Source organism: Notolabrus celidotus, chromosome 1, assembly GCF_009762535.1.
Source record: "Notolabrus celidotus isolate fNotCel1 chromosome 1, fNotCel1.pri, whole genome shotgun sequence".
In the NCBI taxonomy this organism is placed as follows: Eukaryota; Metazoa; Chordata; class Actinopteri; order Labriformes; family Labridae; genus Notolabrus; species Notolabrus celidotus.
In genome coordinates this window covers 17899402-18043270 of record NC_048272.1, presented here as the reverse complement: position 1 = coordinate 18043270, position 143869 = coordinate 17899402, and the positions used below count along the sequence as shown (strand labels likewise).

General features: G+C 40.8%; 6 protein-coding genes across 8 annotated transcripts; 4 read left to right on the top strand and 2 right to left on the bottom strand.

Moving 5' to 3' along the window:
- Positions 1-21452: 21452 nt before the first annotated feature.
- Positions 21453-30666, bottom strand: snrpc (small nuclear ribonucleoprotein polypeptide C). The gene is made up of 6 exons (XM_034692455.1): positions 30544-30666; positions 29539-29581; positions 29323-29431; positions 26898-26957; positions 26093-26197; positions 21453-21900 (listed from the first exon to the last, which is right to left on the bottom strand). The coding sequence occupies exons 1-6, from the start codon at positions 30549-30551 to the stop codon at positions 21779-21781; spliced, it is 447 nt and encodes a 148-aa protein (XP_034548346.1). The 5' UTR covers positions 30552-30666; the 3' UTR covers positions 21453-21778.
- A 3538-nt stretch (positions 30667-34204) lies between these two features.
- On the top strand, positions 34205-49801 carry ilrun (inflammation and lipid regulator with UBA-like and NBR1-like domains). Its single transcript, XM_034677959.1, has 5 exons — positions 34205-34530; positions 38225-38379; positions 38533-38730; positions 38832-39136; positions 46303-49801. The coding sequence occupies exons 1-5, from the start codon at positions 34373-34375 to the stop codon at positions 46336-46338; spliced, it is 852 nt and encodes a 283-aa protein (XP_034533850.1). The 5' UTR covers positions 34205-34372; the 3' UTR covers positions 46339-49801.
- Positions 49802-67860: 18059 nt separating this feature from the next.
- On the top strand, positions 67861-77706 carry LOC117818344 (SAM pointed domain-containing Ets transcription factor). The gene is made up of 6 exons (XM_034691176.1): positions 67861-67909; positions 70216-70672; positions 72216-72413; positions 74026-74073; positions 75767-75901; positions 77217-77706. The coding sequence occupies exons 1-6, from the start codon at positions 67901-67903 to the stop codon at positions 77393-77395; spliced, it is 1026 nt and encodes a 341-aa protein (XP_034547067.1). The 5' UTR covers positions 67861-67900; the 3' UTR covers positions 77396-77706.
- Positions 77707-82506: 4800 nt separating this feature from the next.
- pacsin1b (protein kinase C and casein kinase substrate in neurons 1b) lies at positions 82507-137399 on the bottom strand. 3 transcript variants are annotated; one of them, XM_034681420.1, is made up of 11 exons: positions 136668-137399; positions 135492-135673; positions 96397-96522; positions 93438-93594; positions 92577-92812; positions 90480-90635; positions 89042-89217; positions 88834-88954; positions 88231-88355; positions 87786-87982; positions 85041-86167 (listed from the first exon to the last, which is right to left on the bottom strand). In XM_034681420.1, the coding sequence occupies exons 3-11, from the start codon at positions 96454-96456 to the stop codon at positions 86058-86060; spliced, it is 1338 nt and encodes a 445-aa protein (XP_034537311.1). In that variant the 5' UTR covers positions 96457-96522; positions 135492-135673; positions 136668-137399; the 3' UTR covers positions 85041-86057. The 3 variants fall into 3 exon arrangements, with proteins under 3 accessions (XP_034537318.1, XP_034537311.1, XP_034537327.1); XM_034681427.1 differs by lacking the exon at positions 136668-137399 and having other exon boundaries at positions 82507-86167; positions 135492-135674; XM_034681436.1 differs by lacking the exons at positions 135492-135673; positions 136668-137399 and adding an exon at positions 103930-104193.
- LOC117816981 lies at positions 119862-126981 on the top strand. The gene is made up of 3 exons (XM_034689402.1): positions 119862-120044; positions 120305-126609; positions 126870-126981. Exon 2 carries the CDS (start codon positions 120479-120481, stop codon positions 126389-126391), a length of 5913 nt encoding a protein of 1970 aa, XP_034545293.1. The 5' UTR covers positions 119862-120044; positions 120305-120478; the 3' UTR covers positions 126392-126609; positions 126870-126981.
- On the top strand, positions 136679-142076 carry rps10 (ribosomal protein S10). The gene is made up of 6 exons (XM_034681441.1): positions 136679-136794; positions 137256-137405; positions 139301-139475; positions 141040-141114; positions 141649-141704; positions 141989-142076. Exons 2-6 carry the CDS (start codon positions 137256-137258, stop codon positions 142028-142030), a joined length of 498 nt encoding a protein of 165 aa, XP_034537332.1. The 5' UTR covers positions 136679-136794; the 3' UTR covers positions 142031-142076.
- Positions 142077-143869: the final 1793 nt, after the last annotated feature.

Below are 143869 nucleotides of genomic sequence, written 5' to 3'. Positions count from 1 at the left end.
ATTTCTGTGATATATTTAAAGAAGAAATATCATACTCATATCTTAACCACACTATAAATGCCATAAACTGTTTAATTGCGCTCTTGGACCTGACAGTGCGGTGAAAATGTGAACTCAGTATCTGAAGAGGAAGGAAATGGATCAAATAGAAAATATGGATGAATAGAGAGGAATGTAGAGAATATCTCACACACTTTGTGCTATTCAGGACTCTTTTCAAAGGGATTTGAAGCTGACAAAAGGATCTCTTGTGAGACATCCTCGTCATTCACAGGCGAGCTGTCGGCGCTCCTCTGAGCCCCATGCCCTCAATCAGCCAAGTTCCTTGCATGCTCACCTCTTCCCTATGGGCAGCGCTGGTATGTGCATGACAGAAGAGATAACATCCCTCTCTCGCAGAGGAGGGTTCACACAGTCACACACTGCTTAGCTTGCAATAACAAAAGCCACATCTAATGAAGCCTGCTGAATCGCACGTCTAATGATCTCTATGACTGTGATGAGGATGAAACGGTTATCCACGTCCTCTGTGCCATTTTGAACAATAGAGGCTCTGGAATAAAACATGTTTCAAGATAATGATGTCTTCACGGCATATTAAAGCGACTAAAATAAAACATGCATCCGCTCCCTCAGCTGGCTGGCTGCTGCGCCTCAGGCTAAAGACGGTGGTGACTCATGAACCTCTCCTCCAACAAAGACATGCACACTGTGCGAGTCACAGAGAGAGAGCACGTACTGTAAACACACACTTGAGTGCAATGTTTTCATCTGCTCGGTGTTTGTGTCTGACGGTTGTTGGTTGTTGCTTCTAAATTGTTTGTGCTCCCTGACACACGGATGTGTTTTCAGGATTCTTCCTTCCACCTGTTTTATGTGTCCCCAGGCCCGTAATTGACATTTTTAATAACACAGCGCAAGTTCTGAAACCACTTTTTTGTTACTGCTCCAGACTATAAATCACAATTCCTCTCTGCATTTTGGTGCCCTGCAGCTCCCACATGATCAGACAGCATAACGGAGACAGAGAATGAGGCCACTGGGTAGAGATCGAATAAAGTTAATCAGCCCAGGAAGCTATTATCTTCAGGTACAGGCTTCAAAACAAATCTGTAACTATATGAAACAAAACTCCAAAGCAGCTCCTCACAAACACCTCAAATGAGCCTTATGATATATCCTCACATTTGTCTGGGAATACTCAGACCTAAATGACATATCATATATGCTTCTCTCGCTGAGATCCCATAGTGCTTTGTTTTTCTTTCCTCCTTGGAGAGTTTGAGAGGACGTTAACCCGAGAGTCACGGACAAGAATGCTCTGATGCTAACCTTTAAGGTCATCTGTTCCCTGAGGCGGCAGGGATGCCATTCAGCCAGGCTTTCATTTTCACAGCCTCAAAATGTGGGAATTCAAAGTGTTTTGTTCCCAGAATGAGGAGAGAAGAATAAAATTATACAGTAGATCCACTAATGTTAGAAAATGGGTCAGTTAAAGGCCAACGCAACATTGAGAGTACAGATTTTAAAATAATCTCATAACAAATTCATTACACTGGCAGTAAAAGCTGTTATTTCTCCATTATTTTACCCTGCGTATAGGTATCTGGCTATAAAAAGACATTCTTCAAATATTACCTCTGTGAAAAAGATACTTCAAAGTCAGAGGATGAAATAAATCACTTCAATGGACTCAACAGCTAAACTACCTGCTGTTAGCTCAGAATTGCTAAAGACACAGCTCCTTGTGAAAGCTTCCTGACAGACGCGAGCAGAGCTGACCCCTCAGCGGGGAGACGGGAGGGCGAGTGTGCATGGCTGAGTGAAGACGTAGTGCTGGATATCCATCAGTGCTGGAGAGGTGGAGCGAGACGGTGAGACTGGAGGGTGGAGATATGATCTTTTTTCAGCGTCAGCAGGGTTTGGTTGGTAATCTCGCTGGGTTATTCTGTGAAATTCCTCAATTACCTTCTTATCAATAGAATCTGCAACACGTGTAGGTTATGGGAAAATCGACAGGGGCCCTCAAAGCAAAAAAGATCTAACAGTTCTCAATCTGGGTAGAGGGCTAGACTGGCATTACAGCCATGTTTTTAGCATGGCTCCATGGATTGGAATACCTGTCTTCTTTGCTTTACAAGAACCAAATGGTTGTAATGGGGAGTAGGTTTGAAAACAACTTAAGCAACAGATGAGCGATGAAATGGAATCAAAACAAAAGCTTAATTTCTGACCGTGCATACCTTAAATCCTCAAATAAAGACCTGTACTCAATTGTTGCCTGGCCCCTTATTACCCCCCCCCCCCCCCCCCCCCCCCCCCTTACAAGTGATAAAGGTTGGCCCTCCAATTATTGACCCTGATGAGCTGGATGGAAAGGGAAAGTCCCTGTGACCTTATTTGCCCTGCATCACTGTCCTGTCCATCCATCCAACTATCCATCCATCCGTCCATACAGTAATACCGCTTATCTCGGTAGCAGTTGACCGCAGCCTATCAATCCCATGACCGTCAGAATAATCGGCAAACAGGGTTTAGACATATCCAGTAATTTGTCTTATTTATAACTTCTATACATACCTTCAGCTCTTTTGTATTTGGTAGCAAATGTTAGCATGCTAAACTGATAAAATATAGATGGTAGACATGGTGCCGTGGTTACAGCGCATTCCCTGACTGTCACGTCCCCTGTAGCTTGTCTGAGTTGCTATATTTGTTGTTAGAATAAAACTGAATGTTGAAAAGTGTCTCCAGTCTGGAGACGCTGATGAAAGCCCAGGGCTGAAACGCATTTGTTTCTTTGAAGCTAGGGTTGGTCATCATGGAAAACTAGCATGAATTTGAATGTAGCATTTCCTCAAGACTCCGTCTAACCCCTCCCCTCGGAGCTCCTCCCAAACAACGCCCCCACTCACATGCACGAGCGCTGCTGATTTGCAACCATGTGATCGTGACTGATTCAAAACCGGTCCTCAGCACATCGTTTGTGTTTTGCACTATGTCAACTCATGTCTCACTCAGCGGTAAGAAAACACCAAAACATTATCATAGTGAAAGTTAAAAACACAAACAAACATGGCTATTGTTAGTACTCACAACTGTCATGATAGCATTATTCAGTTGTACCGATGACAAGATATCAGGAGAAAAGCTATAATACATATAATGCATATACATTTTCTGTAGGACTGAATAAATGTCATTATTTTTTTTGCAGAGGCAGGGAAAGCCGAGGCAGTGGATGGGGATGCACGCCAGGGAAATGTACGCGCAGGAGGCGGGCAGAACGGCAGGACAGGATTTCAGTGGTTTCGTAAATTGGACCCTAAAGATGGGGATTGGTTGGTGTTTTCCCAGGTTTACTTCAGCTGTAGGTAGCAGCTTCTTTCCCTTCTTTTTTAAGAACACATTATGTATTGATTACCATCAGAACATAAAGATCATTTTAAGCAGTGTAACAAAAAGTGTGTCTAAATCTGACTACCAACCCCAGCTTTAAGCTGCTATCAATTTCTAAAATTTAAAGTTTTGAACTGTATTGCGAGTGCTGACTTTTTCAACTTTTTTGGTCAGCACCGAGTTATGCACGCCAATTCTTTGTCTTAGAATAAAACAGAATACCATTAAACATCTCAACTTATCCTGCTACACATTTTACCTTAAGATTTTGAAACAAACGTCTGCCTGCCACCCCAAAACACTGGATATCAGTCATCTGCAGTGCGTTAGCAGAAGCTTGTGCTCACTTTGACTAGCAGTAATGAAAGAAAACTGGGCTCTTTCCAGCACGGATCAACACACAGCACAGGCTGTTAGGAAGCAATTCTGCACAACCTAGAAGCAATTAATAAGGGAACAAAGTGTTGTTGATGACGTAATGCTAGCAGATGTGTTTTCTTGCTGAAAGTGTGACTAAGAATGTTACTGAATGTGTGTTTTTGACTGGCAGTAGCTCTCCCCTCTCTCCAGTACCACCTACACTGAACCTAACCAAGTAGTTTATGTGCCAAACCGTGCCCAGAAAGAACAGCTGCAGTTTGGTTGGATCATGGCACAAACTTCTTGTGTAGGTCGAGGTTTGGCCAAAATAAAGAGTCATTGTGGACTTTCACATGAACACAAACAGGTGGCTGCTGCTCTCCTGGCTGAAATAAGTTCATGGCTCAGGGGCAAAAGAGCTCCTAGCAGAAAGACCTGAAGGCAAACTTTGATGCAAGGAGTACCAGTCAATCACAACAAAGTTATACAAGCAAATCCCAGCATAAGAGGCGGGATTAGGAAGAGCTCTGTTGGGAAAATAATAACACAGCTCAAAGCTCTGTGCAGACTCACAGAGCACCGTTATGCATGCTGGAGACTTGTGAGCCTTGTCCAGTTATTTTCTCATTCCAAGAGAAATCTAAGAAAACCCTGGAAGAGGTGCTGATAGCTGCACATGCCTCTGGACAGTACGCATTGTTGTGACAACTTAAAACAGAGAGCAATCAATCCCGAGTCAGACAACACAGAGTCATTGTCATGAATCCTCACCTTCAAAAACTGGTGACCAGTGATGGTGTTTCAGCATTTATACCAAATATTTTCCAAAAGGAACATATTCTTTTGTCTGCTGAGATAAGGGATTGCTTATTCGTTTCTGTCCCGCTGTGTAGCATCATGTGCCACAACAATCGCTGCAGGCCACATCAGGATGGAGATAAATTTAACAGATAAATACAGCACGCTGGAGAGATAAGAATCACAGTGCAGCGTGAAATCAAACTGTCACACCTTCGTTTGTATACAAGCAGAAATGATGGCATGATATCCCGTGTGCTCACCTGCAGAATATTCATGTGTGCATGCATGCACGTGTGTTTATGTGTACACATGTATGTGTTTGTATGCATGGAGGGGTAAATGTTCGTGTCTGAGCCAGAGGCACGCAGAGCGGCGCTTTCTGTGTTGGGTTAATGCTCTCTGTGCTGCTCTCAGTGAAAACAATGGGCACCGCTCCATGTTTCTGAATATCTCATCTGGGGAGGTGGATGATGACAATAGCCACTGACAGATTAAACACATTCCCTGTTTTATTTCTGTTGGCTCCGAGTATAAGAGAAGAAGTATTAAAAATGTTTGATTTAATATAAAAACTATCAAGCCTCTGTGCCTCTTCAAAGACATGTGGGAGGAAAATTAAAGTATGACATATTTAAATAGAATATTATAAAGGACAAAGAGCAAAAGATGTACGGATCCACGCAGTACAGTGAGGATGATAAGAAAGGAAAGTGATCACACATGAAACCCCCAATCTCAAGGCTTCTAGCCCCTTAATTAATCCAGATAATACTGACGGTTCACAGCCAGGTCACATTCAACGTAAAATCACCATAATAGCTGCCCTTGGCAAGCTCCATATTCACAGAGCACAGGTGATGTATGTCTTAACGATACTAATGATATTGGCAGTCATGAATCAATCAGACATGCTCAATATATTCTGCTGAGAGTCAAGAAATCTATTTTCAGGGACGTAATACGGTGAGACAATCCACTTCCATTATAAGACGGCTCACACAGCATTTTAAGATAGGTTAAGAACACATGATAGGAATAAAGACATTAACGCTGTTGATACTTGAGGCCAAATCCATTAATCCATAAATGAAGACGGTGCACCATGCAGTTTCCTCTGGGGCTGAAAAATGAAGCCAATGTGCAAGTGACAGCTGCAGTACCTTAAGTGGCCATTAGAGGCTGGCTGTAATCGAGAGTGAATCCTCATTTAGGTCCCATTTGAAAATGTCAGACTGTGCAGCAGAGTTAACATGTTTACAGCTGACAGCATAAACTCGTTTTGGTCTAGATGGCTTCTATCTTTATATGACAGCAACGAGAGGCGGATTTTTTTTATGTACCATAAAATCTGGAACACGTGGGTCTTCTGAAGAAGACTGCAGGAGGTTTGTAGTCCAAACATGTCAAGGTGAAAAAGAAAACACACTGGTTTAGATACAAGAACTGTCTAAAACACGGTGTCAGACCCAATGAAGCTTTAGGACTTTTGGGACTTGGCTCTCAGATCAAAGATAGCGAGAGCCAAAGACCTGACTCAAGGCAGCAAGGGCAGTTGACCAGAGGTGTGTACCCTGCCAAAGTCATTGCTTCTGACTTTGGCAGGGGGTGTCATGAAGTTTGCCTCACCAAAAGATATAATTTATTTGCCTTATATGCCTTATCATCTAATCTACTTTACTGTATCAGAAGGATGATGTAGTCCTGAGTATTTTCTTTTTACTTTACAGAAGAAAGAAGAGATAAGAAACATACTTTATTAATCCCTATGGGGGAAATTAAATTTTTCCACTCATGTTATATTTTTTGGTCATGCTTTACACACAGTTTTTGGTATATACATACAATTTTATGAACAAACATGGAGTGGACATGCACTTAGGGAGAGATGTCAGAGTGAGGATGCTGCCATCAACCAGCACGCCCCGAGCAGTTGGGGGTTCGGTGCCTTGCTCAAAGACACCTTGGCAGTGCCCTGGAAAGTGAACCAGCACCTCTCCAGCCACCAGTCCACTTGCCAAACTTTGTCCATACTGGGACTCGAACCGGCGACCTTCCAGTTCCCAAGTCAAGTCCCTATGGATACTTAGAGAGTATCATAAGAGCGTGGAAAGGGCTTAAATATATTTTTCGGAAATCTCAACCTAAGTACTTGTGCCACATTTAAAAGCAAAAAGAAGGAAGGAAGTCACGAGCAGCTTTATGCAATACAGTCTATCATAGTTTAGGATTAAAGGGTGCTTCTGGGGTGGTCAAACAGATTTCAAGGAGGGCCATGGCCACCCCATGTATCCGCCCCTGCACCCAACACACCAGTGTCTAACACCCATCGTTCTTTTTCTCTGGTTTGTGCCTGCTGGGTAGAAAATACAATCTTTCCTTCTATGCCAAATCATTCTTTGTTGCACAAACTCTTCCTGCTTTGTAATTCTTTTATGTTCAAATTTTTATTTCAAAGGCTAAATCTGCTCTCATCTTTTGATACTCAGAGCTCTGCCAGAGGCTTTTAGACTTTTTGACTCTTGAACATCAAAGTACTTAGAGTGTCAGAGTTTTTTCCATCCTTAAAAATAGACCCTGACCTTGGCTCCATATTGAGCACATTTTTAGAAGCAATTTGACTTGTTGCTGGAGTAAAAAGCAAGGCAGCTCTCCAATATTCAGCTGGAGCTTTCTGTCTTGACTGAAACGCAGATTTTAAAGGTGACGTCAGAAGATCTTTATTTTAACCTGCACCCACCTGGTAAGCCTTATTTTAGAAATGGAAATGCTCTTTTTGTTGTTTTGTGCTGGTGAAATATGTTGCTCTGTATCTTAAAACTAAGTCAGTTATGAAAGCAAGAGTTCCTTTTTAACACCATTAGAGACTCCTCTAATGGCAGTAAAAGTCTGTTAATTCTCTGACTGTGAACAGAAGTGGGGCTGAAATGGTTTGGGTTTTGTTTAAAGTGCTTTTTTTAATTTGCTGACAGGCTCAAACTCTGGCGAAATAAAGAAGTAAGCAAAGACAGAACAATACCCAACAGTGGAAGGCGGTCTCCATAGCTTATATTTTGAAAAAGATGGATTTGCTCATTTCTTTCAAGAGCTTTGTCCTTGTATTAAACATGCATGGATGAGATGGTAAAAGATGATGGGTTTTTCAATGCCACCACAGGCACATATTGACTGACAGGAGAGAAGAACAGAGGTTTCTGTAGGGGAGATAAGCAGAGAGATACTAGATGGCGAAGACAGCTTCCCGATAGAAACAATTTGGTATACTTGAGGCAGTTTTGTTCGCCTCTGAGGCTGAAAAAGAAGTGATTTGTAAAACTTCTCTCCTCGTTTTGCAGGTAATCTTCCACAATCATTGGAGATAAAACTGCAGATTTTGCAACCCTCATTCTGTATTCATCATGTTGTGTGTTTCTTGTACAAGAGAAAAGAGCTGAAGTAAATGGTTTTACGATTGTTCGTGCCGTCGATGGTGAGAGGAAAACAATGAGAGAGCGTGAGCAGGAGTAAAAGGCTCCATCCACATTTCTTTTATGCCTTCGCGAAAATGTCCATGATTGCTGATACTCAGAAGTTGAGAAAAATGGGTTCAAATGTTCCGGCTGGGTCGCAAAGTACAGGATGGAAGAAATGGTTGCAAGCCTTTTTGGATGATGATGATGATGATGAGGAGGAGGAGATATGCCAATATGGGGGATCACGAAACCGTCCTTGGCTGGTGTCACATTGCGCCGGCCCTGTTGTGTGGCAATGAGTAATTAGCTGGCTAATGTGGCACTGCTAGCGTCACATAACTAATACAACCATCACAAACATTTCAAAGATAATGTCAACTTTCAATGCGCTTATCTTTTTTTAACATTTGTACAACTTGCAATTGAGTTCAAACCAATTATTATCATTTAACAGTGTATAACCATTTCATTTCGATTGGTGCACAAAGAATTACGGGATATGTTGGGCCACGAAGGATACTCCTGTTGTATCCTCTGCAGCCGGGAAAAGTAGGACACATTTGTCGGACGCATTTGGAGGAGCCTCTGAAATGGGACAGCCTTAGACATGCCGCAGTGATGCAGGCGGAGGCTGAAGCCCCTGAATTGAGAGACAGGGAGATTCTAGAACAAACACTTCTCTGCTCACCCTTTCCATTGGGGAACTTCCTCAAGCGATGGTGGCCTTCAAGGACAAGAAAGTCCTGTGATGCAGGATAAGTATGATCCTACATTTGTAAAGCTTTTAATATCGTTTCCAATTCTTTTGAGCACAACCACTCTCTTCTTCTTCATCTTCAAACCAGAGAATTTTGAATGGTTTGCCATTCAATGATACAGTAGAAACATGGGGGAGCAAGATGACAGCCTTCTTGGGAAGGGGACCCACTTCTTATGTAGACATTAAAGACTCACAATAAGTTAACAAGAACAAAACAATTTTCATATTTTACACAAATTTGAAAATACTTTTGAATATTATATTCCATTTCTACCAAGTCTGTTCTGCTAAATGCCACTAAATACAGCACACTGTACCTTTAAGCAGGAGTTTAGCTGTCTTGTCTCCTATTGTTATTGGACTCAGCTACTGACTCCATTAATTATCTTAAACCAGGGGTTCCCAAAGTGGGGGTCGGGACCTCCTGGGGGGTTTGCAAGACATCAATGGGGGTCCCAATTTATTTATTTTTCTTTCAGTAATCTACAATTTCATATATTTTCCATTACTGTAAATATATTTGGGAAAAAAAAGGAATTCAATTTGAAATAAAACACAATATTTTTTATTTGTTTTCTTCCTTTCTTTGTTGCCAGATGACTACCAAGGTAAGAGGTAGGGTTATTTGACAATAACAAAACCATCAGTAGCAACAGTTCATTCATAACAGTACAAGAAACAACCACATGCGCATGTGTGTGTATCATTTTCTGCAGACCAGCTAAATGAAGTATGAAGCTACATTCAAGGGACAGTGGGGGTTGTGAGTCTTTGGCAGATGAATTTTGAGGGTCCCTGGCCATAAAGTTTGGGAACTCCTGTCTTAAACTAATGAAGTATAAAAATTCTATGTGATATAATAATAGTTGATAATGTTGAACTGAACACTAAACTACCTCCATGCTAGTTCCAAAATTGATCAATGAGGTTAGACTAACTGCTACAGCTAGCTATTGTGTTTTGTCTAAAAAGCAGTTTCTTCAATGTGGCTTGGGTTTTTGGCTCCTCGTTATTTCTAATGACAGACAACAAATTGCAAGGTATTTTCACAATTTCTAGTACTTTAATTGGTATAATATAAACCACTTTCATAACATCAGATTCCAGTTAGGATGTACTTTTGGCCAAATGTAGTTTGTATCCTGCTCTTTGATTTCAAGCGCATTAAAGGGTGATTTTGGGTTTCAGGAGTTGGGCCGAATCATTTTAAGAGTAGTTTTTTTAATTTGAACGACTGAAATAGTAAATACAACACATTTTAGCACTCAGAAAGTCAAAATGTCTTACTTGAGAGTATGAACTGAAAGTAGACTTTGTGTTAAACCAAAAAGCAAACAAATCTAGGTCAGGGCACAAGTTCAACACATCAAGTCAGTCACTGTAAGTAAAAAAAAAAACTAGAACACATGAACGCACGCCACTGTGAACATGAACATGGAGGCAGAGTGACACAAAGAAAGGTTTTCTTTCAACAAAGAAAGAGGAACAAAATAATCTTGATGATGGCACAGGTGAGACTTGAGAGACATTATCTTCTGCTTTTCTATGCATGTATGGATAAGAACCATATGTTTGACAGGCCCTGATGAGAAATTCAAGTCCTTTGGTTTGAACTGAGGTCATATGAAAAATTCATCATGTCATGTGTCATGCTATTCTAAATTTAGACTTTTAGATTCCAAGGAAGCAAAAACAACCAAAGAAGGATAAAAGCATCTCATCACCTTTCATGTTCTCCAGTTTTTTAAAATTCACTTCAGGTTTAACAAACAACAATTACCGTCAGAGTGGTTCATGGTGCCTGAGGCTAATGGTCTTAATCTTACTTGGTAAACCATCAATCATGTTACAAGCAACTTCTGTTTCTATTAATCTGAAACCACTGGATTATGTTAGAATGCTGCTGAACATGAATTTTACACGCTTGATGTAGATTTTTTCTACAGAAGAAGAAGAAGAAGAAGAAGAAGAAGAAGAAGAAGAAGAAGAAGAAGAGGAAGACATGCAAACTGCTTTTAAAATGAATGAAAAATACATTTGGGACACACTTATGCATTCACATCAGTCCCTCTCCCCATCTCTGTCCTTCTGGTGATCAGCTCATTATGGGCCTCTCATGCATGTGCCAACCACATTTAGCCTCTACCTCTATCGACCAATCATCTAACCCTAACCCGCTGCCAAAAATGTTTTAATCTATTCACTGTTCAGATTTCAGTCAGCCTCTCAGTTTGAACGTTGCATCCCTCTGCCACACCGCTCACCTCCAATCCATCTCATCAGTGTCCAGCTCCAGCTCATCAGCTCACTCTGCATCCTAACTTCAGAGTGGTGGTTATATCCTGATGCCCGGCCATTTTTTCCTGCTTCAAACTTAAAGGAAAATCCCAAAAATAAACAGGTGCCATGGAAAAAGGTTAGAATCAGAGTAACTCAAAAAGCAATTATACAATCAAGTTAATTAAGTTCAAGTTAACTTGCATCATTTAAAATATGTAATCAATAATGTTAGGTTTACAGGACATAAACATCATTTGTAAATTTTGTTTGTTTTACTCATCCCTGCACATGGACCCATGGACTTTCTGTTTACATCATCTGACACCCCCTTCACTATTACAGCCACTCAGTGGTTGCCACCTCATACATTAATAAGTCATAATACTTTGTACGTAAAACCTATAATCTGGGAAAGACATGTTCTTGTTTCAATTCAAAGTTTGGTGGTTCTGATTTCATGTTTTCATGTGACATCCAGGAAGAGTAGCTAGTATCTTGGTATTAGCTTATGAGGATCCAAATAAATAAAAATGGCCGTCAGGGCACAAATCTCAAGTTAAGGTCCCTCATTTTCTTTTTTTTTTTTCCATCCCATGCTATTTTGTCCCTTTCAGCCCACCATAATTAAGCTGCTGCAGTGTCTTCCTGCTTCCTGCTGCCACCATGATGAAAAATAATGACACCACTGTGTGTTTTAATGACACATTTCACTTTAAAGAAAACTCTGAGATAGCATGGTTGACAAGTTAGAAGTAATATGCACTTTATGTCCAACAGCATTTAGAAATCACAGATATACTTCAAGTTTGAGCTACCACCTACAAGCTAAGCATACAGGTGCAGCTAATCAGACAGCAAAAAGGGATACTTCGATGGGACGGTCTTCCACAGGTCCATCCGCAATTTCATGATTCTAGGAGGGGACCCCACTGGCACTGGCACTGGCACAGGAGGAGAATCCTTCTGGGGGAAACCTTTCAAGGATGAGTTTCGGCCCATCCTGTCCCACACCGGCCGAGGGGTTCTCAGCATACCAAACTCGGGTCCAAACGCCAACAAGTCACAATTGTTCATCAGATCAGGCACCTACCTTGACAGAAAGCACATAGTATCAGTGGCAACTGTATCAGTGGCAACTGCATCACAAAAGCCGACTGAGCTCTATTTTAGAGTGCGAATCGTCACAGACCAGCATAGGAAACTAAATGGAAGGAGTTAATCATAGCATTTGCTAATGGGCAACAACTGCAGCTCACATTGTGGAAAACTCGGGTCTACAGGACGTCCTGAAGTTAAAGTGACTTTGAAACCAGGACAGTGATTAGATCAGGGGTTCCCAAAGTGTGGGTCGGGACCCCCTGGGGGGGGGGGGGGGGGGGGGGGGGGGGGGGGGGGGGGGGGGGGGGGGGGGGGGGGGGTCGCAAGACACAAATAAGGGGTCATTAGATGTGTTCCCAAATATATATTTTTAATGATCTAAAATTTGTACATTTAACCCAATATAGTAAAAAAATATCGACAAAAACAGTAGCTAAAGTTGTAATAAAAACATGAAAATAGTAAATGAAATGAGTTTTCTGCCTTTCTTTTTGCCAGATGACTCCTCAAGTTTAGGGTTAATGAACAGTTAATAATCAAATCATCAGTAGCAGCAGGTTAATTCATACGGCACAGGAGACACAGCCATGCTCATACAGGTAGGCTAATTTTCTCCAGACCAGCTAAATGATGCCACATTAAGTCACTTTGGGGGTCGTGAGTCTTTGACACCAATATTTTCGGGGTCATGGGCTGAAAAGTTTTGGAACCCCTGAGTTAGATATAGGACTTTAAAACTATTTTGAAATACAAAATGATGGAATTTAAACATGATTAAAATTTCAATGAATTAATCATGATTAAAGAAATGAATAGTTTGACAGCCATGATTAACAATAGGGGAACCCCCCCCCCCAAAAAAAATGGCTGCTCATTCCTGTCACGTCTAGTAAAGGTAAAACACTAAAAAGCCATTTGACACTCAGAAAAACATCAAGCAGCCAAAAGAAAAGGCTGAGAATGCAGCTGTATTGAGTGAAATCTGATTAATAAATAATGAATTATTTAGGTATTTTTTTTATCCTAATTCTGCTGCAAAGAAATGTTTCCCGTGGGCTTGCATACAATTCTGACATAAACCCCAACTGTGTGACTAACACACGTGTGGAGTGGGTGGTTTTTGAATTAATCTGGTTTAAATTCCTTTAAAAAACGATATTATCACGGTCTGACATCACTGCAAACAATATCTATGTCCTCTTCACACCACTGTATGATCTTATCAGTTAATAAGAGTTGAGCACATTGTTCGTCCTGTCCTTTTAACTTTATGAAACTCAACTGTGTACTGCAAATACTTTGGATGCAAATGCTGACTGATGAATATTTAACACTGTTATTTATAAAACATGGCGATGCAAAAGACAGTGGAGCAGGTGAAGGAGAATCACTGTCAGAGTCCACAGAGCGTACAGCTGGCCGGTGGCAGGACGCCACGGGGCCGGCTAACAACAGTTCATACTGAAGTAGGGCAGCTAACAATGTTATGAGCTCAAAATGTTCCCCCCGTGGCGGCGAGTGACTAATTCTTACAGTCGCGTTTAGACTTTTAGCTGATGGCGTGTGGCTAACTTGCTCAAGGACTCAGAGGCAGTTTGCAGCGATTAAACCTTTTTGCAGAATATTAAAGCTCTTCATCTGCCGCCCCAGTGTGCCTCATTGTGCAGACAGTAAATCAGTCCTGGAGGGAGAAGAAATAATAATTTCATCTTTCTTCCTGGTCACTTACAAGGCTCACTAATCAAATTAGCCTTAATTGAATCTCATTTGATGTCATTCATTTGCTAACCAGCCAGGCGTTGCATTTCAACATCTCAGTGGAAGAGAATAATTCAGCTGTGGACAAGAAGAGAGGTTTTCATTTCCACAAAGCCTTCATGAAAAATGTGAAAGCTACATTATCTACAGCTGTTTTTACAGCAGGTTAGTGAGAGATTAGATATGAGATTCTGCTTTGTTTCCTCAGACACTGTGTTGTACTACATCTGTTTCAGCCCGCAGGCCCGTGGGAGCCCCTGCTGGCCAACGCAACCACAGTTTGAAACAACCACTTTCAATAGGCTCTCCCTAGGGCCGAGGAAAATGGATATTGATCTGGAGCCATGACTAAATGGATTAAATTAAAGAGTAGTGTTGGTAGCAGGGCAGCAGAGGGAATGAGATGAGAGGGAGGAGGAAGAGGAGGTAGAGTGGAGATGCAGAGACAGACAAAAGAAGCAAAAAAAAAAAGTCTACCATGTCTGTTTTCTTTCTCTCCGATTTTTCTCGTCAATAGCCCACCCAGCAGCCCCTCGCAATCACGCCACACTCCCAAGCATTATCCTGGTCTTTATGCAGTTATGAGCCAATTGGCTTTGGAGGAATCAGCAGTCAGGGGGATTATCGTTTCCCATTCAACCAAGGCTGTTGAGCAGTGGGAATGCCAAATGCATGCTGGGAGCAGGAGAAGAAGATGCATCATCATGAATACAGAACCCAAACGATCCTTCAGGGAGCGTAAATCTGTGCGGCTCGCGGTCGCCATCAAACCTGCTTGGAATAAACAGTTAATCAATCTGAAGTCCTCCTTCAGCAGCTCTCCTTCATGGCCCTGCTGATGCTGAGGGGGCCGGCAGGGCTGCAGAGGATAGATTTCTGAAAGCTCTCCTGTGAGCCCTCAGAGGTTATTCTCGTGAGTTCACTTGTATGACAGGAATATGAAAGAGGTGAGTGTGAACGGCACTGTAAAAACAGAAAAGGGAAAGTCACCTTCAAGGGAACGAAAATTGATTAATGTCGAAAGTCTCTCTACGTATTTTGAATATTTTTCTAAACAAGTGGCGTCTTATCACATAAACAGGTTCAAAATGTTCGTGGATATTTCAAGGATGTTGCTTTAGGTGGCTTCTACAAACCATTTTGCAATGACTGAGACAAATTTCCTGAAGGATGAGAATATCTCTTCAAAGTATGCGCCCTGATAGTGCTCGTTTTTGCCTCTGATAGACTCACATTTTAATATAATATATAAGAGTCTGACGTCATTTTAAAAAATAAATCCTCTTACGTGCTCTTAAATTCAAACATCTCCTTCCTGCAAAAACTCACCTTTAGCAAGATTTCAAATCGACCCAACAGGAGAAAAAACAGAACCCATGCTAGTAAGAACTTCTGCTTTTAAAGACACAGACTGCAAGAAGATGGACCACACAACTGCTCCTGAAAGTGGAGCCAAAACTTTTAGAGCTCCTCCTGCTGACTGGCTGCAGTATAGGCTATATAAAGCCCACCTTCCCCATTATAACAGATGGAACATGGGTCAGACTGGAAAATCAAAATACACATCAATTAAATGTTTCTCAAACATGCTGTGACTTATTACAGTTCATTCTTATCATGATTTATGTGTGAGTATTAGTTTTTCACAGAATTTTAGTTTCATTAGTTGTTTGATGCTGACAAGAAGGAGTGTGACATCATGATTGACAGCTCTGTTGACAGATGTGGGCTACTATAGCAGTTTCAACCAGATTAGTAGAGGAGAGGAGGAATGGAGAGAGATAATTTGGGATAAACACAGGGTACTTGTCCTGAAAGGATGAGCGCTCAGTAAGAAGCCCACACCACTATGCTCTTTATTGGTAAATTTAGTAGCCTACCCCATGGCTCCTGATGTCCCCCAAAGCCTGAGATGGAAAGAACACGTGGGGAGCGAGAGCCAGCACATCACTGGGGTTATCAAGTGGGCTCCTCCCTTCACTGATATTTCGTTGCGTTAGGTCCAGGACACCTCGGAGCCCCAGAGCAAACCCGTGGGTTCAACGGACCCACACTCCGTACATGCAAGCTGCAGGTAGTGACCCCCCCAGCACACGACAAGAAGAGTCTACAGCTAGATATTAGAAGACATATCACCAACATTAACAAGAGTCACTGAACTGTGTCTCCTCTAATCAACACTACAGTCTGTTCTGCTGTGGACTTGACTACCTGAGGATCCTTATCTTTTTCCTTGCCACAAAAATATGTAGATCTGCATCATCAGTTGTGGTGTGGGTGTCTGGATGAGTGTAATATGTATTGTGTGTGAAAATAATCTCTAAAGTCCAAGAAAAAGTTGTGGATGAGTTGGTGTTTTCTATCACATGCTGAGCCAGAGAGAGAGGATGCATGAGCTGCAGCTTCCGTAGGTGCAGGTTGAGCAGAGAGCCAGGTGGGCTGAACCAACCTAAGAACCCGGGTTGCACCTCTGCACCCAACCTACAGGCCACGAGTGTTACAGGATGAGACGCAAATCACTCACAATCAGAAGAACAAGCCCACAGGGTCATCACGCTTCATTTACCCACTCACCTTTCTCAGCATTTCAGAATAATAGGGCTCTAACTCAGAGTCGGTGTTATGTAATAAAAAACAGTGTGGAGTCAGTTGTGTAACTCAAGCTGCAGAAGCCTCAACGTTACTTCAGATAAACTTGTTTTTGAGATATTTTTGCACAGAGGGAGGAGTGTGGAGTCAGTCATCCATCACCTACAAATCTTAAAGAGATCCTGAAAGGTCAGATTGAAGAGGAGGGACGATGACAGCAAGCAGAAGCTGTTTCAATTCACATATCAGCTCCTGAATATTGTCTTCTTGAGAATACGAATGTAAGTTTTCAAACAAGGCTTGTTTTTCCTTGCTACGTGTAGCAAGTATTAAGGCGCCTTTATATTAGAGGGAATTGATAATTATAGGTAATTCAGTTTGCAGGGTTTGTGAGTCTTTTGAGGTAAACATGGTTGGGCTTACAACTTTTAAAAACTTTCAGGGACTAGTATGGTTGGTAAGCGATTCTTGAGTCTTTTTTTGCTCAGCTGAGATCTTTTTTGTTAGCCCAAAGAGCTTGGAAGTCTCATTTATTCCACAAACATTGAAATATTTAAGCCTTTCAGGTTTTTACAGTATCACACACATCACACAGCAGCTTCAAAATCCTGCTCCCAAAAGAGCATTTTTCCTGCATACACTGAAACTGTCTGATCAGTCATGAGTAGTTTCCTTACTGTAAAATTCATTACAACACACACTCCTCATGATGGAGGCTCACATCTTCATCTCTCCCTCCACTCCACTCCACTTCACTCCTCCCCTTCAGGGCAGTGCTCCACTTCATGGACTGGATTGAATATTCATAAAAGACTCTTTGGGTTTCAGTTGACACACGGGCGTCTGCCTGTGCTTGACGTATGCATAAAATGTGCATTAACGTGGACTTATTCCCGTCTGGCTGATGTGGACAGTGGACGTTTATGGGATGCTTAATGGAATCCGTCCCTTTGAGTGGCAATCATATTCTCTGTACCTGGCTCAGTCTTCTTTGAAAATCACATTTTACAACATGCATGACTGACAGCTACCGCAGCTTATCTGATGCTCTGAAACACTTTTCATTGTCTCTGAGAGGACCTCTGTGAATATAAGTTAGCAAACACAGCTTGAAGCATGCGTTTATTCCCTTGATAATGTGTGTTCGTTCTTTCAGAGGTGACCTAAAAATGTAGTTAACCATAAAACCACAATAATCACCTCTGGAAGCACAAAATCAGTCATCGCACATCCTTCCAGTGTCTTGGTTTCTAATTTGAGAGCTCTATGACTCTCTAGCTCCATCTGTTGAGACACTCTCATACTGGTTTTCACACACGGTGGTGATTTAGGCTGCAGAAGTTACACTGCAGCTAGAGGAGAGTGCTGAATTCTTGCACACGTCGGCTGAGATAATGATTTAGCAGCAGCCTCAGATTCTTACGTAACAGCTGCAATTCTTCAAACACGCTCCACTGAATGAACTAATGAGGGCTGGGTCAACTTCCTCATTTGACTTGTCAAACAATGACTTAAACATCCGTATGTTTTTCTACATCTGCTTGTATTATTCACGATCTCTGTGGCTGGCACCTTTCCCAGAATGCACTGGGCAGGAAAAGGTCACCAGTCTGTCACAGAGCTGAAACACCTGACATACACATTCAGTGCTGCAGGCGGAGAGAGTGTGTCAGGTTCGATCATGGAAACACAGGTAGCTAACCTCTCTGCTGTCCAGTGGCGGGGACAAGTGAAATACTGTCTGGCGATTTGAATCTTTAAAATGTCAGACAAAAATAACGTACCTAATGTCCTTTACATGGATCGGTTAGAATAAAATGACAGCTGGATTATTTAAAGCTAGAGAGGAAAAACATTAATGTGCAGAAATACAACAAAGGGATGAAATATGATGCTGCATGAACGTAGGCAATAGAAACTGTTTCTGGTATCGATCAAGATTTAACCAAACCTGCCAACATTGGGATGTGTAAAAGGGGGAGATTTTAAAGTGACTTTTTGCCTTTATTTGATTTAACAGCTGAAGGGAGACAGGAAATGTGGGGAGCAGAGAGAGCGGAAGACATGCAGGAAATTTTCGCGGCCGGGAGTCATACCAGCGACCTCTGTGATGAGGACTATAGCCTCTGTATGTGGGGCACTTAGATCGCTAGGCAACCAGCGCCCCAAAAGAAGGAGATTTTCCATGGTATCGTAAAATCTGTCTTTACCAACCTTTACTCAGCAACCCATCAAAATATAACCCTAAACTGTAGATTATCATATATAATAAAGTGTGAGCGAGACAGAAGCAGATAAGTCAGGTAGAGTGGTTTATGCATGACTGTTGGTGCATAGTTTGGTTGCCAGGCCTAATGACACATGCCGGCAAAATTTTGAGGGGTCAGAGTGAGAGTGGGGTACTTCCCAGAAAAAAAGGTGTAATTTTCAGTTTAATTTGAGGTTGTTTTTCTCTTTTGTTTTCTTGCTTTTAATTGAAGAGTACGACTGTGTCAACTGTTAATCAACAGTTCTCCTGAACCAACCTTTAGTAACGATGTGAAATATTTTTCTAATCAGACATATTCTGTTTTGCTTTCAAAGTTGTAAAGCATCTTGGGATAATATTTGTGTGATTTGGTGCTATATAAATAAGATTGATTGATTGAATCAGGATTTTTGGGTGAAAGGAAAGTTCATAAAAATGTCCTGAAATGATCTCAAACATGTCTGGAGTTCCTGTGTAAAATTCTTTCTTTGAAAATAAGAAAGAAGGATATTGGAAGTTGCACCTTTGGGCTGTGGTAAATGTAACTATTGTCTTAACTGAGTAAACATCAGCAAAGATATCTATAAAACACATAAGCTACTTGCAGCCAAATTTGCCCGCAGATTTTTTTGTTTGAGTAAAAAACAGTGCTTGTGTTGCCAGCTCATAGCTCTGGTTTTCAAACCTCAGCTGTTTAGTTTTCACAGCGAGAAAAAGTGGAGTGTCAGCAGATACACTGATATACTATTACCTAATAAAGTTGATATACTGAAGGTGTAAGCAATCACTTTCCACTTCCAGGAGATATTAAGAAACATGATCGTAAATTTTGGATCTCTGGCAGCCTAATGAATGTGATTCATATTCACTCCTACATTAGTTCTGTTTAGCTCTGAGAGGAAAATAACCACATCTTTAAGCTGTTAGATGCTCCTTTTTTAGCACCCTGCAGTACCTGACAGTGTCTCTCTGCAGTTTGGGACCTGACTGGTTGTGTGAAGTGCTTTTTTTAAGGCTCAAGAACCTTTTTAACCCCAGTTAAAGAGCACAGGTGAGGGCTCTTCTTGAGACACTCTCCATGTGTAAAACTTTGAGGTTCAACATCTCTTCGACTTCACTTTTCCCCATAGTTATAGGTACATAAAGTTTGGTGTTATCACATAATTTAAAGTTTAAAGCCTCTGATAACCGAAATCAACAAAAACGTTCTAACTATGATATTTATAGTCATATGTACATATTATTATATACATAAAAATATAAGAACTGAACTGTATTCCATTGTTGAAATACTATCATTTAAGTTTTTGATAACATTCTGACGCTAGGTTAAAGTGGGCGGGGTTAACTTTGATATTTATGACAAAATAAATATCTAATCAATCATAAATGAAACACTGAGTCATGCCCACACATGTTCAATAAAACGACTCCGCTCCAGCTAAGACCATCTCCTAACGTTTGAGTGAACCCCTCTCTCCGTCGCCTTTGCTGTTAGCTTGTTTGCTAATCACAAACTGCGATCGTGTGTCCCTGGCTGTACTTCCACCTGTGTAGATGACAGATCTATTCTCTATTTTCCAACTGTGGTAGATTTGGGGAAACTTTTGGCCCTGCTTGAGTCGAGCCGCAGCCCAGTGGCTAACGCTGTCCTACATATGCTCCGCTCATTTCTGGTTCACTAACTATTCCCAAACAGCTCAGAGTTTAGACAAACGGCTCCGTCTGGACCATAGACTGTAAAATTAATGGATGTGGTATTCAAGACTTCACCCATCTGTTCCTGAGCACTTTTTTGAAGTCAATCGTCAGCCAGAGCCATATTGGAAATGCTGAACTCAACCTAACTTAGTGTAAGGTACAGAGGCAGGGTTTGAGCCTCCTAGCCAACAGCTATGTGTTCCCACCTCTCAGTCATGTCCTTATTTGTACAGTGTGCGCTGTTAGGCTACGTAGACCCAAGCCGTTTTTTGAACCAGGCTTTAAACATGCTTATCTGTGCTGCAAATATCGTTTTTGAAAAGTGGTTTCCGGTGTTTCTGCAGCCAGCCTCAAGCAGATTCTCGATGAATTGCAGTTTATAACACTTCCGCATGGGCTTCATATTTTGAGACCAGAGGTTGCTGCTTGGTCTGGACCCTGGACTGGACACACCATGCCCTACCTTCCTGCACTTCAGCCTCCGCTGCTCCGGGCATAACGGGCTGCTGATGCTCCGAACATGGAGACTAAAGTAATAAATGACATAAATTCTGATTGTTAAGTATTTTGTAACTCAGCACTCGGAGACCATTTTAAAATAGATCATTTTCAGATTCTGGAGTTTTTGTCTTTAGATTCTGAGTCTGATGGCTCAAACATGCACACTGTGAACTCTCTTGACCTGTCAATCAAAGAGTGAGCAACCACGCCCACACAGTCCTGAGAAATGCTCTGAACTGGAGAACAAGCTGTTTTTGAACAAAGTTTTTTTTTATCATTATGAATGTTTATTTTCACTCAGATTTTTGGTAATGCTTAATGAAAAATTCAATTTTGATATTCTATACTAATTGTAAATATTCCAAGTCACGTTCCCAGGGGCTTTAAGACGAGTGAAAAATGATGCTTCGAGTCTTGAAGAAACTGGTTTGATCACACTTTTATTTATCAAACAAAGCAATGAAACAACCAAATGTGTAAAAAATCTAAAATAAAGCAAAAACATGGACACAAGTAAATCAAACAGGCTTCAGAAATCTGCCTGCTGAACAGTTTGTCAAAGTGAGGGATGATTTTAGGATCTGAACACTCTCAAAGAAGATGTTACTTTCCAGGTAAAAGAGGCTTTTATGATGAAATCTAAAAAGATGAGTTGACATAAATACAATGGCTCCAGTAAAAAACTGAGTAGATGTATGACGTAACAGGGATCTTGTGGTTGAAGACGTCTGAGACTTTAGAAAGTTGTATCCACAAATCAAAGTGTGACAGCGAGTGTCCTCACTAGACAGCGTCTGTTCATGGCAACAAAGAAGGGAGTCGCTCGGCTCGCTCTTATCTGTCTGGTCGCATCATGCCCGGCCTGACTGGCATCATCATGGGTCGAGGGTGACGCATCATGTGTGGCGGTCCTGGCATCATCTGCATGGGTCCTCCCATCGGCGGCCTCATGCCTCCTGAATGTGTCATTGAGGAGATACGCGGCGTTATGACAACAAGCTGACAGTCAGAGTCACAGCTGAGCAAGTTCAACCGCACAATTAATTTACAATAACCTTGTTAGGATCCCTCTCCATGAGATGATGCTAAACTGGCGCTGTGCTTGCTTTTTAGGGGGTTTCTGAAAATGTGTACTCAGATTAATTTGTCATTAACGTGCAACAGAGCGTCTGCAGTGTTTATTAAAATGGGAGGTACTTTAAAGATGCTTAATTTTACACGTCCTCTCACTGAGGCTTCATTTCTAAAAGACTCCTGTACAAAGCAGCTTGATTCAGAATTCAATCAACTAAATGATCAAAAAGCTTCAACATGTAACAACTATTAAAATATGTCACATTTAAAAACAGCCTCCGACCCAAAGACGTGTGGGCACAAACTACAAAAACACCTGAAACCTGAGGAAGTTTCTCTCTAGATGTTTGTAGGGTCCATTTGAATAACCTGGAGGCAGACACATCTGACTGTAGACGTTCTGCCTTGTACTTGTATGATTGTGGTCGCTTTAGACCTGTGCTTCCCAAAGTGGGGTCATGACATGCCCTCCAAAAATGATATGATTTTTTTTAATGATTTAAATAGTTTATTTCAACCATAGACTGTTTAAATAATGGACGTAGTATCCGTGACGTCACCCATCTGTTTCTGAAGCACTGTTTTGAAGCCAATCGTCAGCGGGAGCCATATTGGAAATGTTGAACTCAACCTAACTTATGTCGAGCTAATGTGAGGTAGAGAGGCGGGCTTTGAGCCTCCTGGTCAACAGCTACAGTGTTCCCGCCTGTCAATCAAGTCAGCTGTGCCTCTCAAAATGGAAAACTTGTAATCTTAATATCTTAGAAATTGCCTTGTTATGAAAAAATTCACCCCCCCCCATACAGTGTGTGTCGATCAAGAAATTACCAATTGAGACTAAACTTGTGTTTTGCTCGAAATAAAATCAAAAATCAAACCTGTTCAGTTTACCAGTTATTTCACCTCTTTTTGGTGTATTATATGTATTTGATGTATCACTACTTATTTGTAGTTGTGTTAACCATTGCTGCTGCTCTTCTTGGTCAGGAAACTCTTCAAAAGGAGATTTTTTTTTAACCCTAACAAACTTTATCCTGTTTAGAAAAAGATTAAATTAAAAAAAATGTATTAAAATGATTAAGGTAAGTTTTAAACACTGGCATCCTCACATTTTGAAAATTACTTCATGTCGATAGTACATTTCCCTGATCATTTTCATCCTGCAGTAAATATTCATCACTTGGCGAAACCTCTAGAGTGAAGAAGAGGATATGCTTCTCTATGGATATCCTAGGTGAACACTATTATTCTCTTATCTTCTATTTTACGACGATAGAAAGAAAGAATAAAAGGCATCAACACACTCCATGACAGCAGAGGGAACCTGTGTTTAAAAAGTCTGCCTCACACATTTAATAGAGGACTGGATCATTAAACATTATTCAGTTTATTTCAGATCGTTTTTCATCTTCTTCGGGAGAGATAGAGTTCTTCTCAGATCAAGGTGGTGTAAAAAGAAAAAACACGACACCGACACATGAAGAACTGACATTAAAGTGTTGTAAGAGTTATAGCTAAAGCGACATATGATACAAGGAACAAAAGCTGACTAATATGAGGTGATAAAGCTGTTTGTCCTTCTTTAATGCTCTTCTCTGAAATACATAAACTGTAAAAGACACTCAGCTCCTGCAAACACTTTGAAATGTTACCTTAGACAAACTAGGAATGACAAGAAACCGTTCCTGCAGCTGCACGTGTTGTTTAAAGAACAACTGTGTTCTTAGATCAAGGTGTTTGGGATTTATTTATTTAATCTTTATTTAACCAGGTGAGTTAATTGAGAACCAATTCTCATTTGCAATAACGACCTGGGCGAGAAGGCAACACAGGTGGCATGACAATAAATAAAAGACAAAACATAAAACAGAGAGGACATACATAGAAACCTAGAGACAGAACAATACAATACAAAAACATGACAGCTGTGAACAACTTAAAAGCAATTTAAAAGCAAGTGCAGTGATGTTGAGTTATGGGGTGTATTAGGTTTTTGAAAGTGGCGAGTGGAATGAAACTCATGGATTTCATTGTTGTAATTTCTGTGTTTATATGAATTGTTGCTTCAGTATATATTTTTACTTTTATAATTAATATCAACTATCTTCTTTAAGTGTCAATTTAGTGATTTTTAATTAATTTGTGATTTTTTTACATTATTTGGGTGGAGGCTTCAAACAGGCACTGAGTTTTCTGCCTCTTCCTGCACAGTATATTATTTATCTTTGTTCTTTGTTTTTCTTGTGTGTTTTTTTAAATTGTCCAAAATAAATAAACACAACATAAACATAAAGTGGGATATACACTGCATGCTCAATTATTAGGTAAGTTGCATTTTTGTGAATATTTTAGAAACTATATCAACAGTCATTTTCAAATTTGTCAAGAAGTCAGATAGTGAATATATTTCTTTAACTGTGTGGTTAAAATGATGGTTTTCAAAGTACGTTGGCTGTATTTTTAAATAAATGCAGAATCTGCAGAAATGAGCGCGTCAAATTATTATGCAAGTTGGTGATGAGAGCATATAACTTGTGAAAATTGAAAACTAGGCACCATTTTAAATGTTCTATTGATTGAGAATAATAATATTTACTACAGCTGTATTCAAACTTCAACAAAAACAACTGTTTTCTTTACATTTGTTTACAAAATAAAACTGTTTAAGTCTTTAAAACATTTCAAATCTAAAGTGTTTCTCAAATGTCCAATATAACCTCCTTTTCTTTCAGTGAGGGTCAGAGGTCACTGGTAAACTGATTTAGTGAGGTTTCTGATGACTTCTCTGCTGACACTGTGTGCTGTACCTTGTATGGCTTTCCAAAGATGCTCTTTTGAGCTGTATTTCTTGCCATTACTGTAAATCTCCTTTATTATTGACCACAAGTTCTCAGTCGGGTTGAGATCGGGTGAGCAGGTAGGCCAGTTCATGAGGCGTTCCTCTTTTGTATTTTTTCCTCCATGGAGGAAAAGACATTCAGCTAAGATGCTAGTGTTCATGCATGAGCACAATGCACCGTCACATGCCTCACGTTATTCCCAGGACAGGATGGCATCTCAGGGCTTTAAAGAGGATCGCCTCATGAACTGGCCTGCCTGCTCACCTGATTTCAACCCAACGGAGAACTTGTGGTCAATACTGAAGAAGATAATTTACAGTAATGGCAAGAAATACAGCTCAAAAGAGCATCTTTGGAAAGCCATACAAGGTACAGCTCAGAGTCATCAGAAAACCTCACTAAATCAGTTTACCAGTAACCTCTGACCCTCACTGAGAGAAAAGGAGGCTATATTGGACATTTGAGAAACACTTTAGATTTGAAATGTTTTAAAGACTTTAACAGTTTTATTTTGTATACAAATGTAATGAAAACTGTTGTTTTTGTTGAAGTTTGAAACCAGTTGTAGTAAATATTATTATTTTTAATCAATAGAATAAATGATGCCTAGTTTTAATTTTTACAAGTTATATGCTCTTATCACCAACTTGCATAACAATTTGGCACACTCATTTCTGCAGATTCTGCATTTATTTAAAAAATACAGCTGAAAAGCATCATTTTAACCATACAGTTGAAGAAACATTATTCACTATCTGACTTCCTAACAAACTTGAAGCCAACTGTTATCATAGTTTTTATAAAATATTCACAAAATTCCAACTTACCTAATAATTGTGCACGCAGTGTAGGTTTAAAACAGAAGAATCTAAAACATCCAATCACATTCATGTCAGCCAATGGGCCGACTACAAAGGTGGATTGAGCTTATAGTCACGTGCCTCAGGCTGATGATGGACGTAGCTGATGTTAGGTCCATACTTCAATGGTGAAATGGAGCACTCCAAAAATTTGCCTGTTTGATGAAGTTTAGGTCTGCTCTGAAAACACTTTTCACTATGATTTATTTTGACCTGAAGGTCACTAGCAAAAACGTGTTGGTCTCAGATTTAACTTGTTCTTTCTGCTACAGATGTTCCTGGAGTTTTGACCCCTTTAGACTTATCATCTTTTTTCGTGCACCTTGGAAGAATGTGAACCAGTGTCAGTGTTCCCTAAAGAAACCAGATCTTACCTGGTCCTCCTGGCATCATTCCATGTGGTGGAGGTCCCATCATGGGCATCATAGGCGGACCTCCCATGGGGGGTGTGGGCAGCATGCCTGGTCGAGGAGGACCACCTGTGGGACAACAGCAAATTTTACACATATTGTAAAATATAATCACAATTACACAATTTTATTTTTCCCTTTTTGCTTCCTGTATGTCTCATTTCTTTGCTGACTGGTCATGTACATGTTTGAGAAATATTCTGTATTGATAAACCTGCTTCCTTTTCACAAGCTCACACTACAGGTGGGTAAACGTTGCCTCTCTAATGTGAAAAAAACTCTTAGTTTGATTTTTGGAAATTGCTTCTTCAGAATAAGACCCAGGAGGCACTAAAGTACAGCAACACAGGAACACGATATCTTGTACCTGATGTGGTTGGATGGTCAAATACAGGAAAAAGTGATGGATTGAGCTTGTTTAAATTCATTTTATAGTTTTCTTTTGCTTAGAGATTTTGTTGGATGTCTAATGACTAACGCTGTCTGTTTAACACACTGAACTGCCTCTATTTGTGAGATATGCTCTCTAAAAGAAGCCGCCTTGCCTTGTGTCGCCCGTGTCCACTCTAGTGGAACTCCAACAGTCTCATTGAGTTGTAATCCTGCAGCAGCGTAACGCAGACTCATGAATAATAATACTGTTTTAATAGTCCTTGATACGGAGTAAAATGCTGACAGCATTTCCCCACTGAGTAACAATCTAACTTTCGGTGTCAGAGCAGCAGTCACTTAATCACATTACTGCTGAGCTGAGAGACAGTGCGCTCACCTGGGGGAGGACCGCCTGGGAACGGTGTGGGAGGAATCTTTCCTTGCTGGAAGGCAGCCGCTGTTTGGAGACAAATACAAATGATTAACACAGAGATACGCACACAAACTTATATTCAGTAACAACATCTTCTTTAATAAGAACTAATTAAAGTATGTTTCATATTCCTTATATTGGAAACAAACAGCAACACAAGTGTGGTCTTTTCTAACATGTCTGTAGAAAGTGAAAGCTGTGGTGTATGAATGTAGAGTACTGATACAGGGTACTGATTGATGATACTGTATTGACTCTCCAAAACACAATCTATTTATAAAGATGACATCATCTTCTTAGTAGGGCTGTCAAAATTGCTCCAAAATGACGTTCCAATATTCGCTCTAAAAAAAACCATAGGTTCGAACCATTCGAATATCTATATTTGCGCATTATGTCAATAACAGGTGGACAAACTAATACAAAAAGATAACTACTTGTATATGTGTTTTATTTAAGATATAACATGCCTAAAACATACCTACACATTACAAAACAAGTAAATGACCTAACGGCCTATACCGTAACACTTTGAAGACCGGAGACCTGTCGCTCGCTCGCCCCCCTCCCTTTCTGTGCGTAATGCGCTGCGTGAGGGCTGAACAAGACTTGTGCGAGAAATTAAAGGTCCCGACTCTTGTCCCTAATATAGGCAGGCTTCATTCAGTGATTGAAGCAAATATTATTAACATTAATTGAAGTTAAGAACAAAAAAGTAGTCCACTCACATTCTTGGTGCTAGTATAAAAAAAGAGAGGAAAAACTGCATTTTATCCCAGTGTCACTGATTGTTGGGCTCTTTTAGTCCACTGTCAATGTAGGGTCTTAGGCCTGACAGGTTATTTGCCAAAAATACAAGACAGTCAGTGTGAAGAGGCCCGATCTCTTTTTATTCACTGTATTCCCAGCGGAGGAAAAGACGCGTTCAGAGCGCACTGAGGATCCGGGGACGGAAGGATTTCTCTCTGCCGTCTGCTTCACGCTGTGCATGTGTGACTCTTATGACCTGTCCCTGACCCGTCATGCAGTGCGCCCACTCGCAAAGCAGCCGCCGATGTGTTTTTTTCCACAGTCAAATATTAATTTTCACAATCGAATCTTCGTTTTTTTTAAATATTCGAATATATATTCGAATTTAGAATATTCGTTGACAGCCCTACTTCTTAGTGATACTATAAAGACATTTTTTTCAAAGCTGCACAAAAGGAGCGGTGTGATTCTGGGTGTCAGAGGGCCCGTGATAGTAACAGTTTCAATGACGTGGTTTTTAAACTCTGACAGGTTTTTCTAAAGGCGGATAAAAAAAAATCAACTTATCTCCGCTCTTTAAGACACAAAATTAACTGAAAGGTCAGAACTGATACCTGACTGAATCACCCTGCCAGATTCTTGCACTCAGAGCCCAAAGGTGGTGCAAACTATTTGCTGGAATGCTATCACTTACTACAAACTTTCATCACTTAATGAAAGATAGAAGACATTGCCAGAGCAGTAGCTTTTAAATAGCAAACGTCTTCATTTGGCGTTTTTGATATGCTGATAGAATGTACAGCTTGTCCTCTTTCTGTAGAGTCTCTATGATGTAGGTCATAAATTAGTCTGCAAGATCTCATTTCCTCTTCAATGGACAGTACTACACTTTTTATCACAATAGATTTGCATCTTTTTCAGGGATTATAGATCTGTACTCTGCATGTTCCAGCTCTTCTAGCTGAGGTCCTTGAATGTGTCCCCTTTAAATGTGCCTTGAGTGTCCCTCATAAGTGCCGGCCAGAGAGCTTTCTGTTATTATGGCCCTTCATTGTGAAACTTTCTACCTGTGTACATTAAAACGACGAGCTCTCTGGGTGTTTTTAAAAGTAAATCAAATACTTTTATCATTTTAATCTGGCTTTTAACTTGGAGTCATTTCTTTTTAGCCCTGGACTGCTTTATTACAATTATTCTATTCTATCTTACTTTGTTTTATATTATTTTATTTTGTCTGGTATTTATCTTAATTCATTTTATTAATCTTATTGTGGTGATTTTATTTTATTTTGAAGTATTTTATGCTTATATTGTATTTTTCCAGCACGTTGGGCTGCGTGCTTGAATGTGTGAAGAATGTGATATAAATAAAGGATGAGTTGAGTAGAGGGGGGGCAAGTATGCTGGTGTAAAGTGAACTGTTTAAGCAAAGGGTCTAGTAGTTTCCCACACACAGTCTGGGTCTTACCCTGATATTAGATCTAATCAGGCTTTAAAAGTCTGAGCAACCATATTCATATTCATTACTAATCCTTAGCTACCGCTAAAGTTTACATTTATATGAACTACCTTTTTGAATCTGGGCTTGTATAACATCTGAAACACTAAAGCAGGGGTAAATCTGTGCGTCTGCTCTTACTTGTTTTATCAATGAGGCTCTGAGCCTGCTCCTCCATCCATTTCTGGTAGTAATCTTTTACATTTTCTTTGTGTTTTCGGCCACTGCAGTGGGTCTTCCTCACTGATGGCTGGAAGAAAAAATACAATCATTAGTGGCTTAAAAGAAGAAGAAGATACGTATCACAAAGACAGACTGTTGTCATGCATTTCAACAAAGAGATGTAGCTCAACTTACCGAGTCATGTGTTAGGTAGGTGTCACAGTAATCACAGTAAAACCTGTAGAGAGATTAAAATACAATAAGTTATGACAAAGACTGTATGTCTAAAGCATTTTTTTAGGTCAGGGAGTGAACAATGAGTCTTAATGTTGGCATATAATAACAGCAAAAAAAACCCCACTTTATTTTACAGGTTTACATGTATACATTTGCTACTTTTGACTTTGTCCACATATTCATATTTCAAATCGTTCTCATCTCAATTTATACTATAAAATCTGAATTACAGAAGCCAGATGCTGCTCAGTTTTTTCAGAAATAACCTTATTTATTTAGCCAGTGCATATACTATACCCCTATTTATCTGCAGAGTAAATTATAGTAATAATGCATTTCTTTGTAAGAGGGGCTGCATGGAACAACCCTGAGCACAGGTGATTTAATCTTATCCTTTCGTCTACTTCTTTGATCTTGATGCGTTGGTTTCTGCAGCACCGTGGACACATGGTTGTCTTTACAAAGTTATGACCCGGTTTAGATGTTCACCTTGGAAGCATATATGAGTCAATGCAGGTTAGATGTTGCTTTACAAAGTAGTATTAGAAAAACAACGTGAAATTTCAGCATTTCTCTAAAAATCACCAGGGTGAAATAACGTTTGATGGGTAACAAGTCGGATCCCATAACGTGACCGACTCGAAAGTATCAAACGTCCAAATAGAGCTCGACGTGAATGAGAAACTATGAAAAGTTCGGCATTGTTAGCCTTCAAAATAAATATTATTTTAAAGTCATAGTGTTGTAATTGTTTCTCCGTTCACTCCATGGTTGAATCCAGCAAATAGACCGAGCCCAAACAAAGCAGGAGCCGTTCATCGAGAGACAAACTGATACTTTTAAAATCGTTTTTAACTTTAATTCTATCATCATTCATCCCTAAACACGATTTCAAAACATCATTCATTTCAATAAACTGGAAGTTAAGTATTAAACGCAAAAACAAGCGATATCTTAACTTACTTCGGCATGATCCTCGGCAATCTCCACAGAGAGCGCGATTCCGGTGTTTCAGATAAAGTGTTCCCAGCACACACAACTCCTACAGACACTTGGTTCCACTTTTAAAATGTGTGAGACCCATAGACTGTATAAAAGTGAGACCGAAGGTTCCGTTGCATTCAGATCATTCAGACAGATTACTGGACTGAATCAACAATCATCAAGCATTATTTAAAGCATTATTTATTTCATAAAAAACAATTGCAATTCAAAGTGCTTTACTGTGATTTAAAGAAGAAAGAAGCAGAAATAAAATAATGGCAAGACATATTAAAAAGCAAAAACAAAGTTGTTTTATGTTTTAATATAGAGACCAATGCACATCAACAATAATAAAATAAGTAATTAAGATAAGGTAAAGCACCTATCAACATTACGAATATAAATAGTTTAAATAAATCAATAAAAAAAAGGTAAGGATAAGAGTTGAAGTTAAGAAAAAGCCAAAAAAAACAAAAGTATTCTCAATAAAATTGATTAGATAAATCATCAAAAACAGATATTTATAATTATTAAACTAACAAATCAACATTAAAATCACTATAAAACAATAAAGTTATACAATTGTTAAACCCTACATTAAAGCCAAACTGAAAAGATGCGTTTTTAGTACGTTTAAAATATCTCTTTAATGTCTCAATAATCTCCAGCCCCTCTTAGATCCTCCGGCAGGCTGTTCCAACAAGATCAGTCACTGAGAAACTAACAGAAAAATAACTAGGGTTATGAAGAGATTCACATTTTTCCCTAATACTGACTGTATTTCTAAATGAACCAGCAAAACCAGATGGTTAAGATACACTACAAACAATTTCCCCGATGATTTGGGGATTAATAAACACAACAAGGCTTATAAAAGAAATGTTTTTTAGCACAGACAGTTTAAGTTGTATCCTACTCTTAATGTCTGTGAAGGTTCTCAGTCATCCAGGTCATGGTAATCCAAAGCTTGATGTGTAAGGCAACTGGACTGGTAAAAATTCTTGAAGACGTTTCACCTCTCCTCCGAAAGGCTTCTTCAGAACTGAAGATGCCTACTCTTAATATTCCTGCATTTATCATATATTTTTTGATTCAATAGAGTAATTTCCAAACTATCGATATAATAAATTTCTCAGTCACAATGAATAAATACTTGTAAAAACAGGACTATTTTCAGCAAAATGTACCTTAAGTACCAATTTGAAAAGGCTCGTAATTCCCTTATGTCAGATTCTTATAGCCTATATTTGTATAATTGATGTATGTGCACATCATGTTTGAACTGGTCAAGATCGTACATATCCTCATTAAGAACTTTGAGTGTTTTTACAAATAACTTTACCTGATTTTTTAGGATCATCTTCGTACTCATCTGTTTTCAAAAATAATAAAGCATTAATAAAGTAAATGTAGAAATAGGTGTAATAAATGTAACATGTGGTGTAAAATGTTGCAGATTTGTAACATAATGTGGCATAGATGAAAATACTTGAGCACTAGCCCTTCAAATGAGAGTGTTTGAGTAGTTGCTTATTATTTTCTGCCCTGCCAGGTTGAAAATCTCTCATTATCCAAAGACTAATAAGCTCAAAAACAACATAAATAACCTCCTCTTAAAGTAGAAGATCCAGAACGAATCATAAACAAATTTGTCTTCTAGAAATAGAAAGAAAAGAAGGGTAATGGGATCAGACAAAGCATTATTCTCCTTACCTTAAAAGAACTCCTACATAGTTATGCATAATTTGGACACTACATCATTTATTCATGCCCACAGGTACACACAGTTATAGCAAAAAGACCCTGCCAAGTTACTGTTCTCTTTCTTCAAGGATTAAAGGATTATATCTAACCGTGCAGGAAAAACTGAGACAAGATTTTTTTAAATGATGTAGTGAGGTGTGTGGATTGTTTGTCTTGTGTATCAAGTAAAGGTGCAAGAGGGGGGAAATGAGGGGTAATAATGCTCTTTTTTTTTTAGGGATTGAGGAGTTTTTGTCATATTTTGTCTCAATTTTGTTCCAAGGATTTACCAAAGACAACAAGCCAATTTATTCAAACAATAACTGCCTTTATATAGACATGTTTAAATATGCTATACTATAAGTGATATATAGATTACTGGGGGAAAAACAAAATGATAAATGTGCTTGAATAAATCATTATGATCCTCAAATCTAGGAACATTTTACAGTACAAATTGATAATTTTCTCATGTACCTGGAACTGTGCTTCAAAGGTAGCAGCTAGGATAATAATGATAAACATAACAAGTATTATACAGCTATGAACTGATCATGCTTTTGTTGTCTCTTGAGCAAATTAAAAGCAGAATACAATCTTTTAAAAAAGGGTTCTATATATCTAAAATCACCTCTAAAAATTGGTTAAATATTACATCCAATATTTTATACATGTTTTTATATAGCCTAATATGTTTTCCCATGATAGGCAATTTCCAGTAACTTTCTCAAGACCTCAACTATTTTTTCTAGTTTTCACCCAATAACAAAGCTTGCTGTTTTGTGATAGGTTAAGATAATGATAGGCCTAAATTAATCTGATATGATTCGAAAACCACTGTTATAATCACGAAATTATAAAAAAAAAAAAGTAAAAATCTCAAGAAATCAACTAAAATGAAGTTTGAGTCACGTGAATAATTGATGTTATCTCAATATAACGAGACAAACAAAACAATTTTGAGAAAACAGCTGATGTTAAATATTCATCTCAGAGTAAGTTAACGAAAATGTATAGTTGCACGTCAGCTTAGGGCTTCCGTAGAATCCTGGGCATACAGCAATGAACCAGTATTGCTGTTTATATCTCTAGACAAAATTAAAGTGGTATAAAATGTGTAAATATGTGTTATATGAATTTGATAATTACCTTAAAAACAGCAAATATACAATATATTAACAAACCTCTCTGGGTGAAAGTAAACTTAAGACTTACCTTTTTAATCTAGCTTTTAATTTGGAGTAATTTATTTTTAGCCCTGGACTGCATTATTATTATTTTGTATTATTCTTTTAATCATTATTATTTTAATAATTGCTTTAGCATTTATTTGCCTTTATTTATTTATCAATGTAGTTCTTGTTTATCTGATCTTATTAACGCTACCTTATTTTTAACTTTTCTTTCCACTCTTACTTATTTGATTAATTTCACTGTATTAATTTCATTTCATTTATAATCATGCCATTTGTAATTTTACAATTGCCATTGTTTTCTGTCTCTGTTATTCTGTGAAGCACTTTGGGTTGCATGTTTTTATGTATGAAAGGTGCTATATAAATAAAGTTGAGTTGAGTCGTCTGATTTTGAGCTTCACATTTACCAGCTTGTAGTAAATTGAACTGATAAAAAGAAAAGGATCAGTCATTTGAATCAAGGACTTGCACATAATAATCTCGGTTAAGCATTAGTTGAAGGGGGTAACGCTTTAAATAGTACCAGAGGGGTCCCTGTGATTCTATAACAGCGTTAAATAATGTGGGATCATTCGCCTCAATATTGCACCCCTGGTATATTTGGTAGTGTGCTCCAAAAACAGCCACTTCCATTGATAAACCAATGAGAAGGTGGCTGCAAATAGCAACAGCTGACGTCGACGCCCACTACGTGATTGGCGAACGATGACGCGCGGGCTGTTGCAACGTCAAACATCGTCCCCCTAGTTGTGCCATGCGCACTGGCGGTTGTTGTTGTTGAGCTGGTTGTTATGGCTGGACAAGGCCTCGGACTAAATTGAGAGGACCCCCCGCGCCACCCTGTCTCTGTTGCGGGACACCCGCCACCCATGGACGGCACAGACATGGACGTGGACGCGGAGCTCATGCAGAAGTTCAGCTGCATGGGCACCACGGACAAGGACGTCCTCATTTCCGAGTTTCAGAGGCTGCTGGGCTTCCAGCTCAACCCAGCCGGCTGCGCCTTCTTCCTGGACATGACCAACTGGTGAGTGCGGGGATACGTGGGCCTGTTCTCGGACAGCAGCATGACGCTAAGATAGCAGGATAATTAGCTAGTTAGCATCAACATTATTTAAAGAAACATAACAGAATAAATGCAGAAATATACGATGCTAAATATGCATTCAAGTGCTCCCTGAATGCTGGGAAATTCTGCTTTACCAAGTCGTTCTTCCAAATGTTGGTGTGTTCACGACCTGTAAGTCATTTCGAAACAACTGATGGACGACAAACATGAGATGGTGCGTTTATTGCTGAGAACAAATTGAGATCTCTTTACATGTAGAGCATTTAAAGAGTGCAGTCTGATGCCATAGTACACGAAACACAAGCACAAAGCAGTCACTCAGTATGTGGATTCGTTCAAACTTTTTTGCCCTCAACACAACATTTACTTCGGTCCGCCATATCTCAGCTCAATATGACGTCAGGCTTCGTCAACACGGCAGGTCAGGCTCCAACATTTTCTCATACTTTCCTTGTTTTTGTTCTGACTTTAGCGTTTACATTACGTTACCCATGGGAGCACTGTTTTTTCCGATTATTCCAACACCCCGTAAACGCACTGTACGTTAGATTTGTACGGAAACGGCAGTTAGCTCCTGTTAAACGGTAAAGTTGTCGAGTTAAATCACCCGAAAGCAACGATGAAGCTAACTGTCTAAATTAAGCTCAGGGAACTCTCGGCGTAGATTATCTGCCATATTACATAATAGTATTCAGAGCCAGTCTACCCAAGCACTTAAGGCAGCCACAACTCAAGGCAGCAGCCACTTCACGTTTGTCTGATGACGTAACCCGTCGTGATGTATCGACGGCTGCCAACAAGTGGTGTTAATCAATCCGTCTTTGTGTTTGTTATCAACATTTGTACTGGATTAAAATCAATCAATCAGTCATTAATGGTCTTGATCTCATCTTTTTAAAGGGACAACACACCTAAAAGTGGTAGTGTCTTTACTTTTGGGCATACATTCAGGGCAACGACGTCAGATTTACGCTATAGATATGACATCATCACGTGACCGGAGAAGCAGATGTTGACATTTTCCGCTGAAACGAACTCTTTAAGTTTTCATTTCAATTGATGAATGGCTTAAGGTGCTTTTCAACCAGAGGAACTTTACCCCGGAACTAAGCGCGTTTTGACCAGTGGACCCAGGGTATAAATTTAGTTCAGGGGTAGATAATCTCCCCCCCTAAAAGCCCCTGCTAGAGGGGTAGTACTTTTCAAAGGTCCCTGGACTTTCGGGGGGCAGGGCCTACAATGCTGAACGTGTCTGATTGGTAGATTAACCGCAGTGTTTTTATTCTGCCCGCCGTCCACAATGACAACTTTTTTTGCATGTGTGTACTATCCAAAAGAATAAGCTGTGATTCACTTGATTTAGCAGCTTGTAACAGTAGTCTTCTCTCAGCCCACCGCAAATGCGTCTCTCCCGGTGTCCCGGTTTTAAAAGTGACCCTGTAAACTGGAGACCTTCAGTTGAACGTGTCTGTTTGTGGAGTTTACACAGCTGTTGAAACACAAAGGGAGTTCCTGGGAATGCAAACTAATTTCAAAAGATTTCAAAAGATTCTCATCAGATAAGTATTTAATGATCGTCTAAATACGTTTATGAGGGACGCATCCGGCTGAAAGTCGGCAGTTAACAGGGACACAGTTTAAACCAAAAAAAATGGCTGATCTCTGCCATGGCTTTTTGAGTTAAAAACGATTTTAAAGCCGTGTTGAAACGTCTTTGCTACTCGCGCTTATCTCCTCTCACGTCTTGATCCAGGGAATCCATCTGTGATGAAAAATAGCATCATCTAAAACCGCGCTAGCTGAGTCTCTTCCATGCTAACAGGCTAACTGTTGTGTTGCTCATAATGATACCTCCCTGTCCGTCTGCTTCTATGGTGTCATCTGTGATGAATGGCATTTGTCTTTGTCCTACTGCCCTCTACTGGTCTGGTGGTGTACTGCCTTTACTTTTTATTTCTTCCATATGTCACTTGCCTGATTGGCACAATCTACCCAGGAGTTCAGCCTGAACGCAGACAACATTGGGGGAACAGAACCTTTTAGTTCAGAGTAAAGTAGTATTGGGGACTAAAAGACCCCAAAACTCTTGGTCGAAATGCACCGATACAGGAAGAAATTAGGAACTTATCAGGTCTTATTTAAGCACTGTCATTCTGAGCTGTTTGTTTTCAAGACTAGGGATTTCCCCCAAAGAGTCCCACACACAGATGTTTGTCTCATGACCTGCTTTCAGGTGATGACTCATAGTCTGCTTTCCTCAGAAGGTTTACTTCAATTGTTCATTTACAAGTGTTTTATATTTTGCAGATAGTCTTAGAGATGATCTGATCTCGTACATGCCCCTTATTATTGTTTACCAAAGAATAATAGATGTGTACCACTCAGTCTGTGTGGATTTTGTGATATGATGACCATGATTGTTCCATCACAAAATTATTTTCTTCAGATTAAAGATCCTTAAGAATAATTCATTGAAACGTCTCTATCTCTTGTCTCTGCTGAAGAGTTCTTGTGTTAAGTGATCTCATTCCTGAGACAGACAACCTGCCCACAGAGGACTGGACTTCACTCCAAATAGCACAACAAGTTTCTTATTTCCTCCTTTTCATTTCAGAGTTTACTCAGCAACTTCCTGTTAGCTTAAGGTGAAACACCTTAAGATAAAGGAGAACAGACAAAGAAGTACACCTGTGCCAAATCATATGAAAATGCAACATAAGCACGGAGCAAGAATAATACAAAAGAAACCCATGAAAAATCCATATCAAGCCTATTATTGCTCTTACCACAGTGAAACTAATAAATCAATTGAACCCTTAGAAATCCATCAGAATTAGTCAAAGATTCTACTTTTAGTTATTCTTATATATTAAAGCCTATTTAATAATTTTTTTCGATTATTATTAATTTTATTTTTCAATTTTGACTTGACATCTTGTGAGAAAATAGCTTGTGTGAAATGTCTTCATTTTTTTATTTTTTTTTTATAAGTTATAAGTTATATTTTTGGGGCTTTTTTGCCTTTATTTGATAGGATAGCCGCAGGGGTAAGACATGCAGCAAGTATTTGCAGCCGGGAGTTGAACTGGCAAGCCCTATGACTAGGACTGCAACCCCTGCTCCTGGCGGAGAATTGCTGCACGTCACGGACACATCGACGCACAAGTATGTGGTGCTCCTGTCCGCGTCAGCCCCTGCTGCATAGGGGCGATGCAGAAGTATAAATAAGCCTTTAGACTGCTAGGCTACCAGTTCCCCGTAGTGTCTTTATTCTGTGTCTCTACTAGTTTAAGTTTCCCCATCTGTTTTGGAGAGGAGGAGTGGCTCTTGTTAGAAACTTCTTGAATGAACACAATTAAAGGAACCCTAACCTAAACAACCTGAGCTACTTTAGTGTTGTTGAGTCACACTGAAGAAGGTGTAGGATTTGCTGTTTTTGCACGACCCATACTCGGATCAAGGCACCATGTTTGTGCCACCATGTCCAGGCTACACTGCACTGTCTCTATTGAGAAAAGGCTGTTAAGATAGAGAATAAAACCAAACACTTTCATAGTTGATGATGCTGAAAAGAAATCCTCTTGCCAGGGAAGGTGTCATGCTTAATTCTGACTTGAGAGAACACCGTGCTCTTCTCTTTGTGTGTCAACAGGAACCTGCAGGCTGCTATCGGCGCATATTATGACTTTGAAAGTCCCAACGTCAACACGCCATCCATGTCCTTCGTTGAAGATGTGACAATTGGGGAAGGAGAATCAGTTCCTCCAGATACACCTTTCACAAAGACCTGGAGAATACAAAACACAGGTGTGGAGCACTGCACTACACTCATGTTTAGTCGATGCATTACAAAAAGCCTTTTTGTATGTGTGTGTAATTTGTGTGGGAGTAAGTGTCGGTTACAGCGTCATGGTTTCCCTGAGCTGCGTAAAAAAACAGACTCTTCTTTGTTGGTTGTAGGTGCAGAGTCGTGGCCGCCTGGGGTCTGTCTAAAGTACGTGGGCGGGGATCAGTTTGGGCATGTAAACACAGTAATGGTAAAGTCATTAGACCCCCAGGAGATATCAGATGTGAGTGTCCAAATGCGAAGTCCCACAAATCCAGGCATGTACCAGGGCCAGTGGAGGATGTGTACAGCCACTGGGTTATTCTATGGAGGTAGGATTCCCTCAGATTTTATCAGACAACTCATTTCAAACTGTCTTTCATCCCGAGTTGTTTCATCAGCAGCTCATCATCTACCCTTCTTTTCTCCATAGACATCATCTGGGTGATTCTTAGTGTAGAAGTCGGAGGCCTCCTCGGCGTGACCCAGCAGCTCTCCTCATTCGAGACAGAATTCAACACCCAACCCCAGCGCAACGTGCAGGGAGACTTCAACCCATTCGCCTCACCGCAGAAAAACAAGCACGATGCCACTGACAACAGCTTCAGAGATCCTGGTGGGCAATGGGAGCGCACGCAGGAGCCAATCCAGCAAGATCAAAACGGACTGTCTCATAATGCTGTAAATAGAGCGTCAAATGGTCTCCAAACCAATCTTTCTGTGGTGAAATATGGTCAGGTACGTCTAATTCAAATGTAGTCATCTCGATTACAGCTTTAAACCCAAACATTCACAACACTCGCTAGAAGCCTCTCTGTTATTGTTTATCTGTGCATGTGAAAAAGACTGCTCTTAAGAAATCTACATAATGATAGAGGAGAAAGCATCCATCCACAGTGTTTGGAGTCAGTTATAGTCTTGGTTTGTTCAGGCTGTCTTCAGTGATTACTTGAATACTTAGTTTAAGAGGATCATGTCAGTGGTGATGCGTGTGTTGACTAATCAAAAAGACTGATACCCTTTTTCCACTGAGGCAGTTTACTCTTTACTGGTCTAGAACCGCAAACCGCTTATGTCAGGGGCGAGGGGTGGGGGTGGGGGGGGGGGGGGGGGGGGTCGCTGTCCAGAATGAAAAGTGTTGCACTGTCACTTAGGAAGACGCGATGCTGAGACTATAATGCTTTTCATGTGGACAACAGAATCAAAATGTGTTCCCCTTTCTTAAATTTAATTTGTTCAGCAAATGTATTGCCACTCCACCTTTCACATAATGGGATATCTCTGTGTAAGTTGTGGCCTCAGGGTGTCATTAAAAGCTCATGAAGTATTGAAAACAGAGAGGTTTCTTCCTCCAGGGAGCATCGGTGTGCTCATTCAATTTTATGGCAGCCTGCTTCATACATTTTCATATTGGCTCTGTAAAACTGAAAAGTTGTGACTGTAATATTTGTATGCGTTGTAGTAGACGCACTTTCTTTCCAAAAACCTCCTTTGTAGTATTGGAGCACTCTATTGATTCATAGGAAAGTGACGTGAAGCTGAAGGACAGATTCAGATAATCAGGATTCATCTCTTAGGGTCATTTACAGCTGCCTGGTCCGTTGCTGTTCAGATATCAAGTTCTGCATCTAAGGACTTATCATCCAGACAGGAAGCTCAGATCAGTCTTTGTGAAATCCAGATTAAACCCTGATCAGTTCTAATAAGTGTGGACGGCAGAGAAACCCATGTGCTGGGGATTTTTGGCGAATCAGACCCAAGCCACATTTGTAGATTGTTTGAAATGATCTCCTGATTTGTGCAGACATCAGAAGAGAGTAGACAATCATTACTAATGTACTCAAGAAAAACAACCTCATCTCATCTGTACTCAACTGTACTCTTCACTTTGTCCTCATATGTCGGCACGAACTCAGATTTCCCAAAATACATATTTTTAGCCGCATCTTATTCCAGCTAACTCCAGCGGTCTCACTAGTGTGGCTGGAACTGTCTCTCATACTCCTCGTCACTCTCCATCGACTCCTCTGGTGATATTATTTTCTTCACCTTTTCACTTTTGCCAGTTTTTTGGTGAGGAACTGGAGCTTTCAAAATCATAGTAGTTTGAGAGAGAACCCACGCTGCAGTCTGAGCTTATGACACATTGATGCTGTAGCAGTAATTAACAAGATGACAAAAATCACTGTCGAAAGCTGGTTATCACAGGAAGACAATGTGAAAGTATGTGACGTGATCTCATCGGCTACATGATCTCTTGTTTTAACTGGCCTGAGCGAGCGAAGGAAACGTGCAATCAGCTGGCCCGGAGTCTGTCAATCATCCATCAGGGCCAGTTATAATGGGCATATGTCTCAATGTAGAGAATTTGGCCTCCCATATTGGACTTCAAAGGGATTTCTGAAAAAGTTTGCCTGATGGGATAGTTAAAGTCTGCACCACAGGAGGACAACACGAGGACCAGCATACATAGTTCCTAACACCTACAGTATGTCCCTACCACAGCTACTCATGCACACAGGATGGGGTTGCCTGAGCACTTCGATCCAATCTGAGAACTTGCAAATGAAGGTGCAGACAGGTTGTCTTGTCTGAAATACCTGATTTGGGAAACAAATCTGATTTGCCTGCAGCCTGAACAGTGACTAGACTGCACTCACCAGTATTCTGTAACGGCTCCCCTCCTCTGTCCCCCGCTGGCCTGCACTCGCATTGCTCGAGTCCCATCCAGGCCCGAGCATGATTAGGACTACCTCTTTGTCACCACCTCGTAATACAACACATGGTGGATTTGATCCATGTCGCTATGATCATTTAAAGGGGATGTTATTTTTAAACATGAACTGTAACTCAGGATGTGATGACTCAGCATTTTGCAATCCCTGTTTGATGATGTCACCATTAGTTTGTGAATTTTATTGCCAAGTCATTGCGCCATGATCAGAATAATTAGCTGTAGAGTCTTTAAACCAAGTTTATGATCTCTGCAGAGGAAGTGTTGTGTTGTCACTCCGTGTACTTCACAGTGCTACATCTCACTTAGTCATTGGAATCACCTTGATCTCTCAGGTGGGGCAGCTTAATTGTTATACAGTAGCACTACCTCATACCTGTCATAGCTGAGCCTTTGTTCCTGGTTTTGGCTGCTGGCTTCTCTTTGGTGGTGAAACGGGACTGTTGACAACGACTTGGCTTTGTCAGCCTGTTGAGGCATTAATCTGAACATACAGCGACTTAGCTGCTTCCTGCATGTCCTGAAGGTTGTGTTACTGCCTTGATACTGATGACAATAGCAGACAGCAGTGCAGCTCTCACATGCTGTTTATGCAAAAATAAATTTATATTGGAGCCCAAACAACATGGAGTATGAGAAACTGATACCAGTACTGTTTCGTCTGGGGGGGGGGGGGGGGGGGGGGGTGCACAGATTATTTAAAACTAGAATAAAAGTACACATTTCTTTACGGTTTATGCACCCACAATGTACATACGTAATGGTTACTCAGATGACTGCTGTATTGAATAAATAACAATTCAAGAGCATTCTAACACTGATCACCATCACCTCAGCTGTGATGCTGACAGTGTGGAGAGTCTTGTAAACGATCAATTAATCAATCAAGCTTTACTTATATAGCATATTTCATACAAATCAAATGCAATTAAAAGTGCTTTACAGCAATTGAAAACAAGAAAGAAGCAGAAACAAAATAATGGCAAGACATTAAAAAACAAAGATGGATTTTAAATTGAGGCTGATGCACACCAACAACAGAAAAATAAATGTAATTAAAATAAGTTAATGCGTCATATTAATAAGAATATAAATAGTTAAAATAAATACATTTAAAAATGGCAAGGGTAAGAGTTTAAAGTAAAATTAAGGCTAAAAATATCAATAAAACTGAAAAGATAAGTACAAATAAATAAATAAATAAATAAGAATAAAATAAGATAAACAGTTAAAATGAATAAACTAATAAAGCAAGATATAAATCAAAAGTAAAAAGTAAGAAATCCATCCATCCATCCATTTTCTTCCGCTTATCCGGGGTCGGGTCGCGGGGGTAGCAGTCCACGCAAATTGACCCAGACATCCCTCTCCCCGGCGACACTTTCCAGCTCCTCCTGGGGAATCCCGAGGCGTTCCCAGACCAGGCGGGAGATATAATCCCTCCACCGCGTTCTGGGTCTACCCCGGGGCCTTCTCCCGGTTGGACGTGCCCGGAACACCTCTAAAGGGAGGCGTCCGGGAGGCATCCTTATCAGATGCCCGAACCACCTCAGCTGACTCCTTTCGACGCGGAGGAGCAGCGGCTCTACTCCAGGTTCCCTCCGGATGTCCGAGCTCCTGACCCTATCTCTAAGGCCAAGCCCAGACACCCTTCGCAGAAAACTCATTTCAGCCGCTTGTATCCGCGATCTTATCCTTTCGGTCATGACCCACAGCTCATGACCATAGGTGAGGGTTGGAACGTAGACCGACTGGTAAATTGAAAGCTTTACCTTCCGGCTCAGCTCCCTCTTCACCACAATGGTCCGATACAACATCCGCATCACTGCTGACGCTGCACCAATCCGCCTGTGGATCTCACGCTCCATTTTACCCCCACTCGCGAACAAGACCCCGAGATACTTAAACTCCCCCACTTGGAGCAAAGTCTCACTCCCCACCGAGAGAGAGCAATCCACAGTTTTCCGGCAGAGAACCATGGCCTCAGACTTGGAGGTGCTAACTCTCATCCCGGCCGCTTCGCATTCAGCTGCAAACCGCCCCAATGCCCGCTGGAGGTCCCCGCTCGAGGAAGCCAACAGAACCACATTGTCTGCAAAAAGCAGAGATGAGATTCCAAGCTCCCCGAACTGGAGACCCTCCTCCCCCCGGCTGCGCCTTGAGATCCTGTCCATAAAGATTACAAACAGGATCGGTGACAAGGGGCAACCCTGGCGGAGTCCAACACGCACCGAGAATGCGTCCGACTTTGTGCCAAGTATGCGGACACAACTCTCACTTTGGTCGTACAGGGACCGGAGAGCTCGCAGTAGCGGCCCCCGAACCCCATACTCCCGCAGTACCCCCCACAAGAGCCCCTGTGGTACACGATCGTAGGCCTTCTCCAAGTCCACAAAACACATGTAGACTGGATGGGCAAACTCCCATGCCCCCTCAAGGAGCCTCGCAAGGGTAAAGAGCTGGTCCACTGTCCCGCTGCCAGGACCAAAACCACATTGTTCCTCCTGTATCCGAGGTTCGACCTCTGGTCGGAGCCTCCTTTCCAGCACCCTAGAGTACACTTCCCGGGAGGCTGAGAAGTGTGATACCCCTATAATTGGAGCACACTCTCCAGTCCCCCTTTTTGAAAATGGGAACCACCACCCCGGTCTGCCACTCCACAGGCACCGGCCCAGACCTCCACGCGACACTGAAGAGGCGTGTCAGCCAAGAAAGCCCAACAATGTCCAGAGCCTTCAGCATCTCGGGGCGAATCTCATCCACCCCCGGCGCCTTGCCACTGGGGAGCTTTTTGACTACCTCAGTGACCTCTGCCAAGGAAATGGGCAGTTGAAGGGCGTTGAAGTCCCCCAGGAGAACAATGGCGTCCCCATCCGGGATCCCTTCCAGAACCCCATCTAGAGACTCCAAGAAGGCCGGGTACTCCAAACTGCCATTTGGTGCATATGCACAAACAACAGTCAGAGCCTTCCTCCCTGCAACCTTAAGTCGCAGGGAGGCGACCCTCTCGCCCCCCGGGGAAAACTCCAATATTGAGGCCCTCAGCCGGGGGCTTGTGAGTATCCCCACACCCGCCCGGCGCCTCTCCCCCGAGCAACATCGGAATAGGAGAGAGTCCAGCCCCTCTCCAGGAGTTTGGTTCCAGAACCAGAGCAGTGCGTGGAGGTAAGCCCAACTATATCTAGCTGGTATTGCTCCACCTCCCGCACTAACTCCGGCTCCTTCCCCACCAGCGAGGTAACGTTCCACGTCCCAACAGCCAGTCTATGCCACCGGGGATCAGCACGCCCAGGCCTCCTACCCGGACCGCCACCCGGCCTCCTACGCACCCAACAGCTCCGCTCAAATCCTTCGGCAGGCTGTTCCATAGTTTAGGAGCGTAGTGGCTGAAAGCAGCGTCACCAAATGTTTTTGTTCTCCTATAAGGAACAGCTAAAAGAGAGGAGCTGGAGGATCTGAGAGGCCTCCCCGGGTTATACCCTAAAAGCATCTCTGATTATGTAGTTTGTGTGAGGCCATGCAGTGCCTTTAAAAACTAGTAAAATAATTTTGAAATCAATACGAAAAGCAACAGGCAGCCAATGTAAAGATTTTAAAATAGGCGTAATGTGTGCTCTCCTTCTGGTCTAAAACTCTTGCTGCTGCATTTTGTATTAATTGCAGTTTGTGAATTGTGTTCTTTGGAAGACAAGAAAGGAGAGCATTGCAGTGGTGTAACCTGCTGGTAATAAAAGCACACATCAGTCTCTCTGTGTTGCCTAGAGAGTCCAAACGATTCAGATCACACTCTGCTGTGCATCTGCTTCACATATATATATATGTCTGTGTTGCTCCATATCGCATATCGGCTGTTAATATTGGCCAAGCAATATTCATTGGGCTCTGGTTATTATGTAATTTTGCACAAAATCCACCTCGACCAATTCCCTTTGGTCAAAGGCAAAGGTCACTGTTAACCAAAGTTGTTAACATTTAAGTGAACGCATTACATCAGCAGTGCCTGAAGGGAGTTTTTAACATGAGTTCTTTTTTAAATCTGAATGCCATCAGTGATCAATAAATGGAAAATTTCCCCTCATAAACTCCACCCTCTCATTTATCCGTCGTAAGAAGGGTCCATCCACAATCACACACACAGAGAGAGAGAGAGAGAGAGAGAGAGAGAGAGCGAGAAGATGACCGTAGAGAGAGGGCAGAGAGAGAGAGAGATGAGAGTATAAGAAGAAGAGCGGATGAGCGAGAGGAGAGAGAGGGAGAGAGAGAGAGAGAGAGAGAGAGAGAGAGAGAGAGAGAGAGAGAGAGAGAGAGAGAGAGAGAGAGAGAGAGAGAGAGAGAGAGAGAGAGAGAGAGAGAGAGAGAGAGAGAGTGAGAGTGACAGAGAGAGAGAGAGAGAGAGAGAGAGAGAGAGAGAGATTCAGGCGCTGATGTTTTTAAGAACCTACTGTTCTTACATACACAGCATTTTACAACAACATATAGGGAACTGAGGTGACTAGAAAGCAGAGAAACTCAGCTCAATGTGAATGAAGTTGTAAATGTTCAAGAATATTACCTGCTGTGTACATTCATCAGCTCACCCTGAGGTCATAAAGTCTTCTTGACTGGGGCTGGCAGGGAAAAGTAGAGATGAAATCGATGTGAACGGATTCGGCTGTTTGCGTTCAGGAATGCACCTCACTCAAACGATGATGATTGGAAATGTTCAGGAGTGCAGTGCGTGTGTGAAAGGGACGAGGGAAATGCTCACTGGCTTTATGCCTCTCCTGTAATTGATTACGGTGTAACCTCTGCTCATGATGATTTGGGCCTACTTACTATACCTTTACCTTACTTTTGGGGTCATGTTTTCTTTCTTTCTGACTTTCTTTCAGTGTCTTGATCACAGGTATCATTCTGTGGAAACTATGAAAGCTGTAGATAATAACTTCACTGGTCAATGCAAACACACGGCGCTGTTTCACCTCTCTTTCTACCTCTAATGCCTGCTCAGTGCACCCCACCGTTAAGCCTCTGTGCATTCTACATTACAAATGGGGCGTAACTGTCCTGTCTTGGACGTGCATCGTAAAAATTGGTTGGTTATGCTAGTTAAATGCATCTCCTGTAGAGTGTTGGCTTTATTTGGTTCACAGTGTTTCTGTTTGTAACTTCATTTTCTTATTTTTTCCAGGGTATTCACGGACCCTATCCATTCGGACAGAGCTAGAACAACAAAGATCCCCCCTCTCTCGGTGGATGAAGAGCTAAACACCCTGGAAGTCCTTAAACACAGAGGAGTCTGGAGGGGGGAAAAACTTTTGTTTTCTATTGACTCATGACAACCCTCTCCCTGACCTCATGGCCCTTTCCACAGAAACACAAACTACAGTGGGGTGATGGATTACATCCGTTACAGTGAAAACACCCCACCTGACATCAACACCTGGACTCGCATGTGTGAATGCTTCATTACAGAGTGCTACAAACCCTTAAAAATACAAACACTCAACTACTTTTATTTCAGCTGTAAGACACGTCTGATTAAAGGGAAATCAGCCCTAAACAATCCGCTCACTATTTGGTTCTCTTCAGGGTGCATACACAGATCTGGAAACGGTTGTTAGATAGAGAATAGATTCAATTAATGTTGTCGTTGCTCATTTTGAGGCCTTAAAGACGTTTAAAAGAGAGACTGAAAAATTGTTCTCAAAGAAAGAGTTTCTTCTATCGAAGTTTTGTCCATAAGTTAATGAACTATTTCCTCTTCTTGCCTGTGGATGAAAGCCTCAGCATGGTTTCACTTTGCTAAACAGTTGGTATGTCAACGAGTATGACAAGTTTTACCGGGCTGTCTCAGATAATTAACAAAGTATCGACTATCACAAATTACTGTTATCAAATCACAATGTTTTATAAGTTCCTGTGTGACATAAGAAGGTACAGATGAGACTGTTTACATCGTGTTAGCTTTAACTTTATATTACAGCTCAACACGGTTAAATCATTTGAGCTAGGTGAGGGAAGTGACGAAAACGGAAATACTTTCAATGTATTTGTGTCAAGTCACCTTAAATGCCTGATCCTAGCAGATGTCAATCTTTCACATTTGTTTAGTTTTGCGTGTTATCAAACCCAGAGAGTTTCAAGTAGGTGATCATTTTTCAAATGGGATTAGAAATAATAAACGGCTGTGACACGTTTACAAGCTGCTATTAGGAAAGAGCTCCATGTGAAGTTAGATGTTCTGCTCTTTATATTTCTGATTTTCCCTTTTGGACAAATCTTCCTGTCAATATTGTAAAAACTAGGGACGTTTTTAAGCAACTAAATTCCTAGTTTTTTACACGTAAATTGAAATTCTGACTAACAGACTACTCTAAATGTTAAAAACGCTCTGAAACAATTAACACAGGATCACAGAACCTGCGTGTGAACAATGTCTAATTGGAATGTCGAGTATGGATAACACTAGCAGAGTCAGCACCACCAGCCTTCGATCCTCTTTGCTGGTTAACGTCCACATGCCCGCGCTGGTTACTCATTGCTCTTGTCGAGTTATATGCCAGTTTAACCAGAAGCAGCTATGTCTTCATTTTCTAAGTCAAAATACTGCCAAACCACGCCGCGCTACGAGAGGCCATCTGTCATGCGTACTTGTTTACATCCGGATAGTAGAACACTGTAGCATCATGGCAGTATCCGTTTACTGAGGTACAGCCCTCACTAGTGGTGAGTGACAGAGCTGCAGCTTAGACACAACATATGACGGGCATCTTGGCCTTTGGTAGTAACAATAATATGTTAACTGACAAGTCATTCTGGTGCCGACTAGCAGGGGTGATGGTTTGATTGTTTGGTCAATTAAACGTGCACATCCCTGTTTAAACCACACTACAGCGATCCCAGTGTTTACTGTTTTACCGCAGTGAATCATTTCAAATAACATTACTTTGTAGAGTCCAGACAATCTGTGTTTAAAGTCAAAACCAACCCCATATTATGTCTGAAAGCAGTATCAATCAATAACAAAATGCAAAAGACAGAACGCCACAAATCAAAACGTACAGATATTTAAAGATCGGAAACGATCCTCCATTTTCACAGAGACAATATGTTGCATCCTGCCTGGTGTAAGAACCCTGTCACTCTTAAAGATCAAATCAGGAGAACCGAGACACTAATCTGCTCTGTCATAAAGCATCTATGTCTCCAGACAGCATCAGATGTTTTATTATTTGGCTTTAGGGTTGATTTTCCCTTAAAATAGATGCTGAAGGGTGAAGTGAGTGAATGTGAGAAAGTGAGGTGTGAGGAAGGGTTGAAAAAGCCATTTAAATCTATTTTGCCTGATGTGTGACTGTAGTCTGAGTCAACATGTCAACACATGTATGTGTCCTATATATGTAAGTATGTATGCCAGTGTGTGTTTGGGTGTGTGTGTTAAGGTTTCTCTTTGAATTGAACTGACATCGTAATGGTGTATACTACTTGGGCAAAGGATGACGTGTCTGTTCACAAACACATCTATAATGAGAAATCTTTACTGGGTGTGTACCTCTGAAGTATTGCTGCAGTGTGTGGATGAACTGACTCACGATTTGCCCTTTTGTTATTTATTTTTTGTTTTATCATGCACCTCAGTAGCTTCAAGTCCCGTTTAAAGCCAGCAGGTGGTGCTATAAATCAGAAGATCAACCTTAACACTTGATTCTCACATCATGCTGAGTACCTTGTCATGAAAAAGTGATACATAGTGGTTTGATTTAAGTGATATTTGAGTATGAAAATGAATGGTTCACATCAGGGTTTGCACTGATGTTCTGTTACTGCTATTTGCACAATTCTGTTTGTTGCTTCTGATAAGGAAATGTAGTTTTTTCAGCTTCTTCAGATTGTTATACCAGCATTCTCTGGAAAGTTTTATTGTTTTCTTTTGCTCATCTTCTCTTCCCTGAAGGCCTTGTAGCTTTAAAGTTTTGTTTCCATGGTTCTTAAACATTAGTTTTATCACCACAGTGATGTCTGATCTTGAAAATTGGAGATCAGTTCATGTCATTTAGGTTTTGCACATCAACTATCTGTCTGCTATCACACCTGAATTTTAACCTCAGCTTTGCCTTGTTCATTTTGTTCCACATTTATTTCATCATGTTTTTTGGGTTTCAAAATAAAAGAGGGAAAATTTGTTAATTGGACTCCATGACAGTGTTATATTTTTTTCTAAGGGGATATTTCTCCACAAAAGATGACAAGGTTTTTTTTTGCTTCTGTCTCTGAGTGGTTATAATGAACCTCTAAATGATATTTCATGACATTTAGAGCTCATTGCAGTTTGTACATCAGCGTTCTGTGTTGCTGTGTTTGTTTTAAGAGTCAGCTGAAAGTCCTCCTCCCAAACAGTATACACTGTTCTTCTTTGCTTCTCTGAGTCACGTAATTTTTTTTGTGTGTGTGTGGATGTGGATGTGTGTGTCAACTGGTGAGAAATCTGAACATTGCTGGATTCATTCTCTAGTTTTAGTTTGTGACTATGTGGGGGTTTGAGACTGGTGGCATGGTGAGTGGATGAGATGAAAGTTTACATAGTCCTAAAATAGCACATTTATCTGAAGAGAAATTGTCAAAATAAAGCTTTTTCCCTGTATCTATAATTAAGCATTTGTATGATTAAATTAACACTGAAACAAGGAGTATGTTGTCTTTTTTAAGGGCAGAAAATATGAGCCACTTTGATCTCTTCAAGTATTAAGTTAAAAGAAACGTACAACCTTTACTGCACAGATATAACGAAGGCCAAGATAATGAATCGCTATCCTCTTCTACAACATCGCCACACGTTTAAATCCTAGGTTTTGAGTTGAATTTCAGGTCATCTTAACAATTTGTGTGATACTTTGGTTTGGAACAAATTACGTTATGTTGTATCTTACTACCTCATTAAGTGCCAATTCTTAAACCTGAAACTAAGCTGAACATTAATATCAGTATGCTGTTAGCATTTTTTTTTTTAGTAATATTCAATTCAAAGTATGCTGTGCCTTTAACTTCAGCCTTACAGCTGCTCTTTATGGAGGTTTGTTTTGCCGGTTTGAAGAAAACAACTTGCTTAGTAGAAACCAAGCAGCAACCTCCTGTCACGAGAATTGAAGCCAATGCAGAAGTGTCAAAAAATGGAGCGCCGCCTGCAAGCTAGTTCAGGCTGACAACTCGAGCTGCGCTGATTCATACTGATACATCATCCTCTCTATCAGCTGATCTTAACATCCTCTCATTTAGCGGTCTATTTAAGCTGCAAGTGTCCCTGTCTCTGCCTCTGCTTTTCCAGTGCTGCTGCTCTCCTGCTCAGTGCTGTATGCAAACCTCATACCCACCTCCTCCCCAGCATCCACCTGCGGGCTCCGGGGATTAGTCCTATCTCATTACTCCTAAATGTCTGCCTTTAGATAATATACGAGAAGTAATGAGGTTCGGAGTCCATACGGCAAACACAATACTATATGCTGCAATAAACTTTATCTTAAGAAAACGTGAGTTGTCTGACTGAACTTCAGTTTCTCGAGTCTCCGCTTGAGGCTCTGGAATTACCGGAAACCACTTACAGACAAATTCAAAAAAGCTAATTTCTCGATCAGCACACACTGTACAGGGGTGATTTTTTTTTTTACAAATTGTTATTTTTAAAGATATTGAGATTATGAGTTTTCCATTATGAGAGGCACAGCTGACTTGACTGACAGGCAGGAACACATAGCTGTTGACAAGGAGGCTCAAATCCGCCTCTTTACCTCACACTAGCTGGACAGAAGTTAGGTTGAGTTCAGCATTTCCAATATGGCTCCTGCTGACGATCTGCTTCAAAACAGCGCTTCAGAAACAGATGAGTGATGTCAGGGATACTACGTCCATTATTTATACTGTCTATGGTTGAAACAGGGCCGTATCCAGAATGGTGGAATAGGGGTGCAACATAGACTGTATAATAAATGGACGTAGTCTCCATGATGTCACCCATTTGTTTATGAAGCTGACTTGTGAAGCCTATCTATGGTGGTGGCCATATTGGAAATGCTAACTCAAACTTATTTTTGGGGGACTTAACAAGAGGTTGGCCTTTAGCCTCCTCAATAACAGTTACAGGGTGCTCGCCTGTCAATCATGTCAGCTGTGTGCCTTATTATCCAAAACTTTTAACCTTAATATCCTCAAAAATAATGAGCCATAAAAAGAATCACTCTCTGTAACGTGTGTGGATAGAGAAATCAGCAATTAAGACCAAATTGTTTTTTGAACCAGGCTGTAAATATGTTTATTTTTGCTGTAAAGATCAGCCCTTTTGAATGAGTGTGTATGTGGCTTTCGGGGCTTCTGGAGCCACCCTCAAGTGGACACTCAAGGAACTGCAAGTTTTGCTCCTGACTGGCTTTATATTTCACAACCAAAGTATGCCTCTAGGGTGGCACAGGCTTCTCTTGGAATCGTATTGACCGCCCCATGTACCACCCAAAATGCTTAACTATGATTGGCTGTTTGCCTTGTCATGAATAAACAAGGGTTAAGTAAAGTCAGTTCTTCTGATTCTTAAACGGCCACAAACAACATATCTGAAACAGTATCAGGTATCAGGTATATTTGCATGTCTGTAACATGACAGACGGACAAATATTTCCAAGGAGGTGTCAGGACAATTTTTTCTTTTATCACCTTGTTTGTTTAATGATGACGCACTTCACTCTTCCCGTGATGCTCCAGTGTCTGTTCCCGTCACCTCCAGAGAAAGTTCCTCCTACAAGCTCAAACAAATTGAAATGACTGGACTTCACACAAATATTCATGCACTTGTTTTCTATTATTCAAATTTGAGTACCCTTCATTCACTAAAAAAACTTTAACATATATTATAGTATGTTTAATATCTAAATACGCTGTAAAACTGCACTAAAATCAGGTAGAGTGCTGCTCTCTGCCTTCACATGAGCAAAAAATTGTCTTCAGTCATGCAGGTAAATTGTACCTGTGTGTTTATATTAGAGGAAAAGTTTGTGTGTGGGTGTGTGTGTGTGTGCGTGTGCGTGTGTGTGTGTGTGTGTGTGTGTGTGTGTGTGTGTGTGTGTGTGTGTGTGTCTGTGTCTGTGTGTCTGTGTGTGTGTGTTGTGTGGCAGGTGGCGAGCACTGAGGCGATGACTTGAATGGAGCTTGTGTAACATGGTGTGACAGGGTAACTGAGGACAAATATTGACTCTAGTGTCAACGTAGAGTCTCCAAAGCTCAGCATTATATCTGTGATCTCTCGTAGCGCTTGAGTCAATACGTTTATTTTGATAATGATGGATAACTGCTTATCATCATCGCTATCAAGTCAAACAGACCTGTAGCTCCAGGCTGAGGGAGTGTGAAAGTACAGGAATGAAACACAGGTGTCACAAAAAAAACAGCGTTTTTAACCTGGAAAGAAAAATATAAATACAGCTTATCATAATAAAGAAGGGCTTTTGATTGTCGTAGTAACTGTAGAGGAGCCCAAAGATACTGTGTACTAACTTCAGGGAGTCGGCTGTGTAGAGAAAACAAAAAAGGCAATGTATCTTTAAATTTTCTTGTTTCTTGAATTCAGTTGTTACAGCAACCCAGACATAAGTACAATCAAGAAGAAGTTTCAATAAGTAAAATAAAATAAAATAAAAATAAATAAAAATAAAATAAAATAAAATATCATGATGAGTCAGCAGTTTGTGTCTGCAGACTGTTTCCAGGAACCACGTGTTGTTTGGACATTTGGACATTTATGTTTAGGGTAACAGTGGTGAGGGGGTTACAAGCTACTAAGAGAAAAAAAAGACTCATGAACTTAAAGGTGGAACCGTACTTTCCATTTCCAAATATCAACACGGATATTTCTGATGAACTCAACCCATTTCTTTCTAATTAGCAGCTGCTACCAGCACAGTGAAATATATAATGCCAATGAGTATGATTCAGGTTTGATTAGCGCTTTTTTTTCTGTGTGTCTGCGATATGAAAGGTGTAACCAGCTGTGATGTGACTGAGGTCAAAAGCTCGGTAGTCAGCACTAATTAGAAACTATGTATATATCTACTACTTTTATATAGCCAGAGTTTATGTCCCATTTATTTAATCTGTGGACTAAATGTCATTGAAAAAATATGAAAATTATACATTTATTTTTGGAGGTGTATATGTCAATCAATCAATAAATCTTTATTTGTATCGCACCAAATCACAACAAACGTTATCTCAAGACGCTTTACAAACAGAACAGGTCTTAACTGTACTCTATGTCATTGTTCTGGATAGAGAACACTTTTAGTTTGAATGAGGTGTCAAGGAAGCCCTCTATGTTAAGCCTGAACAACCTTCCCTTCACAGAGGTGGTGGCCTAAGAAGACACCACTTATCTCAAACATATAATGCTGCTTTGAATCCTTTGAATCAAAACAAGTAAGGCCACATTCACCTGGAATCATGTGACCCCAGTGACCCTCAGACGACCTAAGACTTGAATGACCTCCAGGAACTAGGTCAATGACCCCATGTGACTACCATTAGCTGACTGACGACACTTGGAGGCTTATATTTTCTATCTGCGTCAATCAGTCTGGTCGGAACTGAAGAAGTCTTTCGGAGGAGAGGTGAAACTTCTTAAAGAGTCCAGTCGCCTTTGTAGAACAAGCTTTGAAGTGATTAAGCAGTAGCTGCTATAGAAACTTTATAAACTGTACTCTGTCCAAGTTTAGAGGGAATAAACTATCATGCATACAGGCTTTGAGTGACAGTCTTGTGGGCAGTTCATGCAAGGAAAGACTCCATCCAGGGTGGCTGCGGTGACAGTTTGGAAGAGATGAAAGCTAAACACGAAGACTTGTGTTTGACTTCTTTGGATTAAAAAACCTGACTTGAGTGAGTTGTTTAATTAAACTCTGATGGAAGTCGTGGTAGAAAATGCTTCAGGCAAACTGACATGTTTAACTTAAAAATCTCTTCCTCTGATCTTTATCTGTCAGAAGAAAAATGAGCCTCTCTGTCATAATCTTGCTCCCAGCAGCTTCAGAGACGCGCTGCACAAACACAATTATGATATAAGATTTAATTTACTCAAAATCAGCACTTCTATATCAAACAAGAACCTTTAAATGTATTTATTTGGAGTCATTCAAGAGCTGAAATGTGAAGGAGTTCAGTCAGTTCGAGGCAGGAAGCAGTCATGTGTCTTAAAGCACCATCTGGTTGATAGAGGTTCTTCCGAATCTGAAGTTTTCGTGTGATTAGATTAGATTTTATATGTCAGGGTGGGGCGCGCTCCAGGCATCATAAAAACTATGAACAGGAGCCAAACCTCTGAGTGAAGAGACTGCCTAGAGGAGCTCAAGGACCTCGTAAAGAGAAAAGGATGGAAGATCAAATTTAAAATACACACTACATTTAAAAATAGTGCAGAACAAGCAAAAATATTTTCTCAAGATTTTACCAAAAACAAAGTGCAGAGGACTTTATATCGAAATGGAAAGCTCAGTCATAGGCAATAAATCCTGAGTGTTGAAACATTTCCAGGTGACATTTTTACTGTTTTATATTCTTCTCAGAAGCAATCTGTAGCCTCTTTAGCAAGCTGACATATGTTAAGAGATTATGACATGTTTTTATCTGTGAGTACAAATAGTCATCACAGCTGGCGGGTAATTGTAGCTGAATGAAATTAATTTCCATCATAAATGAGGCCAGTAGAAGTATAAAGTTGCTCAAGATGGTTGTGAAACAGACTGAAAATTGATACTGATGCTTCTTTATGAGCTACAAAAGCAAACAAGACCACCAGCCACAAGGTGGACCATTACTGTGTAGTCACTTTAAATTTCTGACTCGACTGTAAAAGGGCAGGTGATGGACCAGACGTTTGACAACACGTCGAAGACAACCGCCTTTCTTTACGTTTGAACCATAGACAGTATAAAGAATAGATGTAGTATCCGTGATGTCACCCGTCTGTTCCTGAGCGCTGTTTTGAAGTGGAAATCGTCAGTGGGTGCCATATTGGAAATGCTAAACACAACCAAACTTCGTCCGAGCTAGTGTGAGGTAAAGAGGCCTTTAACTTTTTTACTAACAGCTACAGAGACCCCGCCTGTTAATCAAGTCAGCCATGCACTTATTTTCTGCAAACCTCATAAGTTTAATATCTTTGAAAAATAACGAGTCATAGAAAAAAATCACTCCCCGTACAGTGTGTGCTGATAGAGAAATGAGCTATTCAGACCTAAGCTTTTTTTTGAACAAGGCTGTAAACATGTTTATTATTACTATAAAGATAGTCTTTTTTGAATGGGTGTGTATGTGGTTTCTGGTGTTTCTGCAGCCAGCCTCAAGCGGATGCTCGATGAACTGCAGTTTTTAGCACTTCTGCATGGGTTTCATATTATAAGAATGGAGGTTTCCGCTTGGTTTGAACAGCAAATACTCACAGTGTGTGACATACTTGATTGTTAAGAGAAAACAGGATGAGATATATAGTCAGAAAATACTGCCCTGCCATGTACAGTACAGAAAAAGATCAGCAAAATGACAAGGTTTACACCTGTGCCCACAGGGGGCGCCAAAATCGACACAAACCAGAAGTTCCTTACTGCAGCTTTAAGGTTTTGTCAAAAACTACTTGAGGTTGAGCAAAGAATGATTAATTTGCTATCTTTACTTCAGATCAACACAATTATAAAAGGGGGAAATTGGAAACAATTAATATAAGCAAAAATATACAAAAAAAGCATTAAATAATGTGGTGTTTGTGTGTAAAGATTAGGCTCAGGTACACCTCACTACTCCAGTTTTCTGTAACACATCTTGTGTTGTATCAAAATGACATCAAAGCCCTGCGTCTTCCTCTTCCCAAAATAGGTGTGAGGCGTTTGAGCTGGTTCTTCCAGTTTCAGATCCAACTCAGGAATAAAATTATCCCTGTGATATATTACAAAACAGATTTCTGAGTAATCTGCCTCCTGGGAGAACTTGGTTCACCTGCAGAGACGGTTAAAAACTTTATGTGCAACTTTTTTACCCCCAGGCAGGAAGACCCCCCCTTCCCCCTTTTCCTCGTCACCCAGTCAATAAAGTCGACTAGTGTGGGACTCAGCAAAATGTCTCTCATCATGAGTGTCATCAGTTTCATTCAGGATTTTATCAGGGGGGAAATCTGCAGGTTGAAATGACAGCAGTGATATCAGTCATTAGAGCTTTTATTGGCTCTCTGACAACACAACTGCTGAGTCTAGGCTTCTTTGGGGGCATGTCTAGTCCTGCGTGCAACAGTATGCAAAACTGCATCCAGCACACTTTGACTTAGCTTAAAAAAAGGTCATTTAGGAACATAAAATGACAGAGAATACTGGGATTGTATTTGTTGTCACTACAGGTAGTCCACAAAGAAAAGTACTGTTTAAGTGCATTATCTCTTCTTATATTGAACACGTAAAAAGCTCTTTGAGATTAAAAATCTCTTTTTAAGGGTGTCCTGGTCAAGTCAAGCAACTTGGACAAGGGTCAAGGTGTGATGGCTAGACGGCTGGGTCAGAGCACCACGAAACCAAATCTCTTGTGGGGTTTCTACAATCGGCAGGGCTCAGGAAAACTGATGAATGGGCAATAGTGTCATGGGTTGCCAAGGCTCACTGATCCACATGGGGAGTAAAGGCTGGTCCGTGTGGTCTGATCCAACAAAAGAGCCACCAAAGCTGCTGAAAAAGTTGATGCTGGCTCTGATGAAGCAGAAGCAACTACAATGTGCACTTAAGCATCAGAACTGGACCACGGAGCAATGGAAAAAGGTGGAAGAGCACAACAATGAGTTCAAGGTGTTGACTTGGTCTCCAAAGTCCTCAGATCTTGGTCCAGTCGAGCATCTGTAGGAAATACTGGACAACCAGGTCTGATCCACTGAGGCCCTGGCTCACAACTTAAAGGATCTGCTTCTATTGTCTCATCATGAATATATCCAATGTGTCTGCCTCCAAGTCGTCCAGAATCATCTTAAAAGCATCCAAGTCAAGGGAGCAGAAGACGTCTTATTTACTGGTTCAGTTCTGATCTTCTAAAGAGACAGTAAGAAAAGGTTTTTGACTTTACTGTTCTCTACTTACTGTCTGATCTAGGTAAGAAGGTGTGAAGGATGCAGACCATAAATAGACTCATAAATAAGAATGCAAAAATGTTTGAGTCTTTGTGTCAACAAGGCAGACCATCCAACACGTGCACACATCAAATGATGAGTTAGGGCTTGATGAACCTCAGTGCTCCATTTAATGTATAGTCCAGAGCATGAAATCTTTGAGGAGAGGGGGAGATTTTAGACTTAAACTGTCTGCACCACACCGCCATCTTTTTGTTGGATTTATATGCAACAGATAAACCCTCAAAAGCTTGTCATGGGTTTGACTGTGCATCAATAAGACTAACAAATACCACTCATCCACTTTGTTAACCAATCTCACTGATATCTCATAAACTTAATTAGGTTATCAGGTAAACACACTTCCACATGCTTTCACACACTGCACACTGTCTATACCTTGTATTACATAACTCTGCATATGGATCTTTCAGCCTCACATTTATTTAGTTTTTGCACATCTGCAGGATCAGACATGTCTCTGCAGCGCTAACTGTTTTACAGACAAGGTAATATGTTGGCATCCTGCCTGACTGTTGAAGCACATCATCAGGATATTGGTGTCAAACTGTTGCAAAACGTAAACACATCACTATCTATACATCTCTTGTCCCTCTCTGATTTCAAGAGGAAGTAATTCAATGATAAATGTTCATCGTTGTATTCATCATTGTAGTCACGTCAATGTTTGTGAGCAGCATCAGGACTTTTTAAAACTATCAAAGTGAATTCCCCTCTGATTATTTCCCAAAAGCACTTTGATGAGCTGTCATAACCAAACTCAGAGCAGATATAACGTTTCATTTCCTTCTTAACGTCACATTCAAGGGTTTATTGACACTGCTAAGATAACTCAGGTGGGTTACTGACACCTGTTTACAATAAGGACACCTGCGCTCAACCATAACTCACTCCAAGATCACACTGTGCCTACTGTTGCTTTGAATTCATTGCCCAGTCTGTTGCCTCTTTAGCTTGTTGTCTCTCAACCATGAAGATGTTGTTCTTGAGCCAAAGAAAAGGTCAGACTCTAGTCAACGAAACTGCCATGCAAATTAGTCAGATAAACTGGATGCGCGGTAAGCCAAAAGCAAATAGACTTTTTTCCTCTAAGAAATCTGTAATTATCCCTTTTGAGGTAAGAGAATCTAAAGTTCACAACCTTTTAATTATAAGGCAGTTCAATTGGGTACAAAGTGATAAAGTACTAATGTATATAAGTCTGCCCTCAGGATGTGTCAAAAATTAAACATACAGTTTAATATGAAATTGACCAAATGAGGGGGGTTGTTATCACGCAGGGTTTAATTTGGTGTGTCTGCAAGCACTCAGCTGCTGAGATGTCTTCATGCAGTTTGTGAAAGCTCTCTGGATGGCACAATGATCTCCATACAGACAGTTCAAGCTCCTACATGGACACTTTAGCTGGGTATGAAACAGACTGAAATCATTACTGATACCTCTGCATGACCTATCAAGTTAAACAAGACCATTACTGACAATACTGATTCATTCTATATATTTATGTTCAATGCCTGAAACCACTGTTACTTGGTAGATTTGATATAAAGTGATTTACTGCACGCTGACGTAACACACTACTTTCTTTACAGTTCGCATGGGACATATTCATGAAGGGCAACACTTTTTTTATATGAAAAAAACACTGTTCATGCAAAGTTAGCAAAAAGACAGGAAGTACAGTTTTGCAAACAGGGGGTGCCAAAATCAACACAAAGTTAAAGTTCCTTACTAGTGCTTTTCATATTAAAACCATAGACTGTGTAAAAACCTCATGTTTGACAGCATGCTTTAAAATGTTCCTCATGTGTCTCTCACAAGTGCCGGCCAGAGAGCTTTCTGTTTGTATGCCCCTAAAATTTGGAACTCTGCCTCAGGACATTAAAATTGCGAGCTCTCTGAGTGTTATTAAAAATAAACTTAAGACTTAGCTTTTTAATCTGGCTTTTAACTTGGAGTAATTTCCTTTTAGTCCTGGACTGCATTATTACCATTATGACCATTGTTTTAACATCATTTTTATTTATTTTGTTGTATTTTATCTTATTATATTAAATTATATTTTATTTGTATTTACTTTCTTTTTCTTGTATTTATCTGATTTTATCCTAATGATTTTATTTTTCTGATGCCGATTTTACCTTATTGATTTGATCGTCATGATTTTATTTTTTAAGATTTTTTTTCACTTTCCTTTCCACTTTTATCTATTGCTGTTGTTTTCTGTCTCTCTGTTCTTATGTGAAGCATTTTGGGCTGCATTCTTGAATGTATGAAAAGTGATACATGAATAAAATGAGTTGAGTTGAGCTCTGTTGACAATTGGGTCCCAAGCACAATATGTCAGCGCCCATCAGGCAGAATTTTGGCTTTACTTTTTCCAATGGGAGGAGATGGAGGTACGCTGTTCATATAAAGGATACTGAGGAAGAAACAGAAACTTTATAATGTAGTGATTGCTTTGAGAAAACTTACCTTTAAGTATTTTGCATTTGATGGATTAAATGCAAGATTACATCATATATAAAACACTTTTATTGTTGTTTTTCATTATGTTTGTTCATTCACTAAGCCTCATTATTTCTATGCTTGTTGAAAGAGCCACATTGTTCACAGACTTATTGACGCAAGGCACTCCTCTCAATATATCAGTCAAGGAGACAAAAATCACTTTGCATTCAGCATTAGAAATAAACAACTTTTACTAATCCTTGAATAAAGACATTCAAATAACAGTTTCAGAGTAGAGATGTGTTGCTGATGACAGTTCCTACAACCATTAAAAGTCAACATTTTAGCGTTCTGCAGTGATAGAGATCTTCCCACTGCTGGTTTTGTGTAAGTGTTATTGTTGGCTGTGAAATAACCTGTGAAACTGACATACTAACAATGAGGTTTTTGTGTGTGCTGCTGGGAAACCAGAGATAATGAGGCAAAACATTATGGTTGTGTGGTCTTAAGCTGTGAACTGTCACTTTGTGATATGACCTCAATGTAATGCTATAAAACTAGATGATGATACATGTGCATTACAAGGTAATTATAGTTTTATTTCCAAATAGAAGGACAGACAGTGAATGACTCCGAAACGAACACAGTGAAAGAGCTGTTACAAGTTATTTCATGTATTTCACTTTATAGACAATTATTTACTTAAACCTGTGTTCATGCTTTATGACTCCATGGGCTTGACAAAATCTAAATAAAGTATTTTACATATAACTATATTTTGTATATATTTAGCAAACTCATTTTGAAGTTGAGGAGTTTAATATGTTGCAAACTCTCCTACAAGCGAGTTTGCGTGTGTTGAGGTTTTTGCATATTCATATTTCTCATAAGGGAGATAAAGCTTTATCTATTTGTTCAAAAACACTTATAAATCATTATTTGCGTGGATTTCTATTTTTATTTTTACTCATTTGTGATTGTAATGAAGCACCCAACGGATTGAACAGTCAGAATGAACTCCACCTTCATCAGATATATAATTATAAGCATGGCACCCATATAGCTGTTTTCACTGCTATTCAGGTGTGACTTGTGGACCTCATGGATACCACTGAAAGTTCCACTTTTGCACATCTATGTGATGTAAGGCTTATTGTTGGTCACAAATCTTCTGGGTTCAAAGTTTAAGCAACAAAAAAATAGAATGAGTTAAATAAAAGCAGCTCAGTGAAGGGAACACAAGAGGTGTGACAGTTTCTATACACTTCTGACTCTTCTTATCAAAGAGAAATGACCCCCTTCGGTAAAATTCTGCTTACAGCTTCATGCATTGAAAATAATAATCCAATCTAATGCCAGTCAAAGGATGAATTTCTACTTCAGATGCTTTCATTTTATTTAAGACTTAAGTTTGATCCATGACATCGCGTTATGTCTGAGTTTTTCTTCCAGCAGCACTTTAACCACATCATGAGCTGATATTTACAGATAGTTCAGAGACACTTTTTCTCTCAGCGATGTTTCTAATCAAATATTATTTTTTAAAGTGAGGATTGATTGATATTTATCTAATATAGTGCCTTTATGTATTATTGTGTGATCACCTGAGTCTGCCATATCGATGAAACCAGGACACTGAGACATTTTCAGGGGATCATGGGGAGAATTTACAAAGTGAAAAAGATATTGTATTAAAAATCAAAAGAGTCACAGCAAATAGTATCACCAAAATGTGCCCGTATTGTACTTGTTTTGTGGATGATACATTTGTATTTCGGACTTGTGTGATGTCATTGTTGAAGGGGTTGCTAGTTACACCTATGACAGTGACTAATTTGGCCATGTGGTCCCAATAAGGGTTCCAAAAAGTCACCATTGAAATCTGAGATGTCTTGAGATGATTGATACTAAAGAATAAAAGTTTGCTGCTTCATTTTGTATTCATATGTTGGACTTTTCTGCAGTGTTTCCTGAATGAAACTGTTATATCTCTGGTGGTGATTTAAATGCAAATATAAAATTTGAATGACGGGACTTTTTAAAATAGTAACCCTCTAAATGCATCTGCTCAGGCCGTTGTATGACCAATGCTTACAATTATAGTTAGCTGACAACCTCTAGTGGCCAACGTAATAATGAGGAGAGGCAAAAGATAGAAATCAAGTATAAAGAAGGATTAAGTCCATTAAGACAGCATTTGCTGAAAGAACAACCACAATGTTGACCTCTTTCAGTCATGTGGATAGCAATTATAGCTACGTTTTGCCTAAACAAACATCTTTTCCCAATCTATCTGTGTGCTTTTTAGTTCTTAACCTAACCAAACAGTGTTTTTATCTGCGTGGGAGAAGACTGGCCTAACAGATGAGGGGGTTTCTCTCTCATGAAGGAGGAGGATTTCTATAAATGATTGGGTTTAGTGTATATGATTTTGTTGGTCAGATAAAGCTGTGTTTCCACTGCGGGAACTTTCACCAAGAGGGGAACCTTTTTGAGGTACTCATTGCTTTCACACTGCAGAGAACAGGGTGCAAATAAAGTTTGGGGGATTTATTCTTACCCTCAAAAGGTCACTGCTCCAGGGTTAGGACTTTCTGAAAAGTACAGGGACTTTGTGGGTGGGGTTCACCATTTCTGATTGGTTGATTATCACTGACTGTTTGTTGATATTGACACCACGTCTCCATCTCATTGTGACATGTGAGGCCAAAATACCGCCTGGATGGGTGGGGACATGTGCAGAAGCAGGACTGGCATCGCATTCTCTTACACTGTTAAAACACTTAAACCTGTATAACAGCAAAGATCCTTCAGGCTGGTTTGAAGCCGACACACATTGTCAAAGAAAGTTTAGTGACTCTTGTGTTTGTTACGTTTCTCTCATCGTTCCTCCTTCACTCTGCTAATCCAGTAAAGAACACTGCAGAAGTAGTTTTACCCATGTTCCATCTGTTTTAATGGAGGAGCTTATGACCTTGCAGCCAGTCATGAGAGGGAGCTTTAAAAGTTCTGGCTTCACTTGGGACAGCTGTTGTTGTGTCCATGTTTTATAACATCAATGTTGATTACTCAAGGACTGTTCTGACGTGCTGCCACAGTTTACTTAAATACTTAAAACACTATGCCGACGCAGTGAATGATGTTTTCACCGTCATGCACCACTTAGTTTAGAGTTACATGAAATTCTCTTCTCAACATCAGGTGATGTGTTGATAAGTTGAAATAGATAAAGGTTGTTTATGGTTAAAAAACAGACGTGGATGAACCCTCTGTAAAACAGTGTAAAACAGGTGTGACAGCCTAATCTACTCAAAGTACTTCAACTATGGTGAAAACCCAGAGGACAGTTGGCTAGGGAAACCTTTGAGTTCCTTGAAAAACAGCACCTCTGATTAAAAGTTCCTGGTAGTTTTGGTGGAAACACAGCCTGAGGGGGACACTTAACCTTTGTGGTCATGTTCTATGTATTTCAGGCAAAATACTGAGAGACAAAGTTTAAGTCTTTTATACTGAACAATATTTATAATGTGTTTTTATTTTAATGTAGCTGTAAAGTTGAACAAGTGACGTGAAAAGAAGTTAGCATAAAATGAGAATCTCAGTTAAATCGCAATTTTTCTTTTATTTGCATTTAAAAACAGAATTTGAAATATGTTTTTCCTTGAGATACACTCGTGAGAGAATTAAAAAAAAACGTATTTTTGTCAATAGACTAATTTCTTTAAAGAGACACTTTGCATTCTTTAATCTTCTATCACTTTAAATTGTCTGTCACTGATAAGCACTGGGGTCAAGTAGTAGTGTTTGAAGAGGTCTGAGCTAATCTGCGAGACACATGGCACTTCAGACACACACACACACTCTCTCTCTCTCTTTCCTCTCTCTCTCTCTCTCTCTCTCTCTCTCTCTCTCTCTCTCTCTCACACACACACACACACACACACACCACAAACAGAGGGTTGTGTGTATAAGTAAACATGACTGCTCTATAAATATAAATTGCATTCAATGGAGCAGGAATTCCTTTGCACTCGCTCTCCAGCTCCTTCTCTCTCTGCACACACCCCCAGCAGGTGCTTTCTCTCCAGCTGGAGTTTGCAGTTGTGCTTTAGGCTCTGACTTTCAGGTTAAGTGTAATTGTTGCAGAGAGGCTGGGAGGTTCTGAGGCCTCAAGGCTGGGGGCTCTGCGACAGACATCAGGGGGGAAACAGATCGTCTGCTGCACCTCTGTCTTCAGGTAGAACCGGGGTGTGAGCTGAGTGAGAGGAAGAAGACCATCCTCCATCCTCATCAGAAATAGAGCTGTACCCAAATCTTCCACCATCAAGGAGAGTCTTTGAAGCATCTTTGCATCGGTAAGAAGACACTGACACTACACAATGGCTTAAAAACTGTAACATGTGTGTAGAAATTGAAGGTTTTATTTAAATCTGCATTTATAAGATGGAAGTTGCATAAAAAATCAAATAAACCTCTCATCATGAGAAAAGTTTCTGTGAGAAACAGGTGCACCTGTCAGCTACCCTCACTGATATCATCAAAGCAACTTTTAGAGGAGATGAAGGGCAGGGTTTTTGCATTTCTTCAGAAATTTGCTCATTTGTTTTTGTTTTACTTTTATTTTTTTGGGAGTCAGTTAAAAAAGCAAAGATATAAATCATAGCCAGCACTTTGGATTTGCATTTTTTGCCTCGCCGTTGCAACTGAAAAGTGACTGGTGAATTGGTGACTATGGATAAAAATCATCAGGGTTAAATTATTACAGTAGTGCTGTTAGTAAATGATAGTTATAGATTCAGAAAAACATCTGAAAAGCATCTTCAACAAGTCAAGGGGAAAGTGAGAGAGATGAAAAAAACGTAATTTCATTGATTGACATTTTCTCTCTCTTTGTTTGCTTTCTTAGTCCTTCCTCTTCTCACCTGCTTTTTAAAACTGCATAAAATGTGGTCAGATGAACAGTGTCTGGGGTGTTGTTGGCGGTGCGGTGCCAAAAACCACAACGATAAGCTAACATATTCAAAATGGTTTCCCCCCTGCCGTCCAGGAGCAGACAGCGGACTGAGTTATGGCTTTTATTAAAGCTGGAAAATCATTTTAGCACCAATTATCCAAGATAAGACTGAGATAAGAGTTATGAACTTTCTATTATTCATGACACAGAAAAAAAACAGATGAGGGGGTTTCTCTCTCATGAAGGAGGAGGATTTTTATAAATGATTGGGTTTAGTGTATTGTGTTTATCCTTTTGCATTTTAAACGATCCTTACTCAACTCACTCGCATTATTCATGTCACAAATTATAGGAAGAAGCTTCAGATAGAGAGCATAAAATTATAATCCTGAACTTCTGGTGTGACTCGGGTTTATGCTTGGTCAGAGTGAGTCGTTGTTTGGAGTCCAACAGTGTTCATGTTTTTACTTTATCTGATATTCACACTGAGAGTGATTTGAACGGAAAATACTTTGTATTGATCGAAGTGTTTGACAAATGGAAGGTTCAACATGCATCGCAGAAGCTTCTTGCCCTGACAGGAGGGCCGAACAAGGGCCGCTAGATGTTTCCGTATCTTCACACTGTACCTTTAAATTACTGTTTATTTTTAATGTCGGGGGAACTAACTCTTCCATCATAGCTCAACTCTTTTGCCATCTTGTGACGTCTTTTGAATGTTAAGAGTCAAATAAATGAATCAGTTATGTCAGACACTCCAGGTAGAAGGGGAAGCCTTTCCTCTCAGTGTGCTCTGTAAGCCCATGAGTGATGAGTCATTTTCTTAAGCAGCTGCTGACAGCTCCAATTTTTTCAGTAACTTTTAAATCTATTAAAAACTCGCTCACCCTGATCTTCTGACACTCAGCACCTCACGTCGATCTGCAGCAGCCGCACATGCCTCAGGCCTCGCAGACACACTCTCTGTATCTCCACCATCTCTGCCATTTATCTCCATAAACAGGTGACAGGTTTCTCTCTCCATCCATCCAGACGTGCTGTACCCTCATCTTGCAATCTCAGTAGAGTGACGTTTATCATCTGCATCATTAACTGTTAAGCAGACTCTCCATCAAAAACTAATTTGGACCAGGACCAAAGAGTTTTCAATGGTTTTGTGTTTCCAGGGATACTGGCTGAATGCCAGTGCACCTGACACCGCAGATACAAATCAGCCACTGACATCCCTTAATGGCAGTTAATACTAGCCAGAAATAGAAATGAGTACAATCAAGTGTCATTAAATGTAAAGTTTTATGGATAGGAAATGGGATGGTGTGTAAACAGCAATAAAAACAGAAGAGATGCACAGAAAATGAACCTGTATTTGCATTTCATAAACTTTTCTCTTAAAAATAGATAAATGTTGCACCTAAGCCTTATTCATACTAAGAACAGAGCACCTGCTCATGTCACTGTTGCCATAAATCCAGAATAAATATCCACAGATCCTCCTCCAGCCTGCGGACACTTTCTTCTTCTTTCCAGCAGAATTAAACAGAGAGCTCAAAACAAAGATGAAACTCCTTTTTTCCTTCTTCTGGGAATAATGACTTCCTCAGTCGATCCCAGTTTCCCATGAGAAACAATACAAGGAAAGAAACTCTCCCTTTAACGCTCACACTGCAAACAGTCACGCCTGGCTGTACACACTCCTCTAACTCCACACGCAAACAGCTCAGAGCCGACACCGCGATGGACATTTTAGACACTTCTTAAACTCACAGATGACCTTTTTTCTTTTTTAGCTCAGACTGAATCAGAGAGGTTAAACACTCGATTCAAAGAGGGGACTTTAATCACTACTCATTAACTTTCATAAACAAACTTCTGACACTTTCACTAACAGTGATAAATGAGATAATAGGTTTGTTCCAAACCAGATTGGTCTGACTTGCCTGCAACTTTTACCACTCTACATTTTGACAACTTTAAAATGTTATGTGACTTTAGGGGTGATAAAATCCTTAACTTACTTTAAATACTTTTTCCTCAGATTTATTTGAAAGAGTGTAGGTGAGGGCACATCTAAAAGCTGTTTAAAATGACACAAAAATAATGACTCAATATGTAAAAGATTTCAATTTTCAATCCAGACTTAAGATATCCTGTTTAAAGCCACGTAAGGATTTTATTTCAGTGGAATATCTAAAAAAAAAACTTAACGAAAGTGACCAAAATCTTTCTCAAAGTTTTTTTATGGCATACAAAACTAGAGAATAAACAAAAAGCTGATTAACTGAGTAGGGGATCAATAAAAAACATAAATCAGCAACCACTGTAATCATCTATAAAGAGCCTGTGTCCAGTTACAGCATTTTTTGCACCACATTCTCAGTTTCAGAGGACGTTTCCCCACCTCTTACTTTTGTTAGGTTACAAAAGTTTTCCCACAGCAGTTCTGCTCTCCTAAGTTGATACGTGAAGTTAAAATACGCTGTTGGCTTCATATTTGCTTTCATTTAATAAAGTATTACAAAGAAAACATAGAAACAACTGACAGAAATCATGATGCAGCATTAGCAGCAGCTTTAAGCTTGGAAATTGACATGAAGTGTAGTTAGTTTCTCCTCTATGCGAATCTCCACCAACGCTGAACTGCATTAGTTTTGTACAATTTAGGTGCCGCTAACAAAAAAAACCCAATAATATTGGACACAAGACCCGACTGTGCATGTCACTTACTTCACTTTAGGGCCTGTTTCCATTAACACTTTATTTGTGCTAGCAGCCTGTAATTATGTGAAGTGTATAGTGACCTTCAGCTGTTTTTTTTTGCAGTTGAAATAGTTCAACTTTTGGAACATCCCCATCAATGTCACTTTTCCAAACAAAGTCAAGAAGGGGCGTGACTTATGGTATAAACTTTGTCAACAACTATGGTTGAGGACCATATAGAGGAGAACGTGAAACACACAAAACTTATTTACCCTTGAAAATAATAATATGTCACTGTTTTTAACTTTATTTACAATTTTCTCATGATTATAAACATTAACATTAAGAAAAAGATCCCCCTACATACACGTGTAGGAAAATCAGAGACTTAAATTCAGCGTTTTTTGAATGATCTTAGGATGGGTCATCCTGATTGCACGTTGCAACCACGTACACACCATACTATTTAAAGAAGACAGCTACCTCATATAATTAATGGTGATGGTATGAACCTGCACTCTTCTACGTGAATCTTCAGGTTAAAAGAGACTAGGCATGTAGAAGAAATGGTTCCCAGGGTGGACGCCTGCATGGAGGAGTCTCTTCCCGTCCGTGTCAAAGGCTGACTTTGCTGTGTAAATGGAGCGAGCTCTAATGCTCCTGAAATGAATATCAGCGTCTTGACCAAACTCATTTAGAGATCAGTCAGGGCCTTAATCCCTCTCTCCGGGGGGGGGTGTGTTGTGTCTTTTTCTTGTGCCCCCTCTTCCTTTTGGAAGAAGGTAATATGGCTAAATTTGCTTTGCTAATGGGCTTAGTGCAAGCTGTTGCAGGAAAGAGTTGACACGCAGCAGCCAGGCTGGGATGCCAGCGCCTTTTAATCTGACTCCTGGTGGAGTGAAAGGGAGAGCTACCAGAAGTTTAGACATAAAAGGAAACTGGGAGGAGGTTTTACAGTGGGGGGTTCAGGACCAAAGGCTGCAAGGGGAATCTGTATCAGGGGATGGAGGAAGATAACTTCATTGGACTTTAGGGAAGGTATGGCTTTATTAGGAGGTTTAAAATAACTTCAACTATAAGACGAGATGAAGAATGATGGGCGAGGATTGTTGTGAGAGGTGTTTTACTCTGAAATTCTCTTTTTTCAAGAAGTAATCTTTTAAAATTACCACTTACAATAACTGAAAACTTTAAAAGGCTGCCATGTACACAGCAAGAATTCATACGGTAACATTACTTTGGGCTAATATTAAGTGTTATGAGATATTTTCACCAGAAATTAGAAATTACACTCAGAGTTGCAATTTTTCAGTGTAGCAAAGAAATGTAGAAATGTTTTTGCATCAGATCTTGTTCTAGATTGCTTGTTTATGATTCAGATCAGGATCAGGATCTTTGGCTCTAAGTGGGCTCATCTCTGGTTCATGTTTTACCCACAAGTTTCAGGAAAATTTGGCAAGAAGTTTCACCCAAACATAACCTCCTATTCATGGTGAAAAATATCCCAAAGTAAAAACTAAAATCCCAAACCAACAAATGTTGGTTTGGCGTCTGTTTTGGCGCCCCCTTTGGACAAAGCAGGACCTCTTACATCTTTGTTGATTTTGTCCCATAGATGTGTTTGTGGTCTCATCCTACTTTCTGTATCGCTCACTGAAAACGAAAAGGTTGTTTCCAGTCATTAAAAAATGACTACATAGAAGTGGTCAGTATTATCATTGATGGTCTCGTTTGCTCTTATAGTCATCACTGTTCAAACTTTTAGCCTCCTCACCACCCTTTTTTTCTGACAACTGAAGTGAACCATTTTACAATCTTTACTAAACTTTAATTTATTTGTGTCGTGACAATTAAAGCCGTGACTCTCCTTAAACATGTGCTGTGTGGAAGCACTCTTCCTTCAGTCCCCTGATAACCCGGTGTGTGACAGCAGTGTGCCTCACATTCACCAGCTGTGGCAGGTACACATTATAGCTGCCATATGCGAGATTACAACACTTGTGCTCCAGCTGACGTCCATAAACGAATAACTTATGACGGCAATTTCCTGAGCAGAAGGAGCTATCAGTGTCATTCTTATAAAACAGACGCCTTGGTTGTTTTGTGCAGGTTTCTGTGCTCGCTCTTCCCCACATTATCTAACTTGATTAAAAACTCCAGCTGACAGTGGAGACAGACGGCACCTTTAAAGCTGAGGCAGGCGGCGAAGCTGCTTCAGGTCTCAATAAGAGTCATCTACCCCCAACACATCAGCCATTCTAGGCCACTGACCCACACATAAGAGACTCAGTCAAATCCAGTTTGGCCCCATGGATGTCAGAGCTGTGTGTGTGTACGCTCTCTTTAGGGTCATTTCCCTCAGTATCTCCATTAGGGTTCTTAAAGAGCATCAAGCAGCACTCGTCTCACTTCTTCTTAAACACTTCACAAAGAAGGAGTCTGTCACACAGCTCCTCTGATGGACTATACTACGAAACAAAAACTACATCTTGTTTCTCAGCTACACTAAAGAAATATTTAGAGGTATTTTTGTCGTTTCTTCAACTTACGCATGAAAATATTTATCAAAGTGTTGCTTAAGTGCTGAAATTTAGCAAAATGTTGCTTTCAGAGGACAGTTTTGAACTTTTCTTGAGTCCAAATGTATTCATGCTGACTCTCCAATATGCTCTGGCTCTCTTTTAAATTTTGAGGTACTACCACAGAAAAAAGACTCTTCTTCCAGCTTTATGTGTTGCAGAATACAGAAACCAAAAGCTTGCATGTTTTGTTGTCTTCATCGGGCATTTCCTAATGTCTCATCTCTCCAGATAGCAGCGATGTCAAATCCAGTGGACAGTCTTTCAGAGGGCTCAGTGTATGCATCCAGGATCGGGATGACAACAGAGGACTCTCTCGCGGTCATGGAACGAAACAGGAGCACAGAAGAGCCCTGGGACCTTGGAGAGACCAAACCAAATGTTGAAGCCCTGGAGCGTGGCGTGCCAGGCCTCTACCTCTCCTGCTTTGACATGCTCCTCACAGAGGACGCAGCCTGGGTGGTGAAAGTCTCTGATGCCTCCACGGCACTGACTGTACCCACACCTCGCATGGAGCCCCAGGAGGAGCCCGAGCAGTGCCCGGTCATCGACAGTCAGGAGCAGGGGCTGTCTCCTGTGCTGGAGGGTCAGGAGGAGGAGCGCTCTCTGGAGCAAGTGCAGAGCATGGTGGTGGGAGAAGTGCTGAAGGACATCGAAACAGCCTGCAAGCTGCTCAATATCACACCAGGTAGGTTTTTACCTTCAGACAACAAAAAATGTACTTTAAAGCTCCTGTGAGGAACTTTTAGTTTGTGTTGAATTTGGCGCCCCCTGTGGACAGCGTTACCTCTAATTTCTGTGCCGATTTTGACCTGAACATGCTAAAGCTGTGTTTTCTGATTAAAACAAATCTACCTGCTTTTTTTTAACAGTCAAATGTATGTATGTAGTATTTGTGGTGAAAAAAGTATGAAAGGTAGTTATTCAGCCCTGTAACATGAGATCTGACACCTCCTGACACCTCCCTCCTGCAGCGGTTACAGGCAGTAAAAATGACTATATAGAACCATCAACATCAATATTCATTTCAATCTATTTCATAACAAGCTGAAAACTCCTCACAGGAGCTTTAAATATGTGTAAATATGAAGTCAGGAGTTTTATTGAAGTGAAAATGGAAGAGTACAGGATCTGAAATTAATCTACAGTTTACAAGATAACTCTCTGAGAGGCTTTACCTCAGAAAATGATAATATTAGAGAGATTCATCCATAAATCAATCACAGGCTAGGAAAAAAACAATTTGTCCTGTTATGGAATAATAGTTTTGGTCATTTTTAAAGCAGAAATGTCAAGAAATGTGCTCTTTCAAGCTTCTTGTATGTGAGTAATTGCTGTTTTTATGTCATTTGTGATGTTACAGTTAGAGTCTTTGAGTTTGAGGCCGTTAGAAAAGACAAATTGGGGCGCCACTAGGCCTCATGGTTCAGAGGCCCGCCCCATGCATTGAGGCTCCTCGTTTCAGGAGTTGCTGGTTCATCTTGTTGCTGAATGTCATGCATGCCCACTCTCTACTCTCCACATTATCTGGCCTCTTTTCAGCTGTCGTATCGAAAAAAGAGGAGAAAATGCTTAAAAAAATAACTTAAATAATAATTAAAGGTATAAGGTATTCATGCTCAGTTGTTCCCTGCGTCTGAACATCTGCTACTGTAGGTTCAAGAGGTCAGTTGTTCTAAGAAATGTAACTGACAAAGACACAAATCTTTAAAGTACACAGGACATTTTTCATGTCTTGCTTGTTACTCGCTAAAAAAGGAATTACTCCCAGAATCAACAGATATTTGTGTGGATAGCTCAGGTAGGATGACAGATCTCCTCAATCATATCCTGACTGACGCAGAGCCGTGTTTGCCTGCTCCAGGATCTCTTTAATCCTGACCTTTGCATGAGTTCTCCTCAACTTTGGTACTGAAGCTTCTATCCTGACATCAGACGTGTACACAGTCTTATGGGCGAGGTCTCTGCTGCTCGTAAAAGCAAACAGAGGAGGAATTATGTATTGTAAGACCTCTGGATGTCGTAAACCTGCGTCATCTGTTCCACTGATGACAACCGCAGCGGCATAAAAGTGTGATAACGGTTAGGGTTAAGCAAATTGTGTACATGTAGAAGATGTAGGATACAAACAGCTCCACTTGACTCAGTATGAATTATCTATAACACTAACCCAGGTGATTTATTGCATGTACACCTGCTAGTTTTCTCACCATCTTCCATGTTTCTCACAGACCCAATAGAGTGGAGCACAGGGAACGTGCAGAAGTGGCTGCTGTGGACTGAGCACTTGTACAGGTTACCCCACGCAGGAAAGGCCTTCCAGGACCTGACAGGGAAGGATCTGTGCGCAATGAGCGAGGAGGAGTTTCGCCAGCGCTCGCCACAATGTGGAGACACGCTGCACGCTCACCTAGACATATGGAAGTCAGGTGTGTGAGCTTTGTGTATTTTATCATGTTGATTTTTAGCATGCTACAACTCTTACCATGTTTGCTTCTTAATTTGCATTTTGAGTGTACTTTATTTAGTAAGTTTCAGTGGATGTTTATCAACTTGGCTCCTCCAGAAGAGAGCTCTACAACCTATATGTTAAGGATCTGTCCTTGTAGCATAGATTAGAAAAGAAACATTTCACTGCTGTTAAAGTACATTTCTTGAAATATTCCAAAGAGTCAAGGTAGCTTGACCTGCCAGGAAATGGGGGTCAAGACCAAGCGGCAAGCTCCAGTCTCAAAATATGACGCCCATGCGGAAGTGTTATAAACTGCAGTTCATCGAGCGTCCACTTGAGGCTGGCTGTAGAAACATCGAAAACCACATCCACACCAATTCAAAAAAGATGATCTTTGCAGCATTAATAAACATGTTTGCAGCCTGGTTCAAAACATGGCTTTAGTCTACGTAGCTAATTTCTCTATCGGCACACACTGTGGATGTACAGGGGATGAATTTTATTCTAACGCTACGGTGCAGAAGATATTAACATTATGAATTTTTGCCCAAATAAGGACATGGCTGACTTGACTGACAGGCGGGAACACATAGTTGTTGGCGAGGAGGCTCAAAGCCCGCCTCTGTACCTCACACTAGTTTGGTTGAATTCAGCATATATCCAATAAAGCTCCCGCCAACGAATGGCTTCAAAACAGCGCTCAGGAACAGATGGGTCATGTCACGGAAACTATGTCCATTATTTATACTGTCTATGGTCGAGACTCAGGGTGGGGACATGTCTCAACCCGCCTCTTATTCCGCTTCCCCTGTAGGTTCTAGTGTTAAGATGCACATCCTTTCTCAAATCGATCCCTCCCCACTTCCGCTTTGTCAAGGCCATTTTAAAGTCACTCACAGCTGATTGAAGTGACTTCATCAAAGTGGAGGGATCAGACTCGGCTCCCCTTACTTCAGTGGAAGCAGGAACTTAATGTAACCATGATTATACGTCACACAAATGATAGCAGCGATAACAATATGAAAAGTACCCCACCTCTTCTTTGGTAGCATTTCTTTTCTTGTAGAGTAAGAAGTAGCCTACTTGTAAATATGAAACACTTGATAATAAGAAAAACATTCAGATTTCAAGACTGTAAAGACGTTAAATAGATCCTGAATATATTTAAAACTTTAAGATATGTACATCTGTGTTATTCTCATGTTAACAAAAGCATTGATGTCCGGGCGTTAACCCATCGAACTTTAATTTATGGAGCGTCCCCCATGGCGTCACACTTGGTCAGTCAGACAGCATCAGTGCAGACTCGCACCTCCGCGCCACACTCAGAGCTTTTGAATGGCAACTCAATGTGGCGGGACCCTTCATGCAAATGCACAAATGGAGGGGGAGTGTGCAGGGAGAGTGTAGGGGACAGTTTTGGAAAGGCTCGAGAGGAGAGAGGAGAGGTGTGCTGTTTTAGGGGAGGGTCTTTCCTTGTGATTTCTTCATTAGTGGAGAAACAACTCGTCAATAACATCTAAATTTGACCAAAAAAAGTTATTCAAAGTGAAACCATTCTGATTCAATGTCCTCTTTCTGTCCTCTAGCTGCCTGGATGAAAGAGAGGTGCTCGGTTGGAGAAACAAAAACTACAGGTGGGTGATCGTCATTGAAGGAAAATATTAAACCACAACTGTTAAAAATCCAACTTTGCACAGAGTCAACAGCAATCTGTAATAAACTGTCATGGACATAAACACACACATCACTGAAGTTTAAAGCTGGGGTTGGTAGTCTCGGAAAACCAGCATGAATTTGCTACGCCGCCCCTCTGCTCACATGCACGAGCGCCGCTGACTTGCGACCATATGATCGTGACTGATTCAAAACCGGTCCTCACCAAAACATTATCATAGTGAAAGTTAAAAACACAAACAAACATGGCTGCTGTTAGTACTCACAACTGTCATGCTAGCATTATCCAGTTGATCTGGTGACACGATATCAGGAGAAAAGTTATAATACATATAATACTGTAACAGCTCTACTGTTTGTTAAACGTGTTCAGTGTAGATGTTCTTAATTCATACAGTGTTGACAGTCAGTGAAGGCATCAGGAGACTGAGGTGTAGAGTGTGCAAGCGGGAGAGAGGAGAGACAAGAGAAGTTTTTCATTCATTCAAACATTGATTGTTGCTTTGTTGGTTGGCGTGATCACAGCCGACAGTGACCGGTTAGTGAAGCTCAACGTGTTCACGAACCGGCTCGTCATCCCTATAGCGTCCGGATTGACGCTACAGTATATCTACATTTTCTGTAGGACTTACTAAATGTCATTAATTCTTCTGCTTGTCAGAGCCCCCGTGGTTAGAGCTTTTTAGACTCTGATCCGGACTACAGTCCTGAGCAAAGCACCTCATCAGGTCAGAGGGGACAGGCCCGAGGTCAAGTGAGAGGGGCAGTCAGTAGAGTCAGGGGAAGCAGAGGCAGGGGACGGGGACAAGGAGTACACGCCGGGGAAATGTACGCGCAGGAGGCGGGCAGAACGACAGAACGGGATTTGAATGGTTTAAAATTTTGGCACCCAATAAACGGTGATTGGTTGGTGTTTTCCCAGGTTTACTCTGGCTGTAGATAGCAGCTTTTCTTCACTCTTTTTTAAGAACACATTATGTATTGATTGCCATCAGGACATAAAGATCATTTTAACCAGTATAACAAAAAGTGTATCTAAATCTGATTACCAACCCCGGCTTTAAGTGTGAACTTTTAACTCCTGGAGTAGTGCTAAAAAAATGATCAGACTTTTTATTTTATGCAAATCAAACACCTGCCTTGTTTTTCTCCCAACACATCTGGAGTAGAATGTTTTATGTGCTCTAATTAGATATGTTCTGACAGATTATGAGCAAAACATCCATCAAAGTCAGGCCAAGCAAACAAATGTCACTGAGGTGGGCCAGGACAAAGATGGGTTTGTTGTGTGTTGTTTCCCTACACTTCAAAACCTCCACTCTCACTGAGCATTGTACTGAAATATAAGTCAAAATATCTCATTACAGTTTAAATAAGCCAGACTGACCTGACAGGTGCAGATACAAATCTTATTTCAACAGTATTTTTGATAAGTTCCCCTTTTTTTTTTTAAAGATTACTTCATGGGCTTTTAGTTTTTATTGAATAGGACAGCTTGAGAGAGACAGGAAATGTGGGGGAAGACATGCATCAAATCCTTCCGAGTGTTTGAAACTGAACAGCCTTGGTTGGTAATGTTTGGGGCTCCAGGGAATTAGCATTTTTCCTCCATGAATCATGACATTTGTGTTGTTTTTTGTCCTTCCTGTTTAGTTGTCGAGGAGCTCTGGTCGGAGGCAGACTCATCTTGTTCCGGTCAGCCCATCCACCTGTGGCAGTTCCTCAGAGAGCTCCTACTCAAACCTCACAACTACGGACGCTGCATCCGCTGGCTCAGCAAAGAAAAAGGTACCCTCATTTATTAAAGCTCAGTTATCAATTTATATAATCCACAGTACTGTTGCACATCTCCCGCTGCACTTCTTCTGCTTTCGTTTGTCACACGTCAACTAAAGTCTTGAACACGTAATCTCTTGGGGGGCTGTATCCATTAACACCAAATAATCAACCAACCTTTGTTTATACAGCGTCAAATCACAACAAACGTTATCTCAAGAAGCTTTTACAAACAGAGCAGACCATACTCTTTGTTGTATTATTAACATCAAGACAGGATAAGATCCAGTCCCATCTTACAGACAGGACTCAGTCTGATCTTAATCCACCATGAGCAAAGCACTTTGCAGCATTTAGCAAGTTACAGTGGCAAGGACAAACTTCATTTAACAGGCAGAAACCTCGAGCAGGACCAGACTCATGTTAGACAGACATCTGCCTCGACCGAGTTGGGGTTGGAAAGAGGGATGGAGGGAGATGAAGAGAGAGAGATGATAGTGGTGAGGCGGATAGGTGTAGTTGTAGCTGCTGGAGTCTGGCACGTCTGTAGCAGCAGGCCGTCTATGGCAGTGACTCAGAGGAACCTACGAAACAACGGAACTCAGGGACTCCAGAAAGGTCTATGGTTAGTTACTTTAATGGGACAGGAAGAGTTAAAGCAAGTGGTAGGCATAGAGAGGGGTGAGATAGAATACCAGTGTGTCAGTCTGAGCCTATAGCAGCATAACTAAGAGCTGGTCCAGACCTGAGCCAGCTCTAACTACTCTAACTTTATCAAAAAGGAAAGTTTTAAGTCTGCTCTTAAAAGTAGAGAGGGTGGCTACTTCCAAGACCCTGACTGGTAGATGATTCCAAAGGAGAGGTGCCTCATGACTGAAGGCTCTACCTCACTAACAGCTGATGTCGAGGGTGTTTTTGTGTTTAGGATGCTTGGCCCTGAAAATGCTGAATTGTACAGGAAACAGATGCTTCCAATGGATGCAGGCCCTAACTCTTCAACTGCTTCCACTAGTTACTCTTTTACTAAAAACTCAGCTCATTGCAGCTCAACATCTTCAACCAACATATGATGTATCATTCACTAGAAAAGTGTCATCATGTTGTAGATAGAGTGGAAGGTACCAACAAATTGGGACAATCTTATAATTTCATAGCATTGTAATATGGTGAAAACCCAACATGGTACCAAATGACGATTATCATTATTTTTTTTCAATACTGGGGGGAAAAAGACAACTAAATTGCTCTCTGTATGGTCTTGTGTAATTCTACTTGTCATTCTGTAGCATGCTGTAACAAATCTGAAATCTCTTTTGTGTCCCATCAGGTATCTTTAAAATCGAAGACTCGGCTCACGTTGCCAGACTGTGGGGACTCAGAAAGAATCGCCCTGCTATGAACTATGACAAACTGAGCCGCTCCATACGTCAATACTACAAGAAAGGCATCATCCGCAAGCCTGACGTGTCTCAGAGACTGGTGTACCAGTTCGTTCACCCAGTATGAGTCAGCAGCAAACTGAGAAGACGAGGAGAAGTTCAATCCTCCAAAACTCAAAGGACACACTCTCCCCACCATGCACTTGAACACTTAATCCTGAGCTGATAAGGTGACATGGTACACGTGCACTGACCAACCCCAATGGTACACACTTCCTCTGCCAACACTGAAGCAACAGCTGGCAGCTGCTGCACGAAGGCTTATCTTTGCATCGACCGGGAGGAAGAGACAAAACAACGAGGCTGTTGAAGCATTTTCCTGCTGCAGAATAAAAACAACCACATAATAAAAACAGGAACAAAAATTTAAAAAATGAACTGCCTTTCCATGTGCTTGATCTGCCTGTTTGTGTTGCCATAAGTGATTATAAGTCAATCATTACATGACGTAGAAGTAAAAACTGATTGCTCTTATGTACAAGCTTCAGGAAAACACCCTCGGCTACGTTTGTTTTGTCGTTTTGTTTCGCTCGTCTTGACCGGTGTGTGCGTGTTTGACTTCGAGCCAGTTTGCTGTCACAGTTAAAAATGTGGTTAGTAATGTTTGGCTTTTCATGGGTTTGGTCCTGACTGTTATAAACACAACCAGTCAGTTTCTGTAACCCATCAGCAACTGGATGGAAGGACATATAATCTCATCTGTGGGCACAGAGAGGGAGTCTGTTGAGTTTGGATCCAAGTGTGTAAACCCTTTGAGGAGTCTCATACAATGCTCTGACTGTAATGATACTGACACTGACATGTAATTATTTTCTGAGGTGTAACTTAGAAAAGAATTATGCATTTCCCGAGCACTGTTTACTGCTATAAAGTTCAGCTCTGATAACACTTGTTTATACTGCTGTACACTGGATTTTATATTGTGGATGTTTTGCTATTAAGAAACCGATTTTAAATAAATAATCATATAAATAAATCCAGACCAGCTGGACTGTTACTGAAACTGTATGAAAAAAAATAACAAACTAATATTAAAGTTCGACTTTTGGAACACCGCCACACTTGTCATTGTCACTTCTTCATCACTGATCAATCAAAATCAAGGAGGGGCAGATCTTTTGATATTTACTTCCTCGTTCTGCAGGTTGCTGGGCCAGACGTCGCTGGATTTCCAGCTTCGGAAAGTGGAAGTAAACAACAATAGCGGAACTGCTTCTTCAGCATCCACTTATGGTTTAGAAATTTAAGAAGTGGTTTATATGGATTTTTATAATTTTCACAGCATCTAAAAACTGAGTGCCCCCTGTCATAAACAGAAAATAGAAGTAGAATGCTAGCGCTGTGCATTATGGGAAACAGTCTGCGAGGAAGACTGGTCTGATGCATACTGAGAAATTTTCCCTAATCAGTACGACATCCAGTTTTGGCAGAATGCAGATTTTGCTCTTGTTCACATTCTACTTACTACATACTGTCAGGCAGCACTTTGACTTCGCTTGGCACTAGAAACTGACGTAGTGGGCGCTACCAGTGCAAAAAATGCTGCTGGTGGACAAAGGCCCCTAAAGATTTAATGGAAGTATGATACAAACTCTGCTGGAATTAAGCCAAAATCACCCAGACATTAAAACTTTTAAAAGGAAGCCTGACAAATGAAAGCATTGAAAATCTTATTGATTTATACAAATCTAAATGTGGTGGTCTGAATCATTTCCAACTGTTTTGAATCAGCAGGGACTGCATAATTCAAACTTTTTCAAACACCACTTTTTATTACTCTCATACAGAGTTTGCCTAAATGTCTGCCTGATTAACAAAGGATTTACAAGCTTCACACAAGTCCCAATAAAGTATATAATCTAATTCAACATCTTTCTGCTTCGTCTCTGGTTGATCCAGGCTTTGTAAATTCAGTTACATGTGCTTTTAAAAGCAGGCTACACCCATCATTACAGTTGTTGGAAAGCTCAACAATCATTAAGTTATTAAATATTACAGAGTGTTTTCTTTTGATCCAGACCTTAGTCAGCTTTTTTCCTTTCCCCTCACCATGAACAGTTCAACGGGTTTAAAAAAATTGTCATAATTGTTCTTCCTATGAAGTGAGCCGGGGGATATCTGCCAAGAAAAGATGGCCCTGGGCAACAATGAGCAGTTTAATCTTGCAGGTAAGCATGCTTTTCAGCGCACAAGTGGAAGTTAGATTTATACCTGAATACACTCGGCAGGTTTCAGAGAGAATTAAAAGGATCAAGAGGAGTTAACATGTCAGACTTTTTCTGAAAGGATATGACTGTGTGATATCTGTACGATATGTACCATGGTGATGTAAAAATACACGGACAGAGGTGTAACCCTCCAGGGATTTACAACAGTTCAAACAGGCTTACTTTTACTGTCTGCAGGAATAATGGGCCTAACCAACGCTTTCACCACCGCTAACTGTTTTAATTTATCACCTCGAGCGAACCCTATTTTAGATGACCCATTTTATTGAACAAGATGACAGGTATACGTTTTCAAACATAATAATAACAGTAAAATTAAAAACCCTTCTTAAAATAAATGAAAGACCCACCTATTTAGTCCGGCTTTTAGGGAGGATTTTAAAAAACATTCTTCATATTTATCATTTTACTGTCACTTTATATCTATTTTAATATTATATTGTCATATTTATTTTTAAGTCTTCCATTTTTATTATATAATAACTAATTTTATTGCTATTTTAAGTGATTTTATTTATATTAGATTTTTATCTTCACCTTTTTTATTCTCTTAACTAGTTATGTTTTCTTATTTCTTAACTATTTCCCTTTGGTGTTTATTTGTATTCATTTTATTGCAATTAGTGTGCATTAGTGGCTACTTCTAAATACATTTCTGCTTTATGTTTAGTCATATATATTACTTTTTTTTTCTATCAAAACACTTTGAATGAACATGTAAACACAGACACACGGCCATGGCTTGTATTTATGTGCAAAAAAATCACATATTTTGTCTTTTGTGTGATGATTTACCAGATTATATCGCCCTGAGCTCATTTGAATTCATTGGTTTGTTGCTTCTGTTGAAACAGAGATTTCATGCAAATGGTGGTGGGTTGCAGGGAGGCGGTGGAGGCATTGAGGGAAGTTGAAGTAAAGAAAGCAGAGTGAGCAGAAAAACACTTAGACGCTTGGAAAAACTTAGCCTATTTCAGTTTAATTGTTGTTTTCAATAAATTACTTTTTCAAAGTGCTTTTTGTCTCACTCCCCCTTCTTGCTTTTGCATATTGTAGCTCTACTTAAAACCTCATTAAGATCCAAATGTGCAAAATGAAAATTCTAGAAATGTTTCAACTGGTCTTAAGATTTTGATCAGGTCTGTATATAGTAGTATTATACAGGAATTGTATTTGCTCATGTTTGTGGCCTCAGTGGGAGATTTGGTTATGTCCTTGAGCCGGACACAGAACACCTGAATTGCACTTGGTTGCTTATCCAGGGTGTGGATGAGTTCCAGGACGAACCATTAGCACCTGTTTTATATAATCCAATCAAAAAAAAATTGTTTTTACCTTCCTGTTACCCTCAAATTTACTAACATCTTTTATACTTTGGGTCAATTTGACTCCAGCATTTAAAACCTCCAGAAACTGATTGTTACCCAGGTTTATGTTTCTTTTAGGTTATAAAAATATATGTTATAGTGACCTCAATATCATCCAAAACCACTAAAACAAATGGTTATAAAATGTGGAAATTTCTTATGTTATATACAGCTAAAACAGCCTGGGGTCAAATTGACCCAATGAACACCTATGCATACATTTTTTTCACAGAAAATTGGAATACATCAGCATTTTAGTTTTATGTTTTCCCAGTTGTCCCCATTAAATGAGGAAAATTCATGAAATATGAAGCCAAAAAAATGATGTTATTCATTAATTTAGAGACGTTAAACATTGAATGGGGTCCAATAGACCCCAAGGATAATAAGAGGGTTAAGCGCCTTAATATCTCCTTCCAATATGGTTCCAAATTATTTTCCCATATACAAGTTCTTGTACTCTTCTTCTAGTGGATTTACATTGAAGTTAAAACAATACACGTAAAGATGACATACCAGACGTGTTGGGTATTGGAGAGGAAGTTCTTGCTATGATTGAATCTGTCTGTGGTAAGCAAATAGTCAGAGGGGCAAAGAAATATTTGCGTCAGCCAACCATCAAATTAGTTTTGAAAAGCAAATAGCTGTTTTGTAACATCTGATATTTGTACTCCTCGAGATAGTCTTTCATAATAAATCATATGAGGTCACCACTTAAGGTGGAGGAATGGAGGTAAAAGAAAATATCAGCAAATATCTTCTGTAGCAATCTGAATAAGCTGACTGAGGTTCATCATAAACAAACAGCATACCATGTCCAACTTTTAATAAAAACATGTATTCATACGTAGCTGTTCAGAGCTCTGAGTCCTTTTTGCTGAACTATCACCATGATGATGAGTGTCACATATCATCAAGAGCTGGATCTGGTTACTACTGACCTCCAGTGGCAGGTGGAGGTATCGAGTTTATCAAACACTGGTGGCCACATTAGATTGAAGATATCATCTAAACCTTTATTTAAGTCTCAAGCAGACCTGATAAAAAGGGGTGGAGATTAAATAACTTGTTCAGATTTATTCTAAAGTGGGGACAGCTCCCTTTAGATACATGTCAGGCTGTTTTTTAACTGTATAAGTCAAAATAACTCCACAAAATGCTCTGTGATAGAATTGTGCTGAAAACTATGAAATATGAGTAGCTTAGTCATCATAGCTTGGATCAGAAATACTTGATTGATGAAGGTATGACAAGGTGAGGATGTGCACTAGTATATTGTAAGAACTGCATGCTAACCACCAGGTTATTAGGCACACTGCAGTATGCATGAAGTATTTTGTAGGTAGGTTTCAAACACAGCCCATGCTTCCAATAGCTGTTTTTTTATACATGGACTGCATGTTAAACACACGTTGTAAGAGTACATTCCTCCTGCATTAAACAGTCTTTCATGGGAAAAAGAACATAAGTAGTATTCTGGATTTTACACCAAACAAACTAGTTATGAAATTGTGGTGTTGCAGAAGTATGAGGTATAATGAATTGCTGTCTCAGGCTCACAGAGTCTCATATGTACCCCCGAGTTTTCTGATGACATCTTTTATTTTTGCTTATGCAGATGAACAGGCACTACAGTTTTGAAATTACAGCACTATGCTAAAAAGAAAAGAGAGAAAGCCCTCGAGTCTTCCACAAAGTTTTTCCCCCAACATTGCAGATCAAAGTTTTCAGCAGGAGCAACAGAGAGAAAAAAACAGGAGCTTTTTTTGAAGTTTCATCTTTTTTTTAAATATGATTTTTACACCCTTCAGTGTATGACAGGAGTTTTCACAGTGGTTTTACCTTTTACACTTTCCCAGTACACTGTTTCACTGTCCAATTTCTGTCTTCAGTACAGTTAAAAGACTGTTGACTGGTATTCATATCGTCTTCTTTCAAACAAAGGGAGCCAGTGTGTCGTGTCACTGTAAACTGAGCCAGTGGCGGATTCTCTAGAAGCCAGCTCTCTTTCGCTGAACGTTGAGAGTCTTTGGGGAGTCAGGGTGGTAGATTTGATAAGGCAATATTTATTTCACCCTTCTGAATCCAGTGTTTACGAGGAGCAACAGTTTTTTTAAAAGCATACAGGAGCATAAACACTACAAGCAACGTCTCCCTCGTGGATTTAAAAAAAGAATTAGCTTCTGTTCTTGCAGCAGAAAAAAAAGGCAACAGTCTCATCAATATTTCAGAGACAGATCCTCTTTCTTCTTTCTTGTGCAGCGCTCGTTGCAGTTTTTTCTGCCAGCGTCAGTAAGAGAACACCCGTTTTCCTTGTCAACAAAGGGTGTAGTTTTCATCAACACCTGGGGTTACCCGGAGAAACGGACCAATCTCATTTAACGAATACTGTACTGCCACATGCACTCATAAGCTTTGTCTGGTTTAGATTCTTAGGATTCAAACAAAAATATTTCACTTTAGCTGATATTTAATACAGCGTGGTTTATGGTAAAACAGACCAATCATGAGCGTCCGTGTTACTTAATACAAACAAATACAATAAGGTTTTTAATTTGATAAAGAAACCGTCAGGAGTTTGGTGGGATAAATTTCGGCCATGCACTGGATCAGTTCAGATGAGAGCGGTAAACAGAGTGTGGTGGACATCAGCATGCACATAATCACAGAGAGAGGAGCTGGGAGCAGATAATGCTGAGTCACTGACGTAGTAAACAATCCTCATTAACTGCAGAAATGTTCCAGCGAATGAAATAAATAAACTGTGGTTTAAATGAAGCTCCACACAAAGGCAGATTTTCTTTGTGGCTTCTGCGAACACAGTTTGAGCATAAAGACAAGAGAGACAGAGAAAAGTATTGACAGGTGATAGATACAACAGGCACCTTGTTAGAGGCAGGTCAGACAGTGGCGGCGAATGTAAACAATCCTTATTTTGGTAGAGTCCATATTTCCATTTCAAATAGGAGCTCAGCTCAAATCTTGTTTCAAATGCTAATGCAGTTCATCCCAGTCTCAAGGCAGTTTCTAAAATAGTTACAGAACTATAAACCAAAGATGTATGTCTACAGGCAAGATTATTAGACAGCAGAATACCTAATGTATGTATTTCAGTTTAAATATATTTCTGCCTGTTACATGAAAGTCTGCGTCAATCTTCATGAAGGGCAAGGAGAACTTCAGCCCAATCTCAAATCTTTTTCACATAACCAACATTTTTTCTTGTTAATTTACCAAAAAACTTCAGAAAACTTGTGGCTTCAGTTCAAAATTCTATTTCTGAAAGATGAAAAACAGGTACTCTCATTATGTGATGTAAATTATGTGGCAAAACAACAAATAAATGTTGCCTTATGGTCTTAAGTTAGACATGAACCCAGGCTTCCTGTTCCAACTCCTCGACCACCTTCCCATTGGACTTTGTCCCTTTTCATACTTCGTCACCTGACTGAGTAATGTTTCTTATATTTCTTGCAGTCCTCCAATCCGGTGAGCACAGATTGAAATCTATGCTGACAAGGGATGAGCGTTTAGTCGAATAATAATAAGACGTCATCACCCTCATTAGTCAGTACCAGAATTACTAGCCAGCTCCACAAGCTATTAATACTTTGATTATTCTAGGCCTGAAATGCCAGTCCTGTATTATCTTAAAGCCATAGCGCAGCCACCCGCCACTAGCCTTGTCTGTAACTCAAGCATCATAATGCTCTAATACTTAATTACCTGTATGTAAACAAGCACAGATGTCAGAATAGATCTTGTAGTGTGGCGTGGTTTGTCAGTATTTTGATCTAGAGAATGGGGATAGAGATGTATGTAGGCTGTGTTTGGTTAAACTTGCGTATCACGACTGGAACAATGTGTAACCAGAACAGACATGTGGACAATAATATGGAAAGATAACTGAAGGTGGTGGTGCTAGCTCTTCTAACTTAAACCACATTGTAACACTCATTAACACACAATTTTAAATGTTTTCAGAGTGTTTTTTTTTTATCTTTAAACTTCTGGGTTAGCCGGAATTGAAATTTACGTTTGAATAACGAGGACACTTCTCGTTTCGGAACATCCTTAATGTTAACCAACACACAAGAAAAGGAAGTTACTCTCCACGTAAACAAACCTCTGGATTTTATATTCTGTTACTATTCTAATGAGCTGCCTTGAGACTGGATTATTGTGACATGCTGCGAAGTGAAGTAGGAAAACTGACAGCATTAAAGGTGTAGTTCAACATAACTGAAAATATGCTTTCTCACCATCTTGCAGAGAGTAAGACGAGTAGAGCAATACCAAACTTAAACTGATTTCACATTGAATATGAAACAGCCGTCCAGTTGTAGGTTAGCTTAGCTTAGCATAAAGAGAAGGCAGGGGAAGAGGCTATGTTATTTTTGTTTTTGAAGACTCTATTTCCTGCATGAACTGTGTGAAGATATTAAGTGGGAAAGTTGCAATAGCTGGCTTTGTGTCTATATTAAAATGCTGACATGTACCAGTACCTTTCCCCAGCTTTCACTTTATGTTTCATCTTCACTTATCTTTAACTATCTAATACCCTTATTACTGTTCTGTGCTAATCTTAGCTAACCAGGTTCAGGCTGTAGCTTCTCATCCTCTCATCTTGCTCTTCAATAAAACCTTGATGCAGTTTGAAGCAAAGCACATTTGCCCAACATGTCAGACTATTCCTGCGATGCTAAACATGTAAATATTCCACAAAGAAAAGAAAACACTATCCAATGAGAAAACAACTGTACAAGCATCCAGACTGTAAAAAAGATTCAAATATATACATGAAATGCACAATGCATAGCTCAGTCAGGCTATCCAGGCACAACTGATGATACCATATCAATATAAAGATGAGAGAACACACTGAATGGCATGTTAGCGTCACATCTGAACTCAAACACAGCTACACACAGACCGTCTTAAATATTTAGTTTCCATGTTTGGAGATGATCCTGTTTCAGTCTTGTGTCTCTGTGATGAGTGCTGAGATGATGAAGAGTGCTCACTGTGCCCAAACAGGAAGAGGAAGCTTTGCTTTCAAGTCTCTGGCAATGTGCAGTGTTATGAACGGAGGGTTTTCCCCTCTAAAGAGGAAAGCGTTTCTCAGCTAGTCCACTTAAATCGGCTCTACGTAATTGGCCGGGTACAGACCCAGCTTGCCGTTCTCTAGGCGTCCTTTACACCAGCCTTGTTCGTCCTCATCCTCCAGCTTCAGCAGTTCATCTCCTGCGGGAAGAATGAGACAGAAATGTTTAGGTGGGGATAATAGGATGCATCTCTTCTTCATGACACACAGAGTCAAACTGAACATGGATACTACAGATTAAGGCAGGGGTTCCCAAACTTTTCAGCCCGTGACCCCAAACATATAGATGCCTTGCGAGAAGACTTGCGACCCCTTCTGTCCCTCAAAGTGATTAAATGTGGCTTCATTTAGCTACTCTGCAGAAAATTAGCCTACCTATATGAGCATGTGGCTGTGTTTCCTGTGCTTTTATGAATTAACCCACTGCTACTGATGCTTTAGATAATTAACTGTTCACTAACCCTCAACTTAGGAGTCATCTTGAAAAGAGAAAGGGAGAAAACTCATTACATTTTCTATTTTCAAGGTTTTATTTCAATGGAAGATACTATTTTTTTTAAATATTTTTTACTATAATGGGTAAAATTGACTATTTTTAGATAACTTTAAAAAAAAGCATTGTGGAAGACCTCTCAAGACCCCCCATTTGTGTGTTGCGACCCCCCAGGGGGTCTCAACCCACACTTTGGGAACACCTGGATTAAGGAATAATTTAAAGAAAGCCTAAAAAACAGAAGATTCATTTACAAATTATGATAGCACACATTTACTGTGTTGAAAAATAATGCTTAAGGTTGAAGGTAGTATTCTGTGTGTGACAAAGAAATATAAGCCTGAAGTGTTATCAGAGAGACGTGTTCAGCAGCATGAACACAGAAAAAGACAGATGCAGTCGTCCGGCATGGACACAGAAAGAGACTGCACCGTACCACAGGCAGGTGAGAGTCTGCTTACCACTGGATGCCCCTGATAAAGAACTGGTTGAGACTGGATTTAGTTTTTTTGCTGAAGCTTTCTTTTCAGACGTGATGGGACATATTGTGGACATCTGGATAGATTGGTCATGGCTTCTTTGTCAGGATATTGATTGTTTTTTACAGTCCTCTCCTGTATGCCCTTGTGTGTCTTAGTGAGGGCGTGGCTTCTCCCTCCTGATTGCTGCCAATCTGTTACACCCCTTTCAAGCTTCACACCTGCAGCCCATCCAGTAATCAACCTGGCAGTAAGACTCTTGGCTCTCCACACACTCCTGACCAGATTGTTATCTCTCCTGGATCATATCTCATCGTGCCCTCCCCCTCTTCCTGCCTGCCTGTACCTCCTCGTCTCCGTCAGACCAGCTAAACCCTTCTCACAGGTTCTCTGCCACGACTAGTCAACATGGAAATCCGATCTGCAAGATTCAAACAATACAAAGTGTTCAAACTGCCTTCATGTCACCTGTGATTCTGTTCTGCTCTTGGGTTTCCCAGTGCTAGCTAACACATGTCTGCTCACGTTATTCAAGATGGTATGAAAGTTAGTTTTTCCCTTAAGAAGGCGTTAACTTCCATTTTCAAAGAGAATATTGTCTTTTTTAGGATTTAATGAAGTCATAGTGAAATGTATAGCAAGACAGGATTTAAAGGGAAAGAAGAGGGGATGAATTTTGCAACCGAAGACTACTTCAGCCTGGAGTAAGCCTTGGCAAACCTGTTTTGATGCTTTTAGAATATTCCCTTCAAGTTTATGGGAGGAATCAGTAGATATACTGCTCACCTGCTCTGAAGCTGAGCTCGTCCTGCTCCTGGCCGTCGTAGTCGTACAGTGCTCTCACTCTCACGCCTTTCCCCTCTTCTTCATCAAAAGGGTTCGACCCTCCGTTGGTGTCGTTGCCCGAGTTCAGGGCCGTCTGGTCCTCGTCCGACCACTCGGTGGAGCCCGTGAATGCCTGGTTCTTCTCGTAGCTGCTGACACTGAACATCACAAGTTTTATCAGAATCTTTTGTATTTTTAAGAATAATGTTCTTGGGTTCTAAAGTTTGAATACTGCTGTCTTGTTTTAGAGTGTGAGGTTTGTAGTTTATATTCTCTCTTTTGACTTGTGTGCTGTCTTTACCCTTGCTGCTCTTACTATTTACTCGTCATGCACACCAACAAATGTGAAATTCCAATCAGACAATAGAGAGTCCTGAAGATTTTAACCTTCTGTACTAAATCTTACCTTCCTCGGTCTGAGGTTTGAGCGTGGTCGACTGCTGTTGTGACGTGAGTCAGCATGACTCCATCGCTGCTCTTCTTTGACTTCTCTTTGTTGGAGATCTTATGAGTTAGGTCGGGGTTGTATTCCTGCAAAACATGAGAAAAAACAGGCTTAGGTTTGTGATGACTGTTAAAATAGTTAACATATTTATGTGTCATACAAAATCAATTTGATGCTCATCACAGTTACCACCATGCCTCATTAAGCTAATGTTAAGTTTTACATTTGGCATCACAAAGTCAAATTATGTGTCAGATTGTATTTTATTCATCTGTCTTACCAAGAGACAGATATTATATTTGATGAAAAGTGAGGCATTATCGGATGAGCTGATTTACTCCTCTGCAAAGAGTTAGATGAGAAAAGTAACTTCCTTTCATCCAGTGTTTTCATCACCTTTGGACTACTTTCCTAGGCTAAGTTAATCTGAGCTAACTATCTGCTGGCTGTAGCCACATTAGCATAAAAACAAAGAGAGAGAGATATTGAAGTCTTCTCATTTAACTGTCCCCAAGACAGTGACATGATAAGTTGCCTTTAATGTTAAATGTTGTATCTCTGTACCTCAAATTGCGGCCAGTTCATATGCATGCCGGGACCGTTAGTGTTGCTGAACCACTTCAGATCTTCCTCCGCGCTGGCTGATGTGATGGTGCGTTCAAGTTCTCTGTACACTGTAGCATAACTGTGTAAAGGCAGCAAAGATGTATGTGAGTGCAACAATTAGCTGATAACGCTTCTTTTTTATACTTTATAAAGTTCTGTTTCAAACCTTTGGTCTTCCGCGAGGTTAAGATGACGTTTGACGTCCAGCAGCACCTCTCTGAGGAAGCTAAGCCTCTTCTCTTCAAACTGCTGGCACTGATCGAACACCTGCTCCATGCTTTCCATGTACTGAGGAGAGCACTTATTCAGCTCGTCCAGAGCCTTCTCATACTTCTCCTTTGCCTGAGTGACAACAAAAACACACAAACGGTTAAAATAACTAAAAAGTACATGACGACATTTGATATTGACTGATGCAGGGATGACTGATGCTTTGATGCCACAGTTTTTTGTCCTCACTTGCTGTTTTTTCTTTTCTCTTTAGAAAAAAAAAGACCATAAAAGCGTTTTCAAACAAATGAAGGAATCAAAGTCTGAGTCTGTGAAGGTCGAGGCAGTGCATGGAGAGCAGAGTCCGCTGACACAGAGAGAGGGGGAGGTGTGGTTTTCACTCTCACATGAACAAAGCTACACTGACTGTAGCTGTGAAACGGTTACGACAATTGGCAGAAGGAAACATTCTAAAAATAACTCCTGAAGTGATTTTCTTTAGGCGTGTTGAGGGAAACATCTTACATCTTGAGTAGAGCTTTAACCGGATGTTGCCACACACCCTCAGGTCACTCCATTATCATACATCACTATCTCTCTACATGCTGGTAGCAACTGTTTGGGACACTGTTTGGTTTATCACATTATCATGCAGCGCAGTGAGGAGACAGATGTTTCGTAACAGGGATCTGTAAGTCAATGCTGATCCTTCGTCTGTTTTTTTTTTTTTACAACAACAAAACCGGTTTTGAGTCTGCAGCTCTTAAATTTAAATGTTAATATCACATTATCATTTTGCTCATAGTAACACTCTCCTATTCTGTGTCTGTGTGAGGGTTTCTTATCCTCCTTTTTTAACAGCTAATGAAGGAGAATCAGGCTCCGTGAGTGAGACCTGATCACCAGTGGTCACTTGGATGCGTATCATCTGGCCATGTGTGAACCGCTGTGATTAGAGCTGTCCACTGTGATCGGTAGCCGGCAACGGGAGCTGCGAGGGCTAGGCCACGACGAGTAGGAGGACCACCGTGGTGAGCACGGAAGCCTAGGGCGTGGAGCAGCCGTAGGTGCAGATCTTGGTGGTAGTAGCAAATACGAGAACAAATTTGGTCAGAACATATCACTTCTAAGTGTAAATAAAACCCCTAAAGAAGTGCAGCAGGAGCAGAGTCGAACACCTCATAGTGGAGAAACGTCACTCTAATGTTACTGACATTATCAATCCCTCTAAACTCCGCCCACTGACAGCGGTGTGGTTTGTTTACATGATGTAACAGAAGTGTATATTTCACAAATAAAGTACGGCCATCTACGGCTCAACAATGTGACGTGAAATTTGATGCATGCATGCTGTTAGGACGTGATGTTGGAGCTTTAACACTCCATGCTCTCACCTTCTGGGAGTCCTGTTTGCACCTCTCCACCTTCTCTTGGAGTTTCTTCTGCTGGTCGGCCGTCACAGAGGCTTCTCCCTTACTGTTGGCCTCTCTGGTGGACGCCAGCTTCTCCTCTTTACAGGCCATGTGGAAGGACTTCTTGGCAGTCTCCAGCTAAAAGGAAAAAATGACATAAGAGATTCAAACCTGGGTTGCTGCATTAATCTTAAAAGTGACATATACATATGTCATGTCACATGTGTCATAAATAAACCTTAAGCTCAGTAGGGCTGTATCTTTTGTATTTCATTCTAACCACAGTAAATTATTGTTATTATTCTTATAAGCAAGATTGTGATAAAAAAAAGAGTGAAAAGTTATTATCACCTTTTCCTTAAAGCTGGGGTTGGTAGTCTCGGAAAACCAGCATGAATTTGAATGTAGCTTTTCCTCATGACTCCGTCTAACCCCTCCCCTCCTCCCTCGGAGCTCCTCCAAAACAACGCCCCCCCTCCGCTCACATGCACGAGCGCCACTGACTTGCGACCATATGATCGTGACTGATTCAAAACCGGTCCTCACCAAAACATTATCATAGTGAAAGTTAAAAACACAAACAAACATGGCTGCTGTTAGCACTCACAACTGTCATGCTAGCATTATCCAGTTGATCTGGTGACACGATATCAGGAGAAAAGTTATAATACATATAATACTGTAACAACTCTACTGTTTGTTAAACGTGTTCAGTGTAGATGTTCTTAATTCATACAGTGTTGACAGTCAGTGAAGGCATCAGGAGACTGAGGTGTAGAGTGTGTGAGTGGGAGAGAGGAGAGACAAGAGAAGTTTTTCATTCATTCAAACATTGATTGTAGCTTTGTTGGTTGGCGTGAACACAACCGGTTAGTGAAGCTCAACGTGTTCACGAACCGGCTCGTCATCCCTACAGCGTCCGGAATGACGCTACAGTACATCTACATTTTCTGTAGGACTTACTAAATGTCATTAATTCTTCTGCTTGTCAGAGCCCCCATGGTTAGAGCTTTTTAGACTCTGATCCGGACTACAGTCCTGAGCAAAGCACCTCATCGGGTCAGAGGGGACAGGCCCGAGGTCGAGCGAGAGGGGCAGTCAGTAGAGTCAGGGGAAGTAGAGGCAGGAGACGGGAACGAGGAGTACACGCAGGGGAAATGTACGCGAAGGAGGCGGGCAGAACGGCAGGACGGGATTTGAATGGTTTAAAATTTTGGTACCCAATAAACGGTGATTGGTTGGTGTTTTCCCAGGTTTACTCTGGCTGTAGATAGCAGCTTTTCTTCACTCTTTTTTAAGAACACATTATGTATTGATTGCCATCAGGACATAAAGATCATTTTAACCAGTATAACAAAAAGTGTATCTAAATCTGATTACCAACACCAGCTTTAAGCCTATGCTGATTATATTAAATTGCTAGTTTAGGATAAAATAAATGTAAGAATATGAAGCCACAGTTAAATATGACTACAGTCAACAAATCGTCATAGTTTGAGAGTTTAAACTTTGGAATGTTTCAGCAAGGAAATGCAAATTCTTTTTCCTAACAAATAACACAAATCAGGGCCTCATTAGCTTAAAATAATGGTTTATTATTTCTAATGTGTCATGTTCATATGTGTCATGGCGAATGAAGGCAAAAGACAGGAGTTGTGAGTCTCTAGTAATTTTAAAAGTTCTCTTAATCGTGGAAAAAATGTTGATGAATCAAACTCAAACTTGTAGCAAAAACAAAATAAGAGGTAAGTTTCCCTACATTACTAAGTATATTTGTATTAAGCACAATGGGAACACATCTCTTCATGCTGACAGTTTGGGTTTATTTGTGGAATATCTGCTGCCAGAAGAGTATCTGAAAAGCTGAACAGCAGCATGACTATTTTAGGAACAATATGCTGCCAACTGTCGTCTTAAAATGTGATGCTTTAAAGATATGAGCAGCACAAATTAAATCCCTTCGACACTTTCTGGAGGAATAAAATATGTAAATGAAAAAAATACCCATCACAAATAAAACAAACTTGGCTTTAGTTCAACTCCTCGTCTGGATGTGCATGAATAAACTCGTCTCCTCACCTCTTTCAGCTTCTTGGCCCAGGGTTTCTGCGCCTTCTTGAAGCCTTCCTCTGCCTCTTTGGTTTCCTTGAATCCTCCCATCATCTGTTTGTGGTACGAGTCTTTTTGCCAGTTCTTCACCTTCTCAAAGTCTTCGTTGATCAGGTGGTTTTTCACTTCTTGGTGAAGCTCACTCACCTTCTCCGCCTCCGTCATTGTAGCCGTCCATGCTCGCTCCACTGTGCCGTACTGAGGCCCTGATGGAAAATCAAAAACAATCAAAATACTATGAATTATATGCAAAGTGTTGTTTATCTAGAAGCCAAAGATCTTTGGTTGCACCGTTAAGATCTGGTATTCTTCCTCTGGCCATTGGGGTCGCTCGATTCAAAAGTATATCCCAGAATAAAACAGACTCTGTGAGATGTGTGATTTGAACAAAGTGGAAACTGAGTCCCATTTTATTTTGTACTGTACAAAGTATTATAACCTCAGAGAAATATTGTTTCAATAAATTGCCTGTAAAAAGCCTGAAATATTGTGGTGGACAGATGTGCAAAAACTAAATTGGTTTCATTTTGATGTGTTTAAACTTGCTAATTTTGTATCAAAAGCCTGGAAAAGAAGACAAGATAGTCTTTTTAAGTGGTGTGCATTTTTACTTTTATCAATTTATTTTATTCTGTTATCATTTTCTCCCTCAGTTTCCTTGGAATTATCGTGCTGTGCGCTCTGACCCTGGACTGTACAAATTGATGGTGTCTTGTAAGCACATGCGGGCTGGGCATATGATTGTATGCATGGCACAATAATAAAATAAAAACTTCAAACTGTATGTAGTTCAAAACTGTACAGAATTTGACACAAACACAAACTGCTAACCTTTGTCCACGAGTTGCCTCCATCTCTTGGACCACTCGGTCAGCTGCTGGGCGTAGGCCTTCTCGATTTTGGCACGCTCCTGGATGCAGTTCATGAGGTCATTGCAGAGCCGGTGACCATCATCAATCCTCTTCACCGTACGTTTGTAGTTCCCAACCTACAAAACAATGTCTCAGGTTACTACCTTCATGTATAAGACGTCAATCTTCATTAATCATCACACAACAACAACAGCAGTGATTGTGTTAGCCTCAGGGCCTGCCTGGTGTCAGGTATTGATTTTCTGCGTATCTGTCATAAAATCAAATGCATTAAAGTGATAAATCAACACTGCTGGTATTAAAATAAGTGACTTTCTTACTGAGATATGAGACTAATATCAACCCTTGTATAGTCTGTGTTTAGAGGGGGGTGAACTGGGCAGTGTTTAGCTTAGCGTGGCACAAAATCTTATCAAAGGTAACAAAATCCATGTACTCATTGAGCTTCAGAAAGTGCTGAGTTAGCTGTTTTCAAGAACTGTTTCTCCTTATGCTAAGCTATGTTAACCAGCTGTTGGCTGTAGCTTTGTATTTAAAGAACAGAGGAAAAAGGAGTTAAATAACAGCCTATAAACCTTTTTCAAACATGTTTACTCTTATTCCTGTTCCTGCTTTTTAAGTGATTTCGTCCCTTTTTGGAGAAGAGACGAGCACACACTTGTTCCTTTAGGTTTGTGAAGATTATTTGTTACTAATGCTCATTTTTAAAATCTGTGACGATGCTAAAAGTTGAACTGCGACTTCAGACTTTTCAGTTTTGGGAGGTATTTTGTGCGAAGCCTGTAAATGTAGCTTTTAGATTGTAGGTGATGCACTGAGTAGAGAGGAGAGGAAAGATCAGCAGGGAGGAGGCTGCTGCTGTGTGTGTGTGTGTGTGTGTGTGTGTGTGTGTGTGTGTGTGTGTGTGTGTGTGTGTGTGTGTGTGTGTGTGTGTGTGTGTGTGTGTGTGGAGTTATGCAATGACAGCAGAGGGTGGGTTCATGGCGTATTATTTACAACCCTCCATGGACGCAGGAGCAGCAGCCTCCCACAGAGCTCTTAGCTTCTCCCTGAGACTGAATGAGAACAAGAAGGAGGTGAAAATGGCACCAAACTCACATCTTAAAGACAGAGATAAAAGGTCTGCATCTTCACTGAACGTGTAATTCATATTAACATGCACCTCAACCTGGATTCTTAATAAATCTTAAATGCCGCCTTGATGAAAGCAGCCATGAGTGGGGAATGTTTATATTCCACAGCAGCCCTCTGCAGCCAGCCGACTCAGCGATCAGCAGGCAGCACTGCAGCACTGAGTGAAGAGCGGTGAGCGGCTGTGATGAAGAGACCGTGGGCTGGAAACAGACACCTTTGCTGCTCCAGCTGGTTTCTGAGCACACGGCACAGCAGGAGAGACATGATGAGAATAAACAGCTGAGTCTGAGAGGAAAATGAATTAGAAACCCCGAACGATAGAATGACGACACGTCTTCTCTTTCTCAAATACTTGCTGATGCCTTCCATCAAACAGACTGAATGTAAAGATGCAGTAAGATGATCTGAAGCTTGGGTCAGACTTTTTCCCAGTGTGAACACTCAGCAGCTCTCATATATAATGAATGGACTTCTGGGAACTTGTTGCTCAAATTACTTGGACTGTTTGTTCTCGGGGTGTTGGTGATGTAATCGTGTGGGAGAAACCCATTACAGAAACCCGGAGCTAAAACAACGCATCAAATATTTATATAAACAAACATTTACTTGCCACTACTTTGGTTCCTTTATTCTAAAAGCAAAATTGTCAAATTCTCTCTCCTGTTAGCTCTGCAGCTGGGATTATTGGCAGATTTTGGACTTTCTGTCATGTCAAACCCGCTCTCCAGAAAACAAAAGGTGACAACACTGAGATTTGTTGGTTTGTTTGAACTACTTAGTTTTAAATGTGTGGTCCCATGTCAGACAGTACGTAAAATATCCGACTTTTTCAGCAGTTGTAAACAATAACAAATCCTTATAACAGTATTTACAGGCGATCGTTTTTTGAACAAGCATTTGGGACCCTGACTATCTGCTACTACCGACAACTACTGCCTGACACAGAAAGCACACAACCTCATTCAGAGAGATTAAGTCGATGCTGGAGGGTTAATATGAAGGTTCTACAGCTCATAGTAAAAAATATGTGTTTCTGTCACAGCAGGGGACAGAGGCAGAGAACATGCCTTTACCAAGCTCAAGACCCTTGTTATGCTGAATCTAGTACCACACCTTTCAGCTGGCCGGATGTATCAAAACAGATCAAGACATGACTGTATACCTTCATGGTCAAAGGTCTCGATCTTCCACGAAAGCTGTCCAAACGTACAGCATGGACGAATGTTGCAAACAGTGTTACTGTTGTAACTTTAATACGAGCTACATCACGAGTGGCAAGAAAGAACCTGGGACTGCATACGGAAATGAAAAGCTAGATCACACGAGAGACATCGATGCTACAAGACGAGGTGTGAGTCACTTTATTGTCTTCTGAAGATGGAATGTGGAGTCTAATCTTAGTGAGAGGTCTCTGATTGTCCCAGTGAGGAAACATCACAGGCAGGGCCAAGTAGTAAATAATGAGTTTTTAATTCTAGCACTTATTTTAATCGTTGCATAACACAAGATTTATATGATTTAATAACAAACACAGCTGTTCTTATGCTGAGTGATGACAGGGAATTAGATCAATGCTACTTAATGAAGCAGAAAGTGTTGAGGGATCAAACATCATCGATAAATCATCATTGAATCTGTGCCCACACACGGATGATGAACGAGGCCCCGCTCTGCTCTCAGTCTCTGGCCTGCCAGACACAGCAGGTTCAGTGAGAGTTCATCACTAGGCGGTGTCGCTTCTCTCTTATGTTTAATCTGTCTGAGCTTGCTCCTCACGGTCTCACCTCCCAGAAGCTGTCTGTGGTCTCCTCCTGGCTGGCGGACTCGTCGTAAGCTCCAGACATGGTCCCAGATTTGGCAGGATGGCTTCAGGCTGTGTGGGTCTGCAGCAGAGTAACGCTCCTCATGCACTGTGAGAGAAGATAAGCACAGAGGAGTGTAAACACAGAGCTATAAATATGGTAATAAGCTGCACACCCTGCTCTAATATATACAGTGTTCCTGCAAATGTCCTCTAAGAATAATCGTCTCACACACTCACACTAACCAGCCTGCAGATACGAGGCTTTGAGAAGTTTGTATGTTTGCTTTAGAGCCTCAGTTTCAGATTAAGTGTTTACTCCGGCAAACATTCATGTTTTCATCTTAACACCTTGTTTATGCTTTTTCTCATACGCACACAGACTTCATAGATATCAAAGTATCAAGGAAACAGAAAGTGCACTGTAACAATTTATGGGAGGGATTACGAAGCACACAGAATAAACCAGATTAAGTTGTTATTTAAAGAAAAGCAGATAAAGTGACTCTACAGCTGACAGAGAAATGGCATGTTTATACAGATTAAAAAAATTAAAGTGTCTGAATACTGAAGAATAAAACTAAAATAACTCTGATTCAGCAGAATTTAATAGTGAGGAGATAATCCTTAACTATCAGAAGTATTTGAGTCTAATTTGATGACCTGTCCTTGAGTTAGAGTACACTTTGACCTTTTTCTAACTGTTAGAACTGACCTCACCTTGATGAAAAAATGAAAAAATAGTGGGCAGTAAGGTTTTTGGATCTTTTTACTTCACTAGGTTGGGACGATAAGTTATTAAGTTCACACTTTATATGTTTGATTTGTTGATAAAATTCTGTTTTTGTTTATTCAAATTATTTGATTTACAGTTTTTTTGACTGCTTGTCTTTTTTAGTTGTTATTCTTTCAATAAGTTAAAGGATCATTTCTTTTTTTCTATGTCGTTGATTTGCCCACACCTGATGCTGTGACACTGATTAGCCACAGACTGGTAGCCACACCATTTTCAAGTTGTCATGCCTGCATCTGCAAAATGTTTGCCTGATGAGCGTCTAGAAGTTGAAAAGTATGCAGTGTTCTTGCAACGCTACATAATAATTCAATACCACTGATAAGAAAGTTAAATGTTTTGTTAACCTGTTTCAAAAAACTGTTTTTTCATTATCTGCTGATTGCTTTTCTAATAAACAATTAATGAAAGCAAGAAGTCATAGAAACACAGGGCTGATGATGACAAGCAAATTCTCTATTATTTTTTGGCTATTTATAGTCTTTGCACATTTCTGTCTCATTTTTCTTTATCTTGTTTTTACTGATGGCACCTTTAAACTTCACTTGATTTCATAATTTATTTATTGATTGATTTATGGAATATTTTATTTCTATCTTGTTTTTTGATCTTGTTTTACTGATGATTTTTGTTGAGTTCGTTTGTTTGTTGTTAAGCTCAGTTGAGTCACAATGATTTTACATTTTTCTGTCAAAGGAATGATCTATAAACTTAAATAATGTTTTTATTTAATTTAATTTATTTATTCTATTTTGTTTAATTGTCTTTTCATTATTGATTCTTTAAAATGTAAGATCAGAAATGTTCCCTGTACATAAATAATGCAGGAAAACTTCCTGATAAATGACGTTCGCTCAATCAAACCCCTGTTTCAGCTCGAATGTAAACTGGATCATAAAAATATCAACAACAGTCACAACTTCTGCTGATAACAAGGTACTACACATGTTCAAAGTACAAACTAAAGGTGAAGAGATAAGTGATCAGAACCAAAGGTTCAACTTCTGATCCTTTTCCTTTACACAACACGTTCAGGTAGACGCAGGTGCTTACAAAATCACACGTACAGTCATAACCGGAAAGTTTCCGGTGATTTCTCTCCTCCCAGAGATGACTCCATCAAAAGATTTACTGACTGGGTGTTCATTGTCAGAGGTTTTCTCCCCCTGCTCTGGTCAGAGTACTGCAGGGTAACTGCAGAGTAATCTTCCCTCATTGTTGTCAGCTGACATTATGCCAAAGCCTCGCTGGAGCACCTCATGCTGCTGCAGAAGTTAATAGCTGTGACATGATTACAGATAAAGACGCTGGAATTAGGAAACAGAATGTCCATAGAAGTAAGTGGTGACTGAATACAGACTCAGAACTATTCATCCATACACTGTGTCCATGACTGGAGAGCTGGTTAGGCCTGCTGAGCATGGAATGTCAAGTTTGAAGACTAACAAAACTTTTCAAGACGTTTAAAATAGCCAAATAACCTCAAAGAGAAACAAAGAAAAGCAAAACTACAAAGATGATCAAAAAGCTGCTGTGAAGATATACAACTACAATGATATGTACTCAAAATGAATACACAATTAATGCACAGAAAAGCAAAACGTGTGGGAGAATGGCAACAATAGCTAAGAGACAAAAAAGGACTACTTAAAAAAAAATTTGCCAACTATTTTGAGACAAGAAAATAACTTCAGGCAAAACAACAAAAACAACTACAAAGAGACGAAACGCTACAAAATGACAAAGACAAACAATGACAAAGAAATAAAATAACTATAAAGAAGCAAAACAACTACAAAAAGATCAAATACTGGCACAACACAAAAAAGTAACCACAGAAAATAAACTTGCGAGGGAGAACTAGTGCAGCGAAAACTATACAACTACAAAATGAAGCAAAACATGAGCAACCACAAAATAAAACCACAACTAAAAAGAGACAAATAAAACTCCAAAGACACATATCTAAACAACCTCAAGGAGACAACACCACATGGAGACAAATAAACAACTTCAAAAAACAGAAGCCAACTGCAAAGAGACAAGAAAATAACTCCAGATAAAACAACAAAAACAACTTCAAAGAGACGAAACACTACAAAAGTACAAAGACAAAAAACTACAAAGAAGCATAATAACTACAAAAAGATCAAATACTGACACAACACAAAAAAAGTAACCACAGAGAATTAACTTGTGAGGGAGAACTAGTGCAGCGAAAAATTAAACAACTACAGTGTAGCAAAACAACAGCAACCACAAAATAAACAACATCTACAGCTATAAAGAGACAAAACAACTTTAAAGAAACAAAATACTACAAAGACACAAATCAAAAAAACTTCAAGGAGACAACACCACAGGGAGACAAATAACAACTTCAAAGAGCCACCTAACATCAACAAATCAACAATAAAAAAACACCACAGTGTATTTTTCCAAATGTGGGTGTGAGGCGTATTTCACGTCTTCACCTTTTTAACGATCTATTACTTTCAGAGGGACCGATTATTATTAACATTTTAATAACACTGAATCATTAGGCAGCGATCTGTCCAATCACTGCAGACTCTCAGCCCCATAAGGAGCTGATATATGAGTGCAGATACAGAGATTAAAAACGCAAACATTACTCCGGTGCTTCTGCAAGCCTCATCAGATTCATGCTCACCTTCACTGGTTCAGGTCCATCACAGCACAAACTTCAATTTCATAAATCACTGTATACGGTTATGATTATGATGGGCCCTTATAGGAAGCGAACAGGAACCACTAATAGCAGCTAACAGAAACCACAGATGTAAACATCTCTGTGGCTAACTCTTCCTCAGCAGCTGTGTTGTGTATGATCCCTTTTAAATAATCACAGAGTTCTTGACATCATATCTTTGGCCGTCTCTAACTCCTTACTTGAAGTAACTCTTTCTTTTAACATTGTAGCTGAATTTGACTTTTTGTTGTTGCATCACTCGACAGAGGAACAAAGGAGCGTCACAGTGAGTGTCTCGTTATTCTCTGTCGAGCTCACTCCCACGGTTCCGGTCGTGTCTTTACGGCTGCAGCCGGCATTTGTTAAAGGGTCTGAGAGAACAGCACCAAAATAGACCGACACAGTTTGAAACTTGAGTTAGGTAACAATGGAGTTCAAAGTGGATTTGCACTTTTTCTTATTCGGCTAATTTGTGGTGAGAATACACGTCTTATCTGCTGATTTTTATCAGCTTTTCCTAACAATAATGTACAAAATTCTACCAATCTTTGTGTTTGCAAGATTTATCAATAATCCAGTGACACAGGTAAACAACGCTGCTTGATGCTGAGCACATGATTTATTTAAACTGGCGATTACTCTCACAACAGCTGTTATAATTCATGCTAACTTTGCACTAAAAGCTCACATTATGCATTTTTTAGTAAGGATTGGTCAATTTCTTGGATTTCTTTCATATATAATGGTGAAGGTGAGTAAAATTATGGGACAATAACAATAAAAACAGCTGAAATATTCATTAAGACTTGAATAGTCAGCATTCTCCATTGATGACCCCAAATAATGGAATACCCTCAAACAGACTTTAAAGTTGATATCTATTTCCTCTTTTACAGAGTTTAAGACTTTGATGTCTCATCACTGTGTCTCAAACTGTATCTGTTTTAATTCATCGATTGTTTTGTGAATGGTTATGTTTGTTTGTTTCGTTGTTTTTGATGTGCCTGTGATCTTGACAACATTGGAAATGTATTTTTGAGAATAAATAAAGGTTTTGATTTGAATTGAATTGAGCTTCACTGCATGAGCTCGGCCAACTTTTTGATGGATCATGAATCACGAGAGGAGAACAAAGGCTCACACATGTCTCTACTTAAAGTACTTTTTTTTTTCAAGCATTAACAGGGTTCCCACTCTTTTCCAGAGATCATTTTCCAGGACATTTTCAGTGATGATCAAGCTGGTATGACCGTCTAAATTTAGTTCCTAATTTAGTTCCTAAATAGTCTAATATGTTCCTCTCAGTGTAAGTCTACATTGAAAGATGTGCAGTCTATGGCTATGTATGAAATCATCTTTTACATTCTTAAAAATTATGGCAAATTGATTATAGAATAATGCAACCACAGATGTACAGAACTTTATTGGTTTAGCCAAGTAATGGCCAAGCTTTCTCTTTTATGAAAAATATAAAAGTAGCTAAGTAAAAAACAAAAGAGCCAGCAAAGGAATCTGGAAGCTGCCTTACTAAAAATAATGGATGAAAAGATGCATACCATAAGTTAGCGGGTGGTTATACACAGGTACAGGTGAGACTGGAGTGAACTAGGTGCTAACAGCTGACAGAAACAGATCAAGATAAGATGTAAAGCAGGGATTCAAATTAACTAGATGAGCAGGCACGGCATGACAACAGAACAGCAGTGTTTATCAGAGCAGTGAAATGCCAGCTTCCGACAGTCTGAACCTCAGCTCACAAAGAAGGCATCAATGGACACAACAGCGTGAAGAATGATGCAAATGTTTGTAGGATGTCATTCTATTATTATGTGTTGGGTTTGCAATCTGTGGAATAACTTTTTCTTCTGAGATCATCGAACAACTCTGATAAGACTCCTAAAGGTTAAAGGATATGTTGAGCATTTTGGTAAAAACACTCAATTTCTTTTGTTTTTTGCAGTGTGTGGCATTTTAGCTTTCCCTCACAATAACAACGATGGCGGACAACGTAGCATGCTTGCTGGTGTTGCTCCTGGCTATTCATAATCACATGAGGTCCCGAAGAGAACTTATCCATCTTTACCAATAATTCTGTTGTCATCTTTTTGCAGCAGGAAAATGGCCCCTTGCCCCTGACGTAAGCGGTTTGTGGCTCTAGACCAGCAAAGAGTTGTTGCTGCTCTGGAACCTCTGGAGTCGGTTATCTTGTAGTTGAAACACAAAAAAATGGTTCTCAATTGAGGACTGGCTCCAAACCGGCCCTGAAACTGCCTTGTTGGAAAAGGGGTACCTTGAGGCCTCCATCTTGCACCGCCAAGTTTCTACGCTAGCACAGAACGGACAAACTGGTAACAAGTGAATGAAATGCACCAGTTTGAAGATGAAGAAGAGCGTGGTTGCAGTTTTGTGCTGAAGAATTTGCACCAATAGATGTTTTTAATGGTAGAAACTTGACAAATGGAGGATCATACTTATTTTGCATCATAGGAGCTTCTTGTCCTTGAAGGCCACCATCCATTTCTAGAAACTGTACCTTTAACTGAATTGCAAGTAAAGTATGAAGCTATGGCAACATCTTATTAGATTTGGATCTAAAACTATCATGAATACACAAATCCAAGTTTTGATTGGGCTTTATGTTACAAAATATACACCCTTGCTTGGGGGAGTTACCAACTGGAGCCTCTTTATTTTGTATGTCATGTAACCGCCCCACAAAGAAACCCCACAATTTACCATTTTTGCTCCTCTTTCTGAATTAACATCAAAAAGAAAAGAGAGAATGTGTTCACTTGTGAGCCTAGAAGGTGCTGGTAGAAAAATGTTGTTACCTTTGGATGGAGTTAGGTTAATGTTGTAATCGTAGCACCGTTTCCAGTTTTTTATGCTAAGCTAAGTGCTGCTAGCTCAAGTTCAATATCAAGGCAACAGACACGAGAATGTCAAACTGTTCCTTCAAAACTCCCAGTCTCTATCCCACGTAAAGTAACAATTTGATGTTGCATATAGGTAAAATGGCTTCTCCAGGATGCAGTTAATATTGCGTCTAATATTTGGGACATTGGTTGGGTAGAAATTTATCTAAAGCAATGGTTGTCAAATAATTAATAATCCACAATCTTACAAATCCAAAGCAGTGGATTGAGCGGGATCTGAAGACACACATATAAAACAATAGAAAGAGAAGCAGCAGCAATGGAGTGTTTTGATGGGAGGTCAGGGGGAGGGGTGGGAGCTGCATGGGTATTTGGGTCAACTGTGGAGCAATGGATGGAACAACACAGTTGACAATGATGGGCAGAGATGTAAAAAGAGAGGAAAATGAATAGACTCTAAAATCTTAAACCCAGTTAACCAAAGGGAATTTCCTCCAAATGGATATGGTAATAACAACCGGGCCGGATGCAGCGTGGAGCATGGCATGAGTGGGTGTTTATCACACTTGGTTAATCCATTGGCCACACGCAGAGAGGGGGCTTTTGTTCAGGAAAGAACGGCCGATCGTGGAGTAAGAAAAAAGACACTCAAAATCTTCTTCCACTGTACAATCACACCCAGAAAGTGGAGAAGAACTGAATCAGAAATAGTGACATCAAGCTGGCTGTGTTTCTGATTTTAAGCACTCTATGTCTGGACTTATTCTTTGTACACAGACAATACCTTACCATGCACACACACAGTCACAAAACCAAAACACTGGCAGCACCATGCAAGGTTCAGTCAGCTTCACTCTGCTTTGGGTTATTCCTCATCCTTTCTCCTCTTTCATCAGCACAACCTGAAGCCTCGGCCGAAGATTCTCACAGACAAGAAACAGACTGAAAGAGCATCAGGGCTCCACATCTCTCAAAAACAAGTCCAGAGAAAGCTAAAAAAAAAAAGCAGCGCGACTCACAGCACAGCAAAACCAGCAGCATCAACATGTCAAGAGAGTCAGACCTCCCAGACAAAGAGCAGAACTACACCCAGACACAGAGAGAGCACAGCCCCCCGCCACAGCAACAAAAGCTTACCCCCAGTCCTCCATTAACAGCGGCTCAGGCTGCAGCGAGGAGAAAAGAGACACGTGGGCTCCTCCAGCAGTCAGCCCCTCTCTCGCCTCCTCTCCTCCTGTTCCCTTAGTTGTTGTGTCCTCTCTGACTGACTGACTGACGGAGAGATGGAGAATCAGCGTGCATAAGAGGAAGAGGAGTACTAATCTGTGATCTGAGCTCTTCCTGCCCAGAGTGCTGTTCAGGAAAGGCTGCGTGTATGCATGTGTGTGTGTGTGTGTGTGTGTGTTTCTCAATGAGAGAGGGATAATCCTGTGGTGCTTTGCTTGAATGGTTCAGACAGAGCAGCAGAGAAGAGGGGGAGGAGGGTGGGTAAAGAGGGTGGAGTAGGTGGGCTGCTGCTCTTTATGAACTGTACTGTAGATGGAGTGTGGATGTGTGAGCTGCTTCATGATCACACTTTGGAGAAATTGAGGCAACGGCTTCATTTCTAAAATAAGAAACATCAAAAAACCAATGCAGACATTATTGCTGAAGTGGAACTATTTTTATCTCCTCAAACAGGTGTCCTCTCTGCAGATATGTGAAGAGTTTGTCAAGTCAATGCTTTATAAAAATGCTTCAGCTGTGAAATCGTCATGAAAGCCTGATTTTTCAGGTCATAAATTTATCTGCACAATGAAATGCTTAAACAAACAATTGGGGTTTATTTCTGATGACTTTAGTGACTGAACTAGAAAAATCAAAAGTCAGATCCTGCAGATTACGGGATGATTGCAACTCATGCAGCCAACTGAAGCCAAAATCAGACAGAGCACTTTCAAAATGTCAGCCTGCAGAAAGCTATAGCTGCACCACAGATTTTTTCTTATTGTTGCAAGGAAACAATCTTTAGCATAACCAACCCTAACTCAGAGAGCCACAACTGCTCATCCAATAGACAACGTTTTTCCCGTGCTGATGCATCTTGCTGTAATGTAACTATTAAGGCAAGTGGTAAGGATAAGCATTTCAAGCAGAAATACTATTCTATAGTCACTGAACTATCAATCAATAATAGCTCCCTCTTCTGCTGTTGCCTTGCTCTCAGTGCATACTTGTTGTAGAGTTATGGTTTGCTAATTTGACCCAGCAAAGTTTTCACTCAACCTCAATTTTGTTTTTGTGTTTTGTTATTTTGAAGAAGTTCCTCACAGAACTGTATGGCTGCTGACTAACGGCCATATTCCATCGGATCCGGGTCCGGTCGGTCTCCGATCCATCACAGTACCGGAGTTGATGGTTTCTATTCTAGTCAATGTGTTAACTTCCACTGGATCTGCTCTGTTGTGCTCTGGCTCCGCCTCTGATCCAGAAGGTCGGAGCCCTCCGGATCAGATTCGCAATACTTCTATGTTTGCCGCATTTCGGAGCACGGTGCATCAATCTCAACAGAGAAGATCGAGCAGAACAGGAAGTAAGGCAGCAAAACAAAATTCAAACATCTGGTTCATTTCAGAATAAAACACTCTGTTTCAAATAAAGTACTTTTTTTTATCATTCTAATACTTGCTCATGAAAAGTCTCTGATCTGCTATAAGTACATTTAAAGGGAAATCACCAGAGAGAGATGACAGACAGTTTGTGTATTAACTTTGCTGCCACACTGCTCCCAGGCTAACCTCAATATTTTACAAGAACTCAGCTTTATGAAAAGCACAGATTAAATTTTCAACTTGATTCTGTCTTAAAGCTAAGTCTGGAAGGGCTGCCTTCCTAAAACTTAACATTCTGAAGGGATTATAGTGTTGATCCTTTTTTTTTTGTTATTATTGTTTTTAACTTTAGTATTTTTTTAACTTTATATATTTATTCATTTCAAATAATAACCTATTTATTTTATTGTGTTTTAATTGTCATTATTTTATTTTTTTCTCTTCTCTATTAATTTATTTTCTATGTTAAATAATTAAAATTATTCATCATTATCACTTTTGTGTTTTTCAATTAACTAATTTATTCACATATCTAGTTATTTTTGTTTTCTTTTAATATAAACACATCACTTGCTTAGTTTATTTAAGTTGATCTTATGTGTATGATGTGTAACAATTCAAATAAACAGATTTGGAAAATTCTGAAGGGATGACTGAAGAGGGAAAGCTGCAGAATGTAGATGAGAGAACGTTTCTGCTGTCCTGATGACAAAAGAGGAAAGATTTTAATTCACAGAAATCCTTTAATGGACTCAAGTAAGGGTGCGGACTAACTAACCTGAGATAACGACGATGACAGGGGGAGTTGACCCTGATAAACATGAGCTGGAAGGAATTTGAAGGCCGTAGGCAAGGCTGTGCTGTTGACATGGCAGCCATAAAGTGTCTAATAATTACACAACTTATCATAAAGTTTAGGACCAAAGTGGAGCTATAAAACTGTTCTGAAAGAGACAGCAAAGTCAGAGCTACAAAACACAACATCTGTACTGTGAAACAGCATTTCAGCAGCTGCCTCCCTCTCCTGGCAGCGCTGTTTAATTCACAGACACACACCAAAACATATCAGTCGTGCACAAACCAGGAGAACAAGAGGGCGACCTCTGTCCCGGTCTCAGCTGAGAGGACGAAGATGTAAACAGAGCAGAGAGGTGGGGGACAGACAGACCGCAGTGGTGATGAGTGAGGGAAGGACAAAGACTTTGAAGACACACAACATGGTGATACAGAGTTCTGTTACACTTGTTTTTACTCAAATCACACTATCAGTCACATCTTCACATCCCCACACATATTTATAAAACAGACGGTCTTTCTCTGTGTCCCTCTGTCCTCTGAGCACAAACAGAGCGTGCTCAGTGAGATCTTGGCCTCATTACTCAAGTGCAGCACTTCTTCTCTCCCTCAGGATAAACCGCGTTGCTGCTGCCGCCCTCATCAGATTCAGGCCCTATATATAGAGCCACATTCATCAATAATGCAAACCGCAGGGTAAACAGATAGAGGCGATGACCAATGTGACTCACGTGGAGAAGTCCTTTAAGGTTGGATGTAATCTAATGTCACGTCCAGACTAGTGGACTATAAAAACAAGAGATCCATACGAGTGGGTACGCCGACAGGAACGAACACCAGCTGTGTGTGAGTGATGAGTTTCACCCCTGGAGGACAGGTTGGTATTTACAAAGAATTACGGCTCAACAGCACTAAACACTTGTACTTGCTACACACTAAAGCCTGGATTAATATGACTTAAACTGATGTGTAATGCTATAAAACATTTAAACACTCCTCTACAGAGGTACAGAGATTACTATCATTACCAACAGCCTCCAACAATTAGATGTAGCTTTAAAAAACATTAAGGATTTCCATTTGTAGTCGAAGCAGCAAACCAATATGAACGATGAAAACGCCTCTGAGCTGCTATCAGCTGTTGGTATTATCTATGAAGCCTCCATAAAAGCCACTTAACCCTCTGCTGATCTGGTGGTGTTGCTTACTACAGTAGGTGGCAGTCAGGTGTGGTTGCTGTTGTGTCATTTCTCTTACAGATATGTGAAGTTGACATAAATAAAAGAAATGTGGGCGCCATTGGAAAAAGGCTCAGAAGAACAAACACAATGAAAGAAACATTTTCAGGCAGCTGACAATGATTCATGGGTCTCTACTAGTGATGTGTGATGATCAAAAGCTGCGGCTCTGAGAGCCGATGCTTTATAGTGAATCAGAAGAGCCGGCTCGCATCGAGAGAGAGCCGGCTCCCAGTTTTTTTCTTTCGCTGCTTAGTTCTCAGTGTTCAGCCCCAGCTCTGCTCACAGCATAACTTTGTTTTGATTGGTCAGCATGGTGGCCAATGCGGCCAAACACATGTGAAGATATAGGATACAGGTGATGGAGGGGAGGCTGTGTATCATGAAAATCTGTTCCTTCCAAGAGTCTTCTCAAAGACAGGGCAAATACTCACTGAGAGGAAAAATCGGATCAGCCCATCCAAGCTGAGGCATCTGATTTTTCTCAATACCAACCTGCACTGAGGACATTAATAATGTTTGCTCCAGTTTGGTTCTGGTTGTGTTTGCTTGAGTTTGGTTCTGGTTATGTTTGCTTGAGTTTGGTTCTGGTTCTGTTTGCTTGAGTTTGGTTCTGGTTCTGGTTCTGTTCTGTGGATATGTTTGCAGTTTTTTGTTAAATTGTACAATAAAAAAGTTTGATTCAAATACTAAACAAAAGCAAGAATGGTTTTGTAACGGAATAAATGCACAAAATTTGGCAATTATAAGGCTTCTCATAAAAACACTGTACATAAAAGGGTTTTCAACACACAAACCATTAGGCTCTCTGAAAGGAGCCGAACTTCCCATCGCTAGTCTCTATAAGATTTATCTTGGCAATTAAATTCCTAGTCCTGTTTTTAGCAGCTACATAAGTTTCACATTGAATAGCTGGGGCAAAAGTTGATTGCTAACATGTAGGTCAATGTCGTCACACCTTAGGGCCTGTGCCTGTGTAGGCTGTCTTTCAGCTGACAATGCCCTTATTTTTTACAAAATCAAACAAAAAACCTGCACTCATGTCTGATTTTTGCATGTTTTTTCATTGCTGTGTGTGTGTTTTATTGTATTTTGTTGTACTTGTCATACAATTGATTTTTTTATTTTAACTCACTGCTTTAATATTGTATTCTCTCAAAAGCCCTTCTAGGGACAGGTGTTGCAAATTAGCGTTCTCTACAAACACTATGATACTTGCATGGGATGGCTGTTGTCAGTTTTTTCTATACATATTGTATAAATAAATTAAACTGATGCGGTTCAGTGTTTTTAGTGCATGTACTGATTCCAAAACGCTCTCAACACCTCACAGCTCCCCACCAGGTTTATTCACTTAACAATATATCACCTTTTTCTTATTATGGGTTGAAAATTTTGCTGCTAGCTCAGTTTGCTAGTTATCCCAGCATGCTTTGAGCAGCGAATCAGATGGTTGCAATACACTGTGGAAGAGGGTGAATTTTAACTAGCTTCTGTTTGTTGTCAGCACACATCACAGAAGATAGCTAAACTTTTGTAACACCCCTCTTGTCAGTGTCCCTTTTTCATCACGACTCATCAAAGTCAGGGAGGGGTGGGACTGCTGATGTCAACGTTGTCAACAACAATGGCAGAGGTCTGTAAAAAGGAGAAACTAACTAGAGCATTTTGTTTTTACCCTTTCTTTATAAAATTAAATTAAATGAAAGAATATATTCAGAAGTGTTATTTAAAACGGACTAAACAGTCATTACCAAAGGAAGCAGACGTGCTGTGGGCAACTTAGATAACATAGCAACAGTAAGAACCAGTGGGAATCGCTCTGAAATTTGGGTTGATAAAAAATGCGTTTAGTGGACACAGGCCCTTAGTCACATGTATCTCTGTGTCTACCTTTAAAGAAACACACAGGAAGTGTCCAACAGTGTGTCAACTAAGTAATGAAATGTCAAAATACATAAAAAGTCTGTATAAAGGAAAACTGAATATTAAAAAACTATATTCAAAGTATTTTGTGTAAGATGTCAGAGCACTGCGGCACACTAACAGTGGTTAAAAAATGTGACTCACAGCCTCAAGTGATGCCACTCAAGGTCGTGTCCATAACCACACTACATCTTTGAAAATGAATCAAACATGAATAATGATGCTAATGACAGTAAAATTCTAGATGTGTTGGGGGGAGAAAAGATGAAATTGCCACACCTCTGATGCCCACACCTTGCTTTGCTTACGATCAGTAGATCAAAGCTACATTAGCCACAAGTAGGTAATCAGACTGAAATGTCAGCTATCACGTTTAATTGTAGGTCGATTTGTAGAATGCAGATTAAGCCAAAGAAGAACTCATGATGTTAAGAAATGTCATTTCGGGGCGCTGGTGGCTTAGCAGTCTAAGCACCCCACGTACAGGCTACAGTCCCCGTCGCAGGGGTCCCTGGTTCGATTCCAGACCGGACCATTTCCTGCATGTCTTCCCCTGCTCTCTGCTCCCCACATTTCCTGTCTCTGTTCAGCTGTCCTATATAATAAAGGCAAAAAGCCCAAAAAACATAATTTAAAAAAATGTAATTTCAGCACTGTAATGAGACATAGAGTCAAAAGATGAATCATTTTGTTTGTCATTTAACAATAAAGATGTAAAAAGGGAGTGACAAAGCCCGTGATGATATCATGTTTTTGGCTCTAACAACACATGATGTTAACTTTTGGTTTCATTTGAGATGAAACAGCATTTTCGGGGTGAAAGAGAGAAAAAAACATGCATCTTGCAAATATAAGGTTACCATCAAGAAAGAGACTCAGGAATGACGATGTCTCAGGCTGTGCTGCATCAATTTGGACCCTTTTTAAAAACACTGCTGCCATTGCAACAAGTGTGCAATACTAAATCCACAGCATTCTTTAAAGTTCACACCTTCAATACGATAGGAAACAGATCAAGGTCCACATGTACTTAATCTAACTGAGATGACTAGCTTGGCTGTTTTTGACCATGAGCTCTTTAGAATCACACTTGAACTCATAGAGTAAGCTCACTTCCATTCACCAATTCAAAGCACAACATCTTTTAAATGACAGCTTACAGGAAAAGTATGACTGGAGCAAGCTAAAAGTGCAAATTCAGCACTGCAACATTAAGAATAGACTACAAGTAAAGTATGGATGTCTAAAATACGACATGTCCATACAGATCAAAGCAGTTTACTGAACCTGGTCTCTCCGCTCTTCGGTCACCCGGTCCTCAGCAGCTTCACTAAAAGTATTTTCTGACAGTCTACAGGTGAACTGACACCTGAAACCATGACACATCCTGTGGTCTGGCACGCCTTTTACACACACACACACACACACACACACACACACACACACACACACACACACACACACACACACACACGAGCACACGCACGCACGCTGCAGGACTGAACTTTGACAGATCCTTGAACAGACACATTAGACCATCAATAATTAGCTAGCTGCAGAGAGGGTGGGGACTGAAGGCTCTCCCTTGTCACACACATTCCTCAGAGAGGCGCTGTGTGGTCAGGCAGAGGAGACTCTGAGACATGAAGTCACCCGTCAGGAAGATAAAGGCTGACAGAAAGATCAGAGAGAGGAGACACAGGTGGTTAGATAAAGACGTTCTGCGGAGGACAGACATCAGGGCATCAGGTTAGCTGTGATCCATCCGCTCGATCAATACGCTGATGCAGAGTGCTACGTGCAAAGACTGAATAATGTGGGAAAGGAAATATCAAGCCTGCTAAAGTCAATATTTTTAAAAATAATGCATGTGTAAGAGAACTTCCGCTTTTCAAAATAACGGCGATCAGTGAAATGATTCACAAAGAAGTCCCAGAGAGGAGAGTGTAATGAATGCTTCTCCACTTCAGAGCGCGAATACTTAAAGCTCTTTTGTTATTTAGTGTGACACTGCGGATAAAGTGAATCAGAGCAGACAGATAGGCATCCTCCGATAATAGACAGAGACACAGAAGCAACTGATCAAGATTGTTATCTGAGAAATAAAGCATGAAAAACTCTAATAAAACCAGCTCACTCTCCATGCAGACAGATGCTGGTATCATGGTATCATGCCATCTGTGTATCATCTAATCATGTTCTCCCCAGGGGGCTCACTCCATTTGACCCCCGTGTCATATCCTATTATAGAAGGAAGTCATAAATGATCCCTGTGCAGGCCGAACAAGAGCTGAAAGGGCTGCTGGTGTGCTCTTATTACTTGTGGAAAACGCAATCGTATAATGGAGTTTGGTTTTTTCAGCTTTGATTTGACAAAGTCTGGAGGTCATGGAGTAGAAGTCCACCCCCCATTCTAATAAGAACTTCAATAAGCATTTCTATTTCTGAAAATCCACAAGCTCTAATGTGTTAACTCATCATGAAGTCTTGGTAAAGACGAGCGTTAGGGCCTGTGTCCACTAACAGAATTGTTTTCACTGCAGTGCCAATTCTCTACACAAAACAAATTCAGTTCAGCATTTTCAGCAATCAGCGATCTTGGAGCCTTAATGTTAGCTGTTTTTGGTCGCAGCATCTTTAGCTGTCCAAGTTGAAAATGGTTCAACTTTTGGAACAACTCTGCACCAAGTGGCAACCTCCGGCTAATGAGGAAGTGCTAAAAGCTGCAGTTCCTCGAGTGTCCGCTTGAGGCTGGAAGTACCAGAAACCACATACACACAAATTCAAAACAGGCCGATCTTCACAGCAGAAATAAACATTTTTACAGCCTGGTACAAAAAACAAGTGTAGTCTGGATAGCTCATTTCTCTCTAGGCACACACTGTACAGGGGTGAATTTTTCATAAATTCTAAGCTATTAGGAGGTTTCCATTATGAGAGGCATAGCTGACTTGGTTGACAGGCGGGAACACTGTAGCTGTTGGAGAGGAACACTGTAGCTGTTGGAGAGGAGGCTTAAAGCCTGCCTGTTTTCCTCAAACTAGCTCGACAGAAGTTATGTTGAGTTCAGCATTTCCAATATGGCTCCCGCCGACGATTGGCTTCAAAACAGCGCTTCAGAAACAGATAGGTGACGTCACGGATACTACGTCCATTATCTATACAGTCTATGTGCCATACACATCAATATCACTCCCTCCTCCATATAAAGAAGGGGTGGGGCTTCCAATATCACCTTTTTCAACAACAATAAAAAGGGGAGAAACTGATCACACTTCTATTTTGAAGGGTGCAATTACCAGGTCTGATTTGCTGCTGTTAACGCCTTGGCATGGTTCCTTCCTGGTGCTTTATATTTTCTTTGTAAACAAATAATGTTCCTTGAATAAAAGCAAATATTAAGCAAACAGAACAGTTTAAAGCAGAGTGAACAGTCAGGGAAGCTGTAGTATTATGAGACAATCTTCATAACCTGGGTGTCAAGGAGAAGCGATGCGAGTGGACACAGGCCCTTATGGTGTGCTGAGACCAAAAAAAAGGCAAATTTTCAATGCATTTACTCATGTACTGAAATGCAAAAGAGGGGAAACAATGTATAATAGTGTGAGATGTGAATCATTTACAGTCAGATCCACCAGGCCAAATCAGGCTGAATATGTTTTGTTGTTCAGAATTTCCCTAAGTCGTGTTTTAATAATGGTGTTCATAAAAGAACACTAATATGCTGTTTATGGATATATGATGAGAATTTACCTCATACATAGTGAGATTTCTACACAACATAAGCTGAAAGAGTTTGATCAATTCAATGCCGTTTAAAAAGAAACAAATACTTTATAACATATAGACAACCAAACAATCGCAAACACACGTTTCCTTTAGGAGCAGTTTCTGAGCTTTTGATCAGACATCATCCTCCTTTTCAGGAGTTCTTCTTCCTGATCTTTGAAACATGATGGAGGTATTTATAGCATCACGTTTTCACTTTGTATTTAGAATCTACTGCAGCACCTCTGTGAGGCAATGAAACTCAGACACAAACTGCAGCCAGCTTGTTACTGTGAGACACCATCAGGAGCCTCATCTATATATGTATTGCAGGTGCTGTGTGTGACAGTGAGCATAGATGCTTAAAATTGAGCCCACACAGCTGTCTTGTTCTCACTTCTGGATATTTAATATTTCAACTTCAAACAGTCTTCAACACATTTGTATGCTGTGGTTAAGTTGTGGAGCACCTTTTACTGTTCTGTAGCGCTGATATCTCACACTTCAGGGTTGCAAGAATGTAATCAATACTCAAGGGCGAGGGGGGAGGACCCTCTGTGCTCTCCATCCCAGTACGTTTCTAATCAATCACCTTCTTTTCCTCCCCAGCAGAGAGGCGGTGCAGGACACGGCTTTAATTGAAGCGCCGCTGGTTCAGCTGTTCGACTCAAAGTGTGAACAAACACTCACAGAAGCTGATACACTGGGCAGGAAAATGGAAGTGACTCATTTAGAGACAGTGCAGCTGCTAAAAGCTATGAGACCCGCACAAACACACTTACACACACGTGCACAAAAAGCCCCTGTTTTTGTTGTTGTGAGTGAGAAGTCCTCGGGCTGATAGAGAGCCACTGAGAGGAAACTACATCAGAGATGCACTCAGTGTGCTGGCTGCTGCTCAGTTACACTTTCACTCTCAATTACTGAAGTTTACATTACAGGAAACTGATTCTTAGTCAAGCATCCTAACATTTAAGTTTGATAATCAATGTGTTCCCTAAATGTTCTCTTAAAAACCAAATACTATTCTGTTTGAGCCTCTCAAATAGATTAACCTGCTGCTTAGGGATGTTCGCGTTTAGCTATCAAAACTATTAAACATCATCACCCTCGCTAGCCGGCACCAGGATTAATAGCTGTTTTTTGTGTCAAAAAATGACCTTACTAATCAAGAGTTAATTGATTGATTGTCAATTCAATGATGGAAATAACTTCTGGTTTCGACAAAGCCCTGATGAAGACTCCATGAGGGATGAAACTGGTTGGCGTTCCTCTTTCCTGATTATTTTTAAAACTTTATGCCCCAAACTATTGTTGGCTTTTTAAACCGATTCATTGACTCAAGCTAGTGTGCCTGAAGACAGTCCCTGTGCCTTTCATGACTGATTCACTAAATTAGACTTTGGAAAACTTGGAATTTGTTGTCACTCCCAAAAATTCCAAAAATCTTTACTTATTTAAACTTATTCTCAATTTGTGCTTAAGTGTATATTGCTGCAACAACTGAATTTGCCCCCTGGGATCAACAAAGTATTATCTTATCTTATCTTATCTTATTAACATATTAAAGCAGATACTTTACTAGAGAAACACTACACGTACTCATTTTCTTTTGAGGTAAAATATTCGATCAATAAATCAATAGAAAGAATAAAGAGTGACTCAAATCATGATTCCAAAGGCAACTGGACTTTGACTCTAAACCAACAAGTGGACAGAGCTGAAAACATACTTTTCCATGGGTCATCAGTGCATTCATAATCACCGTGATCATCGTGATTACAGTATTGGTTGTCGGTTGTCTTCGAGAGTTAACATCTTCTCTCACAGGTGAGTCATTTGAAAAGGCTTTGGGATGAGAGGTGAAACATCTTCAAGAACTTCAACCAAGTCCAGTTCCCTTTAGATCAAGATTAAGATTATCATGACCTGATGACTGGGAACCTTCACACTCAGTCCAGACTGACAGCTAGAATTCTGTTCAGGTCATCTTACAAAATATCCTACAGTATGTTGGCTAGTTTCAGTTTCAGCCTTTCTTTTGCTGCTTTGTGATAATGAAACACACACACACACACACACACACACACACACACACACACACACACACACACACACAAATACTTCATTAAAATCATAACTGTGCTGAATACAATTGTAACAAGCATTTGACGCTTCATTAGCCGAGTGAGTAATTATATGAATCCATAAAATGATCAGCACTATCAGGATGGTTGTTAATTGCGGCCCTGCTTTGAAAATGCAGACAAGGCTCTCTCTGCTGCACACAGACCCCATCTTTAACAGACCCAGTCACCATAGCAACATCAAGCCCCTCTTCCTCCCTCCTCCTCCTCCTCCTCCTCCTGTGGCTGTGAAGCTCCTCACTGACACGATAAATCTGACACGCTCTGGCCTCAGAAGAGCGGAGCAAACCCTCAGCCAGCAGCCTCTGATAGCCTCTCCTTGTTCTTCTTCAGCTGTGAGATGCTTTTATAAAGTCTTGAGCGCGGCAGAGGAGAGGTCCACACTGATTCATTACACTCAGGGAAATGGAAACATGCATGTACTCGCAGGATGTTGATTCATAATAAGCTTTCCCCAGGGCACTTGCTCAATGGTACTCATAGCAGCAGCTGTACTTGGTTGAATTACATTAGACTTAAATGCATTATCGATTCTTTTCAAGCCCTTTTATCTTCTCAGGCCATATCTCCCCGAGACATCACACTGCAGGTTAAGGCCTTCACTGCTGATCACTGTAAGTCGTTCAAGAGAGGGAGATCAGCTCACACATCAGAGGAAAACCAGAAAAGTATATTATAACTAAGATTAAAACTATATGCTTATTTTCTTAACTGCTGACTCAAGGTTGGGAAAATAATTATTCAGGTTCAGGTTGCAGCAAATACTCAGGCCATTTCCAAGGGATTAGTCATCTGGTCCTTTCAAGCAGTGGTTCCCAAAGTGGGGTGAATCCCACCACAAGAGAAATACAGTAAAGTGGCGACTGCTTGGAAAAGAGGTATTGTGATTCTGGCGCAGAATAACTATATCCATATAAACAACATATCGAGATATCTTAAACACTTAATATATCGACCAGTCCTGGGCATACCCTCAAAAAAGGTAATAATTTACTGACAAATTTACATTAAAAATATATTTTTAGACTACTGTTCATTGATAAGCTCATTGATTTGTTATTTCATCGTCAAACTTTTTCTATGCTTGAGTAAAAAGCTTGTGTGTTTGATTTTAAAGTGCACAGGTCCAAAAATGTCCCACTTTCTACCTGAGATTGATTTAGCAAATCAGTCACGAATGACAAATCAAGCACACTGTGGCGTTCAGGAGGAGTTGAACACTTCTTCTCAGACTCTGATTAGAAATCCCCTGTTGTGTCTGTACTCTCTGAGTTCACTGCAGGGACTTATAGAGTCTGAATCAGCAGAATCTCAGCAGCAGCCTGCAGATCAGCAGCTTCAGAGCAGCACTGTGCGGCCATGCAGCTCTATAGTACAGAGGTGCATTCAGGTCACTACCAGATGATGTCCTCATGAACACACAGACACTTTGTATGAGGCCTAAAGATTCATCCAGAGAATTCACCTTCTAAAACTTATGTGGTGCCAAAGATTCACAACCCCCTGCTGTCCCTCGAAGTGATTACATGTAGCTTCATACTTCATTCAGCTGGTCTGCAGAAAATTAAACACCTACATGCACACGTGGCTGTGTTTCCTGTGCTGTTTTCAATTAACCTGCTGCTACTGATGCTTTTATTAATTTACTGTTAACTTACCCTAACCTCAATCAATCAATCAAGCTTTATTTATAAAGCACCTTTCATACAAATCAAATGCAATTCGAAGGGCTTTACAACGATTGAAAAAAATTCAATAAAAATCAGATATATCATGAATAAACATAAAGCAGAAATGGATTTAGATTAGTAGAGAGACTAATGCACACCAATTGCAAGGACATGTAAGTTAACAACAAAGGGAAAACTTTGTGAAATAAGTCAATAGAAGGTAAAAGTCTAAGATGAATAAAAGCACTAAAAATAGCAATAAAAAATACTAATAAGATAATCAAAATTAAGAGTTCAATATAAATAAAACAATAGAATATTAAAGTAAAAATACAAATACATTATAATGATAAATTAAAAGAAGTTATCATAAAAGCCGGGAGTGAATAGGCAACAGAGAAAGACATTTTTAATTGCAAGATTTTACTTTTTTTTTTAAATATATTTTTACATTAGTGGGTAAAAAACCCAACTTTAGATTACTTTGGAAAAAAAATAAAAACTCTGGAAGACAACTCACAACCCCTCAATTTAGTGTCTCCTGACCCCCACTTTGGGAACCACTGCTTTAAAAGACCAGATGACTAATCCCTTGAAAATGGCCTTAGCTGCAACCTGAACCTGAATTATTTTCCCAAGGTCTTCTCCCTTCTCTGCCTCTCTCCCTCTGAGCGAAACCGAAAGTAAAAAAAAAAAGCTTCTTCCCCTGCTCACCAACAACAAGAAGTGGTGTATCCAGCAACAACACAGACTGTTTTCGAAACCGCCACTATACTAGCAGCAAGTACAGATTTTGTTGTTAAGCATTTGAACAGTATTCCCCATCTCTTTTCATTCCTGCGGCCAACTTTGATGATGTAGGGCCCAAAGCAGTCAACACCTGTGGAGTAGAAAGCTGGTCTGAAAACTCGCTGTCTAGCTGGGGGAAGGTCAGCCATCTTGGGTGGTTCAGGTCGCCCTCTCCACTTCCTGCACTCAACGCACTTCCTCTGGTGTCGGCGGACTGCCTCTTGCCCACGAAGCACCCAATACTTCCTCCTGACTTCAGCAAATACCCTTTCTGGTCCAGGATGATGCAGACTGGCATCATAATCCTGTATGATCAGCCTAGTGAGGGGATGCTGAGGGTCAAGGACAATAGGGTGAACCGCGTCTAATGTGAGGTCGCTGCTGCGGCGAAGACGACCACCCACCCTGATGATTTCTGTTGCGTTGTCAAGCTCAGAGGCAAGTGAGATGAGTCGGCTGGATTTTGCTACTGGCTTGCCTGCCTTAAGACAGGATAACTCATCAGGAAATTAATCTCTCTGTGATTGTTTAAGGACTTCCAGTTCAGCAGCAGCAAAGTCATCAGGCGTCAGAGGTGTTGTAGAGTCTGCCGCCCCATTTAGCTGGCGAGCTGTGACTTCTAGGTAGTCACGTAGGGTCTGGTGTTGCTGTGGGTCTGGCAGAGATAAGACTGAAGTCATCAGAGCAGCTACAGCAGATGGTCTGATCTCACACTCTGGCTCATCAGGAGGTGAACTCGGGAGACTTAGGCCGCTCTTCTGGACGCTGCTTTAGGAAAGCCGGGCCTTGGGTCCACCTACTGCCACACAGGTTCACTAGAGAGAGTCCTCGAGTGATGTCATCTGCTGGGTTATGTCCTGATGGCATGTAAAGCCATGTTGCTGATTCCGTCAACTCTTGGATCTCTGCCTCCCGAGTCCCCACAAACACTTTGTAACCACGTGAGAACAGTCAGCGAGTCAGCCCATAGTGTGAGGCTACGGATGGGGAGAGTCAGCTCAGTGGTGATAACCTTAGCAAGCTGAGCACCAGTGAGGGCTGCACACAGCTCCAAGCGTGGAATCGACTGTTGCTTCTTGGGAGCAACGCGGGACCGTGCAGCCAGGAAGGAGACCTCCACTCCCCCCTGTTGGTTCTCACTCCTGAGATAGGCCACGGATCCATATGCCTGCTCAGAGGCATCGCTGAACACATGGATGTCTCTCGCAGTACTTGGATGGTCCATCTCAGGGCTTGAGTAGCACCTGGGCAGCACAACCTTCTGCAAGTGCTCCAGCTCTGCCTCCCATAAGTGCCACAATCGAAGCAGGTCAGCTGGTAATCGTGGGTCATCCCACTCTCTCTTCTTGTCCCACAAGCGCTGCACGAGGACCTTCGCTCTGGTCGTATACGGCACTATATACCCAAGAGTATCATATTGGCTAGCAAGGACTTTGTATATGTTCCTCATCGTGGTTACAGAGCAACAAACTGGGCGATGCTTGTAGGACAGAGTGTCGGACTGACAGTGCCAGTGCAGGCCAAGGGCTGACTCTTGAGCATCAGGACATCCATAAGTGAGCCACAGCTCACAATTGTCTGACCTTGCTTCAGAGGGAAGGTGATTGATGATGGAGGGATCGTTGCTCGCCCACTGTCGTAGTTCAAATGTCTTGCTTCAGGTCTCTCCAGAGGAACCAGAGCAGTGGTCTATCCTTAGGTAGCAGCCGCACTTGGTGAAACATCCCACGGATATCAGTGCTGAAGGCGATGGAGTGCTCACGAAAGCGCAGCAGCACAGCCAGTAGTGAGGAGCCTAGTGGGGGTCCTGGTAGCAAGAGCTCATTCAGATTTTGGCCTTGATACTGAAAAGAGCAGTTATATACCACCCAGTTCTTTCCATTGTGCTGGACAATGTGGTGTGGTATATACCATGCTTCATCTGACTTCTCCACCTGGTCTGGTTTCACCTTCACAACATAGCCGGCTTCCTCCAACTTACGAATCTTCGCTTGGTAGGCAAAAGCTTGCTCAGGGACCTTTGACAATCTTCTCTCAGTACTTCTGAGCAGTGGCAGTACAGCTTCTTGTGGGGCGTGTAGCTGCGGCATGTAGAAGGGGTGTAGCGTAACGCTCAGTGCCATTAACATTCACTCTCACTGTATTGCCTTGTTATGTTTGTGACCAAACTACGACATCTAGTGTCTAAAAGCTGTAATAGCAAAGCTTTGAGTTATTTTGAACCCTTGGTCTTGCCGTAGTTATGTTGCCATGGGTACGGACCGTTTTGTTTATAGTCTATGGTACGGACATAATCCTTCTTATATCGCGTTTGGAAAACATTTGCCTGTAAGTATTTTCATATACAGTGCTTTTAGTTCAGTTTCATTGTTTCAGATTGTTTGTGATAAAGGTTAAAAGTCTATTTTAAAACCGCCGACAGTGAAATCTATATATGCTAACCACTAGCATGTCAATGCAATTTCCCATGTATGTTAGCATCAAGCTAGCGCTTCGTGTCGTTATAGCGCTGTTACCACATGAGAGAGATGTAACATTTGTATGGTTTCTCTTGCGTGAAACTAATGTATATTTTCTTGTGTGTCCAGTTTTACAGTTTTTATGAGTAAAGCTACAAACGGAAAATCCCGAATCAGAGTTTTTCTTGGGAAACTGTTATCTAACTGCCAAGCTGAGATAGCTGGGGCAGAATAGTAAAAAGGCACCATTTTTTGAACAAGCCAGCAGCCTTCCATGCTGTAAGAGAAGACCTATTACCAGTCATGATGACACATAATGAAGAAGAAATGGACTTATTGGAGACAAGATCAGAAATATCCAGCTGCTCTAGAGCCAGTAAACTCTCAACAGCCAGCTCTCTTGCACTGAGAGCACGAGCAAAGGCAGAAGCTGCTCGCACTGAACTTTCATTTGCAAAAAAGGAAGCTGAAATGTTAAAACAACAAGCTATACTACAAGCAAGCTTACATGAGCTGAAAATGGAAAAAGCTGCTGCAGCCGCAGATGCAGAAGCTAATGTGTTGGAAGCAGCTGCACAGGATGAGTATCAACAATTCGGCTCTCCTCTTCTAGTGCATAGACCTGTGATGCCTCAGATCCCAATTGAGTTCCCCAGTGGAAGAGCTACAACACAGTCATCAGTGCAAAATCCTTTTCTTCAGCCATACCAGAGTGCACAAACAGCTAATACGCTACATGCAATCACAACCCCACCCGATGCAAAGCCACCAGTAGGCACACGTCCACCAGCATCCCAGCCAACCATGGGCAATGGTGAAACAGCAAAAAGCTGTGTGCTACATAGTGAAACGCAGCGGAGTGAAAGCAGTGAGTATGCATTTGCTGAGTTAGCCCCGCATCATTCATTCAAAAGAGAGGATGCTTTGTACACAATGCATGCTAATACTGTTAAAAATGAGAGACATTCTCACGGCTATGGAGAGCCTCCTCATAACATCGAGCACACGAGTGACAAATGTGTGCTTCCTCAGTCTCATCCAGCTCAGTCATCACCCTTACATGACACCACCTCGTCCAATCCATCCGCTGCTATCGACTTAGCAAAGTACCTGATGCGTCGAGAGATGGTGAGTTCCGGCTTATTGACATTTGACGATAAACCAGAAAATTACTGGGCTTGGAAAACATCATTCATCAACTCCACAGAAGACTTGAAACTCTCTGCTAGAGAAGAACTCGATCTTTTATGCAAATGGCTGGGTCCATCTTCTTCTGAGCAAGCTAAAAGAATCAGAGCAGTGCATATTCACAGTGCATCCGCTGGCCTCCAGATGGTATGGCAGCGATTAGAGGACATCTATGGCTCACCAGAAGTAATTGAAGATGCTCTACTGAAAAAAATTGATGATTTTCCAAAAATCACTGCAAAAGACAACCACAAGTTAAGACAGCTAGGAGACACTCTTATGGAACTCGAGGCAGCTAGAGCAGATGGATACTTACCTGGCCTTATGTACCTCAACACCTCGCGTGGTGTCAGCCCCATAGTGCAGAAGCTACCGTACAACCTGCAAGAAAGGTGGATCACGGTAGGATCACGCTACAAAGAGCAACACAGAGTGTCATATCCTCCATTCTCAGTCTTTGTGAACTTTGTTTGTGAAGAAGCAAAGGTGCGTAATGATCCAAGTTTTGCTAACATAACGGGAACACTGTTTGCTACCAAGACAGAGAAAAGCTACTCACCCAACTATCAGCCATTTAACCAGCATGTGAAATCAACAGTAGCTGTAAGAAAGACAGAAATCTCTTCAGATGGCGATCCTGACAAATTGTGTCCTCTGCATAATAAGCCGCATCCTCTGAGAAAGTGTCGTGGCTTCAGGAACAAAACAATAGAGGAGAGAAAGGCGTATCTGAAGGAAAAATCAATCTGTTTCCGCTGTTGTGCATCCTCCACCCACATTGCTAAAGACTGCAACAAACCTGTTCAGTGCAAAGAGTGCAATAGTGACAGACACCCCTCAGCACTACACCCAGGGTCCGCTCCATGGAAAACTGATTTTCAAACAAACACTAGGGAGCAGCAAGGCGGGGAGCAGCAAGGCGAGGAGCAGCAAGGCAGGGAGCACCAAGCAGTAGCCGGTACATCTGTGACGTCTAGATGCACAGAAATCTGCGGAGATGTCAATGCCTCAAAATCCTGTTCCAAAATCTGTCTTGTCTGGGTGTACCCTAATGGACAGAGAGAGAGAGCGCTGAAGACCTACGCTGTTCTAGATGATCAAAGCAACAAATCACTAGGCAGATCAAAATTCTTCGAACACTTTGGCCTTCAGGGAACAGGGTCAATGTACACTCTAAAGACATGCTCAGGAGTGGTAGAGACATCAGGCCGACGTGCCAGCAACTTCATTGTGGAGTCTCTGGATGGCAAAACCCAGATCTCTTTACCTACCTTGATTGAATGTGACTTGTTGCCAGACAACAGATCTGAGATTCCATCACCAGAGGTAACAAGACATTATCCTCATCTCATGTGCCTGACAGATAAGATTCCAGCTCCGGACCCAGATGCATCCATCTTACTCCTACTTGGACGTGATATGATCCAAGCACACAAAGTCAGAGAACAGTGTAATGGACCTAACAACGCTCCATTTGCTCAAAGACTCGATCTCGGATGGGTATTAATTGGAGATGTGTGCCTCGGAAGAGCGCACAAAACAAACCGTGTCAGTGCCTTCAAGACCAATGTGCTTATGAGTGGCCGTCACTCGATGCTGGAACCCTGCACAAGCAACATACTGGTAAAAGAGAAAATCCATTCTCCAGTGCTGCCTCACGCCCCTCCAGGTATGTTTCATGCATCCAATCCTAAATACAACACAGACAGCCTTGGACAAGACGTGTTTCAAAGTACAGCACATGATGAAAAACTTGGCATGTCAGTTGAAGACAAGTTGTTTCTCGACCTCATGGATAAAGAGGTTTACATGGATGATGCTAATTGCTGGGTGGCACCCCTGCCATTCAGACCAAATAGATCACGCTTACCCAATAACAGGCAGCAAGCGTTCAATCGTCTCACATCCCTGCGTCGTATGCTGGAGAAGAAAAAGGGCATGAAGGATCACTTCTTCAAATTCATGCAAACAATGTTCGACTCAGACCAAGCAGAGCCTGCACCAGCACTGACAACAGAACAGGAACGGTGGTACCTTCCAATATTTGGTGTTTATCATCCACAGAAAAAAGACCAAATACGCGTAGTATTTGACTCCAGTGCCAAACATGAGGGCCTTTGTCTCAACGATGTTCTCCTTAAGGGACCTGACATGAACAATTCATTACTGGGAGTCTTATTGCGTTTCCGTAAAGAACCTGTAGCAGTGATGGCTGATGTGCAAAAGATGTTTTATTGCTTTACTGTCCGTGAAGAGCACCGGGACTTTTTGCGCTTTTTGTGGTTTGAAGACAACAACCCAACCAAGCAGATCACCGAATACCGCATGAAGGTTCATGTATTCGGGAATTCTCCCTCTCCAGCAGTGGCCATTTATGGCTTAAGGAAGGCAGCCCTACATGCAGAAGGAGAAGATGGTACAGAAGCCAAGCAGTTCATTATGCGGAACTTCTACGTGGATGATGCCCTGGCCTCTTTCCCCACAAATGATGAAGCCATCTCTGTCTTGAAAAGAACCAAAGACATGCTAGCTGAGTCAAGCATCAAGCTGCACAAGATAGCCTCTAATAGCCGTGTGGTGATGGATGCGTTCTCCCCAGAAGAACGGGCTAAAGACCTAGTCAACCTGGAGCTAACAATCGACCCCTTGCCACTTCAGCACAGTTTGGGACTCACCTGGAGCTTGCAGACTGACACCTTCACCTTCTGTGTATCTAGAGAGAAGAAGCCGTTCACCAGAAGGGGGATCCTATCCACTGTTAATGGTATCTACGACCCACTGGGATTTGCAGCATCTGTTACAATTCAAGGAAAGGCCTTAGTCAGAGAGTTGTCAGCCGAACAGTTTGAATGGGACGCCCCTCTCCCAGCTGTGAAAGAAAAACAGTGGAGGCTGTGGACAGACTCAGTCCATGAGCTTGAACAGCTTCAAATAAAAAGGGCATATGTACCTGTTTCTTTGCGCTACATTGAACACAGAGAACTCTGTGTTTTCTCTGATGCTTCCACCATGGCCATTTCAGCAGTGGCATACTTAAAAACAGTGGACAAGGAGGGCCATACTCACGTCGGGTTCGTCATGGGCAAGTCAAAGCTGGCTCCTCATCCTCAACACACCATTCCACGGCTGGAGCTTTGCGCTGCCGTACTGGCGGTTGAAATGGCAGACCTATTAACAGAGGAACTGGACATTGATATCCACAAGGTCACATTCTTCACAGACAGCCGGATTGTATTAGGCTACATTCATAATACAAACAGAAGATTTTACGTGTATGTGACCAACAGAGTTGCTCGCATCAGGAAATCCACAAGACCTGAACAGTGGAACTTTGTCAGCACAGAAAACAATCCTGCAGACCATGGGACACGCTCTGTGTCAGCAGCCCAGTTGTCACACACCAACTGGTTCCAAGGTCCAACTTTCCTGTCCAGAGACACCTGCTTAAAGCAAGAGACTTTTGAGTTAGTAGAACCTGATGCCGACGCAGATATACGTCCACTGATCACAGCTTTCATAACCAAAGCCTCTGTCAATCGGCTTGGCTCACGGAGATTTGAGCGCTTTTCAAGTTGGAAAGCCCTCTGCCGAGCTACAGTCAAACTCATATACAAAGCCAGGTCTTGCAGTAAAAATACAAACAGCAAGACAGAAGTATGGACACAGGCAAAAACAGTTATCATCAGAAGTGCCCAACAAGATGCCTTCTCTGAGGAGATCAGGTCCCTCTCAAGGGGTGATGTTGTCTCAAAGTCCAGCACTCTCAGGAAGCTGAACCCTTTTGTTGATGCAGAAGGCCTTTTGAGAGTTGGAGGGCGTATGCCTGCAACACACACTCCGTGGGAAGAGAGACACCCAATCATTGTCCCCAACAAACAACACATCGCCACCTTATTAGTGAGACACTATCATGAGCAGGTCGCACATCAAGGGAGACATCTAACAGAAGGTGCTCTTCGCTCTGCTGGTTTGTGGCTGATAGGAGGCAAGAGGTTGGTGTCTAACATCATACACAAATGTGTGATCTGTAAAAGGCTAAGAGGAAAAGTAGAGGAACAACAGATGGCTAGCTTACCTGCTGATCGAGTCAGCCCGGGTCCTCCATTCACAAGTGTCGGTGTTGATGTGTTTGGCCCATGGACTGTCAGCTCACGGCGCACCCGAGGTGGGGTTGCAGAGAATAAACGCTGGGCTGTCATCTTCACATGCATGGTGACAAGAGCCGTGCATATCGAAGTTCTAGAGTCTCTGTCCTCTTCAAGTTTTGTAAACGCCCTAAGAAGATTCACAGCCATTCGTGGACCAGTTCGTCTTTTTCGTTCTGATCAGGGTACTAACTTTGTGGGTGCCTGCAAAGAGCTCCAAATAAGATCTGGGGACCCTGAGCTAGCAACTTACCTTCTAGATAAAGGTAGCACCTGGACATTCAACCCTCCCCACGCCTCACACATGGGCGGAGCATGGGAGAGGATGATAGGTGTGGCTCGCAGGATATTGGACGCTTTGCTGTTGAAGAGAAACACCTGTCACATGTCTCACGAGGTTCTGGTCACTCTCATGTCCGAAGTTATGGCAATTATGAATGCTAGGCCTCTAGTCCCTGTATCGTCTGACCCAGATATGCCTGCCGTCCTTACACCTGCCATGCTCTTGACACAGAAAATTGAGACTGTGTTGCCGCCATCACCAGGACAATTTGACCTCAAGGATCTCCACAGTAAACAATGGAAGCAGGTCCAAACTTTAGCTGATGCATTCTGGAAACGTTGGCGGCAGGAATACCTGGTGACCCTTCAAGCAAGACAAAAGTGGCATGTGGACAAACCAAACCTGAACAAAGGAGACGTGGTGCTTCTGAAGGATGCACAAGCAAAGAGAAATGAATGGCCTGTTGGCATTGTAGTTGATGTCTTTCCAAGTGAGGACAAAAAAGTTCGGAAGGTGGATGTTAAGGTAGTCAAGCAGGGCACTCCAAAGGTGTACTTGAGGCCTGTCTCAGAACTTGTGTTGCTTTTGAAAAATGTATAATGGTATAATGTGTTATACCAGGCGAGGAGTGTATTGCCTTGTTATGTTTGTGACCAAACTACGACATCTAGTGTCTAAAAGCTGTAATAGCAAAGCTTTGAGTTATTTTGAACCCTTGGTCTTGCCGTAGTTATGTTGCCATGGGTACGGACCGTTTTGTTTATAGTCTATGGTACGGACATAATCCTTCTTATATCGCGTTTGGAAAACATTTGCCTGTAAGTATTTTCATATACAGTGCTTTTAGTTCAGTTTCATTGTTTCAGATTGTTTGTGATAAAGGTTAAAAGTCTATTTTAAAACCGCCGACAGTGAAATCTATATATGCTAACCACTAGCATGTCAATGCAATTTCCCATGTATGTTAGCATCAAGCTAGCGCTTCGTGTCGTTATAGCGCTGTTACCACATGAGAGAGATGTAACATTTGTATGGTTTCTCTTGCGTGAAACTAATGTATATTTTCTTGTGTGTCCAGTTTTACAGTTTTTATGAGTAAAGCTACAAACGGAAAATCCCGAATCAGAGTTTTTCTTGGGAAACTGTTATCTAACTGCCAAGCTGAGATAGCTGGGGCAGAATACTCACTATCTGGTCTTTGAGTAGTTGCACGGCTTCCTGGTCTTGACGTGATCTCACGACCAACTTCTCACTGCGATATGGAAGCACGTCCATCTGCCACAGTTTCTCCACATGAGAAAACAGGTGGGTTGGAGATGGTGTGAATGTGAATAGGCACTGTGCTCCATCAAGGCTGGGATTAATGTCTTGAGTTGGGCCTTGAAGTGTCCATCCTAGACGTGTCCTCACTGCAGCGGGTCCACCAGGAGGGCCCACTCGAACAGGCTCGATGGGCGTTATCAGGTGTGTGCAGTCAGAACCTATCAGAAGCACTGGATACACTTTGTTTAGTGTCTGAGGAGGTAACCCAGCTAAGTGTCTGTACTTCCGCTGCAGTGCATCAGCAGGATGGCTGTGCTCTGCCAACCCCAGGTGCTCAGCCGTGAATGCGCTCTGGATCTTAAACCTCATCTTAGGTTCAGCAACAGGGGATATAGTAAATGAGACAGCCGCCCCGCGAAGCACCTGCAGCTCCTGGCGTACCGTGCGGAGAGTCAAGTCTTCTGGCTTGCCCTTTAGTCTTAACTTCCTTGCGGCTGTTTGGAGAAGGATGGTCCTCTCGGCTCCGTCGTCAAGGATTGCGTATGCCTCCAGAGATCTGTCTCCGTTCCTAATGATAACCTTGCTGATCTTGAGAAGCACTTTGCAGTTGTAAGTTGGACGGTCAACATACAGGTCTTTGCTGATGGTACTTACAAGACAGCTTTCAGTCGTGGCTTTTTCAGGCACATCACTTACTGGTCTCTCGTTCACCTCGTGCAGTACAAGCAGATGCCTTCTGTTGCACGTCTTGCAGGGAGCCTCAGTGTGCACTTAGCTGCTTGAAGGCCACGACCACAGCGCCAACACCTATTGTTACTTCTGATCCATGTCTCTTTCTGCTCTTTGTGCAGCAGCTTGAAGTTAGCACAACTGTTCAGAAAGTGGTTGTTATTATCGCAGTATGGACAGTACGCCTCTCCTGGTTCCACTTTGCTGGTACTGTTGGCCGGAGACTCTGCTGCAGGTGGGTTAACGGGAGTACTTGGTTCAGCTGCTTTGCCTGTGCCAAGGAAGATGGTTGTTGGTTTGCTAGCTGGCTTGGAGTCCTTCCTGTTTTCTTTCTTCCTGTTGAAGGGCTCCTCTCTCTTGCAGCTAATGCACTTTACATAATCCTCCTGCACCTCAAGCTCATATTCCAGCCACTGTGCAAAGTCAACCAGCGTGGGGATGGCTACTCTCATAGGATGGATAAATCTCTCAAAGCTAGAAGTGAGATCATAAGGTAGCTTACTCAATAACCTGGATACATGGGAGCCACAATCCAGCTCCACGTAGCCTCTGGTCCCCAGTTGTTCTAGCATTCCTACCAATGAGCGTACACGAAGAGCGAACAGACGAAAAGCTTGCACATCACCACTACGAACATCCGGACCATCTATCAGCTCTGTAATACGTTGGACGGCCAGCTTATGTGGCTGTCCGTACATTTTCATGAGCGCCAACATCGTGTCTGTGTAAGGCTGTCTGGAGTTGCTGTAGGAATCCGCTACGAGTGAGGCTTCCTCACATTTCAGGTGATCTGTGAGGATCTGAAACTTAAATCGCTCGGTGGCGTCTTCCGGAAGGATATTCTCCAGTGCAATCTTCATCCTTGAGAACTGTCTAGGATCTGGCGATGACAGATGTGGGATTGATGGCTTTGGCCCCCGGTACGTATACTCTTGGGCGTATGACTGATCAGCGTAGAGGGGCCGTTGCGGGGTGTATCCTCTCTCAGCTCTGTCTGTATAAACCCTGTGGTTCTGGTGGCCTGTAGGGAGACAATGGCTGGGTTCTCTGGCCATACTGGTCGATTTTGGGGTAGCTTGCTCGAGGAGCTGCAGAATAATATTGGGAGTGAGAAGAGTTCTCTTCCTTGGGTGAAACTCTAAGGCGGGATAGATTGGATGTTAACATGTCACCGGGACCAGGAGTGGAGTAATATTCCTCTCTGTGGTCAGCTGTATACCCTGTGTTGTGCATCTGGTTTGATGGCAGGGGATACTTTTCTCTGCGATGATATGTGGCTGGTGGTGGAGGTAAGCTTGCAGGCTTCTGTTGGCTGGGCAAAACTCTCATCTCATTCATCATCGTCTGAAACTGTTAACGGAGCTCAGCATTTTCCTGCCTCATTTCCTTTAATGTTGCAACAAGTTCAGGTACTTGAGTAACTTGTTGCCTCAGAGCCACGTTCTCTTCACTGATCTGCTGCCACCTGGTAGACTGGTCTGGCAGCTGATTAGATGTCGGGCTCAGATCCTGCTGCCTCTCCCCAATTAGCTCTTCCCACTCTTCCTGGTGCATGTTCTGGTCTGGTGTGTTGCTTTGGCTGATCGGCGAAGAGGCACGTGAGAGCGCCTCTGCCCCCAAAAGCTCACACGCAATTTCCGCAGGTTTCTGCTCTTCTGGATCATCAAACTGCTTAAGGGACCCTGGTCCAGTGAAGCTGTAGTCCAACAGGTGGGAGTGAATTATTCCCTGTCTTTGGGGTCGGGCTGCAGACTTCACTGTCTCTGAGTTTTGCATCGTTCCACAGTAATCCGCTATCCGGCTCGAAGGACCAATGAAAAATAGTGCGACTAGTGTAGGGTGGTAGGATAATTCGGATCGCTGTGGAGAGTCCGGTAAGAACTCTGGCTTCACTTTATCAGAGATACTTCCAATGACCAGGCAGAGTTTCAGGAGAAGTGTCCTTTATTTGTTGATAGGTGAGTTTAGTGCGAGTGTGGTTTCTGCAAACATAAACAATACATGTCAAACGTACTATTCTACAAACGTGAAACAGAAATGTACGAAGACAATACTTTAACCTCAGATAATTAGGACAATTAAAACAACTTACTGTCAAAGGACGCACACAGCTGAAATAAGGAACACTAAACTATAAAATCTTATCAACTGAGAACTACTGAATAAACTCTGTCATCCATGCAGCAGGCAGGCTGGTGTGTGTGAAATGTCTCTGCAGCTCCCTCTGCCGTCCACCGATTGGCTGAGCGCTCTCCACCCTCTTAAAGTGACAGGCAGCAGGCAGCCTTTTCCACATGCAGTATGCCAAACCCACCCGGATGTTGTACTGATTCTGGAAAAAATTCTCAGTAATACTTCAGAGAACTTTATAAAGGACAGATTTCAGAGATTTTCTTGAGTTAGAGAAGTTGTGACTTCGTTTTTTTCAACATTACAGACACTTTAAAAAAAAAAAACTTTACAAGTAATTCAGTGCTCTTCAAAAAACACAACATTCATCTCTGTATAAGTTTCAGTCCAATTCACTCCTGAATACATGTGTTAACAGGTGCAGTCAGTGTTATCCTGTTTTTTCCTTTCTGGTCACAGAGCTTCCTGCCATCCTTAAATACAAATGACCGAAATCATCGTCTTCCAAGGCGAGAATATTGTTATCTCGTGTCTGTCTGCCACCAACAGTTCAAATGCTGCACAATGAGTGCTCTGGCTGTTTATGACAGCTCTTTTCCTACTTTATCTCTGTAAACCTCCACCACAGCTCAAGTCCCCTGAATCCTTTCATATCAGCTGCATGGAGACGACAGAGGATTAAAACCCCCCTGGCCCTTTAATGACATGAAGCCTGAGTTTCTCCCATGATCCCCTGTGAGGATCTGATCTCAGGCTCCAGTTCCTTCACAGTTCAGACCGAAACCACAGGCAGAGTCAGCACTGCACTGTGACCATCACAGTCTCTGAACATGTACTCAGAAGGCTAAGAGGACCAGTTCTGGATTAGTTATCAACAGTTAAATTAACCATATTTGAATCTTTTCTCATGTCTTTCCTTCCCGACTACAGTAAACTGATCATCTTCAGCTTGCACACATAGAGAGACATTTATGGACGTTGTACATGGAATAGACTAAATGGACAAATCCCATTCACACACTGCTCTTGACATCACCACTGGGAGCAATTTGGGGTTCAGTGCCTTGCCCAAGGACACTTCAGCATGTGGACAGTGGGACCTGGGGTCAAACTGCTTCTGAGCCACAGCGAGCCCCTTATGTTGTCTTCAGCTTTGGCAATCATTGACACTTTACTGACCAAACATCTGTTTAAAAACAAATGGAGAAATTAATGGACATGTTCATGGAAATTGGACATGGACATGGTAATTGTGTTTGTTGTCAGAGGAAATGAGAATCTCACTTGAACTGATACAAACCCTGATATGTAGGGTAAAGGCTCAGGATGTGTGAAGCTGTTTTAGGTCCCAAAGGAGATAACAGAAAAGAATAAGTACTTAAACTGCTTTTAATCATCTATTGACAGGCCGGGCTTCATGTGACATGCAGAGCTTGTGAGTACAAATGGAAACACACAATGGATCCCAAAGCCCAGTGGGAATAACATGGTTCCATCCATAATTATTTATACAGAAAGAGAATTAAATGGGGGACTAGGGGTTTAGTCTAATTAATTACATTAGCATTGACGGCTCATCTGTCACTGCTGTAACAAAAACAGGGAGGAGCTGAACCCAGCAAATCAAATGACTGTCTCTTGTTTGTCACATTAAGTAATCAAACTGGAGACTCAGTGCAATACAACATGTGTGGAGAAAATGTCTATCACTACTCCTAAATTGTGTAGAGAAGTCATCAGAACGCATGTTAAGCCTAGAGCTGGGCGATATTGAAAAATATGTTATCACTATAACATTTTTTATATCAGTCGATATCGATAATTATCAGGACAAATATCAAATCATTATTTCATATAAATTTAAACTCAGATTTTTGCCCCTGAGTGAAAGTTGAAGACGGTTTGTTAGCTTGTATCTGGATTTAGTTTTCTGATAAACTTCTTGAATCCATCATTTCTGATGGTGCTAACAGGAAGCAGGTCATTTGTGTAAGATCAGATTTTTGTGGTTTAAGTTTGTAGATTCTTTTTTTCTCAGATAATTTCCATAACTTGATTTAAATTTACAACAAAGATATAAAACTATATTCTGTGTATCAGTTTACAGAGTATCGTTTTGGGTTGTGCACTCCCCTTTGAGGTTTCTAAGGGTTCCGGGCAGAGGGATATTGTTTCCCACAGTGCAGTGAATGCATTGCAGTTATTCAGTGTTCAGTTGTACTACATTAAATGTGTTAATGCACAGCAGAAGTTGTCTCTGTGCTCGTCCTATACCCTCATCCTGAGAGTATATTCAATGAAGTGTATTAAGTTAATAGTTAACGCAGAGTCAGCACAGTGTTAGACTAACGACTCTGCTTTGAGCTGGTAGGTTTTGAGCAGAGGTGGGTAGAGTAAACCGAAACAGTACTCAAGTAAAAGTACTGTTACTTTCTAATGATGTTACTCAAGTAGAAGTAAGAGTACTCATAGAAATAAGTACTTGAGTAAGAGTAAATAAGTACCTAAAAAAAACTACTCAAGTAGTGAGTAACTTGTGAGTAGTAGTAGTATCATATATAAAATTGTACTGTATTGGAAATGCTAATAACAATGTGAAGTGCACACTGCCTTTAATAAAGTGACATAAATAGGAAAATGCCAAAATGAAAGCTGTTAGGCATGGTTTACTTTCAAACATTAAAGAAAGAGAAGCTGCAATGTGCTCAAACTAATGTACCCACTTTAATTTTTTAAAACAAGCTAGAACTTCAAACTGTCTGAGATGTCATCAGAACTCCAGAACATTAACACTCCAACATTACAATAAAAAATATATCTATGCCTTCCAAACTTTCTTTTTTAACCTTTAACTTATTTTCAGTACATCTTACTTAAAAACATAACTTGAAAGTACTAAAACAACTTGGAAGTGTTTAAAAAGGCCATGAACTCAGTCCTGAAGAATCTCTCTGAGGTGAATGTTGAGCTTCAGAAGCAGCTGTTTTTATTAGCATGCTACCTTACTGCTCTTATAAGTTACTTTAGATTACTTTCCAACATTTCTAACATGCTTTTAAGATTTAATGTTAACCAGTATGATCCTAAGCTTACCTAACTGATAACTCACCATGACATGTTTTTAAGATTTAATATTAACCAGTATGATCCTTAGCTTACCTAACTGATTACTCACCATGACATGCTTTTAAGATTTAATATTAACTAGTATGATCATTAGCTTACCTAACTGATAACTCACCATGACATGTTTTTAAGATTTAATATTAACCAGTATGATCCTTAGCTTACCTAACTGATAACTCACCATGACACGTTTTTAAGATTTAATATTAACCAGTATGATCCTTAGCTTACCTAACTGATTACTCACCATGACATGCTTTTTAAGATTTAATTGTTCTATAAGCTCAAGATTTCCACCGTATAGACAAAGTAAGAAGCGCATAATGTGACTGTTTCTCCTCGTCATTTAGAAGTTATGAGAGAGTCCGGATGTTGGGTACAGGGTTAACATGTTCCTCCAAAGGGGACGCAGGTATTACGCAGCCTCTCTCCCCAGCTGTAGGTGGAGGCAGGGGCGGAGCTACTTCTCTGTTCATTCAGTGTTGAGGCTATTTATAGCTCTGGATCAGAAGGAGCTGCGTGAGAGATGGCTGAGTATAAAACAATATAAAATAAAGAAAAAAAGGAACGGTAAAAGTAGCGACTGGACAGTCCAATGTAACGAAGTAAAAGTACATATTTTTTAACACAAATGTACTTGAGTAGGAGTAAAAAGTACTCTGCAAAACAAATACTCTCAGAAGTACAATTTTTGGAAAAAACTACTCAAGTACATGTAACGGAGTAAATGTAACTCGTTACTACCCACCTCTGGTTTTGAGTTATAACAGTGTCGCTGTCGCTCATTTCAGCTGTGTTTAAATTCTGCTCCAAACGTCTTTAAGCCCTGCCTACCTCTCACGCTGCGATATGATTGGCTGTTCAATGTCGTCTTCTTCTTCTGTCTAATGTTAGGTGGCAACCAGGTTTTTGTGGGGTGTAATTACTGGTTTAAATGTATCAAATTTGTATTTGTTATATTTATATTGAGAAAAATGATATCACGTTAAATTTTGTTATTATCGGCCAGCCCTAGTTAAGCCTTACTGAAAGTAAAAATGAGCCCGATGTAATCTGATTGTTAAACAAACCAAGCATCAAATCCTCACGCTGGAGAAGGCTGAGTTTCTTTAGACCAAATGCAAAAAGTGTTGGGCTACAGCTAACAAATATTTCCACTGTGGATTAATCTGATACTTATTCTTGATTAATCTAGTCTCAATGTCCATCACTGTTTCCAAAAGGTAAAGACGTTGTCCTCAAATGTCCTGTTGGTCCACATCCAAAGATATTTTGTTTACTGTCATAACGTAGCCAAAAAATGGAGACACTCACAACTCAGAAGCTGGTGAGGCCAACAAACTCCACCTTACAGAGAGAAAAATGTCTAAGACTAAAGGAGTAGCCTACTCCATCAAAGCAGCAGAGGCCGACATGCCCTGACCCCTCATCCCAAGATGTACAAGTCCCACACCTGCAAAGTACAAACTTTTCAAACCTCTAATTTGTGCAAATTCCCCAAATAAGGGGCCTGTTACCGACAACCGACCTGTCTTTGTCACCAAAAGGGAGTGATGCCAGGATGCCTACTAAATGTTTCACATGAAAAGAAAAAAAGAGAGACTGAATATTAACAAATATTAGGATATTCTGCAAATTTGTCAAAAGATTATGCAAAACTCCAACAGAATTCAATGCACAAAAAGCAGAAGGGTGTCCCTTTAAGACACGAGGAAGAACTCAGTGTTATTTGAATAAATTAACTCCTCTTGTAGGCATGCATCAAACACGTGCTGCAGAATTTGATTTATTTAACTATCTTTGAACCACAATTCCCAGTGCATACATGTTTGCAGCAGCCTCTTGTCCTATATGTGCAGGGCATCGGGTCGAGTTCAGAACCGTGGACAGAGCTTGATGTGTGATCAGATGGGGTCAGCACCTCACAGCAGCCCTGATCAACCACCAGCTGCTCTCCAATGATAAATCAGAGAAATGTGCTGGTTTGGAGGAAACAGAGTCTTCCCCAGAGACAAGCTTTTAACCACAGACATCCCCCCCTGCCCTCTGCTGCAGCCTGCACACTCTGCTTCTGTTGCTTTCTGAATTTCTTTAAGGAAACTATTCAAAATACAGCTGAATATGAACATTTGAAGCAATCCTGACTCATTTTAATTCAACATGAGTATCATGAAGAAGGGGAACAGTCCATGATGGTTTAACTTAGATCTCCAGTATTTCAGCTCCAAACTACAGGTGACTAAAACATACTGTTTATTTACTTTAACTCATGTTTAACTTTAAATGTATTTTAATGTAGCCCCAGCAACACCATCACCGACTGAAAACACCTCCTCTTCAACCATCAGAGGATGTAAGGGTTCAGCAATATCAAATATCTACTTTATTTAATACAAACTAGCTGCTGATAAATTATGGAAGTCACGGCTGTAAAATGTCAAAATGTACATACCGAGACGAATTTAATCCGGCTTCTTTGAATATTTTAAGATGCAATCATTGTCCTCATCCGCAGGGTCTGTCTGGGTTGTATCGCCGACAGATGCACCGCTGAAAGGAGCCGCCAGATGGGGGAGGGTCCGCTAGTGGAAGTCAAGGCAGCCATGATGGTTAGCGACCACTTCCGGGAAGCGCCTTCAAAATAAGATAAAATAAGATACTTTTAAATATAGAAAAATGAGGCTTTGGTGCTAAAAGACTGAAAGACTCGGCGCTTGTGATAAATACAAATAAAATAAAAACAGGTAGAAAATATGTATAAAGACCATAAAAATAAACATAAATATAGTAATAATAGAAAACCAAATGTCAAATATATACATTCAGGTCGGGAGAAGAGGTATTTGGATTCAAGATATTGCACATATATGTATATATATGTTTGGTGTTGTGATGACTCTCGGGAAGAATATAATTAACATTGAATTATTTTTATATAAATGTAAATGCTGTTAATATGCCTGGAACTCCTGAAATGTAGCACTGAATAATACTACTGCGTATAATATAATAATACTGTGATCCCAAAATAAAAAATTAACAGTTGATGAATTATGGATTATGGATTAACTGATAAAGCCGTAAAGAGGCAATATTACAAATATGTTTAGTCAATACCAAATTTCTCACTGAGTTTCATTAAATTCTCAGCATGCTGTTTGCTATGAATGAACTCATCAACCAGCAATTAAAAGATTTTAAAACTCTGCTCAATTTTAATTAGGGGTCACTCCTGACTGAGACAAATTACTGAGGACTAACATGTGAGAGTGTGATTTATTTGTAACGTGACACAGATCAATAAAATGAAATCATACTTTTTTTTCAGTCATATGAAAAAGCATATTTTCTGGTTGAAGGTTAGGGTGTACAAGAATGAATAACTTCTCAAATTATTTTCCAGCAAGAGTGATTTTTTCCAGATTGTGCCTAGAGTGTAATGATCCTTTTTTAAACACGTAGTTAATATTTGTATTATAAAGTCGATAGAACAAAATGTATCAGGAGTTTCCACGTTGACATGAGCAATGAACCCGTTTTTTCAACCATTGTTAGGTCAAACGTGTCGTTTAATGTTTCGCAAGCTTCTGTAAATGCGGCTAAAACATTACTTTAGTGCTATACTTACCAAACTGTCATTATCCTCCCTGCCAGCAGGGGGCGACACATCTTCAGCGGGGCCGCTTTGAGAGGATAAACCTTCCTGACCAACGACAAACGTTCCTTCCGGCTCCGGTCCCTTATCAAGTGGAAAGGTAAAGACATACCAGGCGTTGTAATCTAAATATATCTTTGACATCTCATGTTCATTAAAATAATCGTATATCAGAATCGATTGTTGTTTATATCGTTATGGAAGTCGTGAATGTATTTCGACCGTAAACGGTGTAGAATCATAGATATTGTGCTTAGAAGATGAGAAGTTACCCTGGCTCTGATGTCCGACAACGACTGCCATTTTTGTCTGTTAACGCGGGTCGTAATTATTTGAGCTAATGTGTTTGAAATGTGTGGCTTAAGTTCAGAATATATAACAGATACCTGTATTGAATTATTAAACGAATCGCCTGCTTGAAGGCTTCCTCAAACACTAATATTTCCCTTGAAACAGTGCTAGCTAACCGGTTAGCACGCTATCACAGAGGAAGCTATGGGAAGATGCTAACGTCGTCCATGTGTAACCTCACGTAACGGTGTGTGTTGTCTCTTAACTCAGATGCTGATGCCCAAGAAGAATCGCATTGCTATCTATGAGCTCCTCTTCAAGGAGGGAGTCATGGTGGCAAAGAAAGATGTCCACCTGGCCAAGCATCCCGAGCTTGCTGACAAGAATGTGCCCAACCTTCATGTGATGAAAGCGATGCAGGTGAGGAAGACGGGGATGAAGATGGATCACCAATGTAGAACTCGCTATTACAGAGTTGATCTGTTTTGTATAGAGCTAGATGGCACACATGTAACCGGTGTTGACCTCAAGACTGTGGGTGAACATTACAGAAGCCCTGAGCGAACATGCATCTCCATTTGATTTCCACTGCTTTCCCATGATACTGAGGAAATGTATCTATTGATTGCACATCAGGTTTCTCCTTCATAACTCATTGCTTTATCTTAACATGCTAGTTAGGATGTTAAAGCCAAGCGGCAAACTCCGGTCTCAAACGATGAAGCCAATGCGGAAGTGATATAAACTGCAATACATCGAAAATCCGCTTGAGGCTGGCTGCAGAAACACCGGAAACCACATAGATATGAATGGGAAAAAGACGATCTTTGCAGCATTAATAAACATGTTTACAGCCTGGTTCAAAAAACGGCTTGGCCCTATAACGCTAATCTCTCTAATGGCATACACTGTACGGGGGGTGAATTTTTTTCTAACGTGACGGTTAAGAAGATATTAAGATTATGAGTTTTGCCCAAATAAGGACATAACTGACGTGACTCCCGGTCGGGAACACACAGCCATTGGCTAAGAGACTCACACTACGTCACACTCTGCCTAGTTGAGTTCCGCATTACCAATATGGCTGCCGCCGTCGATTTGCTTCAAAACAGCTCTCAGGAACAGATGGGTGACGTCACGGATACTACGTCCATATTTTTTACAGTCTATGGTTAAAGCCCGTTTTCTTGGTGATGTGACACCACGTTGCCACTATCCACACTAATGAGGAAGTCAGAGATAAAATCGTGCTTTTTCTTAATTTACAAATTGAAAAGTAATTGTTAGATATCAATATTAATCAAAGGAAAAGTTTCATATTGTGAGTTAAATTTGTGTTGAAGTAATCCCAGGATGAAGGATGAGGATGCCACATGTCAATTTCATTAGATGGACAAGACCTTTTATTTAAATGAGTAACTTCTCAGGTCAGATTTAGAAATCCAAAACACATGACCATCTTTTATAATTTTTCTTTTGAAATAGAGAAACATGACAGATCATTTGATATTACAGTGGTGCTCTTATCCAAGGAACACTCGTGTTATCTTGAGATAAGAGCATATGAAAGGTGAGATTAGGGGAAGCATGATGAGAAAGTACTCTTATCACTGACAACTGTTAGAATAAAATGTATGAATGCACGGCTGCACAGGTTTCCGTAGATTATATCCTCTTTGATAAACAAAAAATTTGGACCTGAAGTGCAGTTTTATTGTGAATTTTCTCACAGTTGAGTTCCTAATTACAAATTTAAGTGATTTTCACTTTCATTCTATGTAAGAAAGTTGGCACTCTCAAGAAGAATTTAAGTCTCATTTTAACAAATTAAGCTCTTATCCTGTTGAATTGTGGGTGCCATTAATTGTTCTTTTGTATCTGAGTCAGTCATAGATATGGTTAACAGACCCACAGGGTTGTTAAAATGCTTATAACTGTGCTGAGGTAGATTACAGTTTTAACAAGTGACTGGTTAAAACAGGGCATCTATTGACTTTCAGTTTGAAATTATGGTTCTATATCTGAATGTGTTTAAATATGGAACAAGCACAAACCTGGATAAAGAAGCAGTGGGACTAAAATGATAGGGAATACTTGGCTGGGAGGAAAATGTAGAGTGAAACTAAAGATGAAGCCTTAAAAGTTTTTTTTTTTTAATGAATTAAAATGTTCCTTTTTCATCTGAAACATTTACAAACTGTTGCCTGAACAACTTGTGCAGTTGTCAACTTATTGTAGCGGTGAAGATGGTGCTGCATCGTCTGTATTCCAGTCATCATAATAACCATACGATATGTTTGTGTGTTTACTTTCAGTCCTTGAAGTCCTGTGGGTATGTCAAGGAGCAGTTTGCCTGGCGTCATTTCTACTGGTACCTCACCAACGAGGGTATCCAGTACCTGAGAGACTTCCTCCACCTCCCCCCTGAGATCGTGCCCGCCACCCTGCGCCGCCAGACCCGCCCTGAGACCGCAAGGCCCAGGCCCAAGGGTAAGCTCATGGACGCTCAAACACTACTTTTTAAAAACCATGTGAGCAGTGTTTGTCGAGGCTAACATCAGCCACTGCTTCTACAAATTGGAGCCTGATTGGACGAAACCTTTAGTGGTGATCTTTATACGTGAAGCTGCTGAGCGGAATCATTCCTGACCGATTAACATCATAGAGTCACAAAGCTGCAGCCTTGTCTCTGTTATATCAGAAACACTCAAAGTTGATCACTTCCAGTTTGTCTCTCTGACCCTGAACTGAACCTTTTTATAATTGTCTAAGAGTTACATAGAGTATGCAGTAAACATCAAAGGTTGAATCTTCCTGGAAATTAAACAAGATATTAAATTAGATTACAGGTCGTCAGGTTCTCCTTCTGTGCGCTGACCTTTTATGGCATTTAACAAAGGTGTTAATAATCAGCCTCTGGGTCTGTTAAAGTCGAGGCTTACACTGTGAAAACGTGTGTTTTAAAGCTGCGTTAAAGTCCTGCATGATCTGACACCTTATTTAGAACAGCTGATGCTTAATGTTTAATTTTAATACTTAAGCATTAGCCTTGAAAACGGGAGTGAGTGGATCATCAGACAGCAAATTATGAGCCAGTTTGAAATGAAAGGATTGTGTCAGTCTAATTGTGAGTAACTGATTATTAATTTAACATAGACAAAACAGTGAGGATGAATATTATTGTATATATTTGATATTGACAAGTTGAATTTACCAATGAAGCATTTTTATTCGATGTCTCCATGAGCCTCAGAGCAGAAAAAATGTGCTTATTATGAGAGTTTTTGTGAAACAGACCAGATTTCAAAATAGTGGAATCCACCTTTAAGTCATGGAATTAACTTTAATGTACTGTCCTGTTTAGGTTAAAAAAAAACCCCTCAATATTAGGCCACTAATTACTGATAACTCATGAAGAGACTGGATGAGAGCTACAGCTGATAATGAATATGTTAAACACATCATAGTTGATGCCCCTGAAGTGGAGTCCCATCTGCAGTCATGCTCTGCAGTATTGGAAATTATCATCCAATGAAATCCCATTAACTGTTCATAATTGAATCTTCTTATCAGCCAACGAAGGATCAAACACCTCTGTTTAACAGCAATTAGTGCAGGATAAACTGGCAACACCACATTCTGGGATTACGTTTTCTCCTTTAGAAAACAAATGTCTTGATGTGGGGAATAATCTGCTCATGGAGGAGCTTCTGAGGACTTGAGGGCTGTTTTCTTACAGAGCTCATGTGTATTAAGTGATCATGTAGCGTTGATGCTGGATCCCTGTGGCGCATGGTTTAGTTGGTAGAGCAGACACCCCGTATACAGAGGAACACAGCCCTCATCTCAATGGTCATGGGATTGATGCCTGGTCCATCCTCCCCCTCTCACCCCACATGTCCTGTCTCTCTCAGGCTGTCTTATCGAAACAAAATGATCATAAAAATGACTAATAAAACACTGCACCACTCTCCTTTTGAAGTGAGCTTTGATGTACTATAACTTGTAACGATGACGAACTACAGCTTAAGTGATTCTTGTTTTATTTCTGCAGGAATGGAGGGAGAGAGGCCCGCCCGCCTCAACCGGGACACTGACAGAGATGCATACAGGCGATCCGCTGCACCCCGTAAGTACACTTATGATTAGAGTAACTTGTGAGTTCTTTGTGTGACCATGTGCTCTGTTAATGTTGGAGTCAGCTGCAGAATCTTTGAACTGAGGCAGATATGAAAGATGGCGTCAGTCTGGTAGATAAACCTGAGCTACAATAAAGCTTTTCAACATTAATTGTAGTTTGTTACAATGCATGATAAGTTATTCTGATGCATCTTGAACACTTGTTGCCGCCAAACATAAAAGAGAAGGTGACAGCAATGAACAGCCGATCATGTACGAGAAGGCAGGCTTACAGACTTATGGAGTTAAAACAGCTGAAAACCGACTGGCTCAAAAGCATGGTGGAGACGTTGACAGGAATCAAGACATTTTACTTAACAGTCTTACAGAAAACAGAGCATTGGTCGCTGCAAACTGTGTTCATGACGAGCAAGCTAAAAGGTTTGAAGAAATGTGATGATCTGTTTTTGTTCCTAGTGGTGTAATGTGAGGTTTGAGACCTTAACATTGATGGTTAACTTTGTAATGCTTCTACTTTTACTAGCTGGTGCTGACAAGAAAGCAGAGGCTGGTGCTGGAGCTGCCACGGAGTTCCAGTTCGTAAGTACCACTCCTATCATATTTTCACACAAACTCACATTTAGGGTTTTTCTTTTTCGTTTGAGATCAGAGTATACTTCTGCTCTTGAATCATTCGTTTCTGTTCTGGTAAATGAGGAATGTTTGACATAACAATTATACAAGAATGTCCCCACCAGCTCATGGGTGCGGTTTTACGGAGGCTTCACAATAGAATGTCAGCTAATTTTAGTGTACCATCGTGCAGCTATAAGTTGTAACTCTTCAGGTTGACTGATGTTCTGACGGACTTTTCTCTGTTGCAGAGGGGAGGCTTCGGACGCGGCAGAGGACAGCAGCCTCAGTAATTTCAACTCGCTCTTTCTGTACAATAAAGAAAATGAAAATACAAAACATCTGCTTCAGTATTGATTTTCATTGTAAGGGATTATTAACCATGAATTAAGGTGGTTCAATCTTATGTCTTTGTTTTTATGCTGAGCAGAGGAATGATGTTGTAAATGTAGATTTAGAAAAGTGGGAACAAGTCAGTTAAATGACCTTCAATGTGACTACAGAAAGTGAAACAGGCTCATCACATCAACTTGTTCACTGTTTTCCGTAAAGCAAGCTTAATCAGCCATCTTGATTACAGTACTTAAATATGGTAAATGGAATTTGTTAAATAGCGCCTTTCTAGTCTTTCTGACCACTCAAATCGTTTTTACACTAGTCCCATTCACTCACTGATGACAGGTTGCTATATAGTATCAGTATTTGCTCATTCATTCACATTCACACTGCTGAACAACAGCAGGAGCAATTTGGGGTTCAGTGTCTTACTCAAGGACACTGACTACCAGAGCTGGGATCGAACCACCAACCTTCTGATTGATGGACAACTGACTACTGAGCTGCAGCTGCCCCAAATGCACATTGAAAAAGTGTATGATTTGACCATAGACTATAAATAAAATGGAATCTGACTATCACTGTACTTAGTAACTCTTCTCATGCAGATACAAAATTTAGTGTACATACTGTGCTAAAGTATTACAGACCCTGAACTCCGCCAGATGAAATCAAAGAAACGCCAACTCGAACGCCTCACCAGACGAACATCCCTCACCATACACACCCTTTCAATCCGGATTCAGAACTCATCACAGCACAGAAACTGCCCTTCTCAAAATCACCAATGACCTCCTCCTCTCATCCGATAACAACTCCCTCAGCATCCTCCTCCTCCTGGACATTAGTGCAGCTTTCGACACCCTCAATCACTCCATCCTCCTCACCCGCCTTCAATCTTCCCTCGGTATCACTGGCACCGCCCTCTCCTGATTCAAATCCTACCTCTCTGACCGCCACCAGTTTATCAGCATCAACAACCTCAAGTCACGCACAGCCCCCCTCTCTCATGGTGTCCCCCAGGGTTCGGTGCTTGGTCCCCTCCTCTTCATCATCTACATGCTCCCCCTCGGTCACATCATACGCCGCCATGGCCTCCATTTCCACTGTTATGCCGACGACATCCAGCTTTACATTTCAACCACATCCATCACCGCTGCTTCCCACACCACCCTCACAAACTGCCTCACTGAAATAAACTCCTGGATGCAAACATACTTTCTCAAACTCAATTGTAATAAATCCGAAATTCTTATCATAGGCCCAAAATCCCTCACATCCACCTGCCCAGACTTCTCACTCACTATTGATAAATCCACTGTTTCAGCATCCACCCACATCCGTAACCTTGGTATCATTTTTGATCAGTCACTCAACTTTCAACAACACATTAACAATATTTCAAAAAACGCTTTCTTCCACCTCAAAAACATCGCCCGTCTCTGCCCCTCCCTTTCCTTCACTGCAGCTGAAACTCTCATCCACGCCTTCATCACCTCAAGACTCGATTATTGCAATAGCATCCTCTACGGTACACCCAACACCCTCCTCAACAAATTACAATACATACAAAACTCAGCTGCACGCCTCCTCACTCACTCCCGCTCCAGAGACCACATCACCCCAGTCCTCCAGAACCTCCATTGGCTTCCCATCCCCTCAAGAATTCAATACAAGATCCTACTCATCACCTACAAAGCCCTCAACAATCTAGCTCCCTCCTACCTCACCGACCTTCTGCAGCCATATAATCCCTCCCGCAACCTCCGCTCCACCAACGGCAACCTCACCACCCC

What these genes read in the sequence shown, in the direction of transcription:
- ilrun (XM_034677959.1), top strand. Translation starts at nt 34,373, where the DNA reads ATGGACGGCACAGACATGGACGTGGACGCGGAGCTCATGCAGAAGTTC. An exon ending in TTCCTGGACATGACCAACTG is followed by an intron (nt 34,531 to 38,224) that starts GTGAGTGCGGGG and finishes GTGTGTCAACAG; the next exon opens with GAACCTGCAGGCTGCTATCG. An exon ending in CTGTGGTGAAATATGGTCAG is followed by an intron (nt 39,137 to 46,302) that starts GTACGTCTAATT and finishes TATTTTTTCCAG; the next exon opens with GGTATTCACGGACCCTATCC.
- snrpc (XM_034692455.1), bottom strand. An exon ending in CCTACCTAACACATGACTCG is followed by an intron (nt 29,432 to 29,538) that starts GTAAGTTGAGCT and finishes TTTTTCTTCCAG; the next exon opens with CCATCAGTGAGGAAGACCCA. An exon ending in GAGCCTCATTGATAAAACAA is followed by an intron (nt 26,958 to 29,322) that starts GTAAGAGCAGAC and finishes GTCTCCAAACAG; the next exon opens with CGGCTGCCTTCCAGCAAGGA.
- pacsin1b (XM_034681420.1), bottom strand. Translation starts at nt 96,456, where the DNA reads ATGTCTGGAGCTTACGACGAGTCCGCCAGCCAGGAGGAGACCACAGAC. An exon ending in CCACAGACAGCTTCTGGGAG is followed by an intron (nt 93,595 to 96,396) that starts GTGAGACCGTGA and finishes ATTGTTTTGTAG; the next exon opens with GTTGGGAACTACAAACGTAC. An exon ending in GCAAACAGGACTCCCAGAAG is followed by an intron (nt 89,218 to 90,479) that starts GTGAGAGCATGG and finishes GTTGTCACTCAG; the next exon opens with GCAAAGGAGAAGTATGAGAA.
- LOC117818344 (XM_034691176.1), top strand. An exon ending in GCTGCTCAATATCACACCAG is followed by an intron (nt 70,673 to 72,215) that starts GTAGGTTTTTAC and finishes TGTTTCTCACAG; the next exon opens with ACCCAATAGAGTGGAGCACA. An exon ending in TGGAGAAACAAAAACTACAG is followed by an intron (nt 74,074 to 75,766) that starts GTGGGTGATCGT and finishes CTTCCTGTTTAG; the next exon opens with TTGTCGAGGAGCTCTGGTCG.
- rps10 (XM_034681441.1), top strand. Translation starts at nt 137,256, where the DNA reads ATGCTGATGCCCAAGAAGAATCGCATTGCTATCTATGAGCTCCTCTTC. An exon ending in ATGTGATGAAAGCGATGCAG is followed by an intron (nt 137,406 to 139,300) that starts GTGAGGAAGACG and finishes GTTTACTTTCAG; the next exon opens with TCCTTGAAGTCCTGTGGGTA. An exon ending in CGCAAGGCCCAGGCCCAAGG is followed by an intron (nt 139,476 to 141,039) that starts GTAAGCTCATGG and finishes TTATTTCTGCAG; the next exon opens with GAATGGAGGGAGAGAGGCCC.
- LOC117816981 (XM_034689402.1), top strand. Translation starts at nt 120,479, where the DNA reads ATGATGACACATAATGAAGAAGAAATGGACTTATTGGAGACAAGATCA.